The sequence below is a fragment of the Salvelinus alpinus genome, chromosome 28, assembly GCF_045679555.1.
Source record: "Salvelinus alpinus chromosome 28, SLU_Salpinus.1, whole genome shotgun sequence".
In the NCBI taxonomy this organism is placed as follows: domain Eukaryota; kingdom Metazoa; phylum Chordata; class Actinopteri; order Salmoniformes; family Salmonidae; genus Salvelinus; species Salvelinus alpinus.
Window position 1 is genome coordinate 11,967,464 of NC_092113.1, and position 118,127 is coordinate 12,085,590.

Below are 118,127 nucleotides of genomic sequence, written 5' to 3' on the forward strand. Positions count from 1 at the left end.
AATGTGAAAGAATGGAGGGTTTGCGGTCAGCGCTTCTAAAATCAGGACACCTTTATCGGGAAAGCTATGCAATAAGTCATATGAGAAGTCAGGTCCTCTCCCCTTCCCCCACCGCACCTTTTATTTTTTTAAAGCAGAAAGACATTCACCAATGGACGACGGTCAGGTATGCCGTCGTCCTTGGCACACCTGGTTTGGAATGGGGGCGGCAGTAGCCTTGAGGTTGGAGAAGCAGGCCAGCATCTGGAGGGTTGCCGGTTCGAATCCCACTGCTGAAGAGGGCAAAAATATGGCGGGAGTGAACCAGCAGGTGCCACCTACTTCTCCAACCTAATGTGTGGATGTGTGTGTGTATATCTGGGGGGTTAGATAAAATGTCCATCCTGTAGGGACTAATAAAGTATATCTTATCTTAATGGCCACAAGGAGTAATAATGATTTGTTATTTGATGAGCTGGTCTTCAAAATACATTTTTCTCAATGTTGTTTTTTTATTTGAATTGGTTCGGACATGTACTGATTCTTCCTTCTTCTCCGATGTTGACGTGTGTTGGATGGGGCCACAGGCTAGTATGGATGGATAATCGTTCATGTATATACCGGAGAGGATAACATGTTGCACTGTGTACCCTCTATACCAGAGTTTTACAAAGTATTCCTAAAACGACCGACGCTAATGATGTAGAAGAAGGGACTTGTATACTGTGAATTGGAAATGTGAATTCAGTTCAATACAACTTCATTTATAGACAATTTAGAAAGGTGGGTTATATTGGGTAGTTCAGTACACAGCGCCCCATGTCCCCCGTCCTCAATGTGGACACATTGCACTAGTATCAACCAAGCAGCATCATCAACACCCCTGTTCCCCTCCCTCTACACCCTTGTGCCTTATTAGACTTTCATCAAATGGAGGGGTAACCAATTTGATTCCCAAGTAGTTTGATGTTTTTTTTTTTTTTACATGCAGTATATCATTTTCCCTTGGTAGCAGGCCTATATAATATGATAATATTGTTATGTCGTGCATTTGAAGCCAAACGGTGCCATCTCCCTATATAAGATCATAAAATGGTTTTAGGGGAATTACCTATTGCGTAAACCAAATTGTACTAGAGTTGTGGACACTGATGTCACAATTTAATATTGGGCTAAATATAAATTGATTATGTTATATATCCCAAATATTTGGTATGAAACGGAATCATGTTAATTTCAGACCGAAAAATTTACTGATTAGCTAGTAAGTGCGATGAAAAGTCTTAAGTTATTGTATGTCACTCACCATTAACTTGACATTGACAGTGTCTTTTTTTTTTTATACAGAAATTAATAATGAAATGTAACTGTTGGCTACTGTGAGCATGTTATGGTTTCAATGTGAGGTTTGTGTATGAAGATTCAGGACCCTCACCAAAAGGGATTTTCGACTCACTTTAAGCCTAGTGCCAATTAAGGGCAAAGCAGGCAACTGAGTGCTTCGAAATTCCTTTTAAACTCTCATTTACTTCTTTGACTTTGGATTTTGTTACCATAACATTTGCTGATAACATGTAAATAATGCTATGGAATGGGATCAAAAGGACAGTTGTGATCAATAACCTCTGATCTTTGTAATTGAATGGTTTTTGAATATCTGTTGGAGGTTCTTCAGTTTAGGATTGTTTGGCATTGGTAATAATTCCCCCAAGTAGCACCACGACTTAAAAAGTTGTTAAAAAAATCAGTTTCCTCGTTCACCATAGAGCCGTTTTTAGTCGTGTCACTTCACTATAAACAAGATGTGTGTGGGAATAACAGTTGAATGGACAGATACTATTGTACACACACAAAAACGCATAGTCATCGTCGTCGTTTTTCAAACACTACCATTTAAGAGACTACCTTCTAGATTGTGAAGTGTCTTTTTGCAATGTTTCTGACTTCCTAGTATTTTAGTAAGTCCGAGTGACAATACCCGTTCACGTAATGGTTGACAGTCTAAACCAGGGCTGGATCTTTCCAAAAAGCTAATCCTGGATTGCAGAATGTGGACTTCAGCAAGCACCAACCAACAAACAGTTGAACCACAGCATATTGGGCATGTTCCCTGTTATCTATTCGCTTTTATTTTAAGTGAGCACGGTAGTTGACGATTGATTCATAGACATGTTTCCAGGATTCAGTTGGGACCGTATCTTGTGTCAAGGCAACCCATTCTTTCCTTTTTTATTAGTCTAGTCTAGTTTCCCTTTTTATTTCTTTCGTTTACGGCTATTGACAAACACTCAATCTGTTTTTGATAGTCTGGTCCTACCTCAGTCTCCTCCTTCTCTGACCGTTGTCTTTCACTAGACCGTCTCACTAGATTACTTTTAAACTGGTTTCGGTCTAGACCTGTTTCATTTGCATTTTTAGAGGGCCATTTCTTTCATTGTGATCGGTTTAGACTCGAGTCAGTTTTTCTTTAACCTCAACGGTCAAACTCCTCTAAGACGCTTTTAGATGTGTTTTTTCTATTTTCTCCGCTACCGTTAGCTACTCTGATCGCCGTTTGAGATTTTGAATACTTTACCTTCAAGCTTCGCTGCAGATAACACTTAGCTTTTGCCTTTTTATTTTTTAAATATTTTTTTTTTTTTTTTTTTTCAGATAATCTCAGATTAACACACCTCTTTCTCAGATACCTCTATTTTAATGTTAGACTGTACACCCAGTGACACTTAGCTTTACTTAAGAGACCAGTTTGTTACCTGGAAAACCTCTGACCTCTTTCGGTGTTAACAAGTAAGTGAGCACTCCCTTTAACGTCATGGCAACGTCTACTGTTGCATGACTACTCTGCATTCATGTTTTACGTTGAAATATACTGTATATGATAAGGGAACTGAAGCTCTTTCCGCCACCTATTGTTCATACATAATGTTGTATCTTGTTGGGAGTAGTGAAGACTTTGTGTGTAGGTTACATGTGTATTGCCATGGTTTAAGGGGAGCACTAGTCATACAGCTACGGTAATGATTATGCTTAAAAACCAACCCACTCCTCTATGCAACCTTCTTTCACTGTACAAGGAACCAAACCATTTGTTGTGTTCTGTTTGCTCTCCTGAACTACTACTTCTTTCAGCACCTATGTCAAAGTGTGTATACAGTACGCATCATGTAAACTATGAACTTTTTGTTCAAGAAGCTAACTTGAGCCATTAGATGTTTTTAGTAAAGCATCTTTTTTTTGTTATTGCTGTAAATGTTTGACAACTTCAGTTTCTCTTGAAATAAATTATAAAAAATAAGTCTTCTTTTTTTTATTAGGACCAAATCATCAGACCAAATCTTTCATTACACATGCCAAAAACTGCATTTTATCATTAATTGTCCAATATACATTGGGCTCAAACAAACCTCTGCTAGCAGTCTAATCCTTTATGAACTGGTTGAACCACCTATAGCATCTAACCACCAAGTGCATGGCACAACTAGAATAGACAGATTGCATTATAACAAATTATACTCCCACATTTAAGAATGTATGACCATTTTGGTCCTAGTCTTTACAAATGTAATTTATTCTAATTTATAGTCGTCAACTTCTCAGACTAGGCTGTGTTATGTCTGTCTGTCAACCAGCCCCCTACTGTCTGGTGGTCATCTGATTGCAACTGATCTGCAGCAGACTGGGATTCCTGTATATCTGTTTTAGTGCTACCACCCATTCACTGTAGGGCAAACAGCCGCTCTGATCCAAAGGTGTGGGAGACTGCTGTGGGAAACAACTTAGTCCATTTGGGCTTCCACTAAATATACAGCACAGGGGGCTGCTGAGCGGAGGACGGCTCATAGTAATGGCTGGAACAGAATAAATGGAATGGTTTTGAACATTGATTCCATTCACTCCATTCCAGCCGCTATTGTGAGCCGTCATCCTCTCAGCAGCCTCCTGTGCTCTATTTGTCTGTAAATAAATGTGCTATCTAAATTATCGTAGTTGGCGTAGGCTACATTTCCAGTCGGATCATTTTATTTCGGTTGTAAGATGTCAGTCTTCCATGCATCTTTTTCCTGTTTTGATTTAGTTCAGATGGTCTGCTAGTTTTATTCTACAGTTTTTCGTTGCAACCAGGTTTTTTTTGTGGCTCGGGTTTTCCGTGTAATCTCCGTTAGTAGCTTTTCAGAAATCCAGTGGTAACCCGCAGGTTCTGTGTCTTCGTTGCAATACTATGGTTTTAACGAGCTCAACACATTACCCTGTCTCTCACCATTGTATTCCTCAAAAATGACATGACTGTTTGTACTGGTATTATATAACTGGGTGTTTTATACGCTTCATATATTGTTCATTGAGGTGGATCCCTGAAAATGAAAACTAATAAACCACTTTCAAAAATAACTTTTATATAGTCATTTTAAAGACCACAGAGACTACCTTTATTGAGGAGCCAAGCTGCAGTAAAGCAGAGCTCCAAATGATAAACATACAGTCGTGTTGAGGCATGGTGACAAACTTGGCTCATTTTGACCTGAGATGTCTCCAGTAGGGATAGATTATGTGACTTCTTGACTATTGCTTAGCTCAATATTTACAGCTGCGCCATTTAGCTACATTTATGTCTAGGAACAGCCAAGGGCCATGTCCGTTCACAATGCTCCTTGAACCAAAATAAATTCACAGTGACGGGTAACGTCTTCATTGTCATCCAGTCTTGAGCTGGTTCTAACCAATTATTACAAAGATTTTGCCCATATTACCCCTGCATGTGTATGCTAATGATAATATGAGGATAATCTTGCATGTGTATGCTAATGATAAAATGAGGATAATCCTGCATGGGTATGCTAATGATAAGATGAGGATAATTGATCTTTATTAGAAAGCTGACAGAGAGAAAGGAAGAATTAGAGTTGTCATTCATCACAATTGAAGCTATTATCCAAACCATCTCTATCTTCGATAATAGCCACTTCCAGCATCCCCCGCCCCCCGTCAGGGTCCAAAACAAAACTCAGTGAAAGCCATCCAGAGGAACTTTGCCCCCGGTCTCTCCTCTCTTATTGTCTGACTGACCTGTATTTCTTTCCAATAGAAGAGGAACGTGGGGTATTGGGGAACCCTGCAGAGTACCCCTTATTGGCCCCATACGTACAGAGTGCTGTCATCACACTATCAGACCAGAACATGTTAAATGCCCCGCCCTGTCTCTAATACTGTATGTGAAAGACACAGGAGCGCACACGCTCTGCAGACAATGTGTAGCTGCCTCATGTTCCCATGTTCAGCTGGGTACACAATGTACTGAGAGTATATGGAGCGGTGAGGGGAGGTTTGGGAGGCGAAGCGGGGCGGTGTGGGCTAAATAGAGCTAAAGAGGAGTGAGGGAGGGGAAGTTGAAATGGGCAGGGGGGGGGGTGATGTTCAGAGAAGGGCAGCTCTGACATAGGAGGTAATGACCCAGTAGGGATACCAGCAAGCAAGCGTAGTGTCCAAAAGCACCCAATACCCCAGCAAGCAACAAAAAAAAGTGCTGCTTGCTGTGATACGTCTTCCATAAGCAGTCTGCTATCAAGGCTTAACACCAGCGGGTGAGCAGTTTGCTGCTTATGGGTTGATTTGCATCTCTGATGGGTTAATTTGCACACTAAAGCTGGCGGCCCACCAGTAAGGCCTCTGTACAAGGTTACTGACGGTGCGCCGTTATCACTTTGGAGGGCCACCTGCCAATTGCTTGATGCTAACTGGGACACTGTCAGGGATATTACAGACTACAATGTTGTGTTATATGGGGCAGTGTCTGTTAGTATTACAATAAATATCACACAGTTCCAAAAATATTATTTAGAGTTTTTACAATTGATATGGTGGTACACATAGCATAATTATTCTAATCATATTCTATTTTATCTTTCAATTGTGGTCTTATTACAATTTCCTAGAAAACATAAAGATTACATTTCAACGGGCTAAAAGTTTTTTGGGGGGGATTCTTAATTCATGTTCAATATGGAATGGCATTTTAGAATCATGTAGACAGCTGCTGCTGTTCATTTTGTCCTGTTCAAGTTCTGCTACCTAATCTAACGCCTTTCTAAGAGTACAACATTAAATAAATATTGTGGTCACAAACCAACTGCAGTTTGGACCACAGTGAAGTCACAGACATCTGGAGTTGTGTGTCACAGTTTTGCATGTCTTCACCAGGTGCATTAGTTTCTTTCCCTATGTGTCACCTATATACGGCATATGTAAAAAAAATATATATATATATATATTTAAAAGCATGACAAATACATGCATTGCAGCCTACTTTCACATTATCTGATCACTCAAGACTCCGATTCTCCAGTCCAACACATTTGGTATTGGACTGTGCACAGCTGGGAGAAAACAACACGAAGCTAGCGTCGCCTATAGAACAGAAGGGCGGCCTTTAACAGAGGAACGTGCCAGGGTACAGCGTGTACTTTAACATGGGCTATAGGTTGGGAGGGTGAGAGAGTGCTGGAGATAAGTAACCATATTTGAACAGGAGAGTAAGGTGGGGCCAGGCGGGGAGTGGGTGTTGTTATGCCCATGGAGCTGCAGAGGCAAAGCAAGAAAGAAAGAAAGGGAGAGTGAGCGACGTTGGAAAAGCAGTTGTGGGACAGCTGAGGGGGTTGTCTGGGTCGCAGTGGTGCCGGTGACACGTAGTTGAATACCCCCTACACACACACACACCCCTCCTCGCAATAGGAATGCAAACACAAACGCATGTATAGACATACGGACATACACACACCTCCCCCCCTTCCCTCAGAACAGCTTCAGTGCGTCGGGGCATGGACTCTACAAGGTGTCGAAAACATTCCAAAGGGATGTTGGCCCATGTTGACTACAAGGCTTCCAACGGTTGTGTGAACTAGGCTGGATGTTGTTTTGGTGGTGGACCACTTTTGATACACACGGGAAACTGTTGAGCGTGAAAAGCCCAGCAGCGTTGCATTTCTTGACACAAACCGGTGATCCTGGCACCTACCGACTACCATATCCCAGTCAAAGGCACTTAATAGATATTTTGTCTTGCCCATTCACCCTCTGAATGGCACACACACACAATCCCTGTCTTAATTGTCTCATCTACACTGATTGAAGTGGATTTAACAAGTGATATCAATAAGGGATTATAGCTTTCACCTGGTCAGTCTGTCATGGAAAGAGCAGGTGTTCTTAATGTTTTGTAAATGTAGACACGCATCGACCCACATCATGGAAACAAAGACACTTATATGCTTGCATAACACACACATACACACACGCGCACACACACACGGACCACATCCACACACTGCACACATTGGTTACACATCGTATGATTTCTTATGGGCTACACACAGGCCGTACATACAGTCAGACCAGTCTCTCACTTCTCAATAACTCACCTCCAGGTAATGTAAGCAGAGTAGGGCGTTTCACGTTCACACTGGCTGGGGCTGTAGCCAAATATGTTCTCACATGTGAACTACCTTGCAGGAGAAGCACATTAGATGAGGTTATGTAACTTGCAGTACAGCCACCTGACAGAGGATACACTGCACTGTTCTAAAAGTCACAGAACACCTGTCACTGTCTTGCCAATCAAAAGGGTTTTAGAGGTTTTATGAGTCATCACAATATGGCAACTTTTGACTAATAACTGATTGGGCCAAGAGCTGATCCCTGATTTCGTTTGTAGACAGGGGAGTTTAGTGTACCAGTAAAGGCCTAAGGGGAAAATCCCTACTTCCAATTAAGTCAAATTTTAGCTTACTCTCCCATTGACATCAATGCATGACTAAGAGAAAATGTTACTTAAGTGAAGGTTAGGATTCACCCCTAAGAAGGTGGCCCTTTATCTGCCTCTTGATTGCAATATTCCACTGTGGAACCACTTGTGTAGTATTCAAGGGCAAGGGCTGTTGTGCGATAAGGCACTGGCACTTGTGCCATTAGAGTATCAGTAACATGTCGAGACATGGGCAGGGAGTCAATAGCACCAGCATTGTTCTACAGCCTCCCGTGACCCAGATGAGTGGAAATTGAAAAAGGTTTTGTAAGAGAGACTGAGGACAAGGAGACTTCTGTAGTCTGAAAGTGGCACGTGCCATGAAAGCCTTTGACAGGAAATCATGGTTAGGACAGAATGTACTGTAGACTGACACATGCACGGTACCCACCACAGAAGGCTGCAGAGGGGAGGATGGATCATAATAATGGCTGGAATGGAGTAAATGGAATGGTATCACACACATGGAATCTATGTGTTTGAGTTCGATTCCATCAATTCCATTCCAGCCATTACTAAGAGCCTGTCCTCCCCAATTAGCGTGCCACCAACCTCCTGCAGTACACAGTTATGCACCCAAACACAGATAGACGGACAGTGGTGGCTTTTTCATGCATCAGCACATAACTTGCTCAACTATCTCTCTAAAATCTGTAACACCTGCATTCCACTTAGTAACGTATCACATAGCCACGTATCACATGATCACATGCAACTTTCTGAGGACAGATAAAAGCATTAAGCACAATGCTCCCTTTTATGTAAAAATATGCATTATCATCAGGAAACAGTTTCAATTAGTTGAGTGAGACATCCATTAATCTTTTATTCCACCTCACTGAGCTCTAAAGATAAAGCTAATGTAATATTTAATGCCACATGTTTTCCATCCAAACACTGTTCCAGAATGTGGTTTAAAGACATGGAAGTTCAGAAAGGCAACAACACGTGTACATTTAAACACCCACACCAGTAGAAATCCACTGTTTCGGGCTGAAAGACAATGGCCAGAGTTTACCCATGATGTTGCAAAACGATTTAAGACAATAAGTCATCGTTTTAGTCAAAGTATGAGATATTTGGGCTTGAATTGACAAATCCAAACTGCCTACTTGTGCATATCCGTGTGGATGTCGTGTCTTTCCTATGATATAACCCACAAATTATTTTCAGTCTACATTCAGTTTTGGGGCTGGGCTTTATTTGAAAGTTACCACCCACCAGCATGGCATTGTTTATTAATAAGAAACACCTGCAAAGTTCAATGTTATTTGCAGCATGCATGATCATGGGCAAAGTCATTGAAGCATATCATTTCACTTGTACCACAGCCGAAGCTTGCCAGCAGCCTACTTAGCAAAGGTTGCACTGTGTCCATTACAATGTAGAAACCCGCATATCAGCTATCGTTCAATAGTTATCCATATTACCGGAGCTTTATCTTATTCTTTCTAACAATTTCTATAGCGGATTCGCGGCCGCAATTTATGAAAGATGCCAAAACGTTGGACATAACAATAGATGGCGAGGTCAAAGATAGTCCAGTGGTTTCCATCTGTAGCAACTTTTCCCTAAATCAATTCTTATGACAAATCCTGCTCCAGAACCAGCTATAGAGCCAGCTGGCTAATCTTTTGAATATGGTGTAGTTATAAAAAAGCAACAACAGATAACATTAGCTAGCTAAAAAGGTTAGCATGCTAACTAGCTAGCTACACTGACAGTGGTCAGTGCCCTATTTGTTGATGTTTATCAAATACAGGTGGAAATTCCCACACCCAAATCGTGAATATGTATAAGTGGCCTTCGTCATTCTTCGGAGGTGTAACCTAAACCTGCATTTGCATATTTCCGTTAGGGAACACCTACTCTGGGAATTGCACGTGTGCAATAACTAAATTTGCCTTTGCACGCCTTCTAAACAACACCATTTTTTACAACTTTGGCAAATGATAAAGTCTACACAACTTAGTCCACTCTGTTCGTAACATATTCTAGTTTTGGGAACAGAAAACGGTATTGAGATCAAAAGTTTAATCGATGAGAAAATTTGCAGAATGTTGGCCAAAATTCATCTCGTTCCATCTTTTCCCACTGCCGGGAATGGGCTTCCTCTCACTACCATATTTGGTAGTGAGTGGAAACGCCAAGGGGATGCTTCACATTTATACATCCAGTGAAATATCTGTCTCATTGTTCTGTGATGATATGCTCTACCAAAACCCCTGAAGGAATAAACAGCACCCAGACAGGTGGAGGTGGGATATCAGAAAGCAGCAAGCGTAGCGAGTAACAGCTAGTTACAGCAGCAACAGCAGCAAGAGACACCAGCACTTGCGTGCGTGTGACATCCAGCGTCGAGGAAGCATCCCATTGGTCACATATCATATCAACGTCAATTCAAAAAAAAAATGTAATTTCACAATATTGATTCAACCAGTGTGTGCCCAGTGGGATGTGTAGAACTGGTCAACTTAAATAGACTGCATGTACAGTGGGGAGAACAAGTATTTGATACACTGCCGATTTTGCAGGTTTTCCTACTTACAAAGCATGTAGAGGTCTGTAATTTTTATCATAGGTACACTTCAACTGTGAGAGACGGAATCTAAAACAAAAATCCAGAAAATCACATTGTATGATTTTTAAATAATTAATTTGCATTTTATTGCATGACATAAGTATTTGATCACCTACCAACCAGTAAGAATTCCGGCTCTCACAGACCTGTTAGTTTTTCTTTAAGAAGCCCTCCTGTTCTCCACTCATTACCTGTATTAACTGCACCTGTTTGAACTCGTTACCTGTATAAAAGACACCTGTCCACACACAATCAAACAGATTCCAACCTCTCCACAATGGCCAAGACCAGAGAGCTGTGTAAGGACATCAGGGATAAAATTGTAGACCTGCACAAGGCTGGGATGGGCTACAGGACAATAGGCAAGCAGCTTGGTGAGAAGGAAACAACTGTTGGCGCAATTATTAGAAAATGGAAGAAGTTCAAGATGACGGTCAATCACCCTCGGTCTGGGGCTCCATGCAAGATTTCACCTCGTGGGGCATCAATGATCATGAGGAAGGTGAGGGATCAGCCCAGAACTACACGGCAGGACCTGGTCAATGACCTGAAGAGAGCTGGGACCACAGTCTCAAAGAAAACCATTAGTAACACACTACGCCGTCATGGATTAAAATCCTGCAGCGCACGCAAGGTCCCCCTGCTTAAGCCAGTGCATGTCCAGGCCTGTCTGAAGTTTGCCAATGACCATCTGGATGATCCAGAGGAGGAATGGGAGAAGGTCATGTGGTCTGATGAGACAAAAATAGAGCTTTTTGGTCTAACTCCACTCGCCGTGTTTGGAGGAAGAAGAAGTATGAGTACAACCCCAAGAACACCATCCCAACCGTGAAGCATGGAGGTGGAAACATCATTCTTTGGGGATGCTTTTCTGCAAAGGGGACAGGACGACTGCACCGTATTGAGAGGAGGATGGATGGGGCCATGTATCGCGAGATCTTGGCCAACAACCTCCTTCCCTCAGTAAGAGCATTGAAGATGGGTCGTGGCTGGGTCTTCCAGCATGACAACGACACAAAGCACACAGCCATGGCAACTAAGGAGTGGCTCCGTAAGAAGCATCTCAAGGTCCTGGAGTGGCCTAGCCAGTCTCCAGACCTGAACCCAATAGAAAATCTTTGGAGGGAGCTGAAACTCCGTATTGCCCAGCGACAGCCCCGAAACCTGAAGGATCTGGAGAAGATCTGTAGGGAGGAGTGGGCCAAAATCCCTGCTGCAGTGTGTGCAAACCTAGTCAAGAACTACAGGAAACGTATGATCTCTGTAATTGCAAACAAAGGTTTCTGTACCAAATATTAAGTTCTGCTTTTCTGATGTATCAAATACTTATGTCATGCAATAAAATGCAAATTAATTACTTAAAAATCATACAATGTGATTTTCTGGATTTTTGTTTTAGATTCCGTCTCTCATAGTTGAAGTGTACCTATGATAAAAATTACAGACCTCTACATGCTTTGTAAGTAGGAAAACCTGCAAAATCGGCAGTGTATCAAATACTTGTTCTCCCCACTGTAAGTAGTGTGAATCCAATTGGTGCAATATCTGCTGATGCCACCACACACGGGTTTCCCTGCTGAATACAATTGTATAGCACTGACAGGCAACTGGCTAGATGGCTTATGGGAAAGTGAATGAAAAGCGTGTCCTTTTAGTATGTAACACCACTCTTGAAGCCTCTACAACAGGGTTCATCCTCCTAACATCATCTAACTTCGGGGCTAATTCTACTTAACTTCCAACTAAATCAGCAGATAAATGGAAACGATTCTAGAATAATTTCCTGAATTGAAATAGAATTTTCCAGGATGACTAAAGGAACCCTTCCCCGTGACAACAGACACAAACAGGTATGAAACATTTCCCAATATATAACTGACAAGAGCACTCCAACTTCAGGACTGACATGGCTGGAAATCCAACTTTCCTTCCAGCGTTGCAATAACACACCTGATTCACCTAATCATGTTCCAAAATGCAGACCATAATTAGTTGATTAATATTTTAATCAGGTGTGCTAGTAAAGGCCCAGTAGCCCTCCAAGACTGGAGTTGGAAATGCTATCTGGACAAGAGCCTCACATGAACTTGATACACAAACCACACAAAATGATTTTAGAGAGGGTTGAGATAGATTTAGGACATGCTTTTCTTTGTTCTGTATAACAAAAACAAGAAAATGTCCTAAGAAAATGAGCCCCTATGTCAATCAGTGATTTTTTTTTAATGACACATTACAATACACAGATAAAGAAACAAATGTTCACGAGTACAATGTCTTCACTAGTACATAGTGTTCTGTACTGTGAGTGGACTGCGTGCTGTGAGCTTGGACCAGTGGTTAGAGAAGTGACGTCTATAGGCAGTAGGCTACAGACCACTAAACCCACACATGACCCTGAACTAACAGACCGTGGCATGAGTGCCCCCTATGAGCCATCATTGGCATTGCATCTGTCCATCTTATGCACTTCTCTGTTCTGTTGTTATGACATTTGAAGTTGTCAGGTGATGTAGAGTCTGGATTACCCTGGATGATTTTAAATATATTGATCTGGCGGGGGGTTATGAGCCATACCATATTCACTAAAAGCTACAGTTGAAGTCTGAAGTTTACATACACCTTAGCCAAATACATTTAAACTCAGTTTTTCACAATTCCTGACATTTAATCCAAGTAAAAATTCCCTGTTTTAGGTCAGTTAGGATCACCACTTTATTTTACGAATGTGAAATGTCAGAATAATAGTAGAGAATTATTTATTTCAGCTTTTATTTCTTTCATCACATTCCCAGTGGGTCAGAAGTTTACATACACTCAATTAGTATTTGGTAGCATTGCCTTTAAAATGTTTAACTTGGGTCAAATGTTTCGTGTAGCCTCCCACAAGCTTCCCACAATAAGTTGGGTGAATTTTGGCCCATTCCTCCTGACAGAGCTGGTGTAACTGAGTCAGGTTTGTAGGCCTCCTTGATCGCACACGCTTTTTCAGTTCAATATATCCATATAATTTTCCTTCCTCATGAAGCCATCTATTTTGTGAAGTGCACCAGTCCCTCCTGCAGCAAAGCACCCCCACAACATGATGCTGCCACCCCTGTGCTTCATGGTTGGGATGGTGTTCTTCAGCTTGCAAGCCTCCTCCCTTTTCCTCCAAACATAACGATGGTCATTATGGCCAAACAGTTCTATTTTAGTTTTTGTCAGACCAGAGGACATATCTCCAAAAACTACGATCTTTGTCGCCATGTGCAGTTGCAAACCGTAGTCTGGCTTTTTTATGGCGATTTTGGAGCAGTGGCTTCTTCCTTGCCGAGTGGCCTTTCAGGTTATTTCGAAATATAGGACTCGTTTTACTGTGGACATAGATACTTTTGTACCTGTTTCCTTCAACAGGTCCTTTGCTGTTGTTCAGGGATTGATTTGCACTTTTTGCACCAAAGTACGTTCATCTCTAGGAGACAGAACACGTCTGCTTCCTGAGCGGTATGATGGCTCTGTGGTCCCATGGTGTTTATACTTGCGTACTATTGTTTGTACAGATGAACATGGCACCTTCAGGCGTTTGGAAATTGCTCCCAAGGATGAACCAGACTTGTGGAGGTCTACAATTTGTTTTCTGAGGTCTTGGCTGATTTCTTTTGATTTTCTCATGATGTCAAGCAAAGAGGCACTGAGTTTGAAGGTAGGCCTTGAAATACATCCACAGGTACACCTCCCATTGACTCAAATTATGTCAATTAGCCTATCAGAAGCTTCTAAAGCCATGACATCATTTTCTGGAATTTTCCAAGCTGTTTAAAGGCACAGTCAACTTAGTGTATGTAAACTTCTGACCCACTGGAATTGTGATACAGTGAATGATAAGTGAAATAATCTTTCTGTTAACAATTGTTGGAAAAATTACTTGTGTCATGCACAAAGTAGATGTCCTAACCGACTTGCCAAAATTATAGTTTGTTAACAAGAAATTTGTAGAGTGGTTGAAAAACTAGTTTTAATGACTCCAACCTAAGGGTATGTAAACTTCAGAATTTAACTGTATATGCCTCTATGTGACCTCTATCTGGCTACATTTTCTCTCATTGTCCGATAGCATCTGGTCGTCGCGGTGGTGGCACAGGGCTGCTCATTTCTCCTAAATATAGATTTTTTATTTTCTCTCTCACTCATCTGTCCATTTTCTCATTTGAATTCCATGGTGTCACTTTCACATGTCCACTAAAGCTTAACATTGTGGTCATCTACCGCCCACAAGGTGCCCTTAGAGAGATCCTCAATAACTTTGACACCTTAATAAGATCAGTTCCTGACAATGGCTCATCGCTCTTCGTACATCTCAACTTCAGCCTCCCAATATCTACCTTCGATTCATTTCTTGCCAACTCTTTCTTTCCACTCCTTCCCTCTTCTGACCTAATCCGTTCCAAGTCCCCTCACCCTCACAAGGCAGGTAATATGTGTGACCTCAACTTTAGTAGAGGCTGTTCATCTACTAATATCACGGCAACCCCCTCCAGGTCTTTGATCACTACTTTGTTTCCTATTCTGTCTCCCTCTCCTCCAACCCTAGCCATTCAGCCCCTACCCAGATGGTCATGCGCCATCTCAATCTTTGTTCTCTCTCTCCCACTACTCTCTCCTCTTCTATCCTATCATCTCTTCATTCTGCTAAATCCTTCTCCCTCCTGTCTCATGATTCTGCCTCTTTGACCCTACTATCCTCCCTTTCCGCATTCTATGACTCGCACTGTCCCCTTTCCTCCCGGCTGGCTCGAACCTCCCCTCCTGCTCTGTGGCTGAGTGACTCATTGCAAGCTTACAGAGCAGGGCTGCAGGCAGCTGAGCAAAAATGTATCCGCTGCTAAAGCCACTTTTTATCACTCTACATTTCAAGATTCTGCCCTAGGAAACTATTTTCCACCTTCTCCTCCTTCCTTAATCCTCCACCCCCTCCCTCCTACTTCTCTGCGGATGACTTCATCAACCACTTTGAAAAGAAGGTTAACAATATCCGCTCCTCATTCACTCAGCCTATTGAATCCACTGGTCCCGCTCACAAATAACTACCCTACGCCTTGACCTCTTTCTCACCTCCCTCTCCAGGTGAAATCCTGCGACTAGTGAGGTCTGGCCGCCTGACTACATGCCCGCTCGACCCCATCCCCTCCTCCCTTCTCCAGACCAACTCTGGAGACCTTCTCCCATTCCTAACTTCCCTCATCAACTCATCCCTGACCATTGACTTCAAAATTGCCCGAGTCGCTCCCCTCTTCAAGAAAGCAACACTTGACCCTCTGTTGTCAAAAACTACAGACCGCTATCCCTTCTTTCTTTCTTTCCAAAACACTTGAGCGTGCTGTCTCGCTATCTCTCTCAGAACTCAGAATGATCTTCTTGACCCTAATCAGTCAGGCTTCAAGACGGGTCACTCAAACAAAGACTGCTCTTCTCTGTGTCATGGAGGGTCTCCGCACTGCCAAAGCTGACTCTCTCTCCTCTGTTCTCATCCTCCTAGATCTTTCCGCTGTATTTGACACCGTGAACCATCAGATCCTTCTCTCCACCCATGGCTGGGTGTTTTAGGTTCTACACGCTCTCGGATTGCATGCTACCTGGCAGGCCGCTCCTACCAGGTGACGTGGAGAAGATCTGTGTCTGCATCACATACTCTCACTACTGGTGTCCCGCAGCGCTCGGTCCTAGGTCCTCTCCTCTTCTCTCTATACTAGGCTCTGTCATATCCTCACATGGTCTCTCCTATCATTGCTATGCGGATGAAACGCAAGTACTTTTCTCCTTCCCCCCTTCTTACACCCAGGTGGCGACACACATCTCTGCATGCCTGACAGATATCTCAGCTTGGATGTCGGTCCACCACCTCAAGCTCAACCTCGACAAGACAGAGCTGCTCTTCCTACCGGGGTAGGCCGACCCTACCTCACACAGGAAGCGGCACAGGTCTTAATCTAGCCACTTGTCATCTCCCGTCTAGACTACTGCAACAAACTGTTGCAACTTAACTAGAACGCTGCAGCCCGCCTCCCATATCTGAAACCCTACCTCTTAAAAGAGTATCTTCAATAAACCCGCAGCACCCCCCCCCCCCCCCAATAAAAAAAATGAAGCCGTTTCTGAACTAAGATTTGCACTTGACTCGTTTCTCGCACTTTACTCTTTCCCTCTTACTAGCTCTGACTTTGCTGAAAATTATGATGAAAAATGTATTTACTATGTATTTACTATGACTGTGATATGTGGTTGTCCCACATAGCTATCTTATGATGATTAATACTTTTTTTTACCCCCCGCTACAGATGGCTATATCGGTCTGCTAATAAAGGACTAGTAAAGGCCCAGTGCAATTATTATAACTTTTTTATATATCTTTTTTTTTTTTACAAAATCAGATTTTTTTCATGGGGTGCTGTAGCACCCTCAGCACCACTATTGCTCGTGGCTATGCACATACACACGCAAACATACTCTACTATTTCTTTGCAATATCACTATTTCTCTTCACTCCCATATGGTAAAAAATACATTTAAAATATATTTTTAGATACATTTTTTAGGATACATGTGAAGTATTTCAAATTGGCCAAATAATGTATATATATACAGCAGCAGTCAAAAGTTTGGACACACCTACTCATTCAAGGGTTTTTCCTTATTTGTACTATTTTCTGCATTGTAGAATAAAAGTGAAGACATCAAAACTTTGAAATAACATATGGAATCATGTGGTAACCAAAAAAGTGTTAAACAAATCAAAATATATTTTATATTTACAGTTCCTCAAAGTAGCCACACTTTACCTTGATGACAGCTTTGCACACTCTTGGCATTCTCTCAACCAGCTTCATGAGGTAGTCACCTGGAATGCATTTCAATTAACAAGTGTGCCTTGTTAACCTCTTGACGCTAGGGGTCAGATTATTATATATTTTTTTAAATAACGTTCCCACGGTAAACGGACTATTTCTCAGGTCCAGATCGTAGAATATGCATATAATTTACAGATTAGGATAGGAAACACTCCAAAGTTTCCAAAACTGTCAAAATATTGTCTGTGAGTATAACAAAACTGATTCTGCAGGCAAAAACCTGAGAAAATCTAACCCGGAAGTGATTTTTTATATATTTTATCTGTGTTTCCTGGCCCGTCTTTCTTCCATTTAAAGGGGTATCAACCAGATTCCTTTTCCAATGGCTTCCTCAGGCTGTGACCAGGCTTTAGACATAGTTTCAGGCTTTTATTTTGAAAAATGAGCGAGATTTTTCAAAAGTAGTCAGGTATCCTCGGATTAGTTCCTGCGCGCGAGAGGGTAGCTCTCCATTTTCCTTTTCTCTCTTATTGAGTAGGTTACGGTCCGGTTGAAATATTATTGATTATGTTTGTTAAAAACAACCTGAGGATTGATTATAAAAAACATTTGACATGTTTCTACGACCATTACGGATACTTTTTGGAATTTTCGTCGAACGGAACGAGGCTTTGGTTTTCTGAACATAACGCGCACCCCAAATAGCGTTTTTTTGTTATAAAAGTAATATTTATCGAACAAAAATAACATTTGTTGTGTAACTGGGAGTGCAAACATCCGAAGATTATCAAAGGTAAGCGATTCATTTTATTGCTTTTCTGACTTTCGTGACCAAGCTATCCAAGCTAATATAAGGCTAACTGTTCTAGCATTGATTGATACACTCACAAAAGCTTAGATTGCTTTCGTTGCAAAGCATATTTTCGAAATCTGACACGATAGGTGGATTAACAACAAGCTAAGCTGTGTTTTGGTATATTTCACTTGTGATTGCATGATTATAAATATTTTTTGAAATATTTGGCGCCCTGCAATTCAGCGGTTGTTTAGGAAAATGATCCCCTAAAAGGGATCCGTAGCGCAGAGAAGTTAAAAATTCATTTGTGGAATTTCTTTCCTTCTTAATGTGTTTGAGCCAATCAGTTGTGTTGTGACAAGGTAGGGGTGGGAAGACCCAGAGTTACCTCTGCTGCAGAGGGTAAGTTCATTAGAGTTACCAGCCTCAGAAATTGCAGCCCAAATAAATGCTTCACAGAGTTCAAGTAACATTGCGGAAAAGTGTGAGTTCCATCACTCCACCATTCCCTTTCTGGGCTACATCATCTCTGCTGGGAGTGTCCAGATGGATCCTAAGAAAGTGAGAGTGGTGTTGGATTGGCCTCAGCCTACGTCCAGGGTGCAGCTGCAACACTTCCTGGGGTTCGACAACTTTTATCGCCACTTTATCCGGGGTTACAGCACCCTGGCCTCCCCCCTGTCTGCACTCACATCTACCAAGGTTCCGTTCACGTGGTCCTCTGCCTCTGACTGGGCTGCATCCCTGCGCCTTCTTCTCCCACCGCCACAACGTCACGGAGAGGAACTACAATGTGGATAATTGGGAGCTTCTCGCTGTGAAGATGGCGTTGGAGGAATGGAGGCACTGGCTAGAAGGGGCAGAACATCCGTTCATTGTGTGGGCCAACCACAAAACCTGGAGTCTCTGCACTGTCAAGCGCCTCAACTCCAGGCAAGCGAGATGGGCCCTGCTGTTTACCCGTTTCAACTTTTCCCTCTCCTACCAGCCGGGGTCCAAGAACGTCAAGCCGGATGCCCTGTCTCGCAGCTATAACCCCACGGTTACCACCCCGGAGCCCGAGACCATCCTTCCCACCTTGTGCCTGATGCAGAGGACCCAGCCGAACCCTGGGGGGAGGCCCAGATAACCGGATGTTTGTGCATGGCCAGATGTTTTTGCCTGGCGCTGTTTGCTCCGTGGTCCTGTTGTGGGCCCATTCCTCCAGGCTTGCCTGTCACCCGGGCTCTAGTTGGACCCTGGCCTTCGTGCGACAACGCTTTTGGTGACCTACTATGGTTCCTGATGTTGCCGCGTTTGTTGCCGCCAGCACGGTCTGCACACAGAACAAGAGTCCTTGGCAAGCTCCGGCTGGTCTTCTCCAACCACTGCCTGTCCCTCATCGTCCCTGGTCCCATATATCCCTGGATTTAGTCACGTGTCTCCCTCCGTCTGAGGGCAACACTGCCATCCTGACTGTGGTCGACCCGTTTTCCAAAGCCGCCCACTTCATTCCTCTCCCCAAACTACCCTCGGCCAAGGAGACGGCCCAGCTTATGGTGCAGCATGTCTTCTGAATCCACGGACTCCCGGTGGACATGGTGTCCGACCGGGGTCTGCAATTCTTAGAGATGACTCTTCGCTGCCTAGTCTCCGCCAACCCTACCACCTGGAGTCAGCAACTGGTATGGGTTGAGTATGCACGCAACACCCTTCCTGCCAGGTGTCTCTCGCCCTTCGAGTGTTCCTTGGGATATCAGCCTCTGCTCTTCCCTGAGCAAGAGGAGGAAGTCAGCAATCCCTCTGCCCAGATGTCCATCCACCGCTGTCGCCGTACCTGGAAGAGAGCCTGGGCCGCTCTGTTGAAGACCACTTCCAGGTATAGGCGACAAGCGGATCGCCACCGGACCCCTGCTCCATGCTATCAGCTCGGGCAGGGTAAGGCTCTCCACCCGGGACCTGCCCCTCCGGGTGGAGTCCCGAAAACTTTCCCCCCTGTTTCAATGGCCTGTTCCCCATCTCTAGAGTCATTACCCCCACTGCTGTTCGTCTTTTGTTACCACATACCCTCCATATTCACCCTACTTTCCATGTGTCTAGAATTAAGCCCGTATCTCACTGCCCTTTGTCTTCTGTTTCCAGGCCCACACCTCCCCCGCCGTGTCATTAATGGCCATCCGGCATACACGGTGAGACTCCTCACCTGGGTTTACAGTACCTGGTTGACTGGGAGGGTTATGGCCTGGAGGAGAGGTGCTCGGTCCCCGCTAAAGACATCCTGGACCCAGCCCTCATCGCCGACTTCCACCACTGGCACCCCGGTCAACCAGGTATGCGCCCAGGTAGGAAGCCAGGTGGTGCCCCTAGAAGGGGGGTGGGGTACTGTCACACCCTGATTTGTTTCACCTGTCTTTGTGATTGTTTCACCCCCCTCCAGGTGTTGCCCATCTTCCCCATTATCCCCTGAGTATTTATACCTGTGTTCTCCCGTTTGTCTGTTGCCAGTTCATCTTGTTTGTCAAGTCAGCCAGCGATTTTGCCTCGGCTCTTGCTTTCCCAGTCTAACTTTTTCTCGCCCTCCTGCTTTTGACCCTTACCTTTCCTGACTCTGAGCCCACCTGCCTGAATTCTCTGCCTGCCCCTGACCCTGAGCCTGCCTGCCGACCTGTACCTTTGCCCCACCTCTGGATTATAACTGACCCCTGCCTACCTTGATCTGTCTATTGTCTGCCCCTGTTGGATTATTAAACCATTGTTAATTCGATGTTGTCTGCATCTGGGTCTTACCTTCATACCTGATACACATCTCACCATCAACTGTTCAGAGGAGACTGCGTGAATCAGGCCTTCGTGGTCGAATTTCTGCAAAGAAACCACTACTAAAGGACACCAATAAGAAGAAGATACTTGCTTTGGCCAGGAAACATGAGCAATGGACATTAGACCGGTGGAAATCTGTCCTTTGGTCTGATGAGTCCAAATTTTGATTTTTGGTTCCAACCGCAGTGTCTTTGTGAGACGCAGAGTAGGTGAAAGGATGATCTCTGCATGTCATTTACATTAACATTAACAATGTCTACACTGTATTTCTGATCAATTTGATGTTATTTTAATGGACCAAAAATTTGCTTTTCTTTCAAAAACAAGGACATTTCTAAGTGACCCCAAACTTTTGAACGGTAGTGTATATTTATAATCATCACTGTAGAATGCAATGGCTATAGTTCAATCTTATATGTTCTATGTTTGAGCTGCTTTTGAATGGAAAAGTGTAATTGGTTAGAGAAACGAGCAAGTCTGTTTGTTTGGTTACCTAGGCAACTACTGTAACTATCTAGTAAACACATTTAACTGCTCATGAACACATTGCTCGCGGCAAATGTGTTAATTTATAGCCATGGTATAAAAGGGATAATCAACTCGGGGCTCTGCATTCTCTGGGAAAATACTGCAACTCAGTGGAAGGTTATAGTTCCACTTCTCTAGCGCATCATGGAACACACCTTCCATGTCGTTCATTATTTTCTATGGAACGCATAGCCCCTCACTAAATATCCCTTACAGAACTAGTATGTTAATAACATAGTTATTACTGTGTTTGTTACATAGTAATAGGGGCAATTTAAATGTAAAGTGTTAACCAGTTGGCTACTGTAAAAACGTAGCACAGTGTTGTATTCCATGTCTGCCTAATGCAACATTGTACAAGATTACCTTTTCTGAAACAGTATCGCCTGTCTCTCTGCTTGAAATTGATCAGCTTAAAGTGTATCAATGAAATTCAGATAATGGGTGGAATATATTGTTATATACAACCCAGGTATTTCACCACTGCATTGTACACTACACCATAATTTCAAATAGTAGCACACACTGACTCTTTCCACTTTGTCCTATTGAAGCACACTGGCTGATGGAGAATGATGTGTATTTACTGCCACATCCACATAGTATTTGGTATAGTTGTTAACCTTCCAAAGTAAACTGATGTCAGTAGTTTTATGCATGATTTAAAAATATTGAATTTACAGTATTCAGCATTTTTCAAACTTTATACAGTACGTAAACTAAACACAATACAATTTTGGTTCAGTAGTCATCAGTTTTGAGCAGTTTTATTAAGGGATAGTTAAATGTATTGTTAACAAATAGCAAGAAAGTCATATTAAAAGTAATGTGAATATTTCATTTTGAAAAGCAGATACTTACTTCTTATGGCTGCAATCCCGTTAACGGGATGATATGACAACAGCCAGTGAAAGTGCAGGGCGCCAAATTCAAACAACAGAAATCTCATAATTAAAATTCCTCAAACATACATGTATCTTATACCATTTTAAAGATAATCTTGTTGTTAATCCCACCAAAGTGTCCGATTTCAAATATGCTTTTCAGCGAAAGCACCACAAATGATTATGTTAGGTCACCGCAAAATCACAGACAAACACAGTCATTTTTCCAGCCAAAGACAGGAGTCACAAAAAGCAGAAATAGAGATAAAATTAATCACTAACCTTTGATGATCTTCATCAGATGACACTCATAGGACTTCATGTTAGACAATACATATATGTTTTGTTCGATAAAGTTAATATTTATATCCAAAAACCTCAGTTTACATTGGCGCCATGTTCAGAAATGCCTCCAAAATATCCGGAGAAATTGTAGAGAGCCACTTCAAATAACATAAATACTCATCATAAACTTTGATGAAAGATACATGTTTTACATAGAATTAAAGATAAACTTGTTCTTAATGCAACCGCTGTGTCAGATTTCAAAAAGCTTTACGGCAAAAGCACAATATTCAATAATCTGAGAACAGCGTTCAGCCACCAAAGCAAGCCATACAGTTACCCGCCAAAATGTGCAGTCAACAAAACTCATAAAAAGCATTATAAATCTTCACTTACCTTTGCTGATCTCCTCGTCAGAATGGACTCCCAGGACTCCCACTTCCACAAGAAATGTTTGTTTTGTTCGGTAATGTCCATCATTTATGTCCAAATAGCTATTTTTGTTAGCGTGTTTGGTAAACAAATCCAACGTCAGGAAGCGCATTCACTAAAAGCAGACGAAATGTCCAAAAGTTCCGTAACAGTCAGTAGAAACATGTCAAACGATGTATTGAATCAATCTTTAGAATGTTTTTAACATAAATCTTGAATAACGTTCCAACCGGAGAATTACATTGACTTCAGATGTGCGATGGAACATAGCTCCCTCTCATGTGAACGCACATGGTCAGAGCATGGCCAGGTCATGGTAGACCTGACTATTTCCTGTCTCCTTCAGCCCCACTTCACAGTAGAGGCATCAGATAAGGTTCTACAGACTGTTGACATCTAGTGGAAGCCGTAGGAAGTGCAAACTCATCCATATCCCACTGTTTGTTCAATAGGGGCTGTGTTGAAAATCTACCAACCTCAGAATTCCCACTTCCTGTTTGGATTTTTTCTCAGGTTTTTGCCTGCAATATGAGTTCTGTTATACTCACAGACATCATTCAAACCGTTTTAGAAACTTCAGAGTGTTTTCTATCCAATACGAATAATATGCATATATTAGCAACTGGGACAGAGGAGTAGGCAGTTTACTATGGGCACCTTTCATCCAAGCTACTCAATACTGCCCCTGCAGCCATTAGCAGTTCAAATGAAAATGTATGCAAATTGAAAGAGTGATTTGGTGCAGTGAACAAGTGACTTTGTTTGTTGTACTCAGTCAATTGAAAATGTACTTAGCTTGATTATAGAAAATATTTGTACTACCAGTTCTAAAAATGTACCACATACTAGTGAAAAATGCACCAAAGAGATAAAATAAATAAATAATGTAACTAATGCTATCTGGCGTGTTAACCTACCTAAGGTTAATCCACTCTATGCCTCATTAACACTGACATCTGAGTACAAATCTCGGGCCAACCTGAAACCACAGAGCAAGGGAATCACAACACGAGTCCTTTGCCCTACAGTGACGTGTCCATTCACACTTTATCTGATGGCGAGTCAAAAAACCCCGGTGTGACGTTCGTCTGTCACCAAAAAGGTCCTGCATGGAGAGAAGAAAGGGGAGTAGATTGTTTGTAAGAAGGATTAGCACAATTTAATTAACTGGCTTGTGTTATGAGTAAAATAAAAAAATATTGATGTTTTATCGTCACATACAGCTACAGATGTAGGATCTTTATTTGAGCCAGTTTTCTACAGCAGGAAAATAATCCTGCAGCAATAGGAAATGTGAATTATTATGTGGATTATAATTAATGAAGAATTTTTTATGGGTTGAAATATTTTTCGTAAGGGAAAATCAATTCTGACATTTCAAAGTGGAAATTACAAACTTCAGAAGCCTTTTCAAACCTCAAATACACTACAACTTGTAAATGTCCTGCATTGCAGGAAAGATCTGCAAAAGGGTGATCAAATTAAAATCCTACATCTGAAGCTCCTCCTAATCCTTAGCCCAGAGGACGCTAATCGCCTGGCCAATGTAGACCAGAGGAGGTAGACCAGTCAGCGCCTTAGTCCAGATAAGTTCCTATAGGATAGGGCCTGTCCAGTGCACTGGACTCTCACCACTGGAAGAAATGAGAACACTGAAAGGGATCAGGGCTCTATAATTGGGGTCAAGGGAAGGAGAGCACATTTCATTTCAATGACTTGAATGGTTTAAAGAACATAACTTTAGTGAGGGAAACAGAAAAATAGGAGTCTTAAACTCAAGGCCTGGGAACCATATCAGGTCCAAAAGCAGATTTTTTGTGGCCCCTAGACTGATTTTTATACTATTTGGAATCAAGCCATGTACACAAACAGGTTTATTTAGTACTATGGCATATTACAGGCCATATTTAAGCAACCACAAACCACATTGTCACGTGTGCTCCATCTCCAGCCTCTAGGTCACCAGGCTACTCGTTATAGCGCACACCTGTCACCATCTTTACGCGCACCTGCGCGTCATCAGACTCATCTGGACACCATCACTTCCCTGATTACCTTCCCTATATATGTCACTTCCTTCCCCAGGCATTATTGTTTCTGTTTCAGTTCCATGTCTGTGCATTGTTCGTGTTTCGTATTATGTTTTCATTTATTTATTCAAACACTCACTCCCTGAACTTGCTTCCCGACTCTCAGCGCACATCGTTAAAGAATAACGCCTCACCTAAGAGAAGCATCAGGGAGTTTTTTTTTGTTTCAGTGGGAATGACGTTGGGTCCGGGAGCCGCTATAGGCTCTCATGCCTCAGCCAGATCGCCAGGCTCCCCTGCTTCCACTGGCTTGTCAGGCTCTCATGCCTCAGCCAAATCGCCAGGCTTCCCTGCCTCAGCCGGCGACAGGTTCCCGTGCATCAGCAGGGGTGACCGGTCCGCTCCTGATCCCCGGGATCGTCCCTTTGGTTGGTGTCCTGCAGCTGGAGCCGAACACGCCGGAGAGGGGGTACCGTCACGTATGCTTCTTTCTCCAGCGCTCTAGGTCTCCATGCTCCTGCGTCTCAGCCGGATTGACAGGTTTCCCGTGTATTGTCACGTGTGCTCCCTCTCCGGCTTCTAGGTCACCAGGCTGCTCATTATGGCGCACACCTGTCACCATCGTTACGCGCACCTGCACGTCATCAGACTCACCTGGACTTCATCACTTCCCTGATTACCTTCCCTATGTATGTCACTCCCTTTGGTTCCTTCCCCAGGTGTCATTGTTTCTGTTCCTGGGTCATGTCTGTGCGTTGTTCTTGTTTTGTATTACGATTTCATTTATTAAAACACTCACTCCCTGAACTTGCTTCCCAACTCTCAGCGCACATCGTTACACACGTAAACCGGCACAACAATCACAATAACTTGTGCAACAACTCCAATCACTAACAGGGAATGTTAATGAGCCCCCGACATCACAGTATATGATACGATTTTGCGCAATGCTGGCGATACTGGAAATGGCCCCTATGCGAACAGTAAATAGAACTATCACATTGGCCACCAAGTAATTTGAGTTTGAGACCCCTGCAGTAAAAACAGGAAGAGGGATTGGCAGCACCTTCAAACATGCCTGCAAAAAGAAGGCCTGACCTTTTAGTTTCTAATTGCCGGACCACTAATTACAGCCCCTGTGTGTCCTCCAATCAATTCACCGGCTGCCCCTTAGAGCAATTAACTTCAAGGGCTATGTTAGATTACTGGAGTCTAAAATGAATATGCCTAGTGCCAAAATAAAAGTGCAATTATCTCCCAGTTATCGTTAACCTGTCTACTTAATAAGAGACCTGGAGGTTTGAGCATCGCCGTGTACTGTTCAATAGGTTTGTTATATAACCTAACCCCCACCCTGGACCCCAAACAGGGTTTATTCACAACAGACAAAGACAGGGATGACCTTGCCATGTAAATACAGTTGAGTGGGTGTCTTTTAGTCTGTCTTCCCTTACAGCTCCAGTTGGTCTATCTAATCTCTGAGTTAGCTGCCAGTGGCTCAAAAGACAAGGACTCTCCAAACACATCGCCCACATCGAAGCCGACGGACAGATGCGTAATAGAGAACCAAAGTGTGTTTTGTCCTTGTTTTCTCATGACTCGGATCTTGGCATGGATTATCACTGTAAGGTTGCTGCTCCATGGTGTAGGAGGATGGACAAAACATAGTTTTGTGGCATCAAAGGAGGACTATGGTGAAGAATAGGCCTATGCAGCAGCTATATTGCCAAAAGATAAACCATCTGTCTCTCAAGTGGACTACAAAGAGAGTGTCCTTCAGCTGATTTAATGAGTGCTAGCCAGCATTGTTTTTTTTCAATCGTTTTTTTTTACACAATCTTTTCTTAGGAAAGTGCATGGATCATTCGTCAACATAAATAATAGTGCCTCCTATTGTTGAAATGAGAAGCTATTCATTGAAACATAGCTTCCTGAATCAGTGTCAGCTTAGAAGTGGAGTTTGGCACTGTTTGTGTATTTCATGCCGTCCCTATAGCATTTTGACAATTGTGTTATTTACATTTTTTATTAAAGAGCAACATCTTCAGAAAACGATTGAAAATGTTCTCCTGTCACCAAGTTCTTCGCATTAGAACTTGCATATGTACTGTATGCATAGGGAACTTCACACCTTGAACATTTTATTTCATTCCACAGGTTGAAGGGTGATGATCAAACCTCGCTCACACATAATTGGCTTAGGTTGTGACAAATATAATTAAATTGTTTCATAATGTGTTGCAATCGCATAGAAACAAGAGACCACATTCATTATGTTCAAGAGCAATATGGGGTATTGAAATCTAAGGAGTGTGAAATGTAGATTAATAGTGAGCCCTGATTTGAATGTTAGATACTATGACAGTATTATCACCTTCTTGTCAGGTAGGAACACATACAGATCCATTACCTACAAACCTCAGACGATGTGACAAAGCCAGACAAACTGTCAAGACAGTAAAGGAACTTGATGTAAACGTTTTGTATTATCTTTAAAAATGTGGATGTTGTGAATGTTCACCCCAACCCTCAGGACAGACCTGACTCTGGCCGGTCTGCTTGAGTCTGATCAAATGTAGCACTGCCAAATCAAGCATGGCCCCCAATGCAGTGGAATTCAATTCTATGTCCCCCCAAAAAAGGGGAAAAAATGACATGTAATATGTAGAGATGACATAGTGTCTTATTTATACATGACTGAGAATCGGGTTCTGACTTTCTGAATACAGCAACCCCTGAGTGCCAGGAATACAGTTCAAGACTTTATGAAAGGCTGGAACCTCTACACCAGGGATCATAAACTAGATTCAGCCATGGGCCGATTTTTTTCTTGAGCGGACGGTCAGGGGGACGGAACATAATTACAAAACATTTTAGACTGCAAATTGACCACAAAAAGGCCAAACAGATATAATATTTGACTAAATATAATCATTTCAAACCTTGATTACATTTATATACGATCATGTGTCTCTCTGTTATGCGTGGGAATACTTGGGAATGTATATATATTTTTTCTCAGAAAACTTGGGAGACCAAATAAAACCACCCGTGGCCAAAATTCGGACTGTGGGCCGCCAGTTGGGGAACCATGATCTACACTACCTACTGTTGTACAAGGTTATTGGGTTTGCCATATAATTAGATAAATAGTTCCCCCTAGTGGCTATCAGATGATCCTAAGCTCGACTTTCTTTTTAACACTGACCAAGCTGTATGTTTATAATATAGTTATTGTTGTATTATTTATAAGTGTCTGGTAATCTCTATAGGCTATTCTATAACCTACTAATATATCATCTTCACCCAAACCGCACCAACCTAAAGAACTAATTATATTATTTGAAGTTCTTTTACATGTGTGAGACAGAGACAGAGACAGAGACCGAGACTGAGACCAAGCTTTCACAGAGCAGCACCATGAATAGGTCATTATATAAATTCACAGATATGTCATATTGGCTCAGACATTAGTATTAATGTTTTATGAGACCATTCATTCATGAGATCTTGAGTCTGGAAGGGTTCTGCACAACAAAACACTTTATAGGCTGTATTTATAGAGACTAGATGGAGTTGTCGAATCGAGAGGCTTATTTTTATAGTTGTGTATAAATATGCCGGAGCTGAGTTTGCCTTAATCCTGTAGGAGTATTGTCTTTCCTCTCCAGTGCAAATGAAAAGCCTGTTTAGGTTTGTCTAGAGAAATTATGAGCCTGTTTGATTTAGTATATGGCAGGTTCCTCCAAAGCCATACTGATGCTTGCTACTGGACCGGATCTCCATTAATCCTGGGGGTCCGGGTATTAATACCACCAAATAATATTGTATAGACTGAAGTTGTTTGGTTCAGAGTTTAGAAATTACCCACAGCAAATTGCTTCATATTGAGTTCACAATTCGGCCCAAAACAACTCTGACATTCAACAAAACAATGCAACAAATTGAGCGATGATTGGGGGATACTTTTTGGGGTGGATACACATTTTTTTTCAGTGACAGCTTGCAGTGTTCAGAATCAATCTTATTTTTACAACCATGCTTTACCCATGTTCTATGTCTTGCACTCAATACACAATTTTTCGAGTTGCATTAATGGATTCCCCATGGAACAATGGCTCTCTATTTGATCCCATACCCCTGATTCTATCACTAATGTGTATCTATATCAGACCTGGGTTCAAACACTATTTGAAATAATTTTAGATACTCTAGCTGGGATTAGTTGAGTCTGCCTAACGCAATGAACCAATAGAATAGCAGCAAAACTGCAAATCCTGCCCACCTGGCACTCCAGGCAGGCTAAAACAAATGCTAAAAGTATTTGAAAGATTTTAAATAATATTTGAACTCAGGTCTGGCCTGTATTCCTCTGTTTGGGAAAGATATGTCTAGGGTGGAGTATTTTTTAGTGCTGGACACAAAGGAGTAGAAGAGGCTAGCAGAGACTAATAACACAGCCTTTACAGATCAATGCCGCAACAACAGCAATCTGGCTGGCTTATAAACCAGAGAGCCCTTTAAGCTTTTCAACTATAAGTTTTTGTGTAAATTATGTCAGTGGCCTGTATTGCTCCGTATGATATTAATTGCACACACACCCACCCTGCCACATTTTGTGACAGTTGTTTTTCTGTGCATTAACTGTTGTGACAGTTTAATTCACATGGAAGGCAACTATTGGTCCCTGCGATCCCGTCCCTGGCGTCGGGTTCTCAATTATGACCACGGACTGACAACACGACACGATTCTTTGTTCCTAATGAGTTCCTCATCCAAAGATAAGGGTGTCTTTGCTAATTAACGCATGCAAAGTTATCAATGGCATTGAGGGCTGCAACCCCATGGGCCATTGGCTGATGGCTACTATACATGAGAGGGTTCTGTTGATCGCTAGATGAGAAAAGGAGACCAAGTGTTGCAACGTTGAAAGGATGTTTGAAAGACGTTGAGCAAGACGTTGACGTCACCAATGACTGTTCATGAGTAGGCTTCGTATGTTGAGGAGAAAAACATAGGTCACAAGGCAACAATTCTAACCATTCATAAAAGTTTTACTTGACTGAAATGACCATATAAACATATAAAAACTCAAGCACAGTTATGGCCATGGCACACACTTGACTGAGGCTGAAGTTAATGTGTTCCTGTACCAATGGCGCATACACTTTTATAGGCCTAACTCAACATTAGTGCCCATGACATTTGCCATCTCAGCAGGCATTCAATATAACATCCAGTTTAATATCCAAGATAAACTAACCCTATCATTTATTCAGCGAGACCTGTGGAGACTATGCATTAGATGTTCCAAAACATTGATGGTCACAGGCTCGCTAGACTATGCTGTACTTGTTCAAGCACGCAATCACTGGGATTTTATGACCCTACTCAATAGAATGGGGCGCCCCTGACACATCATTTCATGGTAGGAAATCCTCTGCATTTTGGCCTCTATTGAAAATTACTTCATATTTTATTAATGGTAGCTCCGAAGATCTAGTATTGAAGTTGAATGACAAATCGGTATAATTACATACATTCAAGTGTGTACCCACTGGGCACAGATGTCAATTTAACGTCTATTCCACGTTGGTCCAACGTAATTTTATTGAAATGACGTGGAAACAACATTGATTCATCCAGTGTGTGCCCAGTGGGAAGAGAGCGATAAACCTTTGAATAATGTGCTTTCAGACACTCAACAGAAAAAGCCAATGGAGAACGTAGAGTACTTCTTTCAAGCTGCACTCTAAAAAGAAAAGGTTCCTGGTGGCACCTTTCGGGGATTCTCAGATGGCAACACCGGCGGAGCGCCTAAAGTTACTTCCAGAAACCTTTTCCATGAGGAACCTTTTAAAAAGGTTCCTCAAAGAACCTTTCAGGGTGTTAAGGTAGGAACCTTTTATGTCCCATTTTGTAAAGCGTCTGTGTGTAGCTGGTCAGATGAGTCAGGCGCAGGACAGCAGATATGAGTAATGAAAGCAATTTTACTCAAATATATCACAATATACGTCGTATAAATACAAGGCCACAAATACGGACCGCAATACAATAAACAATTACTCACAAACAAACATGGGTGAACAGAGGGTTAAATAATGAACAAGTAATTGGGGGATTGAAACCAGGTGTGTAAGACAAAGACAAAACAAATGGAAAATGACAAGTGGATCGGCGATGGCTAGAAGGCCGGTGACATCGACTGCCGAACGCCGCCCGAACAAGGAGAGGGACCGACTTCGGCGGAAGTCGTGACACATTTATTCTATTCTGAATAATAATAATATTAACAATAATAGAAATTACATTGAGTGGCAAACTTGTAAATTCACAAATAAATTTTATTGACTTTAAACGTCACAGAAATCTCACTTGCAGACATCACAGAAATCTCTGTTCTCCCTTATCCCTCTCTACAGCAAAAAGTTTGTCATTCGTACAACATTTGTTGGTAATTTGCCCCCGTCATCAATGCCCAGAACACGTTTCTGAATGAACAACATAGTGCTTTTCACTGATGCTGCATACTAAATATTTTTGAGTGTCATCTATTGCCACTCCCAATCCCATGGAGATGTCCTCCGGCTCTTCAATGAGTAGCTCCTCTCCATCCAGGAAGAGTTGGATGTGGCTCTCATCCGCAAAGGGATTCCCCTCTATTCTTATGGTCGGTGATTGGAACTTTACACACTAAATAAAAAAATGTCAAATGAAGGTTACATATTTCAAACAGTAAGTTGACAACTGAGCACAGTACACCTTACACAGTACTACTAACTTTACATTTATTTATTTTTCTACTGGGAAATATATACCCTGTGTGTGACGTACAGATAGGGGAGGAGCAAAATGGCTGCAGCTATCTCCAGACCTTAAATTGGAGGGTGTGTAATAAAAAGGCTGGATTAGAATGAATAGATTTAGAACGGCTCCATTCTGTTAAAGGTACATTTTACATGCAGTGCAGTAACATAGATTTTTTTTTTTTTAACTTTGTGAGCCTCCTCCGTGTGTGAGAGAAGTGCTGTCTTGTAGAGCTTCAGCAACTCCACGGCCACACCCCTCCTCTCCGTTTCTGCAATGATTTTGCCAGCCATTGTGCCAAATTAGGACAGAATATTTCTGTCCACATTCATACAGAATTTGCTTCTCATCTCTGAGAAAATCTGAATGTCAATTTGTTTATAATGGATCATCAATATATCTTGGATATACTGTCAAATGACAGTACTTGGCTATGTTACATTAGTTGTGCTTTTTTGTCACGATCGTCGTTAGGAGAAAGAGAGGAGGACCAAGATGCAGCGTGGTGAGTATTCATTTTAATCAAATACTTGAACAAAACAAAAACAAAAAACCAACAACAACGAAACAGTCGCGTAACGTGAACACAGAAACACAGTAACAGGAACAATCACCCACAACACAAAACAGGCTACCTAAATATGGTTCCCAATCAGAGACAACGACTAACACCTGCCTCTGATTGAGAACCATATCAGGCCAACACATAGAAATAGACAAACTAGACATACAACATAAAATGCCCACTCAGATCACACCCTGACCAAACAAAACATATAAACATACAAAGCAAACTACGGTCAGGGCGTGACATTTTTACCATTTCTTTCTATCAGACTTTTTGTCTACTTACAATGGCTGACAAACGGAGTGCTGGGTACTGTTTTAATATGTCCTTGGTGCCTTGTTGTTTCATAAAAAGTTTTATTTTTCAGTCCTTTTCATTTGGTCTTGTAGAGAACTTACGTTCGGCCTCTTCTTTTGGCACTTTTCAACATGCAACCTCTGACTGAAGGAATCTTCACAAGTCTCAATCTGAAAATGAAATATAAATATAATCAAATATTGATACATACAGCATCAAACAAGATCAAAGTATAGAAAAAGGCTAAATGTCCCGTATTCACAAAACATCTCAGAGTGCTGATCTAGGACCAGGTCCTCACCGTTACATACAATCTTATTTATGATCTTAAAAACTAATCCGGGATCAGCGGTTCGACTTTGAAACACTGAATATTGGTCATTATTTGTATGCAGTTACCTTGGCTATTTTAGTCGGGTCTTCAGTTTTGGGTGTCATCTGGGTTTATTTCGTTCCCTTGCCTCCCAAGGCTCTGCATTTCCTGCACTTGTGCAACGTGAGCAAGTGGCTGCCTTTCTTATTTGTATTTATTACTTATCATGCCTTGCCATGACTCCTTAAAAAAAATTATATGGAGAGGAGAAATGTCATGACGGATTATTGGGACTGAGGTCAGAGGAGCAGACTAGAGATGGTCTTCTTATGATGCTGGAAATGTGATGGTTTAACAATGTGAGAAGAAAATATTCAAGTCAGCAAATGATGGTCTGGGTAGGCACAATGGTGTAAAAAGGTTATTAGTGTGAATTAATATGAGTAGGAAAACGGAAGAATCTCCTACATTGTATTGCGCGTTGTTTACTGCAATGGACTTTGTCTTGGTGACACATTTTGCTCCGATGGCTTCTTCAAATCTGGCACTTAATACTGCACGGGCAGAGTTTGCATGCAGTGGAATGTCTTGTGTCCACACTGTGTTGCTGTGTTGCCAAGGCAGCTGTTGTTGGTTTGCTCCCAGAATTGTCTGTGCTGATGTCTTTTTGTTATATTTTTTTAAAGTTTCCAACAACTGCTAAGAGCCTTTTGAAATATTGATGTTTCGCTTCAAATCGCATGGTGGACTGGTGGATCAAAGGTCCATAGGCAAATAGCAGGCTAGGGTAGTAGACGAGGTAGTGCATCTTTGGGATTGTCTTCCCTGGAAGCAGCTCCTGGAAGAGAGCTTGAAATTCAGTGTTTTTTTCTGTCATATATGGGATCCAGGATCTTCTTTAAACTGGGGCCAAAATGATGTCGGATATCTCTCAAAGCAGGAGGTAGAGATCCCAAGCACTGCCATTTTGTATTTGACTACCAATCATTCCGGGGAGTAAATGGAAAAGTCCAAATGTTTCTGATGCACTTCCGGATAGATGGCCATTCTTCCTTAGGACTGTCGGATAGTGGCACAGGTTTAGAAGACACATCTCGTTTGCTGTAGACAAGTTCTCAATCGCATAGGCAAGAGTAATTTGCCTCTCTTGAACCAGTTGTTACAGTACTAGTCTAAGCACTGTGGGTATGATGCCCTCATGAAGGTCATGCATGACGTCTGGTGGAAACAGACAGGTAATTGGAGACGGCACATGATTCAGCTGAGAGAAGCAACAGGCTTTTTTGATGCTATACGTCGATGCATTGTCCGGATTGTCTTCCACAGCCTGCAGATGGTACTTGTAGTTTTCTGGGTCACACATGGGGAATTCCTCTTCAGTGATTTGAGAAAATGTCCCCCTTGGTCCATTGGTAGCCAAGCAGAAGTGACAAATGCGACCAGAGAAAAAGTTTTTGCTCAACCCTGCAATTGCATGTGCGAAGAGATTATCTGCTGAGATCGTTGTGATTTTGCCTCAGAAGGTTTTGTTTTCACCATTGCATGATAACTTCACACCCTGTGTTTCCAATTCTTGGATGTCACGTATCAAAGGCTTGAATACTTTTTCGTAAGTGGTGACTTGTTTTTGAACGAGGCAGTGATGAACCAGTGTGGAGAGGTATATATTTTGGAGTTGGGAAGTATCCTTGTGGTCAAGATTTCCTAATCTAAAGTACACTGTGGTCAATTTGTGTTTGCCTTTTTTAGAACTCAGTGGATAGACAACTTCAAATGAATCTATATAGAACTGCAGACGGACAGATTTGATTTGAACAATTCATCTTCAGTAAAGTCTTCTAGAATGTCATCATTACGTGGCTTTTGGTCTTGATTCAAGGTGGCCCAGACCTCTTCATTACTTGCTATTTTTTGCAGTATGCTGACCAATGGGATGTACTGAAATGACCTTGTTTTATAACCTTCTTTGTTGCTCAGGGGTACTTCAATTGGCCTGACCATGCCCAATTCCTTCATACAGTAACGCTCCAGCATCCACTCAGAGCTTATGCATCTAATGTATTCCTCAAATACTGCAGAGTTGTTAAGAAAGTCCCTGAGATCGTTGTCTTCATCCACATTTATTTGCTTATTTTTAAGGTGAAACCTGAGTGCACCACTGTAGCGTGTCATAAATGCATAAAAAATGGTTCTGAGGTCCTCAAAAATTATATTCTCTACCGTACCTGGGATGCAGTGTTCTTCCCTGATTTTGAAAATAAAAATACATTATTTTTGAGACCTTCAATTAGCTGCTCAGTGTTGATCTCTGTGGCTTGAACATGTTCAGGCTCTGGCAGACTCTACATCACTCACGTCATCGTCAGTGGGATCAGTCCCGGTCTCAAATTCATCATGAGGGCAATTTTCATCGAAGTTGGAGCTTAAAAGCTCTCTGTGGTTTCAGTAGATGTGTGACCAATAGGAGCTGAAACATATACGTATTTGTTTTCCCACAACCATTAAGTCCACAGGTAATTAGAAAATGTGGTTTATGCTGGTGATAGAGGCCAATATGTATGAGTCGTCTGGACACATAGAATGTATGTTTGTTGCAAAGTGGACAACTGAATAGAGTTGGCATTCTTCAGACAGATTGTGAACTTTGGAATGATGGGATGGAATCATGGAGATCATTGGTACTCAGCCACTTGCAGACATCAATGGACCAGTCTTCCACACCCACACTCAAATTCAAGTTGACACTAAAGGCAAAAGTGAAATTTATTAGTGTTGAGGATAAAACAAAACCTATAACACTCCTTCCAGACAACCACCTGTCCTCCTGTTTTGTATTCATGGTTGTTCCACAAAGAAGCAGAGCTTGTCAGGAAAGATGAAGATGTTGCTCTTATTTATCTGACGCCATATTTCTTAGCATGGGACATTATGAGATTCTGCAGTCCCACATTTTAGTGCTGACTCAGATAATATGATGCTCCAAATGGGGCATTAAGTTCTTCTTCCAAGTCAACCCAAATTGGCCTATTAGCGTTCTCAATTAAGAGAGCCTATTTGGGCAGTTATAAAGGCTTCTTGTTATAATTACATGTTAGCGAACTTTAATCCTCCCTTCTAAGTCTTTGCCTGTAATCTAGCTAGGTTAGTCCTTGCCATTTTAGTAGTCCAAATAAACGGAGTAATAATTTTGTCTATGGTGTGTGGTGGTTAATTTCTTTACTATCAAATGAGGAGAGAAACTATTCACACAAGTCAGAGTTATACTTAAACTAAATCTTTATTCACTTATTAATAAGGGAGCAGGTCAATACAACACACACATATAAAGTGAATCGACTGAGTGCTGTACGATAATGATGGCTGGTCTACGAATCACCCTCAGATGATTCATTGAGAGCTACGAGACAAAGGTACAAAAGGTCTTTTATAGCCAAGATACACCCCCTTCAGTCTACATGACAAACAACAGATGTATGGAATGGGTCACAAGGTTAAGATTTGTATGAAAGATACTTATAATTCACAGCAGACAGTATCTGCTGTAAAAACTGTTCTCATTGTGTAGAAACCAGGGTCTGGCCCCGAGCCATCTCTCCCTGGTATCTTATAGAATAGAAACATTAACTCATGCTCTGGAATGCGGTCTTGTCAGGCTTATCACCCAAAGACATCGTAAATATCCTGTCAATGTTAAATCTCCCAGAGGCCCACTTTCAGTTCACACAGACACAATAGAGTTATAAGAACACTCTATTCTGTTGCATAAAACAACCATTTGATACAATTACAGTATTATAACATAATCTTGCAATTTTGCTCTTACAGGTGTAGGCAGGTATGGACAGTGGAAACATGCTGATGACATAATTCAGTTTAAGAGCTTTAACCATCTTTATAACATGTGGCCTACCCCACAATGGGATTTGTAGCTTATCTCAGTTCTTAAACTGGAGTTGAATTTTTTCAAATATACAGAATCAAAAAGAAACATTTCCCTTACCCTAAGAAACAACTTCTCTTCTCACATACAAAAAGACACCAGACATTCACCATTCAGTTAGTATTGGAAAAGACAAAGGAATTACACAAAACACACAATCACACTGTATTGATTGATTGATTGTAAATACATTAATTCACTATTCAGTTGGTATTTTAAAAGACAAAGACAACGGACTTACAGAACAAACAATAATCACACTGTAAATACATTCATTTACCATTCAGTTCATATTGAAAAAGACAAAGAAATAACAGAGAACACACTATAACCACACAGCAAATACATCCGAAGACTTTATAGAAGCTTACCTGGTTGTCGATCCATAGTGAGCTTTAAACATTGTCTTGCTTTGAACAGGCCGCCCCAATACACCAACCCGAAAGACATCAATTAGACACAAGCACAACATAAACAACATGAATATTCAATATCAAATGCATCTAACTAATATGATCAGTTTTATGTTTTCTTATTTTTGTCAAGTTTAACATAACCTACATTGGGTTGTGTGTGTGTCTTACCTGTTAGTAGAGGTTGATACATTTCTCTATCAGAGCTCACAGCTCCCAAACTCTCCACCACTTAACTGGACAGGGAGGGGCAGGATGAACCAGGTACTAAAGGGAGGGACTAAAGGGAGGAGCATGGAAGGAGATGGGGAGAGAGTGTATCATGGGTATAAATGAGGACAAAAATGTCTCAATATTTAATCTAACGTTACAGTAACTTTAACTAGCTAACTTACTGTAACGCTAACTGGCTAATGTTAGCTAAAACGTATCAACACTTATACAACAATTACCAACTAACATTACAGGTTATGTAGCTTGACTAGCTGATGAAAAATGAAGAGTACATTACATTATGTATTGTTTATTCGTTATTTGACAGTAGTTTGATAAATTAAATTATTAAGGTTCACTCACCTTTCACGTCGATCCGTTGCAAGTCATCTCTTATCTGTCCCGTCTCTTTCCAGTTGTATTTAGACCATATTTCTCAATTTGAATTATACGCACGAGAGCCCTTTACACACGAGCGCACTGCTGGTTCCAAAACGAACCCCTCTTTTGAAAAGGGTTCTTCAAAGCATCCCTTAAGTCTACAAAGGTTGAAAAACGAATTGATGGCAGATCATACAGTGGCAAGAAAAAGTATGTGAACCTGTCACGTGTGCTCCCTCTCCGGCCTCTAGGTCACCAGGTTGCTCGTTATGGCACACACCTGTCACCAGCGGTACGCGCATAATGACATTCACCTGGACTCCATCACCTCCTTGATTACCTGTCCTTTATATGTCACTCCCTTTGGTTTCTTTCCCAGTCGTCATTGTTCCTGTTTCATGTCGGTGCGCTGTTCGTGGTTTGTTCTTTTATTTATTAAATGTATTCACTCCCTGAACTTGCTTCCTGACTCTCAGCGTACATCGTTACAGTACCCTTCGGAATTACCTGGATTTCTGCATAAATTTGATCTGATCTTCATCTAAGTCACAACAATAGACAAACACAGTGTCCTTAAACTAATAACACACAAATTAACAAATTATTGTATTTTTCTTGTCTATATTGAATACACCATTAAAACATTCACAGTGTAGGTTGGAAAAAGTATGTACCCCTAGGCTAATGACTTCTCCAAAAGCAATTTGGAGTCAGGAGTCTAAGATTAAGAATTGTTGCCTTGCATAAAGCTGAAAATGGTTACAAAAGTATCTCTAAAAGTCAGTCCACGGTAAGACAAATTGTCTATAAATGGACAAATTTCAGCACTGCTGCTACTCTCCCTAGGAGTGGCTGTCCTGTAAAGATGACTGCAAGAGCACAGCTCAGAATGCTCAATGAGGTTAAGAAGAATCCTAGAGTGTCAGCTAAAAACTTACAGAAATCTCAATGCTAACATCTCTGTTGACGAGTCTACAATACGTAAAACACTAAACAAGAATGGTGTTCATGGGAGGACACAATGGTAGAAGCCACTGCTGTCCAAAAAAAACATTGCCCGTCTGAAGTTTGAAAAAGAGCACCTGGATGTTCGACAGCGCTACTGACAAAATATTCTGTGGACAGATGAAACTAAAGTTGTGGTGTTTGGAAGGAACACACAACACTATGTGTGGAGAAAAAAAGGCACAGCACACCAACATCAAAACCTCATCCCAACTGGAAAGTATGATGAAGGGAGAATCATGGTTTCAATTTATGATAAGGCTGTGTGCGAGGATGGCTAAATCGTAATGAAGTCGATGTGGCACTACATCTGATGTTATTTCTACCTTTTGAATGCTCTACATGTATGCGGATGACTCAACACTACAAGTCAGCTACTACAGCGACTGAAACGACTGCAACACTTAACAAAGAGCTGCAGTTAGTTTCAGATTGGGTGGCAAGGAATAAGTTAGTCCTAAATATTTCTAAAACAAACATTTGGGACAAATCATTCACTAAACCCTAAACCTCAATTAAATCTTGTAATAAATAATGTGGAAATTGAGCAAGTTGAGGTGACTAAACTGCTTGGAGTTACCCTGGATTGTAAACTGTCATGGTCAAAACATATTGATACAACAGTAGCTGATGGGGGGAAGTATGTCCATGATAAGGCGCTGCTCTACCTTCTAGACAGCACTGTCAACAAGGCAGGTCCTACAGGCCCTAGTTTTGTTGCACCTGGACTACTGTTCAGTCGTGTGATCAGGTGCAACAAAAAAGGACTTAGGAAAATTGCAATTGGTTCAGAACAGGGCAGCACGGCTGGCACTTGGATGTACTCAGAGCGCTAATCAATAATATGCATGTCAATCTTTCCTGGCTCAGAATGAGGGAGAGATTGACTTCATCACTGCTTGTATTTATGAGAGGTATTGACATGTTGAAGGCACTGAGCTGTCTGTTTGAACTAATTGTGCACAGCTCGGACACGCATGCATACCCCACAAGACATGCCACAAGAGGCAGAACAGACTATGGAAGGCGCACAGTACTAAATAGAGCCATGACTACATGGAACTCTATTCCACATCAAGTAACTAATGCAAGCAGTAAAATTGTATTTTAAAAAACAGATACAAAAACACCTTATGGAACAGTGGGCACTGTGAAGCAACACAAACATAGGCACAGACACATGCATACACACACACACACGATAGCATACGCACTATACACACACATACACATGGATTGTGTACTGTATATATGTGGTAGTGGTGGAGGAGGGGCCTGAGGGCACACTGTCTGTGAATGTATTGTAATATTTTTAAAATTGCATAAACTGCCTTAATTTTGCTGGACCCCAGGAAGAGTAGCCTTGGCAGCAGCTAATGGGGATCCATAATAAATACAAATATATTTGAGGATGTTTTTGTGTATTTCAATCACTGAAATATACCTTTACAATGTGTTTTGTAATGTGCTCGTTGTAGGCCAGGGGTGGGCAATCCTTATTTATTTCGGTTTACATCATATTTAAAGGGACATTACACCTTCAAACCAAAGTTTGTCATAAGTTTTCAGACCTCAAAAGTAGGCTAATGTCAAGATGAATTCATGTCCCATGACATTAGTTGTGTAGATCCTGCTCATATGCCTCAATCCTAAATTAACTGAAAAGATAAACTCAGAATAAAACCAGGAAATCAAACGGTGCTCATCTTTTCCATTAATTTGGGTTGGAGGAATAGCTGAATCTACACAACAGAGATGGCCTGGGATGTGGACATATCTCAACATTATTCTACTTTTGAAATCTGAAAACATCTGACAAACTTGTATTTTATTTATCCTAAAATGGAGATAACATATTGATGTAGAACTGTAGTAGTAGTAGTAGTAGTGGTGGTGGTGGCTGCCTGGTTTCAACAGCTGTGCATCAGCAGACAGCTTAAATGATGGATGTGTCGATAAGTGAACAGCAGCAGCTTGCCTCTGTCCAGTCAAATGGAACTAGCCGGTGGGTTATGACGAGATGAGTGCAAGCCATGATGATTGTAAATCAACGCTCTGCTCACCCCCAATGCGGCCTGCAGACAAACACCCACCAGCCATAGTCTGGTTGTTATAGCACAAACCTCCTCGCTCTCATAAGGGATAGATTTGTGCGTGTGTGTATGAGCAACTGGGCTACAAATAATTGCAGTCCAGAGGTTTTACTTTCATCCTATAATGTCCTAACTGATTTGTGTATCTTAGCAAGCACAGTTTAAGTGTCATTCCCTTTGTCATGGCAATCAGCTTGTTTATTCTCACTTGTACATGAACAATGTGGAATTCAGCTTTAAAACCCAGAACAATCATTGTTTTTAACTAAGAGGTCAGTGGGAGGATGATTCAGCATTAATTGCTGAATAAGTGCTAACGTTTAAGAGTATTGCATGAATTCTGTGTTGATTGTGTAATACTTGAATATTGGTTTGAACAGATTGGTTGATTGCTCAATTGGCTTGTTGACATTTACACTTTTGTTTAGAGTAGCTATATTCCCTATATCTCCCATAACTTGTCATGTGGAACATGGAGACTTTCTCATGGTCTGGGATTTAATTTACTAATCATTTGGTGTTATGTGTATGCCACTTAGTACTAGGTTAAGGACATACAAACTGGCTTATCAGATTTTTTTTACAATGTGACGTGAGGGAGCAAGTAAAATAGAGAAATACAAGTGGACCACCTTGTTAAAAAATACTATATCGACCTAAGGGACCTTAATACTATAGCGAACTTATAGTTTACAGTTTTTCCAAGGTGCAGGACTTTCTTCAACGGTTTCAATTATGCTTAAAATATATTGATCTCTTTTTCCTTAAGTCAGATCACCACAAATGGTAGTTGGCTGAGGAACGCTCAACTGCATTCTCTTATATCGAGGTGGAGTTTTGATAACTAACTGGTTGTGGTATTTGCTAGCGCCAAAATGTAGTTTAAAAAAAATAATCTTATTTTAAAGTTAGGGTAAGGTAGATAGGGTTAGCAGTGTGGTTTGGGTTAGGTAAATAAATCAGATTTTATGACTTTATTGCGGTGCCAGCTACTGTCCACTCTGCAGAGCTTCCTCATGAGTCATCGCAATAAATGCCAACCTGCGTATTGCACTGTCAATTGTCTTTGACAAACACTGCCACCTGCTGGATAGAAAAGTGCATGCAGCTCATTCCCTCTCCACATGGATGAAAAGTAGTCCCGCCTCCTGTGTTTTGGTGCGCCGAGGAATCACGTGACATGCCTATATTCTTGTTTTGCTCATCTCATTTCCTACACGGTCTCCGAAATTCTCAATATCGCCGTAAATATGGTGACACCGGAGAACTTGTCCGGTGAGACAGGTGCTCAAAGGGAGCCCAAATTTGACCGGGATGCGTCCACGACGGCCGTGGACACAGCAATCGTGCTTCTCGGAGCCGGGGTGACAGTGATCACACACCCGCTGCTGTACGTCAAACTGCTAATTCAGGTAGCTAGCTAAACTTGCAAACTCAATTTATCTAACTAAATCCACATAATTCGTTTGCGTTATAAATTATTTAGCTAGCAAGCGCGAAAGCTATCACTTTGAAGTGCCACCTCAATGGGGCGTTTGAGTTTGCTTGACGCCGGTGTTGTGCCGAAAATCCTCTCCCCCTTCTACGACTTGTTTGCTAGTTTAGATTTCTGCTCTTCACTCCGTTGTCAGTTTAGCATACATTTCACTGATCTTAGTAGCAGAAAGCAGTTTTCGGTTTGGCTATTTGTTTCAAATGTATGTGGCGGTTCTAGCTTGTGTGTCGCCCCGCCCATGTGTCCCGTACCTAAATCCTCTACTGATTTGTATTAGTCTATAAATACATCTCTGCCAAAATTCGTAATCTGTCCCATATTTTATTCGACTATTATTTTTGAAAGTGTAAGGATAATAATTCAGCCATAGTTGTTCTGAAATGTTTATTGTTTGCCAACATTTTACTCCCTCTTCTATGTTTAATATAACACACATACATTACTTATTAATTTCGGTTGCCTATCCTGACGTGAAGTTTGTTCTATAGAAAGTATTTGACTCTAATGTGTGCCACAGAAAGTATTGGACTCTAGCCACAAAATTAAGAAAATAAGAAGAGGGGGGGGATTTTCGGCATAACACCGGCTAGCTGGGTGTCATAGGGCATCATCTCTCCTTTGCCTAACCTCAAATAAACCGCAATGCTATCTCACATAAGTAAGTGTGTCTGGGAAAGACAGAAAGCAATATTTTCATATATTATTTACATTAAATGTTAATGTTAATCATCATCCCTTCAAGTTCCTGTCACAATTAGATGTATTTGTTAGTTTGTTTATTGGTATACACAATTCAGCTTTTAGCTGCCATGTATACACAAAATAAAATGAAAAAACGAAAAAGCTATGCTTAAAAACCCTGCCTGCCGACCTGCCCTCTTTTCATAACTGTACTTGTCAAGATGGCCTCCCTTCTTCTAACTGCAAGTGCATGCCAAGGTCCTAACACTACAACTAGCTATATGAACAAACATATAAACGCAACATGCAACAATTTCAAAGATTTTACTGAGTTACAGTTCATATAAGGAAATCAGTCAATTGAAATCAATTCATTAAGCCCTAATCATTGGATTTCACATACCGTAAAAATCTAGTCATTATCTGGTGTGACCACCATTTGCCTCATGCAGCGTGACACATCTCATTCGCATAGAATTGATCAGGCTGTTGCTTGTGAAATGCTGTCCCACTCCTCTTCAATGGCTGTGCGAAGTTGCTGGATAGTGGTGGAAACTGGAACACGCTGTCATAAACATAGATCCAGAGCATCCCAAACATGTCTGGTGAGTGTGCAGGCCATGGAAGAACTGGAACATTTTCAGCTTCCAGGAATTGTGTACAGATTCTTGCAACATGGGGCTGTGCATTCTCATCCTGAAACATGAGGTGATGGCGGCAGATGAATGGCACGACAATGGGCCTCAGGATCTCGTCACGATATCTCTGTGCATTCAAATTGTCATTGATAAAATGCTATTTTGTTTTTTGGTCTGTAGTTTATGCCTGTTCATACCATAACCCCACCGCCACCATGGGACACTCTGTTCACAATGTTGACATGAGCAAACCGCTCACCCACACAAAGCCATACATATGGTCTGTGGTTGTGAAGCCAGTTGGACGTACTGCCAAATTCTCTAAAATGACGCTGATGCGGCTTATGGTAGAGAAATGAACATTAAATTATCTGGCAACAGCTCTTGTAGACATTCCTCCACTCAGCATGCCAATTGTATGCTCCCTCAACTTGAGACATCAGTGGCAATGTGTTGTGTGACAAAACTGCACATTTTAGAGTGCCCTTTTATTGTCCCCAGCACAAGGTGCACCTGGGTAATGATCATGCTGTTTAATCAGCTTCTTGATATGGCATACCTGTCAGGTGGATGGATTATCTTGGCAAAGGAGAAATGCTCACTAACAGTGATGTAAACACATTTCTAGGATCTTTTCATTCAGTATGCCAGCTTGATTGCAGTAAGTTGTATGCTTTAAAAAGAAAATACACCCTTGCCTTTCGTGAACTAACACTCGCACTTTTTTCTTCTTACTAGCACTGACTTTGCTGATGTACTTACTATGACTGAGATACTGTATGTGGTTGTCCCACCAACCTATCTTAAGATGATTTAAAAAAAAAAAAATTATTTCACCTTTATTTAACCAGGTAGGCTAGTTGAGAACAAGTTCTCATTTGCAACTGCGACCTGGCCAAGATAAAGCATAGCAGTGTGAACAGACAACACAGAGTTACACATGGAGTAAACAATAAACAAGTCAATAACATGGTAGAAAAAAGAGAATCTATATACAATGTGTGCAAAAGGCATGAGGTAGGCAATAAATCGAATAATTACAATTTAGCAGATTAACACTGGAGTGATAAATCATCAGATGATCATGTGCAAGAAGAGATACTGGTACTGGTGTGCAAAAGAGCAGAAAAGTAAATAAATAAAAGCAGTATGGGGGGTGAGGTAGGTAAATTGGGTGGGTAGTTTACAGATGGACTATGTACAGCTGCAGCGATCGGTTAGCTGCTCGGATAGCAGATTTTTAAAGTTGTTGAGGGAGATAAAAGTCTCCAACTTCAGAGATTTTTGCAATTCGTTCCAGTCGCAGGCAGCAGAGAACTGGAAGGAAAGGCGTCCAAATGAGGTTTTAGCTTTAGGGATGATCAGTGAGATACACCTGCTGGAGCGCGTGCTGCGGGTGGGTGTAGCCATCGTGACCAGTGAACTGAGATAAGGCGGCACTTTACCTAGCATAGCCTTGTAGATGACCTGGAGCCAGTGGGTCTGACGACGAACATGTAGCGAGGGCCAGCCGACTAGGGCATACAGGTCGCAGTGGTGGGTCGTATAAGGTGCTTTAGTAACAAAACGAATGGCACTGTGATAAACTGCATCCAGTTTGCTGAGTAGAGTGTTGGAAGCTATTTTGTAGATGACATCGCCGAAGTCGAGGATCGGCAGGATAGTCAGTTTTACTAGGGTAAGTTTGGCGGCGTGAGTGAAGGAGGCTTTGTTGCGGAATAGAAAGCCGATTCTTGATTTGATTTTGGATTGGAGATGTTTGATATGAGTCTGGAAGGAGAGTTTGCAGTCTAGCCAGACACCTAGGTACTTATAGATGTCCACATATTCTAGGTCGGAACCGTCCAGGGTGGTGATGCTAGTCGGGCGTGCGGGTGCAGGCAGCGAACGGTTGAAAAGCATGCATTTGGTTTTACTAGCGTTTAAGAGCAGTTGGAGGCCACGGAAGGAGTGTTGTATGGCATTGAAGCTCGTTTGGAGGTTAGATAGCACAGTGTCCAAGGAAGGGCCGGAAGTATATAGAATGGTGTCGTCTGCGTAGAGGTGGATCAGGGAATCGCCCGCAGCAAGAGCAACATCATTGATGTATACAGAGAAAAGAGTCGGCCCGAGAATTGAACCCTGTGGTACCCCCATAGAGACTGCCAGAGGACCGGACAACATGCCCTCCGATTTGACACACTGAACTCTGTCTGCAAAGTAGTTGGTGAACCAGGCAAGGCAGTCATTAGAAAAACCGAGGCTACTGAGTCTGCCGATAAGAATATGGTGATTGACAGAGTCGAAAGCCTTGGCCAGGTCGATGAAGACGGCTGCACAGTAATGTCTTTTATCGATGGCGGTTATGATGTCGTTTAGTACCTTGAGCGTGGCTGAGGTGCACCCGTGACCGGCTCGGAAACCCGATTGCACAGCGGAGAAGGTACGGTGGGATTCGAGATGGTCAGTGATCTGTTTGTTGACTTGGCTTTCGAAGACCTTAGATAGGCAGGGCAGGATGGATATAGGTCTGTAACAGTTTGGGTCCAGGGTGTCTCCCCCTTTGAAGAGGGGGATGACCGCGGCAGCTTTCCAATCCTTGGGGATCTCAGATGATACGAAGGAGAGGTTGAACAGGCTGGTAATAGGGGGTGCGACAATGGCGGCGGACAGTTTCAGAAATAGGGGGTCCAGATTGTCAAGCCCAGCTGATTTGTATGGGTCCAGGTTTTCCAGCTCTTTCAGAACATCTGCTATCTGGATTTGGGTAAAGGAGAAGCTGGGGAGGCTTGGGCGAGTAGCAGCGGGGGGGGCGGGGCTGTTGGCCAAGGTTGGAGTCGCCAGGAAGAAGGCATGGCCAGCCATTGAGAAATGCTTGTTGAAGTCTTCGATTATCACGGATTTATCGGTGGTGACCGTGTTACCTAGCCTCAGTGCAGTGGGCAGCTGGGAGGAGGTGCTCTTGTTCTCCATGGACTTTACAGTATCCCAGAACTTTTTGGAGTTAGAGCTACAGGATGCGAATTTCTGCTTGAAAAAGCTGGCCTTTGCTTTCCTGACTGACTGCGTGTATTGGTTCCTGACTTCCCTGAACAGTTGCATATCGCGGGGGCTCTTCGATGCTATTGCAGTTCGCCACAGGATGTTTTTGTGCTGGTCGAGGGCAGTCAGGTCTGGAGTGAACCAAGGGCTATATCTGTTCTTGGTTCTGCATTTTTTGAACGGAGCATGCTTGTCTAATATGGTGAGGAAGTAACATTTAAAGAATGACCAGGCATCCTCAACTGACGGGATGAGGTCAATATCCTTCCAGGGTACCCGGGCCAGGTCGATTAGAAAGGCCTGCTCGCAGAAGTGTTTTAGGGAGCGTTTGACAGTGATGAGGGGTGGTCGTTTGACCGCGGACCCGTGGCGGATACAGGCAATGAGGCAGTGATCGCTGAGATCTTGATTGAAGACAGCAGAGGTGTATTTGGAGGGCAGGTTGGTCAGGATAATGTCTATTAGGGTGCCCATGTTTACGGATTTAGGGTTGTACCTGGTGGGTTCCTTGATGATTTGTGTGAGATTGAGGGCATCAAGCTTGGATTGTAGGACTGCCGGGGTGTTAAGCATATCCCAGTTTAGGTCACCTAACAGAACAAACTCTGAAGCTAGATGGGGAGCGATCAATTCACAGATGGTGTCCAGGGCACAGCTGGGAGCTGAGGGGGGTCGGTAGCAGGCGGCAACAGTGAGAGACTTATTTCTGGAGAGATTAATTTTTAAAATTAGAGGTTCGAACTGTTTGGGCATAGACCTGGAAAGTATGACAGAACTTTGCAGGCTATCTCTGCAGTAGATTGCAACTCCTCCCCCTTTGGCAGTTCTATCTTGACGGAAAGTGTTATAGTTGGGTATGGAAATCTCAGAATTTTTGGTGGCCTTCCTAAGCCAGGATTCGGACACGGCAAGGACATCAGGATTGGCAGAGTGTGCTAAAGCGGTGAGTAAGGCAAACTTAGGGAGGAGGCTTCTGATGTTGACATGCATGAGGCCAAGGCTTTTTCGATCGCAGAAGTCAACAAATGAGGGTGACTGGGGACATGCAGGGCCTGGGTTTACCTCCACATCACCCGAGGAACAGAGGAGTAGTAGGATGAGGGTGCGGCTAAAGGCTATCAAAACTGGTCGCCTAGAGCGTTGGGGACAAAGAATAAAAGGAGCAGATTTATGGGCGTGGTAGAATAGATTCTGGGCATAATGTGCAGACAGGGGTATGGAGGGGCGCGGGTACAGCGGAGGCAAGCCCAGGCACTGGGTGATGATAAGAGAGGTTGTATCTCTGGACATGCTGGTCTCAATGGGTGAGGTCACCGCATGTGTGGGGGGTGGGACAAAGGGGGTATCAGAGGTACGGAGAGTGGAACTACAGGGTCCATTGCAAACCAAAACAATGACAATGAAAACTAGCCTGAACAACAGTATGCAAGGCATATTGATATTTGAGAGAGACATACAATAAGGCATAAAGTGATTGCAGGTCTTGATTGGGAGAGCTAGCTAAAACAACAGGTAAGATAACAGCAGCAATAACAGGGTGCTAGTCTGACACAGCAACAACAGGTAAAAATGGCGATGACTAGGCAGAGAGGGTCGGATTAACTACACACAGATCCTGAGTTAAAGCACAGAGCCGACAGATAAGACACAAATAAACAGAATGGAGTACCGTGAATTAATGGACAGTCAAGCATGCATCAGCTATGTAGCCAAGTGATCATAGTGTCCAGGGGGCAGCCGTAGATGGAGCAGAGGAGGCCTCCACTAAGCTAGCACGCGGCGTGTAAAGTTAGTAGCCCGGGGGGTGGTCTGCTCAGACGGAGGGGGTCTGCTCAGACGTGGTTGTGTCGACAGAGAATCCAAGCCAGATGGCGATGGCGAAAGAGAGGTTGTGAATTGTAGAATAGTGTTTGCTAACTGGTGCTAGCTTCGTGGCAGTGGCAGTGGCACTAGCTCTTCAGCTAGCCGGCAGATGGGCCTAGCTCGAGGCTAGCTCAAGGCTAACTGGTGCTGGTGAATGCACTAACTGTAAGTGGCTCTGGATAAGAGCGTCTGCTAAAAATGACTCAAATGTAAATGTAGATTGGACATGAGCCCCTCATCCCAACTGTCGGAACCACCATGTTTGGGAGGAAAGTGTTGTACCTCCCTGGATTCTTCTCCTATGGTGAGTGGGTCTTAATGGCTTATCATCCTAATGCATCACCCTGAATGGGGAAGAAGAGGTGACAGGAATGTGATGTCTATCTGTCCACAGCACAGCACATCATAAGGGTGGATGGAAAGAGGGGACTCTTCCGAGGTCTGTCCCCTCGTATTATGTCCAGTGCCATCTCTACCATGGTCCGGAGTAAAGTCAAACAGGTAAGGGGATCCTAGACCCAGAGGAGAGGTAGTTCATACTCAGTAGTAACATATTGCAACTGCTCTCAATCGGTCTTTGAAATGCGCAACTCTGGCCACAAAAGCTTATAATCCGACCAATCATTGGCGCTTGCTAACGTACAGTCAGAGTATCCTTATCAAATGAGAGAGACGGATGTAATTAAATAATACCTTTGTGACAGAATGCTGGAAGTACTTAATTTATGTCGTTATTGAAGGCCTGACATCTTTTTTCTCTACAGGCCATTCCAGCAGAGCAGGTAGAGAATGTATCAAACAGAGATGACTTGAAGACCTCCCTCAGGAAAGTGGTCAAAGAGGTGAGAGGTCAAAGTGCGATACATTCATTTTATGTGCTCTATCAAATGTCAGGTGGGTCTATGTAAAGCCAGTTGAGTTTAGTAAATTGGGAGGAATAGTTTTGTGAATCATTCTTTTGTGAATCATATCATTCTCCCTTTCCTAAACATTCTTTAAGTATTATGATTACGATATCTGTGTGTGTATATTCCTATTTAAATAAACTCATAAATAAAATAACTTGAATGGCCAGCATACAGTGAGGGAAAAAAGTATTTGATCCCCTGCTGATTTTGTACGTTTGCCCACTGACAAAGAAATGATCAGTCTATAATTTTAATGGTAGGTTTATTTGAACAGTGAGAGACAGAATAACAACAAAAAAATCCAGAAAAACGCATGTCAAAAACGTTATAAATTGATTTGCATTTTAATGAGGGAAATAAGTATTTGACCCCCTCTCAATCAGAAAGATTTCTGGCTCCCAGGTGTCTTTCATACAGGTAACGAGCTGAGATTAGGAGCACACTCTTAAAGGGAGTGCTCCTAATCTCAGTTTCTTACCTGTATAAAAGACACCTGTCCACAGAAGCAATCAATCAATCAGATTCCAAACTCTCCACCATGGCCAAGACCAAAGAGCTCTCCAAGGATATCAGGGACAAGATTGTAGATCTACACAAGGCTGGAATGGGCTACAAGACCATTGCCAAGCAGCTTGGTGAGAAGGTGACAACAGTTGGTGCGATTATTCGCAAATGGAAGAAACACAAAAGAACTGTCAAACTCCCTTGGCCTAGGGCTCCATGCAAGATCTCACCTCGTGGAGTTGCAATGATCATGAGAATGGTGAGGAATCAGCCCAGAACTACACAGGAGGATCTTGTCAATGATCTCAAGGCAGCTGGGACCATAGTCACCAAGAAAACAATTGGTAACACACTACGCCGTGAAGGACTGAAATCCTGCAGCGCCCGCAAGGTCCCCCTGCTCAAGAAAGAACATATACATGCCCGTCTGAAGTTTGCCAATGAACATCTGAATGATTCAGAGGACAACTGGGTGAACGTGTTGTGGTCAGATGAGACCAAAATGGAGTTCTTTGGCATCAACTCAACTTGCCGTGTTTGGAGGAGGAGGAATGCTGCCTATGACCCCAAGAAACCATCCCCACCGTCAAACATGGCGGTGGAAACATTATGCTTTGGGGGTGTTTTTCTGCTAAGGGGACAGGACAACTTCACCGCATCAAAGGGACGATGGACGGGGCCATCTACCGTCAAATCTTGGGTGAAAACCTCCTTCCCTCAGCCAGGGTATTGAAAATGGGTCGTGGATGGGTATTCCAGCATGACAATGACCCAAAACACACGGCCAAGGCAACAAAGGAGTGGCTCAAGACAAAGCACATTAAGGTCCTGGAGTGGCCTAGCCAGTCTCCAGACCTTAATCCCATAGAAAATCTGTGGAGGGAGCTGAAGGTTCGAGTTGCCAAACGTCAGTCTCGAAACCTTAATGACTTGAAGAAGATCTGCAAAGAGGAGTGGGACAAAATCTCTCCTGAGATGTGTGCAAACCTGGTGGCCAACTACAAGAAACATCTGACCTCTGTGATTGCCAACAAGGGTTTTGCCACCAAGTACTAAGTCATGTTTTGCAGAGGGGTCAAATACTTATTTCCCTCATTAAAATGCAAATCAATTTATAAAATTTTTGACATGCGTTTTTCTGGATTTTTTTGTTGATATTCTGTCTCTCACTGTTCAAATAAACCTACCATTAAAATTACAGACTGATAATTTCTTTGTCAGTGGGCAAACGTACAAAATCAGCAGGGGATCAAATACTTTTTTCCCTCACTGTACCTGTAACAAGTAATTAACAAATCCACTCTTATGTTATAGTTGATAAAGTATAACATTATGTTGAGAAATTCTTAATTTGCTGGTCTTATCTTCATCTTTGTGTTTGCACTAGCTTCCAGTATAGCCTACATTGGTGATTTCTGAACAGATTAGATGTAGCAGTTTTGCATAACTATGCCCACTGCACTGTTTGATTTTCTCTCAAGACCTCACATGAGATGGTCATCCAGTGCCTGTCCAGGATAGCCACTCATCCCTTCCATGGTAAGTCCTAAGGCTATTGCTGTTTGCTGTCTGTTTATTTTCTCTGTTGGCAAGGAGTTCATAGCTTTGTATTTTAATGGACACTGCAGATTGGCCTTATTTATTTGTTAGCTCTAAGGTTTCGTTTCCTTGTGATGTTCTGCAGATCCAGTCACTAGTGAAAGCCTACACACCCCTTGCAAAGTCTTCACATTTTGCTGCCTTAAAATTGGATCTAAAAAGGAGTATATTCGTTTTTTTCCTCCTACCGATCTACACAACCTACTCCACATTTTCAAAGTGAAAGAACTTTTGAAATTGATAATAATAATTAAAAATATATATATATATATATTTGTCTTGATTGTGTCTGTCTTCAAGCCCAGAGTTAATACTTGGTGGAAGCACCTTTGGCAGCCATTACAGCTGTGAATAAGATTTTTCCAACTTTGCACAGCTCAAGCTCAGTAAATTTGGTTGGGAATCATTGATGGACAACAATATTAAAATATTGTCTCTGATTTTCAAGCAAATTTAAGTAATGATTGAGACTGGACCACTCAATACCTCTTGGAGAGCCTTTCTGGTGTGTCTTTGGCGTTAACATTTGTGTAACTGTCTAGCTGAAAAATGAAACTATTGTAGGTTAGGTTTTCAGAAGACAGGGGTGTTTTCTTCTAATCTTTTACCTGGGCTTTGTCCATTTTATATTTATTTTGATCCTGGCAAACTTCCAAGTCCCTGCAGGTGACAAGAATACCCATAACTTGATGCTGCCATCACAATATTTTAAAATACAAAGGATCAACAACATTGCATTCACGCCACATTACTGGCCTGTATGACAAAGTGAAAAGATGAAAGCCTGTGTTAAAGAAATCCACTCCAAATCATTCATTCTGTTTTTTTTATTGTATATATTTTTTATTTAACCTTTACTCAACAAGACCGTTAAAGCCAGACTCAGTAAGTCTCAATTACATCATTTGTGATTATGAAATATCAAACTTTAGGGGAGACAAAACAAACCCAGGCAAGACGTCATAACGTGCTCTATCTGAGAGTTTTCAAGCGGCCGCTGGGCCAGCCACCCTTTAATCGGTCAGTATCAGACAACTGGTGTTCTCGTTTGCTTGTAGCCTACAAAAGTTATATTTTGCAGCGGGACAATTACACAAATGATAATGCCAAAGACACACCAGAATGGCTTTCCAATAGGTGTTGAGTGTTCCTGAATGGGCCAGTCCCCCCCCCAAAATACAAATTTACTGAACTTGAGCAATTTTTATAAAAACAATGGATATACTGTACACTACCGGTCAAAATCAAATGTTTTTTTTGTTTAATTTTAAGGCAGCAAAATGGGAAGACTGTGTAAGGGGTGTGTAGACTTTCACTAGGCACTGTAACAATGTTTGCTCCCCTGATGTTCAGTTGTCCTGTTTTTAGTGATCTCAGTGCGCTGCATGGCCCAGTTTGTGGGGAGAGAGATCAAGTACAGGTAAGGTGTGACACATGCAGCATACCTCAGATATTGTATGCAAATTTACAAAAGGAGTAGTTGACTCATACAGCGAGGAGGTGAGGGCTCTGGGAGTGTGGTGCCTGGAAAACAACCTCTCACTCAGTCAACAAAACAAAGGAGATGATCGTGGACTTCAGGAAACAGCAGAGGGTGCACTCCCCCGATCTACATTGGCGGGACCGCGGTGGACAAGGTGGAAAGCTTCAAGTTCCTTGGGGTACACATCACTGACAAACTGAAATGGACCACCCACACAGACAGTGTGGTGAAGAAGGCACAACAGAGCCTCTTCAACCTCAGGAGGCTAAAGAAATTTGGCTTGTCACCTAAAACCCTCACAAACTTTTACAGATGCAGGCTCTCCAGAGGGTGGTGCGGTCTGCCCAACACATTACCGGGGGCAAACTACCCGCCCTCCAGGACACCTACAGCACCCGATGTCACAGGAAGGCCAAACAGATCAAGGACATCAACCATCCGAGCCACTGCCTCTATCATCCAGAAGGCGAGGTGCATCAAAGCTGGGATCGAGAGACTTAAAAACAGCTTCTATCTCAAGGCCATCAGACTGTTAAACAGCCATCACTAGCACATTAGAGGCCGCTGCCTATAGGCATAGACTGGAAATCACTGGCCATTTTAAGGAATGGAACACTAGTCACTTTAATAATGTTTACATATCTGGCATTACTCATATCATATGTATATACTGTATTCTATACTATTCTACTGTATCTTAGTCCGTTCCTCTCTGACATCGCTCGTCCATATGTATATAGTCTTCATTCATTCCTACTTAGATTTGTGTGTATTGCGTATATGTAGTGTAATTTATATTACTGCACTGTCGGAGCTAGAAGTACAAGAATTTCCCTACACCCGCAATAACATCTGCTAATCACGTGTATGTGACAAATAAAATTTGAATTTGACTTATCTGAATTCATCAAACATTTGGGAAGAATGTCATTACTGCAACTTAATGATTCCACTGACAGTGACATGGTGCAATACAGAATGTTTACTTATTATGCAAAAATGCTATATTAGAGGTCTACATAGGTTGAAGTAGTAGAATTGATAGCTTAGTTGCATTAGAGGCACTCAGAGGTTTTAAACGCGTTGTAAATTATTAACACTTGGCTGAAACTTTTCATCTTTATTTCCTCTGGGAAGGGGGTTGTTCAGCTGCATAGCCAACATCTTCAAGGAGGAGGGTGTTGGGGGATTCTTTGCGTAAGTCATGCTTTTTCATACCACTTTGTAAAGTAATTTCATTTCTTAGCAGTCAGACAAGTGGGAGAAGTGAGACACATTTACTCTTTGGAATTAACCATCATTCTCACTGACTACATGACCGCAATGTTTGTGTGGGTGTTCTAGTTTGTGTAGCACTATAGGTTAAAGGACATCATTATCCTTTATGTATACTACCTCAGCGAACCAAATTCAAATCATGGTATGACTCAATATTACTGGTTCAAAACCTTTGAAATTGTTTTGGCCTGTACTATATTTACGGCCTTGTCTATTATTGGTGTGTTTGCAGGGGGGTTGTGCCCCATGTCCTGGGTGAGGTCATCTTCCTGTGGTGTTGTAACCTCCTGGCCCATTTCATCAACACCTACGCAGTGGACAACAATGTAAGCACAGTACAGACACCTCTAAGCACTGGTCTAAGATCAGCTGTCACTAAAATAACCTGTTGTAAACCCCAGTGAGAAATTGTTGAAATTGTAGATACTTTACGAGGCCATAAGGGTAGGAAGAAGACAATAACCTACTTGACTTGTTACCCACTCTTGAATAACATAAAGAGAATTTTAAAAACATATTCTACTTCATCCTTTGTCCAGTAACGGACATGAGTTTTCATCAGATGCAATCAGGGGTTGGAACCAAATGTATTTTATAGGCTTTTTATTCTGAACAGAAACACTTTTTTTTTTGTTCCGTTCCACTGTTCCGACCAGCAAAATACCGTTCTGAACCGGTTCGAACCAAAGAAAAGTACTGGTTTATATCATTCCTTCCTGTAGCTTTTTAACCTGTGAAGTCAACAGTTTTTAGCTCATTTAATTACTTTACCAATCAGTGTGGATAGAGCAGGCAAACTAGTTGTTTACATGCGTGATGGACAGACAAGTGTAGCCTATGGCGCAAGATGCGACTGAAATTTTGCAGGTGGTGAGAGAGGGTTGATGAGGGGTCTTGACCTGCTGGACATGTTGTTATGGCATGCATTATCTGAATTAGGTCCACAGAATTATACCTAGGAGGAGCGGCTTCAATTAAGTAACTTAAGTAGCAAGCTAGCTAAAAAGCTTGTGTGTATGCACAGTGGCACCAGAATTAAAAACGCGTCCTACCTTTTTTGTAGTTAATAAATCCAACGTGAAACGTTCATCCATTAATCTCAAACTAATAAAAAATCTCTCCCTATCTTCTGAATCACACTCGTAACGTCAGTATAGTAGCCTATGCTTCGGATGGGGGAGGGACAGGTAGACTAAACACGCACACACACACAGGCAAATATTTTCAGCTGGCACTGGAATAGTGACAGAGTAAGGGCTTTGCATAGGCGCTTTGTGTTTTTTTGTGGGACAAAAAAAATGTCTGAAACGTAAATTAACGTTATTAACTTGTTCTCATGGTTTTAAAATAAAGTTTCTGTTCCGGACCAGTATGGATCACTTTTGTTCCGTTTCTATTCCTTTAAAAAGTATGTTGTTTTCGGGTTCTGTTCCTGAATCAGTTCCATCCCCTGTCTGGATGCAATGTATTCTTTCTACTTTTTAATGATATCAAATGGATAGGAATAGTAAAATATCATCATCATGCTATTCTGTTTAAAGTGAATGTGCACAGAGGGTGATGGTCCAGGGTTCAAGGCCTTCCTTGAATCTGTCTGTGGCAGGGTCTGGTAATCCAGTGACAATGGGGTACAGGGTAGGGGTTGATACCTTGCAGCTGAACATTGGGCTGGAGGGTCTGATCAATCCAGCAATGACTGGGTAGCCAGTTGACATCTGGCCCGCTCAACACTGGTTCAAGATCTCAGATGCCCCAGAGTCAGGGATGATAAAAGAGATCATGACATCATGTGTTGGAATACAGTATGTTCATGACGGCGCACAGTAGAAAACCAACATGATGAAGATAAAGAGGAACATTTTCTGTCCACAAAATATCCCTTGCATCATGCAAAAGGTGACGACAAGAGTATGGAATACTGGATCTAGTGATTGCATCGCATGCAATACATTTTCACTGAGTTTAAATCCTCTTAAATAATCACAGCTTGCTCGTGGACACCGTAAAATAAACAACAAGATACATTCTCACTAGAAATGTGAATAATACAGTATTTTTTTGCATATTTCCAAGCTGTTTTGTGCGCAGAAAATGCCTAACACCATTATTTTATAAATGCTTCCCTCTCACACCTTTTTGCAGTTCAGCCAAGCCCCAGCAGTGAGAAGCTACACTAAGTTTGTGATGGGGGTAAGTTCAGCTGCACAACCTCTGCATGTCATTGTACTATATTTTTATGAATGAACTGTGGCGGTGGGGCTATTTTGAGTATCTGTTTCCCTTGTTTATCTCAGTTCTAAAAGCCTCCTTGTTTTACAATGCTAATCAGATGGTGTTGCACCTATGACAGTTGTGTTCACCTTGTTGTCCCATGTTTGATCTCCCTACCTCTGTCTCCAGATTGCAGTGAGTGTGTTGACATACCCATTTATGCTGGTGGCTGACCTGATGGCAGTCAACAACTGTGGGTAAGTGATTAGTAAGGCTGGGAATCACACCTCAGTTTTTCTGTCTGTTTAAAAAAGTTGAAACGTTTTTAACTCAAGATGACCAGAGCACTCACAATACAGTGCAAAAACGTGCACGCTTCTCGTTGAAAAAATAGAGCTTTGATTGTCTGCTTAAAATATTCTGTTGGTAGGTATGATGAAGATCAAAATGCTGCTGCTCTTGTTGAAAAGATTGTGCTGAAATGTTGATTTGGGGTGTTTTCATGGTCATCAAGATTAGTTGTGATGAAGCACAGTTGAGATCGAAATGATGCTCCTGTTGGGAAGTGCTTGCGATCTCATCGAAAAGAGAACTTTGTCTGGCTCAGTAAAGCCTCTTCTTCCTTTTGTTTAGTTTACTTATGTGAATTCTCAATTTACTGTATGTTTGCCAGTCTACTGTGTTGTCAGACTTCTTTGCTATTCCCTTTGCCTTATGCCGCTCAGCAATTCATCATCTATCAATGGGGATTTGGCAGTTCTAACAGTCTGTTTCGTGATGGGCGCAGTTTCATACATGATACAGACCAACAAATATTTTCTCACATCTTCAACATACAAGAGGTTTTGCAATGACTTCTATGATTGCTTATACACAATTTTAGGCTGTCTTTGGAACTTTGTTTTTTCTAGATATGACTGTTATACTATGATCACTACATCGAATGGGTGTAGATACTGTTTTAGAACAGATTTCAGAAGCATTAGTAAAGATGTAATCAATACACGTGGATGATTTTGTTCCTGTTTTGTTTGTAAATACCTTGATAGGTTGACAACCTGAACCAGATTGCAGGCGTCGGTTACAGTTTAAAGCTTATTTTTGAGTGGGAAGCTTGATGACAACGAGTCAATATTTAGGTTACCCAGAAAATATACCTCTCTGTTGATATCACATAGTGCTTTCGGAAAGTATTCAGACCCCTTGACTTTTTCCACATTTTGATACATTACAGCCTTATTCTAAAATAGATTAAATAGTTTTTTCCCATCAATCTACACTCAATACCTCATAATGACAAAGCAAAAACAGGTTTTTAGAAAACGTATTCAGACCCTTTACTCAGTACTTTATTGAAGAACCTTTGGTAGCGATTACAGCCTCGAGTCTTCTTGAGTATGATGCTGCAAGCTTGGCACACCTGTATTTGGGGAGTTTCTTCCATTCTTCTCTGCAAATCCTCTCAAGCTCTGTCCGAAGCGCTTCTGCACAGCTATTTTCAGGTCTCTCCAGAGATGTTCATGTCTGCGTTCTAGCTGGGCCACTCAAGGACATTCATAGACTTGCCCCGAAGCCACTCCGGCATTGTCTTGGCTGTGTGCTTAGGGTCGTTGTCCTGAGCGCTCTGGAGTAGGTTTACATCTAGGTATGGTACTTTGAATAGTATAGTCAGGAAAGGACTAAGGTACTTCAACGAGCGTATAAGTATAAAACGAACTAAGGTTTCCAATTGGTAACAGTGGTAGTTTTAAACAAGACAAATAGTCTATGAGTTCAGAACTCCAGGTTGTGACCCTGTTCTCTCCTTTTAGCACAGTATATATACCCTTTCTCAGTAGTTAGACCTTGAGTACTCAGCTCTTTGTGGTCACTACTTAGACAACTCTAACTCCCTCATCAGAGTCATCCACACTTCCTCTTCGTTAGATTGTTGTGTTTCTAACAGAGGCGTCACTAACGGAAGCAGTTTCACCAAAGCCATTTTTGGTGCTATTGCGTCAACCCCCAAGCCATAAGACTGCTGAACAATTAATAAAATCACCACCGGACAATTTACATCGACCCCCCACCCCCCCCTCCCTCTCTTTTGCTGCTACTCGCTGTTTATTATCTATGCGTAGTCACTTCACCCCTACCTACATGTACAAATTACCTCAACTAACCTATATCCCCGCACACTGACTCAGTACCGGTGCCCCCTGTATATAGCCTCATTATTGTTATTGTGTTACTTTTTATTTTAGTCTACTTGGTAAATATTAACCAACAGTGCACTTCAAGAAGAGTTCAGGGCTTGTAAGTAAACATTTCACAGTAAAGTCTACACTTGTATCCGGCGCATGTGACAAATGAAGTTTGATTTGATTTTAAGTTTAGTCACAATTTCTGAGCAGCCTGAATTGTTTGCCACCTTTTTTGCATAATTTATTTTAACCATACGATTTTTCAATTCCTCATCGATCCAATGGGCTCTAACAGTTCTCACAGTTAGTTTCTTAATTAACAGGTGCACGCTTGTCAAAAATTGGCAAGAATAATTTTACAAATACTCTCAGGTGCTGCATCTGGATTCTCCTCCTTATACACATCAGACCAACATAAATGTTTTACACCTTCAACAAAAGAGTCCTGAGAAAACATTTTGTATGATCTCTTAAAAACTTTAGGCCCTGCCTTTGTTACTTTGGCTCTCCTTGTTATTGCTACACTGTTATGGTCAATACAGCCAATGAGGACTGATATTGCTTTGTAGCAAAGCTCTGCAGCATTAGTGAAAATATGGATATCACAGAACCAACACTATTGGTATACACTGTAGTTGGTTGAGTGATAACCTGTCATGTTACAGGCATTAGTCACAGTAAAAAGTTTCCTCTTGAGAGGTCACCAAGAAAATACATTTCTCTGTTAGCATCAGAGACTGTATCTAACATCACACACACATTCACCAGATTTTGACAGTTTGCACTTGGTGGCCTATAGCAGCACCCTAAAAGAAGACGCTTCAGATGAGGCAGGTGAACCTGCAGCCACAGCCCTTCTACTTCATTTGTCATGAGATCCTCTGAGCTTAACAGGAATGTCTCTGAATATATACAGCAACCCATCCCCCGTTGACATTCCTGTCTTTTCTATAGATGTTATATCCTTGTATTCCTACTGCTGTTTCATTAAAGGTGCTGTCTAAATGAGTCTCAGAAATGGCTGATATATTCATATCTGAAATGAGCAAATTTCTAATCATGAACTTTGTTTCTGAAGCTACATATATTTATATGAGAAAATGTGAAACCTTTCCTGGGTAGCTTATCTAAAACTGAACCCGTAATAATATTATAGGTTGTGTTTCTAATTCTATTTCTGATAATAACAGATGGAATTAATGGATTTTTGGCAGATTCTTCAGCAGATGCCTTATCTGGTTTAGCTCGGCTGCAGCAGGGTTCTCTATTCTTCGTGCCACTTCAGCATAGCTGTCTTGCTGGAAAGTTATTCAAAATCGTGCAGGGGGGTACTGTCCTGTCGGCATGGGGTGGTAGTGGCGGGGGTGTATGAGGTGCTCTCCTGTCGGCATGAGGGGTAGTGGTGTGAGGGGCTGCTGTCATGTCAGCATGAGGGGTAGTGGGGTGGGGTATTGAGTGGGGGCCAATGGAGTGGGGGGTTTCTGGCCTCTCTGGCCGAGTTGGTGTCTGGGTTTTATCATATAGTTCATTGGTTGGGGTTGGTAAAACTCAACCATTGCTCGAGTGGATATATTTAGCTGAACATTTTTAAATGCAGGCAATAAGAATAATAAATTGATTAGTTATCACTGTTCAATTCCCAACTGTCTGTGTACAACATCTGTCACAAAGTGTCCTAGTATTATTTGCTGGAGGACAAGATTACTGTACATCATACATCATTTGTTATTACATAGGTAATTATTCAATTCAGTTTGTAAGGGTTCCAAGCATACCCGAGTCAGTGATCTCTCACTGAAGCAAGCCCATCTTCTTTAAGTCAAGAGCACAACAACAGTAGAAAGTACCACTGATTATGCCCTTGTTACGGTCCGTTTCCTGTACTTAACTGTACTATAGCTGGTGCCAGTTGAAAATAGTAATAATGTTGTATCTGTCTCAACTTTCATATGAAGTCAATACATAGACTTGATGGGATATGGTTTCTATTGATTTGTTTGACGTCCATTAGATCAATCCTTTAGCTTGTGGGTTCAGCTTTTAATGGATCTCTGCCTTGTGTGTTCACAGCTTAGTGGCTGGTGTTCCCCCTAACTCTCCCATCTTCAAGTCCTGGGTGCGCTGTTGGGCTCACCTGAGCCATGAGGTACAGTCCACTTATGTGGAGCAAATGGAACCCACTCATACTGGTTGTATTTGTGTGTGAGTATATTTTTGTTTTCTCTGGTAGCGCATGTCTGAAACCTGTCTTTTTGTGCCTCACCGATCAGGGCCATCTCTTCCGAGGATCCAGCTTCTTCTTCCGCCGCGTACCTGTGAAAGCAATGGCCTTGACTGAGGAGTGATGTCATCAACCACCGCACAACCTGTGCCACTGTTCTCCCTCCTAACTGGTACCTCAGTGAGACCAACGTGCAGCCCACCAAGTCAAACCTTCCCCTCACCTTAAACACCCTGGTGGGTACAGCAGGAGCAGCAAGATATCAATGGGCTTGGTGATCTACTGATCTTTTTTTGCTGAATCAAAGTTACTTAGAAAAGACGTTGTTTTGTTAATTTTGTTTTTAATCTTAAGTATTAGTGTAGCCACTCAAAAGTAAGAGGTTGGAGAATTAATGTGAGCAAATCAAAATGCTATCCAATAGATGTCCTCTTGGTTGAATGCTGAGAGTATAATCTCCTTTTACTATCCCAGCCTAAAGTTACAAATGTTTTATTTCTTTATTCAAATCTATCTTCATTTTGCAATTTATTTATTTTTATATACAGTTTAATTAAGTTCTATATAGGCTTTGGAATTGGATAGTTGATAACGTCATCTATTGAAATATGCCAAATGTTTATTTTTCAAATGATCTTCCCAGTAGCATGATAAGTGTGGTTGCATTCAAAGGGGATCCTTTGCCTCGCCAATTCTTACAAATTGCAGCTCCAGTGTTCGCCTGCCATGAGAGGAGTAAGAAACGGGAGGAATTCAGAGGGCAACCAGTGGTTTTCAGTGATGTCTAAAAACTTAGCCTGCCATCCAAAAAAGGTTTTCTCTGTGGCCATATTGACAACTGTCCTTGATGTATAATATATCAAAAAGTGATATATCTAACTAGTGCAAAATAATGGGTATGTTTGTGTTACCAATGACAAAGAAATGCTCAATTATGTGATGACAATGGCTGAGCATTTTATGCATATTATGATACATTTTGCATTCAGGCTAAGGGTGTGTGCCTGATCTTTGAACCGACCATTTCTTTGAGTTCCTTTTTGACTGCAGTTGAAGACGCCAATTAACCTGATAGTTTACAGTTAACCACTTGTAGTAGCATATAAATAAAAGGAATCACCTTACCTCCTCGTTAACATTATCATATTGTGTCTCCCCCTGCCCCCGTGATCAGTGTTAACCACAAAATGATCTTGACCGGGTTTGGTATGGGCTGTTTTTGTGTCCTTATTCCAGATTTTTTTTGCAATGGATTGCTCTAATCATGTCTACTTTAAATAATGTGTGGGAAAAAGCTTGCAGAAGAGACATGCTTTGCCAAGTGTGTGAGTGGGTTTATTATGTGTGCATCTTTATACCATGTAATTGAGAATATGGTGTCCAATGCTGTAATCTTTCTGTATGTTTTTTTTTCTCAAAATGTCATGAGTATTCACTCTCGTGTGTGTGTGTGTGTGTGTGTGTGTGTGTTCCAGTCAAACATTCCCTGTAAACTGTGATCCCCGAAAGAGGGAGAAGCAATGGCGAGGCAGTTGCTTTGCAACCTTGCATTTCCGATGTCTTATTTTCCTGAAATAATATGAAACCTGGCATTCTTGTCTATTCCACAGTATCTGTGTTTGTTTTTAACCTATCCTTTGATCTGGTTTTATATTTAAAAAATGAAATGACATGGATGATGTGATGGTCTACAAGTAGTCATTTCTCTGGGATCAACTGGGCAGACACACACACACACACACGTTATTTTTGTGCCAGGCAGCAGCTTGAATGAGAGGGTCAGAGTGGTCATTTCCTGTAAATGTATTAGTTGGGACACACACATACTTTTTGTTCCCTGTATAGTTAATCATTCATCAGCTTTTCATTAAACCCATTTGTAATATAAAATCTATCTGACCAGTTAAAATCCATTGTGCATGCCAGGAGATGTTTTACATGTCCAGTCTGCACAAAGCAGTCTTTCTTTTACCCAGTGGGTCACAGAGGTGACCTGTCTTGCCATGAATGATGTTCAAAACCCCAAAAGAACTGGTTGTCCCTGTTGATGAAATAACATAAATTGAACAAGGCACTCACCTTGCAACAAATCTAAAAAGGTTGTGTGTTTCTGATCCTAGCACAGAAAAAAAGTTAAATGAGCATGTTGAACTTACAATTTATAGCCAGACCAACAGAGCTCTTGCAAGGATTTAATAGAAGATGGATTGAAGACCCCCTGCCAGACTGTTGACCTAATGATGACACTAGGGCGAAATCTCTGGGCAGCTCTATCTCTAGGATTTTGTATATTTTACATGAGTAACAACTATAATATAGTTGATACATGCTATATATCATTTAACAATGTGTTTATACAAGCAGTTATCCAAAATTCGTATATGTACAAATTTGAAAGGGTAGAGGGACTATACTTTATTGTTACACTGAGGTTATTAATAATTGTTTATAACTTGTGTTTATTCCTGGATTAGGAAAAAATATATAAACTCAAATACATTGATATGAACCTATGGCAATATAGATACAAATGTATTGACAAACACGTTCAATGCCGCATTCAGGTTCTTGCGCAGCTGAGGCTAGAAGACTTCCCCTTATGACAGGCGCAGTATTCTGGCCATCATTGGTTCAGTTTGTACAGTACAAGGAAAGAACCTAAATGGAGCATATTTGAGTCATTACTTGAAACCTCATGAGGTGGCACCATGGCACATTTGAAATACTGAACCGAAGACCGGAGCACCGAGGGCATGAAACTGGCGTAAGTTTTTATATTTTAGATACAGTAGTCTATGCAACATGTAGCAACTTGTCGCGGTAGTCCAAGTGACTATGCAATATTTGTATTTTCTCAGTAAGCAACGAAGCTAATGTATCAATGATTTGACTAACGAATGTCTGGACGAAGAGACGAAAGCAGAAAGATAGCTGACTGACCGTTTTTAAACTAGTTATCTGAATTAGGGCTTTCCTTCAGGACAATTATGTGCCTATCGACTAATGTAGACATATTTATGAATGATGACCAGGGACAATGCGACTGTTTTACAATACTTCAATGTAAAAGTCACATGGTGTTCTCACAATAAAGGTTCCACATCACGTTCTAGAACTCCGGCGATACTGTAGATTGTAACACACATAGATATCCTATTTAATTACTAGAGCGGTCTTGTCATAAACCCTAAACGTTCCAGAATGGTCCAAAAATGGCAGCCATTGTGGTCAGGGAGAAATCCAACCCAGTCTAGTTGCAATGAATGGCAGTAGAGTCATAGGTGATTCATTTCCTGATTTTACTTATGCAGGAAAATAAAAGGCAGACATCAGAAATTGTGTAATATTATTGTCAACGTAAAATATTGTCATATAAATCTATTTTTTTGGTACACATTTTCTGTATAAATAGCCTCTAAAATATATGTAAACTGACCATACATTTCGGTGGATTCCAGCCAGTGTATGGCTATGGATTGACTGCATTGCTTGAATGGAATGTTGGAATATTGGCAGTTATTTTGCAAATTTATGGAATCATTCCTCTAAAACTGTCAGGCTACCTAGCTAACAAACATACAGTGCAGATAATCTTCTTTACACTATCTTATCACAGCAATGGCTGACCATGGTTGACCAACTCCCTTACCAAAATGGCTGACTTTTTATACCACCATAAGAAGGTTTATTTTCATTCTAGTATTCTAATTCGTAATTCTATGGTAACACATTTGATATGACATATATATTTATGGTAATTATTAAACAAATAATTATTTTATGAGAGTCTAGGCTATTTAACTTTCAATTATATTTTAGACAGCTAGACTCCTTTGATGATTCAGAGGACAGTAATGTAGACTTGTCTAGCAGAACAGGAATGTACAAGTTGGTTCTGGTTGGTAAAGGGGCCGGGACAAACTCAATATTTATGCTGTTCACAAAATATGTTTCATAATTGTAATGGGCATGTTTCATTTTTACAGTGCCTTTAAAAAGTATTCACACCCTTTGACTTTAAAAAAATGGTGTTACAGCCTGAACTTCAAATGGATTACATTTATATTTTTGGGTCACTGCCATACCCCATAATGTCAAAGTGGAATTATGTTTTTCAAAATGTTTACAAAATAAAAAAATTAAAGCTGAAATGTCTTAAGTCAGTAAGTATTCAACCCCTTTGTTATGGCAAGCCTAAATATGTTCAGCAGTAAAAATGTGCTTAACAAGTCACAATAAGTTGCATGGACTCTGTGTGCAATAATAGTGTTTAACATGATTTTTGAATGACTACCTCATCTCTGTAACCTACACATACAGATAATTGTACGGTCCCTCAGTCGAGCAGTGAATTTCAAACACAGATGCCCAGGGCGGTTTTCCAATGAATTGCAAAGAGGGGGGGGGGGGCATTAACTTCACCATGCTCAAAGGGATAGTCATTAATTACACTTTGGATGGTGTATCAAAACACCCAGTAACTACAAAAATACAGGAGTCCTTCCTAACTCAGTTGCCATAGAGCATTTCACTACACCCGTACAAGCATTTCGCTACACCCGCAATATCATCTGTTAAAACATGTGTGTAACCAATATAATTTGATTTGATTTAGAGTAAGGAAATAGCTCCGGAATTTCACCATGAGGCCAACGGTGACTTTAAAACAGTTACAGAGCTGAATGGTATTGATTTGACAAAACTGAGGATTGATCAACAACATTGTATTTACTCCACAATAATAACCTAATTTACAGAGGGAATTACAGAATGTCCATATTTTCAAGCATAGTGGTGGCTGCATCATGTTATGGGTATGCTTGTTATCGTTAAGGACTGGGGAGTTTTTCAGAATAAAAACATTTATGGAATGGAGCTAAGCACAGGCAAAATCCTAGAGCAAAACCTGTCTCAGTCTGCTTTCCACCAGACACTGGGAGATTAATTCATTTTTCAGCAGGAAAATAACCTAAAACACAAGGGCAAATCTACACTGGATTTGCTTACCAAGAAGACAGTGAATGTTCCTGAGTGGCCGAGTTACAGTTTTGACTTAAATATACTTGAAAATCTATGGCAAGACCTGAAAATGGTTGTCTAGCAATGATCAACAACAAATTTGACAGAGCTTGAAGAATTTTGTAAAGAATAATGGGCAAATGTTGCACAATCCAGACATACAGACTTACTCAGAAAGACTCACAGCTGTAATCGCTGGCAAAGGTGCTTCAACAAAGTATTGACTCAGGGGTGTTAATACTTATGTAAATTAGATATTTCTGTATTTGATTTTCAAAATGTTTTCTAAAATGTTTAAAAACATGTTCACTTTGTCATTATGGGGTATTGTGTGTAGACGGGTGAGAAAAATCTATATAATCCCTTTTTAATTCAGGCTGTAGCACAACAAAATGTGGAATAAGTCAAGGCGGTATGAATACTTTCTGAAGGCACTGTATGCTGCTCATTGTAACAGCAGTGCCATGTGAATAGGCTACTGTAATGTAGCCTTGATTAACTCATTCTTGAAATCACATACAGTCAATAGGCCTAAAGTCAATTTAAATGTAGAATAGCTAGTTTCTCGTACAACAGAACTTCATCTAATGTTGGTTTAAACTCTAGGGATTTAGTGAACGATGTATTACATTTTATAAGGTTTTTTGGGTGATGACTACCACTGTCATTATTTTTAAGGGGAATCTTGACAGTCAGGTGAATTTTGACAGTCTGGATTCTAAAGCATTTTCATGCTAATATCGTTGCAGCCCATCTTATATTCTCTCGAAATCATCAGAATCCTGTTGATTTTGGAACAGACCTCAGAGCAGCTCCCAATTGCATCCTCCACAGTAATTTTATTTTTACAGATCTTAAAAACAGCCAATCCTACAGTGATCTCCAAGTGGCCAGGTCCACCCACAGTAGAGGGAGAGACGGCTAGAGGTAAAGAGACGCAGAAAGATGAGCGGATTGAAAGAGGGAAGAACGGACCCGGGTACCGTTCACCGTGAGAGGGTCACTCTGGTTGTGGATGGAAGCCATTTTGTGGTGGACCCCACCACCTTCACTGCACACCCCAACACCATGCTAGGAAGGTACAGTGGGAAATTAACTTAAATAATTATATATTTTTTCACTTACTTATGAATGTACAGTACATACAGACATGAAAATGTTACTTAGAGAAAACATAGTTGGTTAAGGTATCAGGGTTTGGGTTACATTTTTTCACGTTGTCATTGCAGAATGTTTGGCCCTGCGCGACAGCACAACTTCACCAGGCCCAATGGGAAGGGCGAGTATGAACTGACAGAGGGCATCAGTGCCAGCATCTTTCAGGTCATACTGGTGAGTTGGCACAACTTGAATATAAGAACACTGTCCTAATGTTGAGTGGAACCCAACCTTTTGCAGGACACTGTTGAGCATGAAAACCCCAGCAGCGCTGCAGTACTTGACACAGACCTGTGCACCTGGCACCTACTACGTACCCTGTTCAAAGGCACTTAACTATATTGTCTTGCTCATTCATTCCCTGAATGGCACACATACACAATCCATGTCTCAATTTTCTCAAGGCTTAAAAATCATTTTTTAACCCATCTCTTCCCCTTCATCTAAACTGATTGAAGTGGATTTAACAAGTGACATCAATAAGGGATCATAGCTTTCACGCGGATTCAACCTGGTCAGTCTATGTCATGGAAAGAGCAAGTGTTGTTATAGTTTTGTATACTCAGTGTATACTTTATAGCCTCGACTCAACTAACTTCTGGAGACCTTTTAAGAGCAAAACTTAAAAGCTCTCTTCCAGTACTTGTGATGGGGCTGGCATTTTTAAAGCCGGTCTCTCATCTCAGTGAAATGACAGATATTGCCACAGCTGTAGAGGTACCAAAAACAGTCAGTTCATTAATTCCACTGTGTATTTTTCTGTTAGAACTTTTATCAGACAGGTGTTATGAGGTGTCCCGATGGCGTATCAGTGTCGGAGCTGAGAGAGGCTTGTGATTACCTCTGTATCAACTTCAGTGCCAGCACAGTCAAGTGTCGGGACCTCAGTGAGTATAACCACCCATTATGTGTACTCTATGTGTAAACTGACCAGATTAGGGGATTGCCCAAGGTAGGGGTAGTGGCAGGCAAAATAAATGGGATATGCAGTACAGCAGCCATTACAAATATATATTTACCAGTATGAGCAACTCTTATGACAGCACAACATGTCACAAGGATACCCACATCTATGAATCTTAACAAGAACAAGTTGAGGTACTAAATGTTTTTGGAGTGAATATTTTGTTTGAGAATGATTGCGAAATGACTTCATAGCATTCAAACCTCCTTGCAGTCTCAACAAATACATATCCTTCACTTGATTATCATGATAGTCACTTGGCCAAACTCACTGTCTCTTTCTGTTCCCAGGTGCCCTGCTTCATGAGCTGTCCAACGATGGGGCACGGAGGCAGTTTGAGGGCTTCCTGGAGGAGCTGGTGGTGCCTGCCATGGTGTCATGTGCCCAGGGAGGGGAGAGGGAGTGCCACATCGTGGTTTTGGCCGACGATGACATTGTGGACTGGGATGAGGAACACCCTCCACCCATGGGAGAGGAGTATTCCCAAAGTAAGGCACCAGTCACAACACACACATCACAAATCCTAAAGTACTCTGAAAAATTACCAACTTCCAAAATCCATGCCAATTCAAAATTGGTCACATTTAAAAGGTTACGCAACAGGAGACACCTCGTCATTTTTGGAAGCATGTTTTTGACGCAGCAGTGTTAGGGTTTCTATCAAGAGTGTATGTAGGAGTGGTTGCTTATTAACTTTTAACTTTAGGTAGCTAGCTAACCATCTCGCCTAACTGTGCGCCGGAACAACTTCAATGTTGAGTGAATGAATAGGTTTCTCTCTCTTCTGTCCAGTTTTGTACAGCTCCAAACTCTACCGCTTCTTCAAGTACATCGAGAACAGAGACGTTGCCAAAACCCTGCTGAAGGAGAGAGGTTTGAAGAACATCCGGATAGGCATTGAGGGTGAGTTGGGCTTGTTCTACCCAAGCTACCCCCGGTAAAATTTGAATTGATATACATTACACATGGATTTCCACTGATCTGTTACTGTGTCCCAGGGTACCCAACCTATAAGGAGAAAGTGAAGCGGCGCCCGGGAGGAAGGTCAGAGGTCATCTACAACTACGTGCAGCGGCCCTTCATTCAGCTGTCCTGGGAGAAGGAGGAAGGGAAGAGCCGCCACGTGGACTTCCAGTGCGTCCGCAGCAAGAGCGTGCCCAACCTTGCGGTGCCAGGGGAGGGGGGCGGAGGTGGGGCGGCCTGGGGGGGCACCATGCCCTCCCCGCAGGTGGATGAGCTGGACAGGCTCAACGGGCCAGCGTTCTCTCAACTCCCCCAGACTGCAACCAATGAAAGCTGAGACTCTCGAACCACACCCCCACCTCCAATCTGCTGCTACCCATCTCATCCCGAGGCTCTTGGACTATTTCCTTCAAACCAGTGGAAGTCGTTATTCCCTTGGAAGCAAGCATATTGGCAAGAGCACAGTGCTTGTCTTCAACAGAGTGCACATTAAAAGCTAAGGTATTGTTGGCTATGTTGGATATATTGCACCTCTGATAACTGCAAGACTGTCCCCCCATACAGAGGGCTATGTTACTGTTCTAACTAGGCACTTTTGTTTGGAATGCGAAATCGTCATTTTGGTGGATAGCTTTGAATGTCAGACTATTTCAGAGATAGCTTTTATACACATACATGTGCAATATATGCACATTTTATGACGTTATGTGTCGTCTGTGATGGTATGCATTTAAAATACCTGCTGTTTTAGTCACTGTTGTAGGCATGCAAATGAGATGTAGGCCTTTGAATGAAGCCAATTTGTTTTACATTCCATTCCAAATTACATGTTCCCATGGCAACATGACCTTATGAATATGTGCCACGTTCAACATGTTGATGCGTCTGCCATGTTACACTGTCTCCCTGAGCCTGTAGATCCTATAATCAGTTGTAGGCTAGATGAATGTGTGCCTTGAGTAATTAAAGAGCATTATACATATTTTTCATGACAAGCGTGATGTGACATGGGAAGTAGCTATGCTGCAGTTCTTTCTTTAGCCCCTTTTATACCTGGTGCTAACATGTGTCCTGATCTTGTCCACATGTTTAAACAGGTGGTGTAGATCTGAATGTGATCAGATCTTCATGACCATCACCAGAGGTAGTCTGGGATTAATTGATTGGTTGCATGAAAGCTCAGTGGGCAGAGCTTAGTGACAGGTTAGTGGGTGGAGTTTCCAAGTGAGAGTCAAATAAAGAAATTGGCTCGCAGGGAGGTAGGTTGGAAATGGATGAAGGGTGTTAAAAAGAGTGTTGTGAGGTCGCCAGTTCAAATCCCAATGCAGCTTTTATTTTCCAACCTTTGTCAGTAGATTAGAATATTGGCTTTCTAAATGACGGACTGACTGAACAGCTTTATATACACAGCGTCTTCGGAAAGAATTCAAACCCCTTGACTTTTTCCACATTGTTGTTACAGCTGTATTCTAAAACAGATTAAATAAAACAAAATCCTCAGCAATACACTCACAAACTACCCCATAATGACAAAGTGAATACAGGTTTAGATGTTTTTGCAAATGTATAAAACCTTATTTACATAAGTATTCAGACCCTTTGCTATGAGACTCAAAATTGAGCTCAGGTGCACCCTGTTTCCATTGATCATCCTTGAGATGTTTCTACAACTTGGAGTCCACCTGTGGTAAACTCAATTGATTAGATATGATTTGGAAAGACACACACACACACACACACACACACAGGTGTGTGTAAGGTCCCGCAGTTGACAGTGCATGTCAGAGCAAAAACCAAGCCACGAGGTAGAAGGAATTGTCCGTTGAGCTCAGAGACAGGATTGTGTCGAGGCACAGATCTGGGCAAGGGTACCAAAAGAAAAAATGGTCTACAGCATTGAAGGCCACCAAGAACACAGTGGCCTCAATCATTCTTAAATGGAAGAAGTTTAGGAAGAGTCTTGGTGGTTCCAGAGCTGGCCACCCAGCCAAACTGAGCAATCGGGGGAGAAGGGCCTGGGTCAGAGAGGTGACCAAGAACCCGATGGTCACTCTGACAGAGCTCTAGAGTTCCTATGTGGAGAAACTTCCAGAAGGTCAACCATCTCTACAGCACTCAACCAATCAGGCCTTTATGGTAGAGTGGCCAGACGGAAGACACTCCTCAGTAAAATAAACATAACAGCCCGCTTGGAGTTTGCCAAAAGGCACCTGAAGACTCTCAAACCATGAGAAACAATATTCTCTGGTCTGATGAAACTAAGATTGAACTCTTTGGCCTGAATGCCAAGTGTCACGTCTGGAGGAAACCTTGCACCATCCCTACGGTGAAGCATGGTGGCGGTAGCATCATGCTGTGGGGATGTTTTTCAGCGGCAGGGACTGGGAGACTAGTCAGGATCGAGGGAAAGATGAACGGTGCAAAGTACAGAGAGATCCTTGATGAAAACCTGCTCCAGAGCACTCAGGACCTCAGACTGTGGCGAATGTTCACCTTCCAACAGGACAATGACCCTAAGCACACAGCCAAGACAACGCAGGAGTGGCTTTGGAACAAGTCTCTGAATGTCCTTGAGTGGACCAGCCAGAGCCTAGACTTGAACCCGATCGAACATCTCTGGAGAGACCTGAAAAATAGTTGTGCCAGCAATGCACCCCATCCAACCTGACAGAGCTTGAGAGGATCTGCAGAGAGGAATGGGAGAAACTTCCCTAATACAGGTGTGCCAAGCTTGTAGCTTCTTACCCAAGAAGACTCGAGGCTATAATCACTGCCAAAGGTGCTTCAACAAAGTATAGTAAAGGGTCTGAATACTTATGTAAAATGTGATCTTTTTTTCAATTTCTAATACATTTGCAAGCATTTCTAAAAACCTGTTTTTGCTTTGTCATTATGGGGTATTGAGTCGATTGATGAGGTTAAAAACAATTGAATCAATTTTAGAATAAGGCTGTAATGTAACAATGTTGAAAAAGTGAAGGGGCCTGAATACTTTCCGAATGCACATCACCCCCTCCCTTTTGAAACCTTCAGAGGGACGGAAACTAGGAGAGGAAATGTGGGAACAAATCACTTGTTTCTTACAACTTCTTCTCCATAGTGTATCAGACAAATTACAGTTAGAGGGGTGGAATCCAAAAATACATAGGTAAAGTCGTAACAATACATTTAACTAGATGTGTTAGACATTCTATTCTACATTCTTTTAATGTGTACATACTTTGATGAATACGAGCTGTTTCAGAGAAGTTATGGCTGATTTCAAAACGGTAGGATACACCGGAGCATCCTTCGCGAGGAAAGGAGGAATCTCTTTACACTGCAGTTATTCTGCAATTACTGCATCAAATACCAGTCGACTGCAGTTACAAAACTGCAATCTAGGGGGAAACCCTAAAACTGAAATTTCTTCACTAATCTAAACCAACTGTACCCCTAAAGACAAGGAATGAAAAAAAATAAGTTCAACATAGGGGTTTTATTTAATGCTGTTCAAATCTACCACCATAGTGCAGGTCAGTATTGCTACCATCAGTGAAACAAGCGGACTGCCATTGACTGGCTAAATGTGCTCTTTGAAGGGAGAAACAATACAACTAAAAGCCAATTTAAGCCTGATTCGAAAACGTGGTCGGAGGCGCGGTATGGATGGTGTGACGCAATTGCGGAGCCTCCGGGGGCATGCAGAGGCCAAATTGAGCGCGGTACTGCATCGCCTTGTGCCTCACAAATTTTGTAACAATGCAGAGGGCTCCGTATAGCTCCACATTTACATGATTGGTTGACGGTAGGTGAGGGCGGGAGGTTCTGTATAAACAAACTCACTTCCTTAACAAAAGCTTTGCATTGCTCGGCGAAGTATGAATTCCCTGACTTCTGCAGAGACCATATCCCCGTAAATGCTGCACGGCCAATGCAGACGTCAGATTGGGTTAAAAGTTGCTGTATGATCAATGTTAAGTGGCTACCATATTCAAAAGGATGCATGGTGTGTGAATCAAATTAACAGAACACCCTGCACATCTCGAACATGTAGCGTTGTCGGTTCCTCACCCTCTATGGTACAAGTAGGCTATTACTAGCTTAGGGATACTGCCTAGTGCCTTTGTGGAACATTGGTAAGGAATTCTCTGAAAACCCTGGTGGAATTGAGGACTACAGTTTCCACAGCTGGAAGGTAAATTCTATTACAAGACTAGTTTCTGCTGTTTAAACTGGCATACATGACAACTCAGCCCTGTAAGAAATTCTTCACAATATTGAGTGATGACAGAGCAATGACTGGGTGACTTCATGATGGGGCTTGAGAAACTGGTTGGTCCTGCTAACTTTCCCCCTAGCCTCCTTTGTTGTGGAGGTTAGCCTTGCACAAAAGCCAAAAATGGATAACCTCACCCTTCTGTTTGGATGGGGAAAAAATAAAAATGCTTCCACTTAAGAGTCTGAATCGGTTGAGTAGCAAAATGTGAAATCCAAATTAGGAATAATTCATATTCAAGCCTTTTGTTCACAGCGTTTCCATTATTCCACCTCATAGAACTACAGAAAAGTGCCAATTTAAGTTGTGGTTATTTTGTAGTCAAAACAATTTCCAGAAGAAAATGTATAAGTCCTGCACATGGCTAGCTTGCTTGTTCAACCAGTGAAATGGCAATAATTCCACTGGTCCATCAAAACAAACACTGTAGAAATGCTCACTACAAAATTCTAAAGATGGAAGATTTAAGAGGTGCCCATTCCTTTGCTGTACAAATCAGACAGACATTAAGTGCAGGGTTAGTTATTCATTGTCAAATATACACACACATTAAATACAACCCCCTACTTTTGATTAAATGGTCACACACACCAAAAGTTGACACCTACTCATTCAAGAGTTTACTTTTACTATTTTCTACATTGTAGCATAATAGTGAAGACATCAAAACTATGAAATAACACATATGGAATCATGTAGTAACCAAAGAAAGTGGTAAACAAATCAAAATATTTTAGATCCTTCAAAAGTAGCCACCCTTTGCCTTGATGACAGCTTTGCACACTCTTGGCATTCTCTCAAACAGCTTCACCTGGAATGCTTTTCAATTAACAGGTGTGCCTTAAGTTAATTTGTGGGATTTCTTTCCTTAATGCGTTTGAACCAATCAGTTGTTGTGACAAGGTAGGGGTGGTATTGAGAAGATAGCCCTATTTGGTCTTTAACCAAGTCCATATTATGGCAAGAACAGCTCAAATAAGCAAGGAGAAATTACAGTCCATCCTTACTTTAAGACATGAAAGTCAGTGAATACGGAACACCATGAACTTTGAAAGTTTCTTCAAGTGCAGCCGAGAAAAAAACAAAACAAGCGCTGTGATGAAACTGGCTCTGAGGTCCGCCACAGGAAAGGAAGACCCAGAGTTACCCCTGCTGCAGAGGATACGTTCATTAGTTACCAGCTTCACCACTCACTGATTGCAGCCCAAATAAATGCTTCAGATTAAGTAACAGACATCTCAACGTCAACTGCGTGAATCAGGCCTTCATGGTCAAATTACTGTAAAGAAACCACTACTAAAAGGACACCAAAAAGAAGACTTGCTTGGGACAAGAAACACGAGCAATAGACATTAGACCGGTGGAAGTCTGTCCTTCAGTCTGAGTCCAAATGTGAGATTTTTGGTTCCAACCGCAGTGTCTTTGTGAGACGCAGAGTAGGTGAACGGATGATCTCCACATGTGTGGTTCCCACCGTGAAGCATGGAGGTGTGATGGTGCTTTGCTGGTGATACTAATTTATTTAGAATTCAAGGCACACTTAACCAGCATGGCTACCACAGCATTCTGCAGCAATACACCATCCCATCTGGTTTGGGCTTAGTGGAACTATAATTGTTTTTTTTCAACAGGACAATGGACCTCCAGGCTGTGTAAGGGCTATTTGACCAAGGAGTGTGATGAGTGCTGTGTCAGATGACCTGGCCTCCACAATCAGCTGAATTCAACCCAATTGAGATGGTTTGGGATGAGTTGGAACGCAGAGTGAAGGAAAAGCAGCTCAGCATGTGGGAACTCCTTCAAGACTGTTGGAAAAGCATTACCGTTGAAGCTGGTTGAGAATGCCAAGCTGTCGTCAAGGCAAAGAATGTCTACTTTTAAGAATCTCAAATATATTTTTTGGTTACTACATAATTCCATGTGTTATTTCATAGTTTTGATGCCGTCACTACTATTCTACAATGTAGAAAATTGTAAAAAATAAAGAAACCCTTGAATGAGTAGGTGTGTCCAAACTTTTGACTGGCACGCACACACACAATGTATGCCTTTGAGAAAAAGAACAGCATACACACCGTTGGGTGACATCTACAAAATAACTTGAGGTTAGCAGTGTGGGATAATCAAACATCATTTTTACTGAGCATATCAACCATTCCTCTGAAGACAAGCAAATCACACACACACCAAGCAGCATAAATTAATACAATTATTTAAAAACTCATATGCACTTTCCCACCTCATCCGCCCAAATAGTTTTTAAACCCGGCATTACAGAATCATTTGGACATCAAGCATCAGTAAAATGTTAGAGACCAGTCTCAAACCAGCTGTCGCTCAGTTGTAAAAAATAAATTATAATCTGGCTATTCAATTTCAGCAAGTACTCTAAACTACCCAGAACACCATACAGGGATTTAAGAAAAGACCAGATGACATCTTCCCTGTGTGACAGAAACCTACCACTAATGGTGGCTTTGGCTACATTCCATTCAGCATTTTGGAATTAACATGGCATGAAATTAATCTGCCACTACACCTTGGGATTACATTCAATTCAAATGACACAGCATTTGGGATTTTGTTTTAAGGACAGTCACATATAGCCCTGGGTAGAGTTAAGGTCAGAGTTTCTCCCTCACACCTCTTGAAAAGTAAGGAACTTCCAGGTGACAACTTCAGACAAATGCAATGTTTAAAATGTTACTCAAAGCTCAGTTGCTAAGAAAAACAAACAAGCGACAGCAAGAGGAAACTATAGACAAGACAGGAAGTGAAAGGTGACGTGAATGATCTGAACCTGGGGTCAGAGTACACAGACCCTGAGTGTCACTCAATCTAAAAAGGTGCTCCTTTTCTATTCCCCGTTCCTTCCAGCTCCACTGAACCAACTGGCGCTGCCTGCCACCTCACCTACCAAGCCCCTACAGACCAATGGTCAGGAAGTAAAAAAAAATAATGAAAGAGAGAACAAACAGAAGATTGATGTCTTGGCCTTACTTCTAGCTCCCCTACCACAAAAGGTCCATTGAAAAGTAAACCAAAGAAATGGTCGGTAGGCGCAAATTTTTGCATTTGACTGTGCGCTCTAGCTAAAGGACATGCATATCCAGAAAAAGTTAGAGCTATAACAGGTTATTGGCGAATAATAAACTCAGGACAGCATGAATGCTACCCTTCAAAAGTGGATGATTGTCAAATCAAGAATGAATCTAAACAAGTGGGCTTCTGGGAGGTGTAGTTCCATTTCAAATGGAATCATATTCCAGAGGTGATTCTATTGCTATAAACACTTGCATAAATCCATGTATAAAAACAGCTCTACCATTGATGGTATTGAAGTGACAATTACATGGGGACAAAGCAATTACATTGAAACCCTAAAATAATAATCTCAGTGTCTTTGGTTAAGAGTTGTCTTGTTGCAACAGGCAACCTGTCGGAAGCACAAGCACCCAAGATGCTTCAGAGAGCTCACTAAAAACTCATTAGTTCCCATCAAATGACACTCCATTTCTAATGATTTTAATAGGGGGAACTCATTTCTAAAGATGGAGAATTCAATTGTGTGTGGAGCAACATTTTTCTCTTGTTGAAAAAGGACTGAAGAGAGTAAAGCTAGCCCTTTGACAGAAAAGCGAGACATATTGGATCCCAGTCCCTTGATAATTGGCCGCTCCGCTAAGACTTCAAAGCCCGTTTATGACGGGGGGGGGGGGGGGGGGGGAGGTGAAGGAATGCGGGTATAGCCGGTTGAGTGTGGTCCGCTGGTGTGACAACGGGCTCTGGCCCCTAGGGTGACCGGTTATGCTGGTATCTTGGTTCGTTCCTGTGGAATAATGAAGCATAGAGAATCAGTCTTGGCCGAGTTGGACCGATGCTAGTGGAGATCTATGAGAGATGTTCCCCAAACTAAGGCAATAACATCTCCAAGACTGCTCTTCGGTGGATCCCACTTTTAAGAAAGCTATGGGAAATTAAATACTGGGGTGGAACAGCATTTGAGTTTCCATGTAGAAAAACAATTATTCCATGAAGAATTGAGCCTGCAGACAGTGTAATGGGAACACCATCCATATCTTCCAGCACTATACTGGCTATTTTTTTTTAATCGACACAGACTAGAGTTGGAGTAGGCCACACTTCTCTACACAGAGCCCTTCAACAAGTCCCATGCAAGGGAAGGAGGAACGTCCCTTCAGCAGGAAGGGCCCAAAACAAGGCTAATTTAGTTTATTTTGGAGTTTGGAGCTAGAGGAGTGGTCGCTGGGCTCCATGGTGTATTCCTTTTGAATGCCAGTCTGAGGGGCAGGTAGAGTGAGTGAACAAAGAAATTATTCATCTCTTCCCTGTCTTCATGTAGGAGGGGATGGTCCCTCGGGCTGTGAGGCCCTCGAAGCGCTTGTAGGTGTAGTTGATGAAGACCCAGTCCTTGTTCTTCAGGTCTGCCTCAGAATGGTTAGACACCACAGGGGCAGCTGAGGAGGAAAAGTAAAGGGATTATTTCACACAGGGCAATGAATTTTTTTTTAAAAGACAGCCTTGTTTCAAGGTGGTTGACCAGGGCTGTGTTTATTAGGTACCAAATGAAAGAAAACTGACAACCTGGGAGGGACTACCAGGGGTGTATTCATTAGTCGCAGACTATTGCAAAACATTTTGCAAGGGAAAATGTTTACCGTTTACTCTAGGAACCAAACAGAACAGAAGGAACCAAAAAACGGGGAGGGACCTAATGAACATGATACTGTCGATCTATGACTACTGACAGCCACTGGTGTTGTGACAATAAGCAACGTACCTGTTGGCTGGAGGATATCGGAGTCTGGGAACTCGTCAAAGTTGGACGTGTCGTCGATGCTTTTGATCTGGATGGGAATGGCAGCGGGCCTCTCTCTGTAGGGACAACACGGGACTCTGGTTTTACAACGGGACTGTTCCCACCCGTTTTATTTTTTAAAAAATTATGCACCGCTACATTGTCAGAAAATGCTAGCCAGGAGATTATGGAGGTTGGTAAATAACCAGCTAATAAACTTTTTTTTATTTTTTAAAATAAATGGTTTGGATGAAAATACACAGACCTGCCAACCTTGAATCATTTTTACGAGTACCACTTCACAGCACACGCAACTACAATGCTCAAATAATAGGAGCAGGCTAATTCATGTTTTGCCTAATAATGATGTTGGCAGAAGACTGTCTCCATAGGAATAGTAGGCTATACAGATAGACTTATGGGTACTTGGCTGCTCTTCAGTAGCTAGCTAGATATACTTTTTTACATTTTTATGTACAATCAGGGCTTTTTTTTGACGGGATATGGGGGAGGTCCGGAGGGGGGCAGTCAACTTAAAGTTGGAGAATTTTGCATTTGAAAAACATGTAACTGCCATTTCCTGAAACATACAGTCTTAAATGATATCAAAAACTGTAGCCAACACAGAAGTTTTGGGTTTGATCCTAAATTAAAATTGAGGTGGTCTTAATGACACTTTCATATTTTTCTAGGTAACATTTAGGGGTAATGATTATTCTAATTAAATAGGTGTCTTTGTGGTTAGCCTCTAGACAAATGTAAACTGTCTAATTTTGTTTGGAGAGACATTTTTGAATAATTCAATTACTGGATGCAATGTAGTAGTCTAGTTTACAGTAGGCTATTTGGAATATGAAACAACTGAACTAGGCCTATATGAGCTTGTTTCAGATCTCCATGTTCTCGCCCAAGTCCTGACTCCACTACAACTTCAGACGGTTGAGTCAAAAAACACAACATGCCAATTGCTACATAATATAGAGTAGTTTTTCGTACCAGAGTACTTTGACCTCAAATTGCATGCATGGTATACAAAATGCATGCACTTTGGCAGATCTGCACACACCAAAAAAAAGAAAGTAGTGAACTATTCTTTTAAGCCCTCCTACCTGATGTGGTCGTAGTCCACCCCTTCGAAGAAGGCGTTGCCCTTGATGTCCTCCACCCCCGTCGCTCCAATCCTGTGCTCCTCTTCGCAGCAAAACCTGAGGATGAGGTCCTTGGCCTTCTCGGAGATGGGCACTTCCGGGGGAAAGGTCAGTGTTTCCCGCCAGTTCATCACCTTCCTGTAGGTCTCCTGGGGGGTCTCCGAGCAGAACGGGGGATAGCCTGAAGCATAATACACACAAGGAATCAACACATAAGCCAGGCATGGCCAAATGCATAGGAATGGCATCATTTTGTGAAGGCACTATATTAGACACACAAAAGTATGTGGACACCCCTTCGGCTGTTTCAGCCACACCTGTTGCTGACAGGTGTATAAAATCAAGCACACAGCCATGCAATCTCCATAGACAATCATTGGCAGTAGAATGGAATTACTGAAGTGCTCAGTGACTTTCAACGTGGCATCGTCATAGGATGCCACCTTTCCAACAAGTCAGTTGGTCAAATTTCTGCTGTGCTAGAGCTGCTCCGGGTTAACTGTAAGTGCTGTTATTGTGAAGTAGAAACATCAAGGAGCAACAACAGCTCAGCCGCAAAGTGGTAGGCCACACAAGCCCACAGAACGGGACCGCCAAGTGCTGAAGCGTGCGAAAATAGCCTGTCCTCAGTTGCAACACTCACTACTGAGTTCCAAACTGCCTCGAAGCAACGTCAGCACAATAAGTGTTCGTCGGGAGCATCATGAAGTGGCTTTCCATGGCCGAGTAGCCGAACACAAGCCTAAGCTCATCACGCGCAATGCCAAGCGGCAGCTGGAGTAGTGTAACGCTCGCCGCCACTGGACTCTGGAGCAGTGAAAACACATGTTCAGAAGTGATGAATCAAACTTCACCATCTGGCAGTCTGACGGACGAATCGGGGTTTGGCGGATGTGAGGAGAACGCTACCTGCCACAATGGAGAGTGCCAACTGTAAAGTTTGGTGGAGGAGGAATAATGGTCTGGAGCGGTTTTTCATGGTTCAGGCTAGGCCCCTTAGTTTCAGTGAAGGGAAATCTTAATGCTACAATTACATTCTGTGCTTCCAACTTTGTGGCAACAGTTTGGGGAAGGCCCTTTCCTGTTACAGCATGACAATGCACCCGTGCAGCAAGCGAGGTCCATATAGAAATTATAGCAGCAAAGGGGGGGGACCGACTCCATATGAATGCCCATGATTTTGGAATGAGATGTTCGACGAGCAGGTGTACACAGATTTTTGGTTATGTAGTGTATGTTTGAAAGATAATTTCCAAAAACTACCATCAATGGCTTTGAGGAGGCTCCAAGTAGAACATGTCAATGAGATCTCACCTATCAGCATCTCATACATGATGACTCCCAGGCTCCACCAATCACAGAGCTTGTTGTATCCGTTCTGCATGAAGACTTCTGGGGCGATGTAGTCAGGGGTGCCCACAGTAGAGAAGGCCTAAAGGGAGAGAGCAAAGACAGTATCAATTTTTTTTATAAAAAAAAAAAAAAAAAAAACTTGATTCAAGGCTTCATAGTATTGTATAAATGTGACTACAAGACCACGCCAATACAAGTGTGAGTGTGTAGAATATGCTGCCTTCCTATCTAGCTTTATTTTCTCACCAGCTGTCTCCTGTTCCTCTTCCATGTCTCTGCTTTCCTCTTTGAGTTCATGTTATTGAATGCTGTAAAGAAGAATGAACAGTTCTATAAAATGATGCAACTTACATACTGGTTAAACCGGTTTAACTCACCTGCAGGTTAAGATACAGTGCATACGGAAAGTATTCAGAAGCCTACACTTTACGCATTTCGTTACGTTAGTCTTTTTCTAAAATGGATAACTTTTTTTTTTTTAATAAACATTCTCAATCTACACAATACCCCATAATGACACAGCAAACAGTTTTTTTATATATAAAAAATTCACAACAGAAATACCTTATGTAAATAAGTATTCAGACCCTTTTCCTTGAGACTCGAAATTAAGCTCAGGTGCATCCTGTTTCCATTGATCATCCAAAACTGAGCAATCAAGGGAGAAGGGCATTAGTCAGGGAGGTGACCAAGAACCCAATGGTCACTGACCGAGCTCCAGAGTTTGTCTGTGGTAGAGTGGCCAAACGGTAGCCATGACAGCCCGCTTGGAGTTTGCCAAAAAGCACCAAAAGGATTCTCAGACCATGAAAAACAAGATTCTCTGGTCTGATGAAACCAAGATTGAACTCTTTGGCTTGAATGCCAGGCGTCATGTCTGGAGGAAACCTGGTGCTAGCATCATGCTGAGGGGATATTTTTCAGCGGCAGGGACTGGGAGACTAGTCAGGATCGAAGCAAAGATGAACGGAGCAAAGTACAGAGCGATCCATGATGAAAACCTACTTCAGAGCGCTCAGGACCTTAGACTGGGGTGAAGGGTCACCTTCCAACAGGACGACAACCCGAAGCACAGCCAAGACAAAGTAGGAGTGGCTTCGGGACAAGTCTCTGAATGGCCTTGAGTGGCCCAGCCAGAGACTGGACTTGAACCCGATTGAACATCTCTGGAGAGACCTGAAAATAGCTGTGCATTAACACTCCCCATCCAACCTGAAAGAACTTGAGAGGCTCTGCAAAGAGGAATGGGAGAAACTCCCCAAATACAGGTGCCAAGCTTGTAGCGCAATTCCAAAGTCTCGAGGTTGTAATCGCTGCAAAAGGTGCTTCAACAAAATACTGAGTAAAGGGTCTGAATACTTACGTAAAATGTGATATTTAAGATTTTTTTTATACATTTGCAAACATTTCTAAAAACCTATTTTTGCCTTGTCATTTATCAGCTCTAATCCAGTGATTTACAATCAGGATATATTCAATGAATTTGTTAGTAAGGATTGTAACATGCAACAACAAAAATATGTACACACTGGTAAAACACCTTTATATAATATAAAACATACCTAAAAACAAATCTAAGTTCTTACCTTAAAAAAAAAAGCACATTTGAAATCAGAACCAGGTTTGTAGAGAAACATTAAAAAGGCTCAATCTGGGACATTTCCTACTGTTCAAATACATTTCCAATTAATAGAATTTATAAATTCCTTTTGAGCTTAGTGCATCCGTTTTACTCTATCATAACCCAAATATTACGTCATTGTCATTTGAATGTTTGCAAACAAAGTGTAGCTCCAAAATATGCTTCCAAATATCATGTCAATCTCAACAACTATAAGGGCTCAGACACAAACTCCAGATTGTGGCTTTAACATTGATACAGGGTGTTAGTATGTAAAGTAATGGATTGATTGGAGATGCCTGACTTTGCTTACTGAAGTCACTGGGGAGGCTGTGGTTGAGGTTCTTGTAGAACTCCGTACGATGGGCCCTCTTCAGACCCGTGCATAAACCAAAGTCAGACAGCTTCACATGGCCCTGGAACAATCAAAAAGCACAACAATCAAGGCACCTTCAGTACAGGATCATATTCATTACTGCACACCAAAGCAAAACCTTCTGCACCACAAAATGAAAACAAGCATTTCTTATTGGACAAGTTCAGTCCGTTTTCTTCAGTTTGTTCCCTTGTGAATTCAACCCAGTTGTGCACTTTAACCAAACCACCAATCTGAGCTCATATTTATGTGTCTCATAGTCCGTGCTCAAACTCACCCTGGAGTCTAGTAGCAGGTTGTCAGGTTTGATGTCTCTGTGGATGAAGCCTAGTTGGTGGATGGAGTCGATGGCTATCACTGTCTCAGCGATGTAGAACTGAGTGGCCTCCTCAGTCAGAGTATCCTTCTTCATGAGCAGGGTCATCATGTCACCTGTAGGGGGCAGCGGCATGTTAAAAATTACCACATTGCAACTGGACTTTGAGGCGTATTCAGTGAGGCAGTTTGTTTTGGTGGAATTACAGATAAATGTGCTGCACAGAATTGTTTATTTTGGACGATGGCAGGTTGCTTGTTCTATACAAAACGGGTTTTTCTGCAACATTGCTTCTCATTACTGGGATCGTATTCACAAAGTGTCTCAGATTAGGAGTGCCGAGTTTGGATCCGTTTTGGCTGAGTCGAGTGGAGTAGGCACTCCTACTCTGAAACACTATGAATACAAGCCCCAAGGTCTAAATACACATGCAAGACTCGCATGGGGGGGGGGGGGGTCGTACCGCCAGGCAGGAACTCCATGATGAGGTAGAGGTTCATCTTGTCCTGGAAGCTGTAGAACATCTTGACCACCCACAGGCTGTCTGCCTCCACCAGAATGTCTCGCTCGGCACGGATGTGACCCACCTAAGAATACACGCACGGCACCATACATTTTTTTTCTCAATTGCATGACAGGCACTCATGTTTGTATCAAAGACACTGTTTTGGACATTTGAGAGAAATTACTGGCCATCAATGTATACCTCCCCTACTCCTTCCTCCTCACCTGTTCCTTCTCCAGCATGTCAGCCTTACGGAGGATCTTCATAGCGTACACATGGCCTGTGTCCTTTTTCTGCACCAGACGCACCTGGGGACAAAGAGGACCAGAACGTGCGAATAATGTATTGAATAATAAGCTGAAACTCTGAAAGGCTACATAAAAGACGTTTATACTAAAGGGATGATGCCTACCTCTCCAAAAGCTCCTCGGCCAATCACCTTGAGGGACTCAAAGTCTTCCAGGCCCAGGCGGGTTCGTTTGAGACGCAGGAAGTCTGTCTCTTTCCTGGCGTGCTGAGAACGCCGGATACACTTCTGCACAGGTAGAGGGGGAAATGGTTAGTGTGAACATGTCAAAAGTTTGTGTGTGTCTGTCAGGGTTTCCGTTAGCCGGTAATAGCTGGCTTTTGTCAGAAAAATATATTGAAAAGCAGATAAATAAAATTGGCACCGGCCAATTGCCCAGGAGAAGGAAAAGAAATCCCTTTGTGAAATAATGCTTTTTAGCCTATTCATTGATGGAAATACATTTGACTGGTGATGCTTAAAAGTCTATAGGTTATTTGCATAATGTAGTGGAATTAAACTGGCGCGTGTACAGCATATTCGTTACCTTATCACATGCGTACAGCATAGAGAGCCTTTGAGTGGGAAATCTGTCAGACAGCGTAAGCGCAGCATCTTGTGGTGCTTTCAAGACAACTGGGAACTCAAAAACACGTGGTCAAATCATGATGTCGGTGATCTTCAGGTCGGAAAATCTGAGCGCTAGAAAGAGGCCCGATTCCAGAGTTGGAATTACGAGTTGAAGACTATTCATAACGATTTCCACCCCAGTCGGAACTTGTTTTATTCCCAGTTGTCTTGAATGCACTGAAGCCTGAGATTTGAGTTGTTTTGAACACTGCATCAAATGGCAATGGAAGGCAGGCTTCATCAGCACGTCACACACCACTTTGCAATGAGATGGAGGCAGTATGCATTTTGAAAACATATACTTCATTGTTTTCCCGCTAATTGCATTATGGAACTACCATTAGACTGGAGTCTACTGCCTTGTCCACATTGCTGCGCTTATGTGAAGAAATAGTTATTCAACATTAAGCTAAATGTTCTGATCTGTTGCATCAGACTCATAGCTTTTTAAGTTATTTATTTTTTATGTAGCCTAGGTCTACTTGTTGTATGAATTTAGGATCCATCGTCCCAGTGTGTTTGGAATAAACCATTTCTCGATAAGCTGACCAATACAATAGGTAGCTTAAACTTTTCTACTATAGTAGATTAACAGCAAAATCGCTAGCCAATGTCAGTTACTCATCTTGTTGGCTGAGGAAAAGTAAATTCTAACATGTTCAAAGTGCACATCAGAATTCAGTAAGGACAGCACACCGTTCCAATCTAGACTTGCATGTTCTGTTAATATGAATTCCCACATGCTAAATATGATTTGTCATTCAGGGCACTGTGGGTGGACGCCCTAATAAAATTATGCACTCAATGCATAAGGGTCCAGGATTTTTTTTAAATGTACGGTAAATTTTTAAATGTTGCCGGTCAAATCTCCAGCCAAACATTTTCATTACGGAAACCCGGGTGTGTGCCCGAGTACACAACCTCACCTCTTCATCAACCAAGCCCTCTTGGTCCATCACCTTTTCCAACTTCTGCTGCCTGGAACAGAAATGCAAAAACAATTCACTTTCATTCAACTAATGTGTATGGTGTTGTGTCTGTTCTTGAACAAAGTATCAACCCTGCTTTGAGTGGCGAATGGTTCCAGCTGAGCCACATACGTATTCTCCTTTAACACCAATTAAGTGCACCATATAAAACATAGCCACACATCTCTACCTTGAGAGAAAGAGTAACCTTCACTGGCTTATCGAGCAAAATGTGTAAGGGACTAAGAGTTTTATTGCGTCATTGAGCAGTATCCTTCCAGAAAAACACAGACCGGTGTCGTTCGGTCCTTATGCCCACATGCTTTCTATGGATCAACCCCATCACCACAACATCAGGGTCGTATTCACTAGGAACAACACAGAACATAAGAATAGCTTGTTTTCGTGTTCCGTTGCAAAATGATTTGCTACAGTGTGCACTAATGAATGCGACCCATGGACTTACATATTAGTAGTGTCATTTCCTTCTCTGCTCTGAAGCCGCTGAGATAAGAGACCGCCGAGTAACCTTTGGTTGCCAGTGATATTAATAGGGCTATCTGCTAGTAGGGGTTGGATTGGTGCCACTGTGTGTCATGTTCACTGTTTATCAGTTTCCTCTTGAAGTCGACACAAACAAGGTCCTCCTGTGGCCATGAGGGCGAAACCGACTCAGACCGCTACTTGACAATAGCCAACTGCCATGTCTTCACCATCAGCTGCTTGTTTGATCATTACTCAGGTAAATGTTTGAACAGAAATGGTCATTTACTAATTATATATATATATTCTTGACATGATTTCAAAGTATATGTGTGTGTGTATATATATATACACACACACATATACTTTGAAATCATGTCAAGAATCTGTGAAACATTCTGGTTTATTGCACTCAACCTCTGCCTACTTTTTCCAAGATCACAAGTTTAAAAAAAGCCCCCAGTCAGTGCCACACACATTCTTCACACATCAGTTGTTTTTATCTCGAAACTGAAATGATCTCAGTGTGCTAGAGCGCACACAGACAGGGTGTGGTTTCCATCAGAGAGCCAGGGAGGTAACATGAAAGACCGCAGACAATTTGCATTTAGAAAGAGCATAGAGGCCTACCAAGCAAGACAGACAAGTGTCATCAGCCCAATATAAAAAGAAAAACGGGAGGGAAAAGCTACTGTTAAAATGTGAATATCTTCTACAGAAATAATGCAGTGGCCACCATTTCTTAGTCTAAATCGTCAGCTAACACATTCATAAAGCACAAATACCAAAGTTAGCAACCACCACCTTGAATGTCATAACGCATACGAAGAATGTAGCAATAGAGAAATTGGAAAAGATGGCTGTCGGTGGAAAGCATTGGTAGAACGCTGCCCATTGGCTCAGCCCAGACGGGTGCATGCGTGTGCAGTCGGAGGCCTACCTCATCTCTCTCTCCTCGTGTTGGGCGATAAGGTTGCTGTAGAAGTTCTCCAGGGTTACTTTGGCCATGGTCACACGCTCCTTGGTGTGGTTACTCATCGAGGAGCAGGAACTCTGGCCCATCATTGCCATGGTTACCTAAGGGATGCACAGGAAAGGAGGGACTTTACCCCTACCCACATGTATTACCTCAACTAACCTGTACCCCCGCACATTGACTCGGTACCGGTACCCCTTGTATATAGCCTCGTTATTGTATTGTTGCTCTTTTATTTTTTCCTTTAGTTTATTTAGTCAATATATTTTTTTAACTGCATTGTTGGTTAAGGGCTTGCAAGTAAGCATTTCACAGTAAGGTTTACACCTGTTGTATTCGGCGCATGTGACATAACTTGATTTGTTTTGCAATTAAGCAGCCTTTATCCTGCAGACCACTCGTTCTCAATCCTGGTCCTGGAGCCCCAAAGGGGTGCAAATGTTTGTTTTTGCGTTAACACTACACAGTTGATTCAAATGATCAACTCCTCGTTAAGCTTTGATGATTTTAATGCAAAGGCAAAAACTGGTTCCCAGGACCAGGATTTAGAACCACTGTTCTAGACCAGGAGTAGGCAATTAGATTCAGCCACGGGCCTATTTTTGTCGAAGTGGATGGTCAGGGGGCCAGAACATAATTATAATAATTAGTACATTGCAAATTGACCTAAAAGAGCTTAAAAAGAGACTGTATTTGATAGGGTTGGGAATTGCCAGGTACCTCACGATACGATATTGTCACAATACTAAATGTATCGCGATTCTATATCTATTGCGATTTGATACTGTGATTTTATTGCGATTCGATATTCCAAACATATTGATCACCATATGTCTGCTGCAGAAGTATGAGAGAACATGAGAAAATGAATTTTGATCAGTGAGGGAAATAAGTGCTGAAAACAAATTGGCTCCCTACTTAAAAAAAGATTGCGAACAAGCCATGAAGAAGAAAAAAAGACTGGAGTTTTAGTGCAGGTACAGTCAACTAACGCATAAACAATACTGTGATCTTGTCAAAACTATATCTATATCTTCAAAAATAATATCCTGATGTCTTTTTTTGATTACATTTTACATTGAGACACTATTTTATTTGTGATAATATTTGGTGAAAGAAATGCTAAATTAGTCATTTTTGCTGAATTCCTGGTGATTTTACAGTGTTTTTTAACCAATAAGGCTCACTCGCAGGCCGGTTTTAGCCCGTCAGCCACCTGTTGCCAACCATGATAGACAGAAAGAACTGCAAATAGGCGTACACTGGCATGATTAACTTCAAGTCCAAAGGAAGTTGTATTCTTCATAGTCCTTGTAATTGTGCTGGTTTTCATTCACACACACCAGCCTATAGGCATACCCTTACAAACACTTTCACTGGGTCATAACTTTGCTTTTAAACTTTCACTACAACATTTTCAAAGTGCTGAGATCAGCTCTTTCTAAAACAAGGTGCCAAAAAGAGTTAAAGACAATTGGTCTCTTTCAGTCGTTGTACTGTAACTCAATGTCCAATCAGCGCGTTCTACATGGCTGCGCTACAGGGACACTGTACCCTTGAGGTTGAGGTAGCATGGGGATGGGCACGTGGAAAGAGTCTGCCATTTGCCTATGAGCTCCAAGCATATACAAAGCCCTTGATTGGTGTCTTGCCGATGCTAGAAGGTCAGAGTAATTCAATTATCTGTCAGACATTCTGTTGGCACTGAATAAGGTCATTAAAAGGATTAAAAGGAATGACTGGTGTCCTATAAAACGAGAATTAAAGTCGCCATGTGTATAGTCCTACAATAAAGCCTGGTCACTAATATTGTGACAGCAGTTAAAATGATGGTGTGTAAATCAACTTCGTGCACCCAATTCTGGTGCGCATTACTGTGAATCAGAGAGGGGTAGGCTGTGTGCACAATCATGGAGTGTAAACTGTGCAGAAAGGATACGTCACCTTGTCTGTCCAAGCTGTTTAGAAACCCCTACAACACATGCAAACAACTCAAGCATGCCTTACTCACAAATAGCTACTTAATATATACAAATAAAATAGGCTAGCTAGCTGCAAATCTGTCATGTAGTTAGCTAAGCCAGAAATAGCTATAGCTAGCTAGCACATTCAGTCTGGTTTAGGTTGACTGTCTGCGCTGAAGATGCATTCGTTAACTTCAGCTGCATGTAAATAGCTTGCTAGGTAACAGCAAGCTGCTTAGAGTTATTGGCTAGCTCACTGACAAGTACAAAGTGGAGAGCTTCATCACATATGAATGACAATTGGCTAAATAGCTAAAGTAAAATACCATCCAAGTTAACCAACACTATCAAACTTGTCACAACAAGGCAAGCGTGTCTAGCTAGGTAGCTAGCTAAGAGACCAGCCTACAACCAGTCCATCCGGCTAGCTATCAGTATCTTTGACCAAGCCATCAAATCCCATATATTTGACTTTGCACACGTTTGTATGTCTATTGATGTGATGTAGCCATCTACATCGTGGAGTTGAGGGAACACACTTGGATAGTTAGCGGTATATAACAACTAGTGTTGTTGTGGCATTAAAGACAGCTTGCTAACTAGCCTCGCTGTTTACTGCTGCCAGGTAATGTTAACTAGTTCCGCAAACCCAATCAGAACGTAACATACCTAGTAATGTTAGCTAGCAAGCAAACGTACTAAATTCAACAACAAAGTACATTGTATATGTATTTCAAAACTGTCTAACCACAGCCAGGTAGTTAGCTTAATCTAGCTAAGGTTAGATTGCATAGCTTCAACAAAGGTAGATAGCTAGCTAAAAATAGCACAGTTAGCTTAAAAGTGGGAAAATATCACTTAGCTAAATGGCTACACTACTACTGATAGTTAGTCATTGATGCCTGGCTGGCACTACTGTAACTAGCCCAAGAGACAACTAGAAGACGGGAGGGGGCATATTGACCATAACATTTCATGTCACAAAACTAGTAGACGTGTTATCGTATACAAATTATAATCGGTTTCTCAGCAAGTTTGTCTTCTGTTATCTTACCTTCGCAGGAACGTCTCTCTCTCTCTCTCTCTCTCTCTCTCTCTCTCTGCTCGGCTGTGTGTGGCTCAACCCTGTGTTTCCCTTTCGCTTTAAACTCATCATGACGCTTGGTGGCCAACAAGGCGAAGCGCAACGATTTGAGATTTGCCACACCGCTTCTTCTTCCGGTCACTCTCTCTTTTAGTCTCTGCCTACTCACAGTGAATCCTCACCCTGTACCCATCTTCCTCTACCTCTCTCTACACTGCTTCAGCATACGACACTTTCTGTACTACCTGACCCTAGCAACCTCAACATGCCTTTCTTTCACCGGACACCTTTGATCTCCAGCCCCATGGGCACCCCCACAACTAAGACACAACTTTCTCCACCGAAACTACACATTCCTTCGTATCATGCTCACATCTTGGACTCTTCCCCGTGTACATACTGCTGCAAACATGCCGATAAACTTGACACCTACAACGCTGAAGTATTTTAGGAACAAACGATCTCAAGGGATAACTTACACACCTACTTAACCTTATATGACAAACACTCTACATCAAAACTCAACAGAACAGACATCTTCGTTTCCCCAAGCACTCCAACTAATCTGCGTCGCACAAAACAGCGACTGTCACAGACAACGGGAATCTGTTAAACTGTTGCTGTGTGCGTCAACGTTGAAATGCCTGAGTTAGATGACCTGGTGAAAATATAATTTAGAATTTTCTTTATTAAGAAGGAAACTCGGTACTAATAACCATATTATTGTTTTGCCCCTACTTTTTAATAATATGGTTATTATGTTCTAAAAGAGCAAGTATTTCCCATCAATATACTGATCTAATACACTCGTTCAAACAGGCGTTACTGCGCACTCACGTTTATCAATCGAATAATCTAATAACTGGCAATTTCAGACTATACGCATACACTATTCTAACCTTCATGGTGCGTTAAGAGAACAAACAAAAAACGTTCTTGGAACTGTCACTGAATGCCAAGAAAACTGGGGTTCGGTCCCTGTCAGTCTGCCCTCCGAATTCGCTACAACGTTCTGCTGTGTAGCCTAGGCCAACACCTTGCATAATGGCAACTATGAACGATCTTGTCCATGGTGCTTTACTGACATTAGTATTTCCCCCTTATGGAAACTATCCTTCTAACAACTATAGGCTAGTAGGCTACGTGAGCACACCAAATAAAACACGATCCTGGAAACCGTGTGTATGTTCCATGTCAAGCTGCTCTCCAAATTCGCTACAACACCACTATTTTGCAGCGCATTATAAAATTATAGTGGCCCACTAGATTCAGTACCTTAACCTGTAGGCTAATCGTAAATTACAGTGGGAAAGTGAAAGTAAATTATAGGCCTATCTAACGGCTGCAGGATAAATTAACAATTAAGCAGGGGTTTTACGCATGTGTCTGTGGGAGGAGAGGCAACTCAACGACCACTCCGTCGTGCGCAAATCAGATAATACGAGGCGCTGTTTGAATGTTTCATTACAATATATTCATGGGTGCATTCTCCCATTTTTGAAATAATCATTGATCTAAATATACTGCAAATTACTGCCCTGTAAGAGCTGCCCTGCTCAACTGTAAGTGGTGTTATTGTGAAGTGGAAATGTCTAAGAGCAACAACGGCTCAGCCGCAAAGTAGTAGGCCACACACGCTCACAGAAAATTACCACCAGGTGCTGAAGCACGTAGCACGTAAAAATTGTCTGTCCTCGGTTGCAACACTCACTACGAGTTCCAAACTGCCTCTGGAAGCAACGTCAGCAAAATAACTGTTCATTGGAAGCTTCATGAAATGGGTTTCCATGGCCGAGCAGCAGCACACAAGCCTAAGATCACTATGCACAATGCCAAGCATCGGCTGGAGTGGTGTAATGCTCGCTGCCATTGGACTCTGGAGCAGTGGAAACGCGTTCTCTGGAGTGATGAATCACGCTTCACCATCTGTCAGTCCAACTGACGAATCTGGGTTTGGCGGATGACAGGAGAACACTACCTGCACCAATGCATAGTGCCAACTCTAAAGTTTGGTGGATGAGGAATAATGGTCTGGGGCTGTTTTTCATGGTTCGTTTTTTTTCTATTATTATTATATATTTTTCACCTTTATTTAACCAGGTAGGCCAGTTCAGAACAAGTTCTCATTTACAACTGCAACCTGGCCAAGATAAAGCAAAGCTGTGCGACAAAAACAACAACACAGAGTAACACATAAACAAACGTACAGTCAATAACAGAATAGACAAATCTATGTACAGTGTGTGCAAATGTGTGCAAATGTAGAAGAGTAGATAGGTAAGGAAATAAATAGGCCATAGAGGCGAAATAATTACTATTTAGTATTAACACTGGATGTGCAGATGATGTAGAGATACTGGGGTGCAAAAGAGCTAGAGGGTAAGTAATAATATGGGGATGAGGTAGTTGGGTGTGCTATTTACAAATTGTCTGTGTACAGTGATCAGTAAGCTGCTCTGACAGCTGATGCTTAAATTTAGAGAGGGAGATATAAGACTCCAGCTCCAGTGATTTTTGGAATTCGTTTCAGTCATTGGCAGCAGAGAACTGGAAGGAAAGGCAGCCAAAGGAAGTGTTGGCTTTGGGGATGACCAGTGAAATGCTGGAGCGCGTGCTACGGGTGGTGTTTCTATGGTGACCAGTGAGCTGAGATAAGGCAGGGCTTTACCTAGCAAAGACTTATAGATGACCTGGAGCAAGTGGGTTTGGCGACAAATATGAAGTGAGGGCCAGCCAACGAGAGCATACAGGTCGCAGTGGTGGGTAGTATATGGGGCTTTGGTGACAAAACGGATGGCACTGTGATAGACTACATCCAGTTTGCTGAGTAGAGTGTTGGAGGCTATTTTGTAAATGACATCGCCAAAGTCAGGGATTGGTAGAATAGTCAGTTTTACAAGGGTATGTTTGGCAGCATGAGTGAAGGAGGCTTTGTTGCGAAATAGGAAGCTGATTCTAGATTTAATTTGGGATTGGAGATGCTTAATGTGAGTCTGGAAGGAGAGTTTACATTCTAATCAGACACCTAGGCATTTGTAGTTGTCCACATATTCTAAGTCAGAACTGTCCAGAGTAGTGATGCTTGTTGGGCGGGAGGGTGCGGGAAGCAATCGGTTGAAGAGCATGCATTTCGTTTTACTAGCATTTAAAAGCAGTTGGAGGCCACGGAAGGAGTGTTGTATGGCGTTGAAGTTTGTTTGGATGTTTGTTAGCACAGTGTCCAAAGAAGGGGTAGGCCCCTATGAAGGGAAATCTTAACGCTATAGCATAAAATTACATTCTAGACGATTCTGTGCTTCCAAATTTGTGGTAACAGTTTGGGGAAGGCCCTTTCCTGTTTTAGCATGACAATGCATCCGTGCAGCAAGCGAGGTCCATACAGAAATTATTTGTTGAGATCGGTGTGGAAGAACTTGACTGGCCTGCACAGAGCCCTGACCTCAACCCCATCGAACACCTTTGGGATTAATTGGAACGGCGACTGATAGCCAGGCCTAATCCCCCAACATCAGTGCCCGACCTCACTAATGCTTTTGTGGCTGAATGGAAGTAAGTCCCCGCAGCAATGTTCCAACATCTAGTGGAAAGCCTTCCCAGAAGAGTGGAGGCTGTTATAGCAGTAAAGGTGGGACCAACTCCATATTAATAACCATGATTTTGGAATGAGATGTTTGACAAGCAGGTGTCCACATACTTTTGGTCGTGTAGTGTATCTACACAAAGATGTTGTGTCTCAATCCAAAAGCAAAAGCAATTTAGATTATGGTACAAAGTAGTTGACTTTGGGTATTTCAAAATAAGAGTCCATATTACCACAAGGCCTTCATTTGTCATACCACTGTTCATTCCATTTACAGTTCATTTAAGTTATTTTGATATTAAACTAATGCACTGGTTTATTAATATATTATTTTAATATATTGTATGTCATAATAAATTATCATAAAAAGCTATTGAATGCAGTCAAGGAGCCGGTCTTTTTAAATTGTGCGACGGAAGTGGGAAATCCCTACGCCTGCCTGTCAAAAATCTTTCCGCTCTTTCTCAAAGCCGCGGTCGAGTTTCGCGATATTCACCTGCATCAGTTGATTCTAGTCTTCCCGAAAACGGTTCTAACTCGTTGGGAACTAGACTGCTGTCGCTGCTCGATGCACTTGTTTGCTTGTTAGCTACATATAAGCTGACAGAAGAGGCCGTAGTGTAGTAAGCACTAGCTGTTAGCCAGACAACGATAGAGGCCACCGCTTCCGTATAACGGAATCAAGCTAGGTAAGAGATTTCCGAAGGACAACTGCATGTCAACTCAGCTCTTCATAATCATGACATTATTGTGTTGAGAACCTATTTTACATTTTATACGTATGGTAATATGAAAAAAATATATGTTGTGACAGTTACCTTTAGTTAGCTACAGCTGATATTGATAGATAGCTAGCTTAGCAAGGTAACGTTAGCTAGCTTAGCCAGTTGATTTTGTTGGTAGCTAACTAACGACGTTACCTAACAGGTACTGTAGGGCAACATGACATGAACCTTCTAACTAATTATTCAACATTGTTTTTTAAATGTATTTTTCGTAGACATGATTTGGTTATTATTCACTATGGGTAGGTATACAAATGTCTACCCAACGTATATACCCTTGTAATTCAATGCTTTAACTATGCAAGTCTTGCATTTATTTATTTATATTGTCTCACTGATTGCTGTTTGCAGTATTAGCAGAATGTATCAGGAAACATATGATAAGCATGTATGGTTGAAGAGTTCCTGTTTTACCAGCCCTCCCGCTGCAGCTTGTGCTCAGTGTACTGCCACAGTCAAATTATGCTTAACATTACGGTCAAATAAAATATAAATCTTTCTTTCTCCTCATTAGGCTTCAACCAAGTAAAACGGTTGTGGCCCCACTGTGGATTCCCTGAATTGGACCGGGGCGGAGGCAGTCGTAGGCAGAGCAGGCGCCACGTGAAGTGCGGTTTCGACTTCCCCTATGAGTAGCAGCACCGGTCAGAGAGCACCACGGACCCGGGCGGCGAAGGCAGGCCAGGGGGCAGGGGGGACAACGACATGGACCCCTCAGGACCAGAGTGTGGACCCTTCATACAGGCCTACTACCACTGCAGGTCCAACTACAGCCTGCAGTGGTGGGGGGAGTTCCTGTGTCCTGAGTAAGCTAATCCAACTGCCGGCTCCGCCGCTGTCGCGCCACCAGCTGAAGAAGTTAGAGGAGCACAGATACAGCAGTGCAGGCCGCTCACTTCTGGAGCCCTTCATGCAGCACTACTGGGAGTGGCTAGTGGCATGTGTGCCGGCATGGATAGCCCCCAACCTCATCACTATTGTGGGCCTGGCCATCAACATTCTCACCACATTGGTGCTGGTGTACTACTGCCCCACTGCCACTGAACAGGTAGGTCCATGCAGGGGCATCACTGGGAATTCTAGGCCCTGGAAAGAATTTGATGTTGGATCCCTTTCACACACTGTCACTCATATGGCCCTCCCTCCCACTGAGTATGCATATTTAAATGAATTAATCAGCAGGTATTCCTACTAAGTAATAACCATGGATTATTAGGTCAATGTTTGTTTTAACGGCTGTAATAATATACACTACTGACAGGACATAGAGAGAAGATGAGGCTGTCAGTATTTCTTTCAGAATTTCTTGATTGAAAAGTATTGATTGGGTAATTGTCATATATAGCCTGCCCTTTCCAAGTGAAGGTTTATCAAAATGTCTGTCTCTGTTTTGTCAATGTTGGATGCAATTTGTTGTAGGTAAGAATGCTACACTATACCTACTGTCCTTGTTGTCTCTGTGAGAATCAAGCTATTCTAAACCATCTTACAGTAACAGTATTTGATGAACATGGTGTTATGGTAAAACACCAGAATGCCACAAACAGTGACTTTTTACATTTACAGTTTAGTAATTTAGCAGATGCTCTTATCCAGATTGACTTACAGTAGTGAGTGCATACATTTTCTTACTGGCCCCCTGTGGGAATTGAAACAACAACCCTAGCATTGCAAGCGCCATGCTCCAACTGAGCTACACAGGACCAACTCACTGAATTTGAATGTCACTTCCTTGGCTATCTGAAAATGTTACCTGCTGTCAAATCTTCCCTCCCGCCATCCTAGTTTCCGCAATTCCTCTCAAAGCTCATTGGAGGAGGTCGACAGGAGGGACCCTGGATCCTCTCCTCTAAATGCGCTTTGAGAGGAATTGTAGAAACCAGGATGCAAGGATTTGACAGCAGCTAAGGTTTTCAGACACAGAGCAGTTGTAGGTGTTTTGGCCACCATGCAGTCTTTTACCTGTGACCTTCCATGTGGAGGTCTAATGTCAACAGTACCCATGTTGTATAACTAAGACGAAAGTGTGTGAGTTGGTACTGGTGACATGTTTTTGGAATCTGACCTGTCGAAGAGTTATGACTCTTTTTCTGGGGTTTTGCACGTTGTAATACGGGCAATTGCACGGTATCAGAGTGATGCTAAGGCTATGATTTTTCACTTCATTTTTTTTTCTCAAACTCATGTACTTGAACAGTGCAGAGGCAAGTGTTGGTAACAGAATGATGGCACCAACAGCACAAACTGTCATTCTGTTACCAAACTTAGCATTTGCACTGTTCTTCAATAAATGTGTTTTTGTAAAATTTCTGTGGTTATTGTTAAAATTAGTCATTGTGCATAGAGTTATGGTTTGTTTAGCTTGCCAATCATTGGTTTTTGTTTGACATTTTCAAGTGAAAAATCTGAGTTTCAGCATCACTCTGTTACTGTGGAATTGCCCCTACGTAACATGTTGTTGTCATGAATGTCTAAAGATTGACATTTCAACTACGAGTGATTGTAGATTATCAACCGGTTCATGAAAGGATGTGTGTTTTATGACTGTACAAAAGCTGAAAAACAGGCACACATTCAGGTACTTTCCGTAGATGCTGGAGTTGTAGGCAAACTCAAGGAAAAAAGAAAGGAAAGCGCCGAACACTGCTGCTCGTGCTCCCAGGTGATATTTATTTATGACAACGTTTCGACCCTAAGGTCTTCATCAGGCATCCATATCCCAGGTGGCGGTGGAAGGTCCTATATATAGGGGCAGTACTCCGTGACATCTCTTCCTGAAACAGGAGGTAAAAAATGTATAACATAAGTTCACAATATTAACATTCAATGTATCAAAATATATGATCATACACAAGGAATGTGATCAATATTTACAGTAATATACATACAATATTCAATTAGGATTAAAAAAACACAATCTAGACATATTGAAACTAGCAGCAGTGTGCTGCGTTTTCCTTTCTGTTTAGGAATGTTGCCTGTCAATGCGAAACCAGTTAGCTTGCCTTAATGCTTTTGCTTAGAAGATGTGATACAGCAGGATGTGTGTGTCACCACAAAAGTGTTGTGCTTAAAAATTATTTAAGCAACATTATAGAATAAAAACGATCAAGGGAATTTTAAGGCTGTCAATTTTAACAAAGTGGCTATGACTTTGTGAATGGAGAAAGGTTGACCAATTATTGTTAGTTTATCAATATTTAACATTAGACACGTTTTGCTTTTCCTTTCTCTTGGTCACTGGGGCCAGGCTTGCGCAATGCTCCATGTCATGTGTGCTTGTTTTGCTGAGGTGCGTGGGGGATGCCTTACAGGGCTCTTGGGGACAGGCACCCCATGTCCCCGTCCTCTCAGGTTACACATCTATCCTCAGGCCCCTTCTCCCACCTCCCGAGCCGTAGAGGGTAGGAATAGGCATTTAGAATGTTCTCCCTCAGACTACTTATTCAAGCTGGCTTAATTGTGAATCGATTAGAATCGGATGTGGGTTATGTATTTTTAGCTACACAGTCGCATGGTCTTTAGTATTTGAGTCCTCTTAAGTATGAGTCATATACATACATATAGTACATTCAGAAATGATTCAGACCCCTTGACCTTTTCCACATTATGTTACATTACAGCCTTATTCTAAAATGGATTCAATCTACACACAATACCCCATAATGACAAAGCAAAAACAGGTTAAAATACATTTTTGCTAATTTATAATAAACTGAAATATCACATTTTACGTAAGTATTCAGACCCTTTACTCAGTAATTCGTTGAAGCACCTTTGGCAGCGATTATAGCCTCGAGTCTTCTCGGGTATGATGCTACAAGCTTGGCACGTGTATTTTGGGAGTTTCTCCCATTTTTCTCTGCAGATCCTCTCAAGCTCTGTTATGTTGGATGGGGAGTGTTGCTGCACAGCTATTTTCAGGTCTCTCCAGAGATGTTAGATCAGGTTCAAGTCTAGGCTCTGGCTGGGCCACTCAAGGACATTCAGACACTTGTCCCGAAGTCACTCCTGCGTTGTCTTTGCTGTGTGCTTAGGGTCGTTGAACCTTCCTCAGTCCCGCTCTGGAGCAGGTTTTCATCAAAGATCTCTGTACTTTGCTCCATTCATCTTTCCCTCGATCCTGACTAGTCTCCCAGTCCCTGCCACTGAAAAACATCCCCTCAGCATGATGCTAGCACCACCATGCTTCACCGTAGAGATAGTGCCACGTCCGACGTGACGCTTGGCATTCAGGCCAAAGAGTTCAATCTTGGTTTCATCAGACCAGAGAATATTGTTTCTCATGGTCTGAGAGTCTAGGTACTGTGTGGCAAACACCAAGCGGGCTGCCATGTACCTTTTACTGAGGAGTGGCTTCCGTCTAGCCACTCTACCATAAAGGCCTGATTGGTTGAGTGCTGCAGAGATGGTTGTCCTTCTGGAAGATTCTCCACAGAGGAACTCTAGAGCTCTGTCAGAGTGACCATCGGGTTCTTGACCACTTTCCTGACCAAGGCCCTTCTCCCCCAATTGCTGTTTGGCTGGGCGGCCAGCTCTAGGAAGAGTCTTGGTGGTTCTAAACTTCTTCCATTTAAGAAGGATGGAGGCCACCGTGTTCTTGGGGACCTTCAATGCTGCAGAAATATTTTGGTACCCTTCCCCAGATCTGTGCCTCAACACAATCCTGTCTCGGCGCTCTACGGTCAATTCCTTCGACTTCATGGCTTGTTTTTAGTTCTGACACACACTGTCAACTGTGGGACCATTTATATAGACAGGTATGTGCCTTTCCAAATCATGTCCAATAAATTGAATTTACCACAGGTGGACTCCAAGTTGTAGAAACATCTCAAGGATGATCAATGGAAACAGGATGCACCTGAGCTCAATTTTGAGTCTCATAGCAAAGGGTCTGAATACTTACATAAATAAGGTATTTGTTTTTTATTAATGTGAAACATTTCTAAAAACCTGTTTTTGCTTTGTCATTATGGGGTATTGTGTGTAGATTGCTGAGGATACATTATTTATTTTTTTAGAATAGAGCTGTAACAAAATGTGGGAAAAGGTCAAGGGGTCTGAATACTTTCAGAAGGCACTGTATGCCATTTATCAGACACTTTCATCCAAAGCGACTTAGTCATGAGTGGACATTTTTCATATGGGTGGCCCCATTGGGAATCGAACCCAAAACACTTTCTCTACTGACTGAGCCACACAGGATCAGTGGAGAAATCAAGTTCATGGGTTTGTTTTGATCGTCTAAAGCTTTGGAGCTGGAGGCTTGACTGTAATATAGGCAAGGTTGTTAAGTTATCTTGTGTCTGAAAATGAGATCACTTGAGGATATTGTTTAATCTGCAATTGACCCAACCTCCTTTCCATAGTGTTACATTTCTTAGTCTACTGTATGTTGCGTTAAAATCTTATCAGCTACAGTTTGTTATCAGGGAAGCTTGCACAACGGTAACTAGATCCCACCATGTATTCCTCCTCCCACGGCTAGTTTAAGGGGCAGCTGTTCAAACAAACTGGCCCTCTTAATCTGATATTAAACGCACTTTAGATCAATACTGTATGCTGACACATGGGAAGGTTTCGGTTACTTTCAACCCAATCAGTTGAAATATAATCTGTTGTTGCCAGGGGTTAAATTGGGCCGGGTCAAATGAAAGCCTGGTGGCTTTCAAATTGTTGTCATTTAATTTTCCTCAGCCAACACAAATATGCAACAGCAAAATCAGACGACCCCATATTAGAATAGTTTACCTATTCAATTGGCCAGCTTGTCACATTCTATGTGAGGAGTTTCTCTCCGGTGCTTTCAAACAGTGAGAGCTGCACAGCGCATAGGGAGAGAAACATGCATGCCCAGTCATTGCACAACATTGTTAATGCAGTCATAAGAGAACACACCTTCTGATAGCAGTTTTGATGGCCACTGTAGGACCTGAGAGCTTTCTAGTGTTACTACACTTTTCTTTCTCAAATCCCCAACATTTGTGAACTGCAGCTTTTCAGAACTAGAGTTTTAACAGCGTTAGCGCTTGCCAATGTCATTTTAACGCGTAGGGTAGACCGGGGCTAAATGTAACACGAGTCAGGTGCAACTGGTAGGCCTACATTAAAGTAACTGTCCAGGAAAAATGTCATTCTGTTAACTCCTACCCAGGTAATGTTGTCAACTCATCCTATACTTGTATTTGTGGCCAAAGCATACATTGGAGAAAAAACACACAAAAAAACCCAACTCAAACAGACGGGGACACACTCTTCACAGCATTTCACCTGGTTGGAGGTACTATACATCACGGTGGGCTTAGATTTCAGTGCGCGTACGGGTGCACATAGTATTGAGTCCGAACAGAGTACTCGCTCATGTCCAGATCGTGGAATTTATTCACAACATTGCGCTTAGTCAAATATTTTCACTGAAGATTTACCTCAGTGTTTTGGCTTCTTGCGGTCAATTTGCAGTCTAAAAATGATTTGTAATTATGTTCTATATCGTGGAGCTTCGCCCCATAGGGGAGCTCTGCTCCTAGTGGTTTACCCCACTGCCTAGGCAGCGAATAGCCTGAGAGAACTATGCACACACCTGCAGCCAATGGGAGTACAGGTGTCCCTATATAAGGGGATGCTTCCCCTCAGTCAGCCTCCCATTATTTTCAGCGACTGGACTAGACTGAAGAAGCCGAGAAGGGAAGATAAGTCTCAGGACGAACCTGCTGTCGATATCCAAGTCTCGACATCGTCCCTCTAGAATGAGCACTCCAGGTTTTCCACCTAACTCAAAAGCTCTTAAGAGCTCAGTGTCGCTGCTCCACCATGGCGGCTGTGGACCCACACGACTTATGTTTCATGTGTCTAGGATCACAGCACTCTAGGGGCGGCCTCACAGACCCCCGGAATGCCCAAGCTGCGCCCTCCTATCTTTAAAGGAGCGGAAACGGTGATGGGCGTTCTTTAGGGAGGATATCCCTCGAGGACGCCATGTCTGCTAGCCTCAGGTTCTGAGGCATCATATGATGATGCCGCCTCTAGAGAAGACGAGGATATTGGGAAGTGTGTGGATGTTTCTCCGGAACAGTCTTAACCCACTGACCGATTTAGATTTTTTTTTTTATTAAAAACTCCCTATGGAGAGTGCAAGGATGAGACGGGCTCTGAATTTTCAGCAGCCCCCTCCTATGCAACCGCCTCTTTGCGCTCTGATTTTCCAGGGCTTGTTGAGCGGGCTGCGAGTCAGCTTGAGATCATGCTGCCCCCCATTGCCTCCAACCCGGAAGTGGACATGATGGAGGGCGGCCCCTACTCTCGACCAAGAAGGGCGGCGGTGCCACTGGCACCAGCCATGCACTCGCTCTGAAAATATGTGGAAGGTTCATGGGGGTCACCTTTGAGGGTGAGAGTGCCGGTAAAAGCTTACACCCCATTCACCAGAGGAACTGCAGACGGCCCCAGGGGATCCCCAGGCTCGAGCATGCCATGGCTGCGTACCTCATCCAGGTTTGAGCTCCTGGCAGTCACCCAAAAAGCCCACTCTACCTATGACAAAGGACAGGCTCACAGCTCAGCTGGTAGAGAAGTCCTTTGCATTAGGTGTCCAGGCTGTAGCAGCAGTGAACAATATTGGCAACAATATCCTGGCAGCCTCTCTATCCCGTCTCACCACGGGCAAGACTGAGCTGTCGTGAGAGGCGATAGAAGAGGCGTCGAATTTCTGGCGCCGTACTTCATCTCACCCAGGAGTCGGCTGTGTGCGGGGAGGTCGTGGAACGACATTTTTGGATGTCTCTGACGGCCATGAAGGAATCCGACAAAGCCACCCTGTTGAACGCCCCCATCTGACAGCGGCCTCTTTGGAGTCGCCGTCAGAGGCAACGGCGCGTTTCGAAAAGCTGGAGGAGGGGAGGAAACAACTATCTAGACACCTGCCATTGGCAGGAGGATCTAGATCGCTTTCAAGAGCCACCCAGTTTCACAGTCTCCAGTAGGCCCGGGTCTACGGCCAGACGGATAGCCCGAGGAACGGCAGCATCCAGCTCACTCCCGCAGTGCCAGAGAGAGCAGCCACTCCACCGGCGAGAGAGGTGGTCATGACGTCACCCTGGCGACAACCTAAGGGCAGCCAGACGCGACGATGACAGGACGAGGGGGAGAGGAGAGGGAAGAGCGCAACGCCCTGTGCAACAGTACCTACTATTCCCCCCGCTCCCCTACAAAGAGATGGGGGAGCCAACATGATGTTTGTTGAATAAAGACTGGATTCCAATTGTATTTGTCACGAGAACCTCTTTTCCATAACAAACCAGAGATCGTTCAGGTTCTCTCTGTAGCTGAACACACACATGAGGATGCTATATATGGCAATGATAAGAGGGCAGCAAAGCGGACGCTTTTGATGAGCCGCCATGCTATACCTCATAAACACCCTACACCCCAGACTCCTAGGAGTAATGTGGCTCAGGGTTTAAAGAACAGCCTGCGTACACAACCCCATGTTGGGTCGATGACGCAATCGCTGTTGGGAGACTGCGCACTAACTCAGGCAATAGCCTCAGTGCAGTTCAGACCTGTGCTGCGTTCAGGTTACGAGTATGACCGTGTTGTCGCCCCCGTTTCTCACAGAACGTGCTAATATTTCCTCCCCCTTTCGAGGGGGGCCCACCCTGGGCTGTGCCACCACTTCTATGTCGGAGGACAGCGGTGGCATGGGCCATAGAGGAATACAGGTCCTTCCTACTGAATGCACCACAACTTCACGCTCTCCCGCTCTCAGAGCATTATTGGGAGTGGCAGTGAAGTTGCACCCTCTCCCACTGGCTAAGCCGGATGCTGGAGAAGGGTTACCGGACTCCTCCCCCGTTTTCGACCGTGGTAGAAACGGTGATGAAATCGCCAGAGAAAGTAGCCGCTCTTGTGAAAGAGATTACAGAACGTTTGGCGAAGGATGCGGTCACAGTATTTCCCCGAGAGCAACGGAACAGCAGGCTATATTCGCCCTAACTAGTGCCAAAAAAGACGGGGTGTATGAGGCCATTATTGGATCTACGCATTCTCAACGAGAGCGTAGCCAAATGGCCCTTTCGAATGCTTACGAATGTGGAATGTGTCCACAACAAAGACTTTTGTATAAGCAAAGACCTAAAGGACGCGTTCTTCCATGTGCCGGTTCATCCGCGTCACAGGAAGTCTCTGCATTTTGCCTTCCAAGGGGTGGCGTACGAGTATGCGAGAATACCATTCGGGTACACCCTGGCACCTCGCACCTTTTCCAAATGCGTGGAGGCGGCAATGGAACCGTTGCGTCGTCAAGGGATAAGGGTCTTGGCCTACCTAGACGACCTACTGGTTCTCGCTGGCAATTGCACACACAACACAGACAGTGATTAATCTCAGGCTTCTGTGAATAGGGAAAAGAGCGGACCCTGGCCCAGTCATCGGATTGTCTACATGGGACTGCAGCTAGACACTGACTATGAAGGCTTGAATTTCGGATCCTCGACGGGCTGCCCTGTTGCTAGCCCTACGAAGGTTTCATCCGAATTACACGTTGACGGCGCATTCCTTCATGACACTCTTGGGTCTCATGTCGTCTGCCCACTCTGTGGTTCCGCTGCACATGCGCAGAACACTGCGATGGTTCGCCCAACTACGACGACCCAGTGCGGCATCGTAAACGGTTGTTGGTGGTTCCCTTCTCGCTCAGAGCGGACTTGAACTATTGGAGAGGCCCGTGCATTCAGATGCAAGGTGTCCCAATAGGCAGTGTCCTCCTATATTCCAGTGTTTACGCTTGTCTGACTGGATGGGGAGGGAAATGTCAGGCTCAAGCGATCGGAGGTGTGTGGCCTCCCTCGGGACACCACATCAACCTCCTGGAGTTGGAGACAGTTCTACTGGTTCTGACCCACTTTGTGTCTACCCTACGGGGTCGCGACGTGTTGCTCTGGTAAAACAACCGAACCACAGTAGCCTACTTAAATCGCCAAGGAGGAGTTAGGTCTCCTGCACTCCACCGGCTAGCAGAGGAATTGTGGCTGTGGGCTCACGAGCACCTTCGCTCGTTGACAGCAGCACACATTCCAGGCTATCAGAACGTCAGAGCAGACCTCATGTCTCGAGGGGGTCCCCGAGACAACGAGTGGCATCTGCACCCCGACATTGTTCTCCAAATATGGGAACGGTTTGGGAGAGCCGAGGTAGACCTGTTCGCGTCACGTATGAACGCACAGTGTACCCTATGGTTCTCTCTACGAGCCCAGGACGAACTGCCACTAGGGATAGACACTTTTGCACACCAGTCATGGCCGGATGTCTCCTGTACGCATTTCCACCGCTGTTCTGCATTCTCTCACTGTTAGCCCGCGTGAGAACAGGAGGTCTGTCAATCATATTGATAACCCCTGATCGCCCAGGGTCTTCATGGTTCGCGGGGATGACTCAGATGCTGGTTGCGCCACCCTGGCCCGTTCCACATCGAGAGGACGCAATGTCTCAGGCGGGAGGCATGATAAGGCAATTGCCTTTTAATCGGCCAACCACTGATGGGCTGGCTCCTGAAAGGGACAGGTTAGAGCGCCATGGGTTATCTGATTTAGTAATCAGAACCATACAAGGCTCACGTGCCAGTTCCACATCCAGGACGTATGCCAGCAGATGGAATGTGTTTTCACAATGGTGTGCCACAGAGAATGTGGACCCTGTGGGCTGTCAGGTTGAGAGTATGCTTTCATTCCTACAATTCATGTTTGATAAGCAGCGCTCACCCGCCACCATCAAGGTGTTTGCGGCAGCGATCTCCGCTTGTCATGAGGGGTTTGGCAGAGACAGTCTTCAGCCACCCTCTGATGAAACGGTTCCTATTGGGAACGCGGCGGCTTAAATTATATTTAAATTAATATTTTTTTAACTAGGCATGTCAGTCGGCTTAGGCAGATGCCTAGAGCCACGCTTCCTCGGTGGGATTTGGCCTTGGTACTCGAGGCACTCTGCAAGACGCCGTTCGAACCATTGAATCAATACCCCTCAAGATATTATCTCTGAAGACGGCAATGTTGCTCGCTTTGACTACGGCTAAGTGTGTCAGTGATTTGAGTGCTCTTTCGACGAGACCCGACTGCCTGGCCATTAATGGCGATCTGAGCAGGGCGGTGTTACGTCCTAACCTGGCATTTATGCCAAAGGTTATTAAGAGCTCATATAGGTCACAGACCATTGAGCTGTGGGCCTTCTCCCCCCTTCCCATGCGGAGAGGCTTCATCGCCTGTGCCCGGTGCGCGCTTTGGCGTGCTACTTGGAGCGCACGGCGATGATTAGGTCAGTTGATTGTGTATCACAGTGCTAGTACACTTGGTAGAACACTATATAAGCAGCGGCTGTCTCACTGGCTTTGTGACGGCATTGATGATGAGGCGGCAGGGAGGCCACTGCCTCTGGGTGTAAGAGCCCACTCCACTCGTGGATTAGTGGCGTCTACGGCCCTTTTCAGAGAAACAGTGGTAGAGGATATTTGTGCAGCGGCGTCGTGGTCGTCACAGTCTCCTTTTATCCGGTTCTACCTTCTAGACATGTCTTCTAGCTCGTTCTGTACTCAGCGTGGCTGATGGGAGAACTTGAGTTAAAGGGAAAGAGGTGTAGGACTGTTGGGCTTGGTTCCCATTAGATCCACTCTTTTTCCAAGAGAGAGACGTGTGATATGACTCCTGTCTGATATTGTTAGTACAGTAGAGAACATGTCCTTTGACTGCCCACCAGTGTATCACTGTGTTTCGCATTAACATATGCTAACCATGTGTATGTGACAAATACAATTTGATTTGATTAGGGCGGGGTGATGAGGGAAAGCGTTCTGTAACTGGTAGTACATAACTATTAGACCGGTCACAAAATGTTTATGGAATATTGAGGTATCATCTATCTGCTGAGCCAGGTTAGTATGGCCCATATTCTGTTATCTGCCCACGAATCATTGGCTTTGGCTAATGGATTGAGTGTGGCGGGTTATACTGAGGAATCAGCGAGTATGTCTTCTAACTTGGTTCAGCCTGCACTCAGCCTGATGGGAGGACTAGAACTAAAGGGAGAGGACCAATGAACGGGGTTCCATCAGGTCTGCTTTTTCCTGTTAGAATGACTACATAGTATGACTCCTGGCTGAAGGTGTAGTACAGTAGAGTCATGTATTCTAACCTGCCCACAAGTCTATGACTGTGTTTGGGCGGAAGGATGAGGGATAGTTTCTGTAACTGGTATTACAGTACTATTAGACCAATTGTTTAATATTGACAGAATATTGAAGTATCATCTATCTGCTTGTACAGATTAGTATGGCTCATATTGTGTTTTATCTGCCCACTAGTCATTGAAAAAAACTCATACTTTTCTGTGGAAGTCGAGGAGCACTAATAGACCCGTCTATTGTAAATGTTGAATGTTTGTTCCCTTTACCTTTCAGGCACCGCTGTGGGTGTACCTGTCTTGTGCAGTGGGCCTCTTCATCTACCAATCACTGGACGCCATCGATGGGAAACAGGCACGGCGCACCAATAGCAGCACCCCACTGGGAGAGCTCTTTGACCATGGCTGTGACTCCCTTTCAACAGGTGTGTGTGCTGGAGCGTGTGTATACCGTCTCAAACTACCATAAACAACACACTCACAGACTACAAATTACATGGAAGATGGACACAACAAATATGCACTTAAAGACAGACACAATATACCCATAAATGTACACAACACACTTACAGATGTAAACAACATAATGATTTAAGACTGAGAAACATCATGTTGTGTAATTCTCTCTATCACTCTCTGTCGCCCTCTCTCTCCCTCTCTCTGCATGCATTGATGTCACTGGTACTAATATTTTTTTCATTTCAAATGTATTTATTTAAATGTATTTATTTATATAGCCCTTCTTACATCAGCTGATATATCAAAGTGCTGTACAGAAACCCAGCCTAAAACCCCAAACAGCAAGCAATGCAGGTGTAGAAGCGCGGTGGCTAGGAAAAACTCCCTAGAAAGGCCAAAACCTAGGAAGAAATCTAGAGAGGAACCAGGCTATGAGGGGTGGCCAGTCCTCTTCTGGCTGTGCCGGGTGGAGATTATAACAGAACATGGCCAAGATGTTCATAAATGACCAGCATGGTCAAATAATAGTAATTTCCACACACAATTAAGACAAAGTGAGGAATCAGAATATACCTGCCTCTTTGACTCTTACTTTCTATCACCCACCCTTGCTCTCTATCTCTGTCTCTCTCGTTCTCTCTCTCTCTCATTCTCTGTCTCTGACTACTTTCTCTCCCCTCTCTTAGTGTTTGTGGTCTTGGGGACCTGTATCGCCGTCCAACTTGGAACTAACCCAGACTGGATGTTCTTCTGCTGCTTCGCCGGCATGTTCATGTTCTACTGTGCTCACTGGCAGACCTACGTGTCAGGAACCCTGCGCTTTGGCATGTGAGTGGGTGGGCACCCCGTCTGAGGTTTCCTTTAAACTACAGTCTAGTCAAGAGTTTGGACACACCTACTCATTCAAGGGTTTTTCTTTATTTTTTAAAAACTTTTTTCTACATTGTAGAATAATAGTGAAGACATCAAAACTATGAAATAACACATATGGAATCATGTAGTAACCAATTTTGTTTTTAACAAATCAAAATATATTTTAGATTCTTCAAAGTAGGCCTTTGCCTTGATGACAGCTTTGCACACTCTTGGTATTCTCTCAACCGGCTTCACCTGGAATGCTTTTCCAACAGTCTTGAAGGACTTCCCACATATGCTGAGCACTTGTTGGCTGCCTTTCCTTCACTCTGTGGTTCAACTCATCCCATTCCATCTCAATTGGGTTGAGGTCGGGTGATTGTGGAGGCCAGGTCATCTGATACAGCACTCCATCACTCTCCTTCTTGGTCAAATAGCCCTTACACAGCCTGGAGGTCATTGTCCTGTTGAAAAACAAATGATAGTCCCACTAAGCGCAAACCAGATGGGATTGCATATCGCTGCAGAGTGCTGGTTAAGTGTGCCTTGAATTATAAATAAATCAGACCGTGTCACCAGCAAAGCACCCCCACACCATCACTCCTCCTCCATGCTTCACGGTGGGAACCACACATGCAGAGATCATCCATCCGTTCACCTGTTCTGCATCTCACATAGACATGCCGGTTGGAACCAAAAATCTCACATTTGGAGTCATCAGACCAAAGGACAGATTTCCCCCGGTCTAATGTCCATTGCTTGTGTTTCTTGGCCCAAGCAAGTCTCTTCTTATAATTGGTGTCCTTTTAGTAGGGGTTTCTTTGCAGCAATTCAACCATGAAGGCCTGATTCACGCAGTCTCCTCTGAACAGTTGATGTTGAGATGTCTGTTGCTTGAACTCTGTGAAGAATTTATTTGAGCTGCAATTTCTGAGGCTGGTAACTAATAAATGTATCCTCTGCAGCAGAGGTAACTCTGGGTCTTCCTTTCCTGTGGCGGTCATCATGAGAGCCTGTTTCGTCATAGCGCTTGATGGTTTTTGCGACTGCACTTGAAGAAACTTTCAAGACAAGTTCTTGACATTTTCTCGATTGACTGACCTTCATGTCTTAAAGTAAGGATGGACTGTCATTTCTCTTTGCTTATTTGAGCTGTTCTTGTTATAATATGGACTTGGTCTTTTACCAAATAGGGCTATCTTCTGTATATCACCCCTACCTTGTCACAACAACTGATTGGCTCAAACGCATTAAGAAGGAAAGAAATTCCACAAATTAACTTTTAACAAGGCACACCTGTTAATTGAAATGCATTCCAGATGACTACCTCATGCAGCTGGTTGAGAGAATTCCATGAGTGTGCAAAGCTGTCATCAAGGCAAAGGGTGGCTACTTTGAAGAGTCTCAAATATGAAATATATTTATTTTTTGGGGTTACTACATTTTGTTTTGATGTCTTCACAATTATTCTACAATGTAAAAAAATAAATAAAGAAAAACCCTTGAATGAGTAGGTGTTCTAAAACTTTTGACCGGTAGTGTATCAACATTTGCTTATCTGTTTGGCTTTCGGGAACAGCCACAACAAGGACACGGGACGAATGTCCTGGGAGTATGGTTGATTTGATTTATCAATATGATTTGATATGATGTAAGCCCTTGACAGAGTAAGTAAGAGTTAAATAGGTTGTCCGCCAGAAAAAATGTAACCTTATCAGATCAGGTTCCTCTCAGCCTTTCGAGGGACATGTTCTCTACATCCCCCCACACACTCACAACTAACCCACAACCCAGAGGAATGGATGGCGTTTGTGCAGGACCTGCTAGGGGGTGCTATGTGCATGTTGATTTTGATAATACTGTGTGAAATGTGAAATCACTTAACCGTTTGCATATGATTCCTCTGTCTCTCTGCCTGTGCAGCATTGATGTGACTGAAGTGCAATTCTTCATTATAATCATGTATTTGCTGGCTGCCATCGGAGGACCAGCTTTTTGGCAGTTCTTGGTAATTCATTTAACCCATTTGATTCAGCAAATTATGGCCTGTTCCTACTGCTTGGAAATGAAAGAAATTACCTTAATGCTAATTGTTACATGCATTGTAGTTGTAGTTTGATGCATTTTCTATCCTTTTTTTGTCCTCGTATTGAATCTAGTGTAATACACTGTTATACATGCAATTAAACATTTATAGCCTCAAGAATGTCAAGACTTATGAAAGTAATGTAGGGAATGTAGGGAAGTTATGGCATGTTGGCGATTTTGCTGAGTGCATCCTTTCCTTGTTTCCTGGAGGTAAGCACAGATCTATAAGGTATTGGATAGGTGAAAGCCCAGTTGCCGCCCTATTACTTCCACCAATCCAACCAATTCAGATCTGTGTTTACTTTAAGGAAGGTAGGAAAGATGGATGTGTTTCTAAAATATTGAAACAGGGCTCTGCTATTACTAATCCCCCAAACACACAGATCCCTGTGGTGAACATCCAGATTAAGCTCATTCCAGCCATCCTCACTGTGGCGGGAGCCATCTTCTCCTGCACCAACTACTTCCGGGTCATATTCACGGGAGGAGTGGGAAAGAACGGATCCACCATAGCGGTAAGGATGACGTGATCCGTCCTGGCTAACGAGGATCCAATTGAATTGTATGGCTGACAAAAGATGACTTGGTGTGTGGAAGTATACGGTGTGTGGGAATTTGACGCAAACCGTACGATTTACTGCGGCTCGTTGCATTGGTTATTTCAACTTTGGTAGTAATATGATCCATATTACAATTACTATATATAGCTATGATACAGAGTATATCAAGCTTAATTTAAAAACGTCAACAGAATTTGTTTTGGGTGAAGTAGCCAGTTTTTTCTAATGCTTAAATACCACAACACTTGGCATGCTTCATTTCTAGGCCTCCATAAAATAGTGACATGGATGACTATCATGCCCTTTTCATTGATATCAGCCAAGCTACTAGTCAGAACTTTACCTTGCGGTTTATTTATCACTTTAGAGACGGATAAGGATAGTGGAATTTTCAGCTGTACAGTGATTGTGACAGCCATGTCCCTTCTTCCTCAGGGAACGAGTGTCCTGTCGCCGTTCTTCCACATAGGGTCGGTCATCATTCTGGCCGTCATGATCTACAAGAAGTCTGCGTCCCAGCTGTTTGAGAAGCACCCCTGTCTCTATGTCCTGGCCTTTGGGTTTGTGTCGGCCAAGATCACCAACAAGCTAGTGGTGAGGAACCAGGTGACCTGGATCGTGTCCGTTAGGGCACACTGTAGCGAAGTGTTGTGTAACGGAACACAAGCGTTTTTTGATTGGACAAGTTCAGATAGTACCTCTGTTTCGCATAGATTTCTTCCATTCTGTGCCTACTGAACATGACCGTGAAACATGAAATGCTGAAAAAGCCAGTCTACATTCCAATATCCACACCCGCCACTAGTTTTGGTATAACTGTCGGCTCAAGGGTAAATTACTTTTAAGTCTGTTATAGTGCGCTGCGCTATAACGTACCTTGCATTGAATTTCAGCCCTAGTCCAAGTTTTTAATTAGACTCAATATAGTTATTTGGTCTTTACTCTATTTACTCTATTATACGTTGCCGAATCTCTTGTTTTTTGTTTGTTTGTTTTACAGGTAGCTCATATGACAAAAAGTGAGATGTATCTCCATGACTTGGCTTACCTGGGGCCAGGGCTGCTCTTCTTGGACCAGTATTTTAACAGCTTCATAGACGAGTACTTGGTCCTCTGGGTGGCACTGGTAAGTCACCATAGCCCTTCATAGCTTCATCCATGTGCATGTATAGTACCAGTCAAAGGTTTGGACACCTACTCATTCAATGTTTTTTTATTTTATTTGTACTATTTTCTACATTGTAGAATAATAGTGAAGACTACCTCGTGAAGCTGGTTGAGAGAATGCCAAGAGTGTGCAAAGCTGTCATCAAGGCAAATGGTGGCTGCTTTGAAGAATCTCAAATATATAAAATATATTTTGATTTGTTTAACTTTTTTTGGTTACTACACGATTCCATATGTGTAATTTCATAGTTTTGATGTCTTCACTATTATTCTACAATGTAGAAAATAGTAAAAAATAAAGAAAAACCCTTGAATGAGTAGGCGTGTCCAAACTTTTGACTGGCACTGTACGTTCCAAGTAGGGGTGTGAATGTTTAAACGTTTAAACAACATTTTATTGTTAATGTTAAGGAAAAAAACTCCAACCTTAAAACTGTTTTCGCCACAGAATTTAAATCACAGTGCAGTTATCACAAAACTAACACTAACAGGTCCCGATCATCATCAAGGGAAAAATTTAACAAATAGGCCTACCTAACGCGTCAATGCTGTAACTTTATTAAGGGGGATATGCATCTTTCAAATTATTTGTCACGGATATGAAGTGCTCCGCACGTCATCGTTGTTAACAGTTAGGGTATAGAAAACACAAAATACAGAAATTGCTGCAGTTGATATGCAGTCATTGTCAATGGCCTACTTGAGTTGTGAGGTAATTTCCTAAATGAAAGACTGCAAGCGCCATTTGAGCCGCGACTCGCGCTACTGAACATGTTGCGTCATTCTCGTCAATATCACTGTTCACCATTTACTCCATTTTCTAAATGGGACACTATAGCAGTTCGCAAAAAAACCCAGAAAATAAACGAGACAAATATATTATTCCTAAACTGTAGCTCATAGTTGGAACACGTTTCCCTACTTTAATCAACCAGTCCGTTTTTAATTTGTGATGAGGCTGTCATGATTTAGCAAGGAATGTAGCTTGTCTACAGTTTTGGTTGTGTAGCCCATCAGTAATTTCTATAGGCCTCCTATAGGCCTAATGGGAGCTTGGGTTCGCAGCACCCGTGTGTGTGAGTGTAGAGGGAACGGTTGGATCGGAATTGAGGTGAGAAACGCGTAACGGAGAGAAAGAAAAATAACTGTGATAACTTGGCTAGGTTTTTTTTTTTTTTTCGTGAGTCGCTAATGTACATAACAAATGGAAAGAACACGAGAGTGAATTAAACACTTGTCTTCGGGACAAAATTTCACCTGCCTGGAGGACGGGTGCAATTGTGGCCCATAATTTGGCGCGTTCCTGCATGTTGGCATTCCTGCATCTGCAGGAGCCCTTCATACTTTTATTGGTCCATTTTTAAGCCGGTACACAGACGGGAGGCAGGGGTGCTCCTGTACAGTAGGTGGCGGTAATGCACCATAATGTTGGATGTCAACCGACAGAAGAAGAGGCAGGGGTGACAACGGTAGCTAGCTTGCTAGGACAACAGTCGGGTACTGTTTTCCCACAGTTCTGTTAACGAGGGCAGTTGTAAGGCATGCGTTTAATACACTGGGTGCTAGCTAGTTAGCAAGCTAGGACTCCAGTACACAGTGGGTGGGATAGGTAGCTAGCTATTTTACACATTTTGCGATGAGGCTGAGTGAAAATGTTGCTGTTTTTAGAGCTCAGAGATTCTTGAAAGACGGGACAATCTCAACTTTTTTCCCACAAATATTTGTCTTACTAATATTTGTCTTACTAACTAGTATGACCACTCTATGGAAAGATGAGACTCGCAACATGTAAAGTGTTGGTCCTATGTTTTATGAGCTGAAATAAAAGATCCCAGAAACTTTCCATACGCACAAAAAGCTTTTTTCTCAAGTTTTGTGCACATATTTTTTTACATCCCTGTTAGTGAGCATTTATGTTTATTTTGTTTTTTTTTGTCACACAACACAATGCCACAGATGTCTCAAGTTTTGAGAGACAGTGCAATTGACATGCTGGCTGCAGGAATGTCCACCAGAGCTGTTGCCAGAGAATTTAATGTTAATTTCTCTACCATAAGCCCAGGACCTCCACATCTGGCTTTTTCACCTGTGGGTCTGAGACCAGCCACCCTGACAGCTGATGAAACTATGGGTTTGCACAACTGAAGAATTTCTGCACAAACTGTCAGAAACCGTCTTAGAGGAGCTCATCTGTGTGCTCGTTGTCCTCACCAGGGTCTTGACCTTGCAGTTTGGCGTCGTAACAGACTTCAGTGTGCAAATGCTCTTCGATGGCCACTGGCATCTTAAAGAAGTGTGCTCTTCACGGATTAATTCCGGTTTCAACTGTACCGGGCAGATGGCAGACATCGTTTATGGCGTTGTGTGTGCGAGTGGTTTGCTGATGTCAAAGTTATGTACAGAGTGCCCAATGGTGGGGTTATGGTATGGGCAAACATAAGCTATGGACAATGAACACAATTGCCTTTTATCGATGGAAATCTGAATGCACAGAGATACCGATTGTCATGCCATTCATCCGACGCCATCACCTCATGTTTCAACATGATAAACGGTTGTCATGGCCACATGTCGCAAAGATCTGTACACAATTTCTGGAAGCTGAACATTTCCCAGTTCTTCCATGGCCTGCATAGTCACCAGACATGTCACCCATTGAGCGTGTTTGGGATGCTCTGGATCGACGTGTACGACAGCGCGTTCCAGTTCCCGCCAATATCCAGCAACTTCGCACAGCCATTGAAGAGGAGTGGAACAACATTCCACAGGCCATATCAACAGCCTGATCAACTCTATGTGAAGGAGATGTCGTACTGCATGAGGCAAATAGTTGTCACACCAGATACTGACAGGTTTCCTGATCCACGCCCCTACTTTTTTTTTTTTTTAAGGTATCTAAAGATACAAATCTGTATTCCCGGCCATGTGAAATCCATAGATTAGGGCCTAATGAATTTCTGTCAATTGACTGATTTTCTTATATGAACTTTAACTCAGCAAAATCATTTAAATTGTTGCATGTTGTGTTCATATTTTTGTTTAGTGTAGATATAGGTACAGACACATCAACCTTATTCCTTATTATTTATTTTTTACTGTCTGTTTCACCATTTATGAATGTGTTATTCAATGTGTTTCTATGGGCTATAGTAGTAAAGGCCAAATTAAATATTTGATCAAATAATATAAAACATGTTTGGGGGGGAATACCTACAGGGGTCCTAAAAATCAAATAGCTAAATGATCCATGGTATGAACATCTTAAAATTAGTATAATATTAGGTTAGTATAATATTTCATTATTCAAATATGTTATGCAAATCTCCAAACTTATTTTAGTTTTGTCTTGCTCTATAGCACTATTAAATGTTCCAGGGCTAATTTCTTTAGACTTTCACTTCTCTGGAAACAACTTTGATGGACATTCCTGTAGTCAGTATTTCAATTGCATGCTCCATCAACTAGAGACATCTGTGGCATTGTGTTGGGTGACACAACTGCACATTTTAGTGGCCTTTTATTGTCCCCAACACAAGGTGCACCTGTGTAATGATCATGCTGTTTAATCAGCTTCTTGATATGCCACACCTGTTAGGTGGATGGATTATCTTGGCAAAGGAGAAATGCTCACTAACAGAGATAAACAAGAGAAAGCTTGTTGTGCATATGGAACATTTCTGGGATCTTTTATTTCAGCTCATGAAACATGGGACCAATACTTTACATGGTGCGTTTATATTTTTGTTCAGTAGCTAGGAAGACTCCGGTACATAGCAGGGGAGGCGGGAGTGACACCGGTAGACTGTGTCCTTCGCCCCTGAAAAACACTGATAATGCTTTTATTTCCCTTTTGACCCACATTTTCAATTGCATAGACAATCAGGGGTGCGTTCCTGCAGATTCAGGAATAGCCACATGCAGGAACGCCCCGCAATCACACTGTGATTGGTTGGCAGGTTCAAAGCAGATTCCAGAAGCCTAAGCCTACTGTAGGACTGCGAGAGAACTTCATTGCCCCCTATCGGTCATACCACACAATAGAATTTCATATGGAATTTTATGAACGTGACAAGGAAATTGTCATATTGCAGATAAACATTTGACTTCACAGACTGATTCTAGCCAACGTAAGATGTCAAAACCCCTTAGTTGAGTGGTAAAGTAGTATACCAAAATCCATCACTGTTGTGTATTTTGCAGTGCAATGTAGATTGCCTAGCGTATATTCATGCAATTCTTTTCAGTGGCAAAAGATGATTGACATAAAACAAAAAACGCAACAAATTCTGTAAATAAAGAGCCTTAAATGTACTTTATTTGACATCCATCCTGTCTGTCTTGTTTTATCTCCAGTTCCTGTCCATCTTTGATCTAGTGCGCTACTGCGTTAGCGTCTGCAACCAGATCGCCTCTCACCTGCACATCTTCGTGTTCAAGATCAAACCCCCCAACCTGCGGTCCGCCTCTGCCTCCCGGTCAGGCAAAGACGTGTGGTGTAACTGGTCTGGTGACACTACTGACAGGTGGTGACACCGTCCGGCTGGAGCTGGTGGAATTACCTCAACCGCCTCCCCCTTGTCTCCACAGGGTTCCCATTGGATGAGACTAATTGGAGGTAGTCTTTCTATGAATGTATAATGCTGCGTTCACAACATCTCGTCATTTAAAAAATACCAGCATACAACTGGGGAAAATCCACTTGAACGCCCCTCTAACTGGTAATTACTAGTGGGAAACTATCAGCCCTGTGCTCAGTTTCCCACTTGCACCTCTCTGACGTCATTTGTCAACAAACAAGACAGCAAGCTTGGCGGTATTTTCAGCAGTTGTTTATGGTAAGAACAAAATACAAATTGTTAATACAAAATTGATTCTGTTAATCTTCCTTTAGATTTAGAAAGTGAAAGGAGGTCTGGATATACTTTTTATGGGCAAAAAATAGCGAAACAATCACAAGCCTTCTAATGACCTCCATGTTTGATAATATTTCCCAGTTCAAAACGTGAATACACCCAACTGATAATTACTACCTTCCCACTTGGTTATGAACGCAGTATTAGCCAATTAAATTATGAATACATTGAGGGTGGGGAAAATTAGATTTTTTTTAATGAAGATAATTTATTTCAGTCTGGTGTGCAATAGTGATCCGTTTTTGCAAATGTGTGGTGTAAAAGGTTTCTAGCCGAAGAGGAGAATGAGGAATACGTTTTCTGTTGAGGTTTAGTTGTCATAAAAGAAGAACCTGGTTATTTGGTAACAAACTATTTGAGATTTAGAAGTTATCTAACCAAAGGTTATAGATCGGGGTTAATGTTGCTTACTATAACCATGCTACCACTATCCAAATGCACTGAAAATAAAATGTTATCCATAGGAAGGAGCAGGTTATACCTAACCAAATGATATACTTAGCTATGAGAAAAACGCCTACAGTGTATTCACGTGTTTCTGTCCGAGCAATATGAATTACTTAAATGCCTGTCTGTTTCAGTAATGGTACTTGTTCAGCACATCTACATACAATTTCCACCTGCATTCCACTCCAGAGAAAAATGCTAGTTCTCTGTTTAACGTATAGCGCAGAGTATTTCTTTATAGTATTTCTGCATTCTGTTTGAACCATCTGAAAAGCTGTCATCAGAGATTGCGGATTGCATTCAGTGGAAGAACACATGGTCATGAGGGAAGACTGCCTAGCATTTCTGTTATTGATCCTATGTATAGCCTACATCAGGGTTATTCAACTCTTACCCTGTGAGGTCTAGAGCCTGCTGGTTTTCTGTTCTACCTGATAATGAATTGCACACACCTGGTGTCCCAGGTCTAAATTAGTCCCTGATTAGAGGGGAACAATGGAAAAAAAGCAGTGGAACTGGCTGCAAGGTCCAGGGTTAAGTTTGAGGGGCCTGCATGATCTATGACACTGAATTGTATTATGTTCAATAAGCCCCAAACAAGGGGACCATTGTCTCATCATGTTTACATGATATGCCTATGTACTTCATTTTGTCCCATGTGATTGCAGTACAAATGGACCTGCATTATACTACTGTTTCTGAGAGATGGAACACAGTTCCTGCTGTATGCTTCCAGTTAACTTGTGCCATATGTGATGCAAGTCAATGGAGCACTTCTCGTTATCTGTTACATGCATTCAGACTCTTAACAGTTAGGAATCTAGCTCATCATTATGATATTCAAGCAACAGTTATGAGTATGTGTTCTGTCCACCGCAAGTCATTTTTGTCACCATGGATGACAAAAAAATATGTTTGGAATGTTTTAGTGATAGGTGTTACTCCAACTTCCTCACACTCCTTTTACAATATTCATCTGTTTTTTCTCTTTAAAATGTATTTTATTTTATATATATATATATTTTTTAAATCATTAAACTGTTTTGCTTTTTAGTTGAGCTTTGGTTATACTGTAGCGTTGTTGAAATAGGAGTCGGTCAGGCTGGCACCAGTGTTACACTCAGTTACTCCAAATGGGGATGTATGTGAAAAATGCAATACAGTCG

The 118,127-nt window shown here is 42.4% G+C and overlaps 5 protein-coding genes across 9 annotated transcripts in view; 4 read left to right on the top strand and 1 right to left on the bottom strand.

The window, feature by feature from the left end:
* The window catches only part of LOC139557181 (serine/threonine-protein kinase 35-like), a 20,049-nt gene extending 16,775 nt beyond the window's left edge, over window positions 1–3,274 (top strand). The window contains exon 3 of the mRNA XM_071371643.1: window positions 1–3,274. This exon is cut by the window's left edge and continues 89 nt beyond it. The gene's annotated coding sequence lies outside the window, so the exon portion shown is untranslated.
* A 38,830-nt stretch (window positions 3,275–42,104) lies between these two features.
* Window positions 42,105–62,945, top strand: LOC139557182 (mitochondrial carrier homolog 1-like). Of its 3 annotated transcripts, XM_071371645.1 has the most exons (12): window positions 42,105–42,378; window positions 48,884–48,968; window positions 49,059–49,165; window positions 49,429–49,506; window positions 51,558–51,615; window positions 53,044–53,095; window positions 54,296–54,355; window positions 54,669–54,762; window positions 56,579–56,626; window positions 56,837–56,904; window positions 60,901–60,976; window positions 61,101–61,302. In XM_071371645.1, the coding sequence occupies exons 1-12, from the start codon at window positions 42,217–42,219 to the stop codon at window positions 61,173–61,175; spliced, it is 963 nt and encodes a 320-aa protein (XP_071227746.1). In that variant the 5' UTR covers window positions 42,105–42,216; the 3' UTR covers window positions 61,176–61,302. The 3 variants fall into 3 exon arrangements, with proteins under 3 accessions (XP_071227746.1, XP_071227747.1, XP_071227748.1); XM_071371647.1 differs by lacking the exon at window positions 48,884–48,968 and having other exon boundaries at window positions 42,245–42,378; window positions 61,101–62,945; XM_071371646.1 differs by lacking the exons at window positions 54,296–54,355; window positions 54,669–54,762; window positions 56,579–56,626; ... (1 more) ...; window positions 60,901–60,976; window positions 61,101–61,302 and adding an exon at window positions 53,471–53,817.
* A 731-nt stretch (window positions 62,946–63,676) lies between these two features.
* On the top strand, window positions 63,677–70,137 carry LOC139557205 (BTB/POZ domain-containing protein KCTD20-like). The gene is made up of 7 exons (XM_071371692.1): window positions 63,677–63,815; window positions 66,922–67,149; window positions 67,300–67,402; window positions 67,995–68,115; window positions 68,483–68,680; window positions 68,985–69,095; window positions 69,191–70,137. Exons 2-7 carry the CDS (start codon window positions 67,016–67,018, stop codon window positions 69,490–69,492), a joined length of 969 nt encoding a protein of 322 aa, XP_071227793.1. The 5' UTR covers window positions 63,677–63,815; window positions 66,922–67,015; the 3' UTR covers window positions 69,493–70,137.
* Window positions 70,138–77,616: 7,479 nt separating this feature from the next.
* On the bottom strand, window positions 77,617–90,085 carry LOC139557202 (serine/threonine-protein kinase 38-like). 2 transcript variants are annotated; one of them, XM_071371689.1, is made up of 13 exons: window positions 89,913–90,085; window positions 86,859–86,995; window positions 85,394–85,445; window positions 83,964–84,086; window positions 83,776–83,859; window positions 83,510–83,633; window positions 83,008–83,162; window positions 82,668–82,770; window positions 80,980–81,041; window positions 80,695–80,812; window positions 79,342–79,561; window positions 78,215–78,309; window positions 77,617–77,891 (listed from the first exon to the last, which is right to left on the bottom strand). In XM_071371689.1, exons 1-13 carry the CDS (start codon window positions 90,012–90,014, stop codon window positions 77,752–77,754), a joined length of 1,515 nt encoding a protein of 504 aa, XP_071227790.1. In that variant the 5' UTR covers window positions 90,015–90,085; the 3' UTR covers window positions 77,617–77,751. The 2 variants fall into 2 exon arrangements, with proteins under 2 accessions (XP_071227790.1, XP_071227789.1); XM_071371688.1 differs by having other exon boundaries at window positions 82,659–82,770; window positions 89,913–90,084.
* Window positions 86,080–116,273, top strand: LOC139557204 (choline/ethanolaminephosphotransferase 1-like). 2 transcript variants are annotated; one of them, XM_071371691.1, is made up of 9 exons: window positions 86,080–86,177; window positions 94,822–95,355; window positions 106,750–106,897; window positions 107,618–107,759; window positions 109,710–109,794; window positions 110,258–110,389; window positions 110,870–111,028; window positions 111,435–111,560; window positions 115,955–116,273. In XM_071371691.1, exons 2-9 carry the CDS (start codon window positions 94,936–94,938, stop codon window positions 116,129–116,131), a joined length of 1,389 nt encoding a protein of 462 aa, XP_071227792.1. In that variant the 5' UTR covers window positions 86,080–86,177; window positions 94,822–94,935; the 3' UTR covers window positions 116,132–116,273. The 2 variants fall into 2 exon arrangements, with proteins under 2 accessions (XP_071227792.1, XP_071227791.1); XM_071371690.1 differs by lacking the exon at window positions 86,080–86,177 and adding an exon at window positions 93,952–94,211.
* The last annotated feature ends 1,854 nt before the right edge of the window (window positions 116,274–118,127 follow it).

Bases quoted from the DNA above. Each gene is read 5' to 3' on its own strand.
- LOC139557182 (XM_071371645.1), top strand. From the start codon at position 42,217: ATGGTGACACCGGAGAACTTGTCCGGTGAGACAGGTGCTCAAAGGGAG. The intron at 42,379-48,883 runs GTAGCTAGCTAA...ATGTAAATGTAG, and splicing joins ACGTCAAACTGCTAATTCAG to ATTGGACATGAGCCCCTCAT. The intron at 56,627-56,836 runs GTAAGTTCAGCT...CTCTGTCTCCAG, and splicing joins ACACTAAGTTTGTGATGGGG to ATTGCAGTGAGTGTGTTGAC.
- LOC139557205 (XM_071371692.1), top strand. From the start codon at position 67,016: ATGAGCGGATTGAAAGAGGGAAGAACGGACCCGGGTACCGTTCACCGT. The intron at 67,403-67,994 runs GTGAGTTGGCAC...TTTTTCTGTTAG, and splicing joins GCATCTTTCAGGTCATACTG to AACTTTTATCAGACAGGTGT. The intron at 69,096-69,190 runs GTGAGTTGGGCT...ACTGTGTCCCAG, and splicing joins CATCCGGATAGGCATTGAGG to GGTACCCAACCTATAAGGAG.
- LOC139557202 (XM_071371688.1), bottom strand. From the start codon at position 90,014: ATGATGAGTTTAAAGCGAAAGGGAAACACAGGGTTGAGCCACACACAG. The intron at 84,087-85,393 runs GTGAGGTTGTGT...CTACCTGTGCAG, and splicing joins AGGGCTTGGTTGATGAAGAG to AAGTGTATCCGGCGTTCTCA. The intron at 78,310-79,341 runs GTAGGAGGGCTT...TTGTCCCTACAG, and splicing joins GTGGACTACGACCACATCAG to AGAGAGGCCCGCTGCCATTC.
- LOC139557204 (XM_071371691.1), top strand. From the start codon at position 94,936: ATGAGTAGCAGCACCGGTCAGAGAGCACCACGGACCCGGGCGGCGAAG. The intron at 95,356-106,749 runs GTAGGTCCATGC...TTTACCTTTCAG, and splicing joins GCCCCACTGCCACTGAACAG to GCACCGCTGTGGGTGTACCT. The intron at 110,390-110,869 runs GTAAGGATGACG...CTTCTTCCTCAG, and splicing joins AGAACGGATCCACCATAGCG to GGAACGAGTGTCCTGTCGCC.